A 144,179-nucleotide genomic window follows, 5' to 3' on the forward strand; every position below is an offset into this window, starting at 1 on the left:
TGTCGTACGTCAAAATTATTTTGACATCCATTGACTTCAACGCGTTTCTCGAATTTCTTTTTATCTTTTTTTTTCTTCTCGAATCTGGACAGATTCAAAAAAATGAATGGTTGAATATGTATGAATTAAGCCAAGGGAAATGTATCCTATATGTCTGAATTGCTTCACAGTTGCTTTATTAAAGGTTTATTAAAGGTTAAAAAAAACCCACAAAATTAGTATAGAAATAGACATACACATGCCTACAGTAGGATGTTGGAGATAGTGGGATGCTAGAGCAGAATCAGGAGATTTTGGTGGCCAAAATTCACACTAATTTAAGTCAAGAGAAGAATTTGCAGGAACTGGATCATGCAAGAATAAAAAACTCACTACTTTAGTTTAGAGAAGGTGTTAACTGGGAGGAAAGGAAGAATCAGTCATATGTGAATATTAGTGGCTATCTCAGTGGGAAAAAGCAGCAAGAGTTTAAAGTTCAGTGTATATGAGGATAACTTTTTTAATTTCAAATGGATGTAAAATACCAATACCCTATTAAGAACTAAACTGTGTGATAAATACTAAGGGGCCCATTCATTAAGTTTGAGTGAAGGAATAGAAGAAAAAAAACTTCGAATTTCGAAGTGTTTTTTTGGCTACTTCAACCATCGAATGGGCTACTTCGACCTTCGACTTTGAACCGAACGATTCGAACTAAAAATCGTTCGACTATTCGACCATTCGATAGTCGAAGTGCTGTCTCTTTAAGAAAAAACTTCGACCCTCTAGTTCGCCACCTAAAAGCTACCGAACTCAATGTTAGCCTATGGGGAAGGTCCCCATAGGCTTGGCTAACTTTTTTTGGTCGAAGTATAATCCTTCGATCGTTGGATTAAAATCCTTCGAATCGTTCGAATCGATTATTCCTTCGATCGTTCGATCGAAGTATTTGCGCAAAATCCTTCGACTTCTATATTCGAAGTCGAAGGATTTTCATTCCCCAGTCGAATATCGAGGGTTAATTAACCCTCGATATTCGACCCTTGATGCATTTGCCCCTAAATGAATCACAAGATTTTAGATTCTAATTTTTTTTTTACAGTTAATGGGTAGTTTTGTAGCAGAGTAGTTGTTCACCTTAGAATTAACTTTTAGTCTGCTGTAGCCATCATTTGAATGCAAATCAGAACTGGCCTTCTTTTTTTTGTTTCTTATGCTCTCTCAATTATTTACATAATAATTTGAACTGTTACCTGTTTGGTATTAATTAACCTAGAAATGGCTTGGAAATCATAATTCAAGATGGACAGTCGAAAGTCTGAATATGGATGCTAATAATTCAAAAACCATAAAAAATAAAACATGAAGCCTGACTGCAAAGTAGTCATTATAAAAGTTATTTTAAATAATCCCCTTCAACATGGAATGTATTATTTCCCCATCAACATGGAAATATACATTACAATTTTAAAAATCATTCAACTGCAGTGAATGTTTAATAACTCTGTTTTGCAAGTGGTATTAATTATTTTTACCTATGATTTATGGTTATTCAATGAGTTTTACAACCTAACTTTTTTTTCTAGTGCAAACAAGTCTCTCCTGATTTGAGTGATTTAATCTGATCGAAAAAGTACATCTCAGTATTAGTGAGCCAAATACAAAAAGATATGGTAGAATGAGCACCTTTTATAAAACCTAAAACTATTCATGAATCAGGTATATAGAACACATACTACCGTTTGGGTACATGTTTGGAGCTGTGATAGTTCCCCTTTAGGTGAATAGGGCAATCAAACTGTATTAGTGATGGGCAAATTTGCGCGCCGGCGTCCGCTACATTTTTTTTTTGACGCCGGCGAATTTAGTAGCTTTTGCTTTGCTGTGTATGATCAAGGGGAACATACTTCCCTGTAAACCAATTTTCATGGGCTGACCACAATCTTCTTGAATATATAAAGGGCTTACCAAAGACTGGTGGGAGTTATGGGCAGACTGGGCCGTGCCAGGGCATAAAAGGGCATATCCTTAAATGCCCATTTTGGAGGACTGAAATGTATCTGTGATAATGTTCTGTAAACATCTAAAAAAGGAATAAAAAATAGGTGGTAAATTACTTTACTGTACTCATCCACAGCACCAATCAGATATTTGATTTTTTTTTTTAATTTCTAACATATTATAATCTGCTTTGTAGCAAATAGCACAACTGACTGCTGATTTGCTGCTGTGGGTAACTGCACTGGTGTAATTTAGTAACCCAGGGCTGGAACTAGGGGTAGGCAGAGTAGGCACATGCCTAGGGCGCAGAAGCTGGGGGGGTGGCGCCAGGCACTTACCTCCTCTGTTGCCTACCCCATGTTCGTTCCTCTATCCCCGGATGTATGTTCCATTTGAAAATTGAAATCCACAGAGGTTGTGAATGCTGTGTAGTTACTATGATAGAATTACCAAGGGGTCGTGCAACTCATGTTACTTACTGTACATGAATGAAGGTATGAAGTTCTGTAAAACCGCAGAGGTAAATATGTTAGAACAGCATTGTATGTAGCAGACAGGTGGTGTTGAAGGCTGCCTCCTCTGTTCAGAGATGGTTTCTCCACCTTACCTTGAATGGCCTATTTCCCACCTCGTTCAAACCAGTGGTCTTCTCTGTCCAAAATGTGAACACTGTTAACTTCAAAGTAGTGTCCCTTGTCTTTGAGGTGTAGAGAGACAGCTGAGTCTTGCCCTGTAGCATTTACCCTCCTATGCTGAGCCATTCGCTTGGGGAGCAGTTGTTTTGTCTGCCCAATATATAGATCTATGCACTCCTCACAACACTGGACTGCGTACACTGCGTTGCTATGTTTTTCTTTTGGGTGTACCAGTTTTTGTCTCAGCACGAAAAACCTAGGTTTGTTGAAAATTCTTCTGAGTTTCTCCGAAACTCCAGCTAAATATGGAATTGCTACATTGCTCATACTCTTTGTCTCGGGGTGGTTATTTTTCGGTGTTCTTTTTGGGTTTAGGTGCTGTTTTTACAAAGGTCAGGGTAGCCACAAAGTTTCTATGCTCCTCTGAGCGTTCAGGTGATCTATCATGCGCCGCTCAATTTCTCCTCCCTGCCTTCCTTGTAGGAGATAGCCAGGGAAGAGAAATCGAGCATCGCACGATGGATAGTCGCCGTGTCGCCTTTTCTGAAGAGTAGTGCAAGTGGAGTTTTGGTAAGTTATTTCTTAATAAAGACTTTGCGATTTGAAAGTTTAATTTGTCTTGGTGTTTTTTTTTATGAATTCTAACAAATTTTTTAAAAAAAATGTTTTGATGTTACTGGTTATTTAATGATTTTAGCAGACTTAAGGCATGGAGATACAAATTATTAAAAACCCTGGGTCCAGAGCATTCTGGATAACAGGTCCGACACCTGTATTTCAGTTCATTAATGCTCTTAAGTTTCATTGCTATTTTTCCTATATTTAAAAAAAAGTTAGCATATGGTTAGAGAGTTTGGGAAAGGGCAGCCACCTTTAATGTTATGGGGTAAGTGATTTTTATCTATGCTGCATTATTGCTCTCACTGGAGAAACATTTCCGGAACTGCAAACAATTATACTCTATCAACACTGAGTTTGTCTGTGAGCCTGTGTAAAATTATAAGCATTTTTTATGCCTTCCCTGGAAATAACCTCAGTGTCTGTATCCTGTGTGTTTCTCATAACCAAAGCATACATTTACATGTCCAGAAATTATAGTTGGAGTTCTTATAAAGAGCTATGAATACCCAGACACATTTTGAATTTTGCAAACATAATTTTATAGCCTGTATTTCATATTTGAGCAATGTAAAGAAAAATGCACTGTTAGTGGTAACATCTGAAATCTTGACAATTTGTTTAGAAGAAGTGAAACCTAAGGCAGGAAAGAGTCTTGTTCTCCTTCCAGAAAACACTTCTGCTTCACATACTCTGGGCAAGGGAAGTTTTAACCAGAAATAAGGAGGCCATCTGGTAATTTATGGATTGACATCATGTGTTCAGCTCCTGTAGTTTGATCTGTATAGCACTCGCATGCACATAAGCAAGAGACTCTCCTCCCATCCAGAAAAATGTAATGAATCTGATCTACATAAAAAAAAATCTGTGTACACCCATCATTGGTCTTACCAGTTATTTCTCCTGCATCATTATGATTGCGATTAAGATGGCTGAAGATGCCAGATTGAGGATGCCAGATAGCTGTGTCTGAGGAATTTTGTGGTACAGTGTACAATATATTTTAGTCTGCTTGTTTATAGGGGAACCCATAGTTTGCTCTTTTGGGATGTCAGAACAGACGCAAGTTGTATTACAGTCAACTCTAACATATAGTTCCTAATTTTCAAGAGATGCTAAAAAGCAATTTTTATTCTGCTACTGAACTGAAGTTTATCTAGATTTTAATCTAGTATCTTGCAGGACGTAGTGTTCTGGCTATTATGTTAGACATCCAGTCATAAATTACATTTTTGCCTAACTAACTATATAAGAAACATTTTTTATTTTGCACAGGCTATCTATCACCCAGTTTTTATTTGTACACTGAACTGTTCCTTTAATGAAAAAGAAATATACTTTAATTAAAAAATGTGTACCGTTTTTATAAGAAACCTAACTGTATGCAGTGAAATCCCCCCTTCATTTTATTTGCTCTGACTGCTGAGGATAGGAAACTTCAGACGGTCCCTGCCTGCCCAATGCTCCCTGTGTGTGCCATACTCTGTCTGCCCTATGCTCCTTGTGTGTGCCATACTCTGCCTGTCCTATGCTCCCTGTGTGTGCCATACTCTGCCTGTCCTATGCTCCCTATGTGTGCCATACTCTGCTTGCCCTATGATCCCTGTGTGTGCCATACTCTGTCTTCCCTATGCACCCTGCATGTGCCATACTCTGCCTGCCCTATGCTCCCTGTGTGTGCCATACTCTGCTTGCCCTATGATCCCTGTGTGTGCCATACTCTGTCTTCCCTATGTACCCTGCATGTGCCATACTCTGCCTGCCCTATGCTCCCTGTGTGTGCCGTACTCTGCCTGCCCTATGCTCCCTCTGTGTGCCATACTCTGCTGTCCTATGGTCCCTGGGCATACCAAACTACACCTGCCCTATTCTTCTTGGGTGTTCCATATTCTGCTTCGCTATGCTCCTTGGGTGTGCCATACTCTGCCTGTGTGTGCCATACTCTGCCTGCCCTATGCTCTCTGTATGCCATATTCTGCCTGCCCTATGCTCCGTATTTGCCATACCCTACCTGCCCCATGCTCCCTATGTGTGCCATACTCTGCCTATGTGTGCCCTGCTCTGCCTGTGGAACCTAAGCTTGGTAATTGTTCTAGGGGTTGTTAGCATTTTAAAATTATTTTTAGGGGCCCCTAAGGTGTTTAATCATGTGCTGGGAGGGAGGGAGCTGTGTTATCGACAGGGGAGGAAAATACATATGGATTTAAGGGTAGGTCTTAATATGACTTTCACATAGAATGATAATTCATATCCTTGCAATGAGCACCAACCATTTGGTTTTTTGGTGTGCTACCACCATTAATGTAGACATGGCCTTGTGGTAACATGGGTGTAATTTAAAGTGGGTGTGATTTAAACAGGGAGTGGTTAACACTGGTTTCCATTATCGGCCCTCCACTGTGTAGGCCAGAAAAATTCCGGCCCTCGTTACCACAGAAGTTGGACAGCACTGACTTAGACTATTGCTATCTCTATAGCAATGAGAAAGCCATAAAGGTTATTTATTGTTACTTCCCATTGTTCATCATCCAGAAGGAGTCCGGTTAACCCATTTTTTTTTATACATTTTTTGTAAATATTTATATATAATTGTATCTAAGATGATTTGGAGGTTTAGTAGTGCTATACAATTTTGTAGATAAATAAGAGTTTCTGTAAATTATATGTTCCTATGAAAATTAATGCAGTAATAAAAAGAGTACAGAAATAGTGCTAACCATGCATTCATACGCATAATCAGTATAACAACTTATTATTATTATTAGGGATGCACCGAATCCAGGATTTGGTTCAGGATTCGGCCAGGATTTGGCCTTTTTCAGCAGGATTCGGATTCGGGCAAATCCTTCTGCACGGCTGAACCGAATCCGAATCCTAATTTGCATATGCAAATTAGGGATGGGGAGGGAAATCCCATGAAGTAATTTTCCCCTTCCCACCCCTAATTTGCATATGCAAATTAGCATATACAAATTAGGGTTCGGATTCGGTTCGGTATTCGGTCGAATCTTTCACAAAGGATTCAGGGGTTCGGCCGAATCCAAAATAGTGGATTCGGTGCATCCCTAATTATTATTATGCATTTTATATTAATAACATAATTTTTTTTTCAATAAAATAAGACTAAAAAACATCTATATCTCATAGATGCGGACCTTGAAGATATTTTTTATTATTCAAGACCTGCCCAACTTCAAAGAATTCTTTATATGACATTGTCATTTTAATAGAATGTGTTTAAATGGTTTGGCCAGTAGAGGCCTACAGCAGGTCAATTAGCTTTTATATCATAAGAATATTACACCATCCATTCTTTTAAGCCAATAGTCCCATATATGTATATATGTATATACTTGCTGACAGTCTTCAGGGTTTTCTCTATAGCTTTTACAGGCTGCAAATGGCATTTGTAACAAGAAAAAATACTTAAAGAGCTGTAATTTAAATAATGCTTGGGGTAATAAGGTATCCTGGGAATAAATTAAATACAAGTTAACTTAGAAAATACAAATGAGATGTTTGGAATTGATTGGTCCAGTGGTCTTTATCTAAAATCAAATTAGATTTTTCATTTTGAAAGCAATCTATTTCACTCAAAATATTTATTTAATTTGAGCCAGAGAGATTAAGTGCTGTTTGCACACAAGTCGTTATGAGAAGTGTTTTTTTTTAAGGCGTTCCATTTATAACCATCAAGAAATGTATGATTCATAACCAGGTCCTGATCTCTGAAGATATAGATTTACTTATCCTGCAGAGACGAGCTCAGCGTGTTTATATTCAAGGCATCTTACTCCAGATTACAGGGAGCAGTATTTTCAAAAAGCAAAATGCTTTACTTGCCATGTAAACAGTTTCATATAACGTTCTTTTACAAACAGTCTTCTTTGATTATCTACTGCTTTTGGTGGCTTAGCACTGTTAGAATGCTGTTGTTTTGATTGACATATGTTATGTTTTGGTAGCTGAGGATGAGTATAAAAGTACTTTATTAGCAGACTCTTGCAGCCATTACACAACAGAAAGCAACTCTCACTTTCACTAGACAGTATTGTGTTTTCACAGTATAACTATTGTGTACAGTGACATCTACAGGCCATTTGTATAAACACCACATATTCCCCCTATAGTAGGAAAGCATTTTTGCAAATGTACTAAACAACAACAATGCAAATTGTATATAATATACATTCTTCACATCACATAGTCCTTAGTCCATGCAGGTAGTTTTCTGATTCTCTCAGTACGCCTTATAGGTTCACTTTCTGTAGGCCTAATGCAGATGACAACAGGAGTAGGAAAATGTCCTTCATAAAATGGAGCTTCTCCAAAGTCATTCCTAACAGGAGCAAGAAGACTTGCATTTCATATGCATCCATCAGACAGTTCATATGTATATGGTCCTCGCTGGCATCTCACTTCAAGTGGTGTAGTACATTTAGATTGTCCTTGTTTCGGTATTCCTGGTTTCTTAATTCTGACTAAAGATCCAGGCTGAAAGTGTACTTCTCTGGCACCACGTTTTCTGTCAGTATAAGCCTTGAATTTGGATTTTTGACGTTTCACAATGTCAGCAGTAGATGATTTTGTAGGCACAGTATTCGACTCAGATTTGACTACGGAATTTGAGTTTTTTAAAAAAATTTAATTTGTTTTTGGAGATTTATTTATATTATTTATTTATATTCTTGTCCTTTAAGGATTTGCATTCGACTATTCACCACTAAAACTGGCCAAATTACTGTATAAGTCAATGGGAGAGGTGCAGTGACCAATTCGGAGCTGTTTGTAGCCTTCAGAGAAAAAATTCGAATCGAGTTTGGACGAAATCGGTTTGGGTTTTCAAGTCAGTAAACTTCGTCCGAGTTTAAGATATTCAATTTTTTCTTAAATAACCCCCCAGAGTTTAAAAGTTCAACCCTTGATAAATGTGCCTCCCAGTGTGCAACGGGCATTTGGTATTGTAGAGCCCTTGAGCAGGTTGTCTACCTATAGGGTTGCGGAATTGTTGTAGGCAGTGAGGTACAGATTTATTGTGGGTGGATTGAACCACATGACCACGTCATGTCTTGCATTTAATTTTTCTTTCCTGTATAAATTCAGTATCACTTCTCTCCTCCACTCTTTCTCTTGCTCATGGAGGCCTATTTATTAAAGGTCAAATTGTAGTGGTTTTAGGGGTTTTTGAAACCACAACTAAACTCACAAAAGTCAATTGTTAGTAAATGGGCCTCTTAGTCATGTTATTCTATAATTTCTTTTGGAGAGCAGGATAAGTTTGGGGTAAAAGGGGTTGGAATCATATGGAGGTTGAGGTTATGAATGGGCAAATATGAAGGTCAAGACTGAGTACAGCTGACTTTTGCCCTCTCTCTCTCTCTCTCCCTCTCTCTTTCTCTCATATATATGTATCTAGATTTTGTCCTATCTAATTGTCTCTAATACTAACAAACAATAAACATTAAACAAAAGCAATGCATTAACATTAACTGAGCTCTCCTTGGTGGCAAACCATGCATGAAAAGGTAGTGGGGCTAACATTCTATTTTAGAACCTATCGATGTCAGTCATACAGCAAGCTAAGCACACAGCTCAGGTCTCATACTTATACAGATGATCTGCTAGATTCCAGACGTGCATTTCACATATGCAAGGACTGTTCATAGTAACCTTTTATAACATATATCAATCTTTCCTTGACACACATGGAATTAAAATTCAGTTTTATTTATATAGTGCAAACTGATTCCATTGTGGCGCCATGGAGTGTCAAATTGCAAAGGTTTAAAAGAAACTCAGAATTTAATACATTGCAAAGAAGATTAAACCCATGAAAATAGGACTGCAAGTACAATCTTATCCAATTGATTTTATCTGTAAATATTGTTATATTCAATGTGCTTCTCCTCAGTGACAGTGACATATAACCTTTCTTCAAGGAAGTTGCTGGGTATAATTATGACAAATGTCTGTTAAACCAAAGAACTATTTGTTTGTATTCTCTTTCCCCAACATTGATTATTTTTCACCCAATATCTGTATTACCCATTAGATAGAGATAGATGATCTGATATTCTGGAAATCATGAAGGATAAAATAAAGAATAATGGAAGGACAAGCTATAAAGATTTACCTGTAAAATCAACCTTCAGAGGATAGCAGCTCTGCATGGACAAACCTTGGTACCAGTGTAAGATTATGATATAGTATTAATAATAACAATAATATGTCCACCCCTCTTACTAGGGTTTATGGTTCTTTTGAGCAAGCGGACAAAGAATCCACTCCAATAAGTATATAGAAAAATGAATATATTGAATAATAAGTCAATGGATTGTTATGACAATTAAACAATTACACTTTAAGCATATTTACAGTTAAAGGAGAAGGAATTCCATTTTAAACTTGGAGGTGGCAAAAGTTAGACACCCCCAAGTGATTACTTTTACTTACCTGACACCCTGGGATGCTTCTCCTATCAGCAGAAAACCGCACCGGTCCTGGGTTCTTCTAGAGAGCACCACAGAGCAATCCTCTTCCTGCTTCTTCAGGTCTACTCGTGGCTGCGAATGCGCAGTAGACTGAAAAGCTGAACTTCAATGAAATAGCCGACTATTTCGCTCTACTGCGCATGCATCTGCTTTTGGAAATTTGAAGACTGAAAAAACAGGAAGAGGATTGCTCCGTGGTGATCGCTAGAAGAACCCCAGGCCGGTGCTCCTATCAGCAGAAAACCGCATAGGGTGTCACGTAAGTAAAAGTTATCACTTGCGGGGTGCCTAACTTTTGCCCCTCCCAAGTGTCTTCTTTAAGGATAATCAATATAGTTACATTATTTTTACCACTAGAGATTTTTGCATCTCTCTTGGTCATCTGATGGCTCCTGCTCCCATCTTGCTACCAAGAGCAATACTGCAATGCTGCAATGCAATGCTGTTCAGTTCTCAATGACTGATGGATGTACTTTCTTTTATGTTTGTCCGAATGCTGATGTACATGGAGTGAATGCATGGAGCTACAGGGAGCAGACAATTGAGAATGCAAGAGCACTATGGTGCAGGGAGCAGTGTGGAGTGTGTAAGGAACACCTGGGAAGGAGGTGTAGAGAGTAGGGATATGTATGTAGGTTTGGAATTGAACACAGAGATCAGAACAGGGAAAGAACTTAGGGGTGTGGGTAGAAGCAGAAGAGAGTAGGAACATTACAGAGAAGGCAGTATGTGTTGAACGTTTAGTTTTTTTAAAAGGTCCTTTCTCTCAGGTGAAGTCACCAATTATAATGGAATATTTTGAGTGTAGTTCTATTGAAGCTAATAAATTGGAAAACTTCCATCATGTGCCTTCCTTCATAGCAAGCAATTAATCATACTTTTGTAGCTTTCCTTTTTTTTAATAACTGTGGGAAAGCAATCTCTTCTGCCCTGGGCTTGTAGCAACAGAATAATCATCTGCAAATATTGTCATAGACTACTTGGTATTATTAATACTTTTGCTTTGTTCAAAAAAAAAAAGAAAAGAAAAAAAAATCCTTTCATCCTGGAAAACATTAAAAAAAAATACAAATCTAACAAAATGGTGGTCAGGTGTTGGCTTCAATCCCTGCTGCTATTTTGATTAGATAATGTAAGCCTGCGCTACAGAGAAGCGTTTTAATGACTATGATGTCAGAACGGGGGAAATATTGACTAAGCTCCTAGGCATGTGCTGTACAGTCAGATTTAACTATACATGGAAACCAATATCACATGCTGAACTGCATATTTCCCGTCAGGAGGAGACATAAAACACTTGAGGAATACTTCTCCTGACTCTGCATGTTATTTCTTTGAATATATTCACTGACTAACCAGTCAGTGTACTGAGAAACAATGGACTCACCCCTGATAGCCTATTCTATGTCTAATTAATTTCCCACACCTATAAGCATACAGATGATTTTACAATTGTAATGAGAACACTAATAGCAACACAGCCAAGCATACATTTACATGTTAACTAACTCCAAGTAATGAGGGTAATAATGATTGCTGTAATCTGTAAATTACTGTAATGAAGGTGTTTAGGCCATGATATAGTACATAGTACATAGTAAGATAGGTTGAAAAAGACACACATCCATCAACCTTTTAACTCTATTTTAATCTGCCTAACTGCTAGTTGATTTAGAGGAAGGCAAAAAAAACATTAAAACCCTATTTGAAGCCTTTGCCTCCAAGATGTCAAACAGAGTAGTTCCTGGATCAACTTGTACTATGAGCTATCTCCCATAACCCTGTATTCCCTCACTTGCTAAAAAGCCATCCAACCCCTTCTTAAAACTATCTAATGTATCAGCCTGTACAACTGATTCAGGGGGAGACATTAAAGTCTTTCAATTAACTTTTCAGTACAGGTATGGGACCTGCTATCCAAAATGCTCCAGACCGTGGGTTTTTCCAGATACTGGATTTTCAGTCATTTGGATCTTTAGAAAAACATGTAAACATTAAGGCTGGTTTACATCCAATAAGGATTTAGTATATCTTAGTTGGGATCAAGTACAAGGTACTGTTTTATTATAACAAAGAAAAGGGAAATCATTTTTTAAAATTTTGATTTTTTGGATAAAATGGAGACTATGGAAGACAGCATTTATGTAATTCAGAACTTTCTGGATACTGTTTTTTTTTTTGGATACGTGTTTATTCCAGAAAAAAAATCATTCAATACTTTTGTTTCTGGGGCGTAAATGACTAGTCCCTAGTGCCCTTGTAAATAATAACAAGTCCATATAACATGACTGGCCCTATTCATACACTTGCATTCCAAGGGATTTTTACCAAATGTTTTTTTTGTTCCCCCAGTGTAACTTGTTGAAGAGGATTTTTAATTTTCATTTACATGTTGATTGCATATAATGTCAATAATGGTTTAAAAAAAGGAAGAAACATAACCAATTTGCACCAGGTCCCCAATTTGTACTGGCCCCTTATGCTCTATACCAGGGGTCACCAACCTATTTAACCAACAAGCTATGCTCAGTTGTAAAAAGAGTTGAGGGGCAATGCAAGCATAAAATATTCCTGGGTGGTAAATGTTGTGATTGGCTATTTGGAAGTCTTCATGTGGACTGGCAACTACAAGAGGCTCTGTTTTGCAGTGCACCTGTTCAAAACTTGCCTCCATATTGAAAAATAAACACCTGCTTTGAGGCCACTGGGAGCAACAGCCAAGGGGTTGGTGAGCAACATGGTGCTCATGAATCACTGCTCTAGCACTGGTTTTATTGCATCTCTCTGTACAGCATAAGACAAAAACGGAGTTTGTGAAAAATTCCATTGTCAGCCATGTAGAGCTAACCATGTTTTTAGTTATGCTAGACCACACCCTTGAATGTTTTAAACTGGACAGCCCTTTGACTGAGATGTCCAGTTCAAAACCACACAGTTGACAACCCTATCTCTACCAATATACTGCCTGATGAGTAAGCCCAATCCTTTAATTACAGGTATGGGATCTATTATACAGGAATCAGTTATCCAGAAAGCTCTAAAATACAAATACATTGCTAATTTAGAAAAACAATATCTTATTTTTGATTGATTTGCTTTTTTATTTCTATAAGAAATAACCTGCACTTGATAATAACTAAGCCATGTTGAGGTGACTATTTTAGTATTTAAATATTTTTCATTTATTAGGCAGATTATTGTTTGGATTTAACAAATCTGAAAAACGAACAGAAAGTTGAGACCCGAATAGGCCTTAGAAAAACCAAAACTGAACAGGTGGCAACCCTAGAGTAGACCTGTGCCTAAAGGTGGTCCACCAAAACTAGTCCAAACTGCTTCCCAACCCTTGACTCTCAGAAGATGGGAGGTGGTCCTCTGAATCTAGTCCAAGCTGCTTCCCAACAAATGAAAATGAAAAAATGAAGGTGGCCAACTAAATTTAGTCCCAGCTGCTTTCCACCCCACTGACCTTCAGACGAACTGCAGACTATTTTCACTTCCTTGGGTAATCAACGTTAATGTTTTGTTAGTTCTCTGACTGCCAAGCACCAGCACAAGCAATGACTTGATAATTACAAATCAATATGATGGAACCTAAAACCTATTGAGAGGTCATCGAAGTAAACAGGAAGTGTGTCTACAGCCTCTAATGTTGATTTCTTAACTTGCTTACGGATAAATGGAGGTGTTTTGCAGAGATTTTGCCAAGAAGGCAGGCAAAACAAAACTAGAGCATTTGGAACAATCACATTTGGCATTAAAAAGCTAAAATGGTTGAACTTCTATACATCTTCCCTGGTAGTACATTGATTTTACTAACTATTTGGATAATTTACTCGAATACATGAATATTAAGTAGCCCAAGTGATCCACATTTGAACTGTAGAAAGCCACTCACTTAGGCAGCACCTTAGGATGGAGTTATTATAAATGATTTATTATAAAAGGAGCATTTCACATATTTCATACCTGATGGCCAGTTAGTTATTTGCTGTGCTGTCAGAGGCTAGAAGCCTAATATGAACTATGGAGTTTGCCAGAAAAAAAGCACCTCTCATTGACCTTCAGATGAAAACATGAGATACTAATAAACTGAAATACAGAGATACAGAGATGAATCCTCCCCCCACCCTTTATTCAAATAAAAACAAGTAAGATGAATGTAGAAAGTTTACAGACAGTACTTTGTTCAAATAAAAAAATGTGATGGAACATTGCAATGAACAATATGTCTGTATAAAAGAGGAAAAAACTCATTGTTATGGGCTGTGAACTCTTACACTTATTCAGAATGTTCCTGTGAAATGTTTCTTACAAAATCACAAAAGACACATTTTTTTTATTGTATACAATTAACAGTAAAGAAAAATGAGCATAGGGCAGCTCGGGTAGAAAAAAATAAAATTCTTTGTTAATTGTTAGAATTACTGATCTGGTTTAGAAAGAATATTCTTAAACGACTGATTGGTTTGTGCAAGGTACTATAGATTATTGCAGTAGATAAACAATGGCCATTTTACAACACTCTCCCCCTCTGATTATTAAGCAGCATACATGTAGTTTGAGTTACAGGCAAGGGCACCCATTTTTTTTATTGATAAATAAGGGCAAATGGTAGATTCTAGTTTGGTCTGACTTTTTTTATTTTAAAAAATCAGAACAATTTGGATTTTGATAAATAATCCCCTTAATTTTGGAACATGTGGCTAATCCAGTTGGTTGAATCTGGTGGTTGAGTGAAAGCTGAGAAGCACTGCGTCAGTAATCTTTGGCTTATTTACAAACGGCTGTTTTCTATTTTTTCTTAAATGTCATGGCACTGAAGCTATTCTCTAATACTGCATTTTTACAGAAGAAAGAACTTCTGGGAAACAGAGTGCAGAATTTGGTGTCACATTATTCTGAATATGGAAAAGGAAATTGCAAAACATGTTTTGGGGCCAAAAAATAAATTCCCTTCCTATTTCTTCTCCAGGTACAAACCGCTCATGCTCTTTCAGAATTCAACATCATCTGGATGTGTACTAAAAAACAATAATACATTTGAGCCTCATGTAAGAGGGACCCCACAAAGAATTAATTTTAAAAAGCAATATACAGTATTATAGGCAATGACAAATGTTAGTTTTTCTGCTGGTACATTCCCTGAAGTTGCAAATAAAATGTGTTTTCTATGTACAGTATATAACATAGCTTCTGACTTATTGAGTTCTGTATTGCAAGTATCTGGAAACCCGTTATCCAGAATGCTCCAATTTAGGGAATGGCCGTCTCCCATAGATCTATTATAATTAAGTACAGTAATTCACTGTTTAAAAAGTAATTTGTTTTTGATCTTTTGTAACAAAACAGTACCCTGTACTAGATCCAAACTAAGATATATAAATAATCCTGTTAGGTTTATTTAATTTTTTAATTATTATTTAGTAGACAAAGTATGTGCCTAAGACACAGAGGAGGGGCAGGCAATATTTGATTGACAGCTATGAATGTTTTAATAAAAAAAATTTGGATGATTTTGAATTTGGATGTGATGTTTAATTTGAAAAGGACTTTTATTATACAGCTTTTTATGTCTAGGTTCACTTTCATGGAACCACTGGCAGCAAAACTACTGCACCTTACAACTTCACACCAAAGTTATACTCTATAAACAAGGAGTTGTGTGGCCTGAAAAACAGCCCCACTGGTTCTCCATCCTTAGCACCAAGATACTCCTCTAGGATATAGATAATAAGGAACTTAAGGCTTACTGCTGAAAGTGCAACTTTATTGCAATCCAAGTGGCACTTTCAGCAGTAATCCTGCATTTGTCCTACAGTTCCCTATTATCTATTTACTGCAGGAGAGCCTTAGAACTTGTTCCATTTAACACAAATCTTGTTTTTTATGGAAAGTACAATATTTTGGATGCAAAATATTTTGACTATTTTGGATGCTGATATCAAATTGTAATTTTAAAGACTTAGGGGGTATTTATTAAAATACAAAAATATGTCATTATTTTTGAAAGCTACTTCGACCAAATCAGCACAGATTCCCCCCCCCCTTATTTATCCATACATTTTCCCTAAAATTTCTTATTCATTAAAATATAAAATTGTGAAAAAAATCAGAATACCGCAACTTTTTCGGATTTGTTGCTGAAAACTGTGACTTTTTTGACACCCAACAACCACGAAATCTCCAGTTTATTGCAAGAAACCCAGTGCAGGTCAGGATATCTTCAGGACTTCTCCCATTGACTTCTACATGAACAGGTCTGAGTTGGAGTACTTTTTATTCTGACTTATTACACCTGTGGGGTTTAATAAATCCTGAAAAATTAAAAAATGTTTCCCATGAAAAAATTGTGTTTTACCTCTTTAAAAGTTCAATGAGATAAATTCGGACTTTGATAAAAAAAAAACCCCTTGATGTGCAAATCAACAGTGTCAGAGTAACATGTACTGTACGTTGCTCTTCTTACAGAATAAAACTGTCCAATATCGGAGTGATCTACCAATATACTGTAAGACTAATGTTTTAGGGCACAGCATTTAAGAACATCTGATAAAGCTATGTAAATAAGCATTTCACAAAATTCCCAAAACAGACATCCATAGTTTCATTGATGACTATTAATTAGATTTTGAAAGGTGCAAACAGGGGAGATCCTGGGCCCTCCGCTGCCTGAGGCAGCAGCAGTTCCCGCTGCCCCCTCCTCCGTATATTTGCTCTTAAAGTACCAGGAGCAGCATTTTTGCTGCCCCTGGTAACTAGTGGGGCGCTGCCGCCTGAGGCGACAGCCTCAACTCGCCTCATTGGCGAAGCACCCCTGGGTGCAAAAGGTTTCTCTCTATACAGAGAAAGGGCAACCGGCATGTGAAATATTGTCCCTTATAGTGTCTTGCCATAAATATGAAGATTTTCATTCATTCAGTTCATGATATACATACATTTTCCACTCATCCAAGCAGCTTCTTGAGCTGGAACTGAAGAAGCCACTTGGATGAGTGGCAAAACGTTTTCAAGAAAACTCAGAAATTCCATTTACTTAAGACTTATTTCTACTAGATAATGATTTGCTATGACTATTTCTGGTTTTGGCTGAGAACTCATCCTCCAACTTAGCTAAAACTCCCTCTGACTTCTTGGAACGCATGGGAGGAATTGAGAAGAGCTATTGTGGGGGTGTGGGGCATAGCATAAGGCAGAATCTGCAAAAAGTGTAAGTCACAGCTTTATATTAGTAAGAAACGACACACAATGACCTACAAAGTTAGTAATTCACCTCGTTGGGGTGCCCAACATATTGACACCCTTTAGTTTTCCTTTAATAATAAGCAAAGCCCATTCAACATTTATTTTTATCTGCAATTGTTTGTTCACATACAGAATAGTCAAGAACATCATATTGCCTTTATTTTATTAGTTACTAAGCAACAGTAAATCCCATAGAATTGTGCAAGCAATAACAAGCAGTAAATGAGCAGCAGCAATATCAAATATTAAAGCAGGATTTGGCCTTTACAGACTTCTTTGCCATTATGGTGCAGTGATACAGCTCAATCACACACAGATAACATCTTCATACTAATATAAGACTTCACCTATAAAGGTACCATATATTGCTATCGGTCCTACCTACAATGTTGCTCTGCCCAAGTTGTCAACCTAAAAGTGTTTTATTTTGGCAGTAACTAGTCACATAGCAGCTGTTTTGTGGTGCATGCTCTGGAAAAATTATTACTGTGGTTCAAACTAAACTTTTTTTTAACATCCTATGCTGAATCATGTCAGTGATTCAACAAGGGAACCATTATATTATTAGGATTTATAATCATTTTCAAAAATGGAAAACCCTTAGAAATGTCGAAGTGAGAGCGTGTTTCAGCTACACAAGAAAAATATGCTGGAGAAAAATGTTCTTTCCTGATGACAATTAGATATGACAAGCACGTCACAAGCATTAATATATGTATGGAAGTAGCTCCTTTGCAGTGACTGTCATATTTTGAGTCAAATACATTGATATTTTTGGAAACCAGAAAAGCTAGTGCCAAACCAAAATGTTCTGGGCACTGATAGGGCAAGTGATGAATAAGTTTCCAGATTTGTTCCAATTTCAAACAACATTTTCTGCAATGGACACTGGTTTACTTGTACAGGCATGGGACCTGTTAGCTGGAATGCTTGGGACCTGGGGTTTTCTGTAATTTGGATCTCTGCACTTTGAGTCTGCTATTTGTTATTTAGACATTCAATGAACCAAACAGGATTATATTGCCTCCAATAAGGATTCATTATCCCATTATATCTTAGTTGGGATCATGTATTATTTATGATTACAGAGAAAAAGTAAATATATTTTACAATTAAGTGGTTTGGAGATGACCTTCCAATAATGCTGAACTTTCTTAATAACGGGTTTCCAGATAATGAATTCCATACCTGTATACAGATGCTTTGGGGCAGATTTACTAAGGTTCGAAAGGTAAATTCAAATTTGAATTTTCAAATAGTTTTTTTGGTCAAAACTCACAATTTAGAATTTAAAATCACCAACTCGAATTTGAATTCAAATGTGAGATTTATCAAAACTCGACCCTGTAAACAGTTCTAAAAACCTGCCTTCATGTAGAATCAATGGCAGAGGTCCATTGCCCCATTTGAAGATGTTAATAGCCGTCCTGACATATGAGTCTTTTTTCTGATGAAGACTCGATTCGAATTAGATTTGAATTTGATTCGAATTTTCAGGTCGTTCCTGTTCGATCAAATGTTAGACATTCGAGTTTTTTCATAGATAATCTCCCATTCGAATGTGAGTACATTCGAATGTATTAGAATTTTAAAAATTTTCAAAAATTCACACAACTCTAAAATTCAACCGTTGATAAATAACCCCCTTAATGTCCACTCTTTGCTCTCCCATGTGATGATCAGAAATATTATGGGCTTATTTATCAAAACTAATTTAAAGAGAATCAAACACTTGCTTAAATATAAAAAAAAATCCAAGAATAAAAAAATTTGATAGAAAAAAAATAACTAAAATTTTTACTTGAGTGGTACTGTGCATTCAAATGTTATGAATATTATCATATGAGTTTTTCTAAGAAAAACTCAAATTCACAAGTTTTAGTGCAAAAAAGTGATGCTGACAGATTTTAACATTTTTTTGTAGAGGACTATACTGCCTTATAATATTGTGGTATGAGTACCTAGGCTGAGACAGCACCAGACATAGAGTTTATAAGGCAGAAAGTGCTTTCCCAAGCACCATAAGTCATGGGGAGTCATGCCCAAAAAGCAGGACTGTATTTCAAACACTCCCCCTACGTGATGTTTGTGACTTCAAATGCATGGACGTTGCAGAAGTGACATCATGCAACATGTCACATCCACCAACCAGCAACCAGCCAGCCCCACACCACCCCAGCTCTTTCACCGGATTTCCTATGGAAATCCGTGGAAGAGGTCGGGTGATTTTTTTTTTAATTAAAAAAATACATTTATAGGCGCCTGAGGGCCGCCCCCCAAAACCTGCTGGCCTGGGCACAGGCTTTAATATAAATATGCCCCTGCCAGAAAGTAAGAACGGAGGTTGTATGACTGGCAGCGAGCAGTTTTAAAAAGTAAAACCAGTCCCAACCACCCATATAAAATCTGCACTTGAACAGATCTGCTTTTTGAATGCTGCCTCCTGTTACAGAAAAATTCTAGCACTGAGTTGGGGAATTCCTTTTCAAGGAGGTGCACCATATACTATTAAAAATGCAGAGTGCATCATATTTTTGTTAGAACCCAGAAATATATTAATAATGTCTTGTGTCACTTTACTTTTTTTTTTACTTCAAGGTGTATTGGCTGCTTTCTCAGGAGCAAATAACTTGGGGCAAAACTAACAGAGTATTCCCACAGCAAGAAGAAAAAGATCCCTTTCTACTTCTCCGAACCGGTGCTAAGAAATCTTTTGATGTAGAGGACTGAGAAAAAATGATGAATTGTCTCTACATAAATGAATATATATATATTAGACATGGATGGGAACAGTATTCAAAAAAGCCTCCGTGAGACAGAGGATGAACTGCTCCCTGTTGCATCCCCTGACAGAATAGGAATGGGAAATTGTAGGGTTACTGTCTCACCTCTGTTATTTATTAACCTTGATTCTTCATACAGGAAATTAGAGATGAAAAAAATATAGACTGTGTGCATGTAGCAGGGGGTCACACAAGCAAGCATTATCTCCAGTACCTTGTTTTTCTTTACTCAAAATGTAAGGATAAACTTGAATACAACTTACAATAGCAAAAAGCAACTTAGAGAAAATATAGAGGTATGTATATCCCTGTATCTGCTAAGTATCTAATGAGAAAGGGCAATTGAAATGATCCCATTGGAATGGCCAACGTGGAATCAGAGTGACACCAAAATCCAAGTGTTGTATTAGGTTAAACCGCAAAGTTCAATGACTGCAGATTACGCAAGACCTTGAAGACTTTTTGCATGGGAAGCATACATTAACGATAGAAATCTTCTCTATGCCTTCCAGGTGAAGATGAAAGATAATACAAACATGTAGCTGCAAATAGTAATTTTTTTGGATATTTAGAGGTTGGAAAAAGTGCTGAACAAAGACAGTCCCTGGGTGACAGATTTTTTTTTTTATAAAAAATATGATATATTCCTGAGTCATGAAATCTCCTTATACTCACACACCAATAAGAGATGATTAAATATGAAACAACTGCAGTGGCAATTACAAGCAAGTCATTACAAAATGTTTTCAAGGTGATGCAAAAACGTAATAAAGAGTTTATAGCAATTCTAAAGGTGCGTTACGGCACCAGACATGCTGTGCCATGTTATACTGCAGATTTAAAAACTACACATATGGAAAAACGATATGAACCTCTGTCACACAATGGCAAGTCGTCTTTATAACATATTTAGTGGTGCTGACTGTTACATAAACAGGAAAACAAAAACTCCCCTGAAACATGAAGGGTGAAATCGAGGAGATTATGCTGCATATTTAGGCAAAATTTAGGATGAGCAAACTTTTCAGTTAATTTCATGGTTTAGCCATATCCGTGTCAGAACCATGTGGTCTGTTTGCTGAAAAAAAGACGTGGCCAGTTGTAATTGAAGAAAAACCTAGACATCCATCTTATCTGCCTCTTGCTGTTCACCAGTTTGATGGGAGACCTCCTGAGCCCTCCCTCTGCCATCTATTGAGCTACATAAACACCATAGGGCAAATTCAATAATGGGGGAATTTTCGCCAGAGACCACTTCGCCACACTCTGTGCCACTTTGCCAGGCCCAAATTCGTTACCACTATGCTAATTCACCTAAATGTGAAGTTGCGTCTCAACAGCTGAACACTGGCGAATTTTCACTAGCGTTACTTTGGCAGTGCGAGCATTTAATAGCGAATTTTCGTTAGCGTTCATCTCTGCATATTGAAACTTCTCTAGAACTCTTAGGTTCATTTGAATAGGGCGGGTACCTTAAAGTCATATGGACGTCTTTATTAGTGATGGTGCAAATGCTTGAAGTGGCCACTTTTTCAAACACATGTGCAATGAGCCATAATAAAGACAGACATGTCCTAGACATGAGCCCAACCTAAAAAAATGAAGCATGCCCCTCAAATTAGTTAAAAAATGTTTTCAAATACATTTTTTTTATAGTTCGCAATTTTGAAGGCAATCTCGCTTTAAAAAAAAGAAAAGTCGTCTGCGTTTTTTTCCAACTTTAATGCATTTCCGGCATACAGGATATGATGTCATTGACATAAGATTGAGGACGATGTAGCTTCATTTAATCAGTTCGCCTTCTCTGAGGTGGCGAAGTAAACTCTGGCAAAAGAGTTAACGTTTAGTAAAATTCACATTTTAGTGAATTTGTGGAGTAACGACCAAGCGCCAGAGCGAAAAGTTGCCTGGCTGTCTCATTCGTTAGTGAATTGTCCTCTAAGCCTGTTAGTGAATTAGTGATGTCCCTGCGGATGAGATTTCTGGCGAATTGAAGTTAGCGACTGCCACTTTACCCTTTAGTGAATCTGCTTGAAAGAAATTGGCCACATGTAAACAGCTTTTTCAACAAGGGAGGGTAATGTATGTGCTACTGCAGAACTAAAACCACTTAATTTGTGAGTCAAGTTTGAAAGGTTGCACTAAGTAAGCAGTGCAAATAGTTATATCTTTTTAGATTAGAGATATGCTTTGACTGCCAAAAAAGGCTCTGACTATATGCTACCTGGCAGATGTTAAAATTATATTAAAAAATGATATACTTATTATTTTCTGCAGTGTCAAAATGATAGAAATTACATGAAAGAAAGATGAAAGAATTGACATGAAAGTTTATTTTAATACCTAAAATCATGTTGCAGATTTCGAATGCAATTTACTGGGCATCTTATCAGTTTATGTATATTAGCTGCATGAACATGTAGCACTATATACTTGTTTTTGGTTTTGCTCTGTAAACAGGGTTCACATGGATTACATTGTAATTTTTTTTTGCTGCTTTTGTTGTCTGTACACATTGAACTTTAGGTGGTGTTATATCTGGCTTATCATTCGATTTTATTATTACTTTTTCCTGTGAGTGCTGAAACCTTTTAATTATTAACAGATATTATCTGAAAACACTACAGAATTTCTTGGTGTGAGTATGGGATTTTAACACAATTCATTCACCCAATATTAGGGCTATATATAATATTATATAATATTAATTGCATAGTTCTCATAATTTTTATATTATTCTGCAGTTTAGAATATCTACCCACTATAGCCCAGTTTGGTTAGAAACATGTCTTTGGGTTCCTCAACTACAAACACTTGGGGGTTATTTATCAAAGTCCGAATTTATCTCAATATTTTCTGCTACAAACTCCGATCAAATACGCTCAGGTTTTATACGCTTATTTATTATTACATTTTCGCGAAAATTTGCTTTGCGGGAAAAAACTGATTTTCACGATTTTTTCAGACATATAATACATATTAAGCCTCCCTCTATCAGGAAGCCCCTGCTGCAAACCTACAACAAATCTCAATAGAAATCATCTAATTACTATGTCATCTATGTAATCATCTAAAGATATCAGTGATGATCCTCAAAGACCACAGTTGGATCATAAACTGAAGCAAAATGTTTGGGTCTGGTTAAAAGTGTAACAGAATACCAGGATGGTGTTTCAATAGTCTGTATTTAATGGATTAGCTTTACTGAACATAACGAACTTCAGCTTCAGCTCTCTCCAAGTATTGTTAAATAGCCCGACCCTGCCTGCCACTAAATACTGTCAGAGCTAGCCTTGACAATTCCTTTAAAACAACAGTATGCTCTGCAGAGATCCCTGCATTCACAACACGCAGAGTAATATCAGAAAGTGTTCTCAAATTGAAGCAAAATAGAGTTTAACAATAGCTTTTAAAAGGCGTGAACTGAAGTGTATCCAATGCATACAAACACAAAGGCCTAGCCCGTGACAACATTGTGGAAGGTCATCAGTTGTGTTTATACAGTTTTTTAGTAAGCCAATAATAAGGGTTTAGCTCTGTAGCTAAAGGATTGTCCTGCAGGACTGAGGCCTGGACCTTAAATTATCCTCCCATGCAAATTGCTGGCAAAATGCCAAAGATTAGTAATGGGACGGGTGCATTAAAGCTTGTTATGGTGCAGCTAACACAAATTATTATATACCCATGGCATGATAACTAAATAAAATGTTGTATAATGAAAATTAACATGCATATTTATACTGTAAATGCAGTGCAGGAGATTTTATTTGAGTCATGGAACCATAAAAAAAATATCTCAACATATCAACATGGCCATTATCATATTTTTAACTTAAATATATCACTTTGAAGGTTGCATTAATTCTTTGGCTAAACATGTTTGTCTTTCATCTCATAGACAACATATGTGTACATAGGTTAGTTAACGTACATGCCATTGCAACATTACTATGTGCCGAGAGGGATAAAAATTCCCTATGAATTCTACAATATCCGGAGATGTTGCCATTGTTCAGGATTACTCCAAATCGTTTGTGGTGGATTCAGTAATTTTCACAACCTAAAACTGTTGATTTGGTGCATCCCTAATTTTAAGAGCTTCATAGAATCCTCTCAAAGTGCCACAACTGATTCATGTGCGGTGTTCATGGCTGAGCCATGTGATGCATTTCCCTCCACTGAAGGAGTTGCACTTCAACAGTCGCTCCATTCTACTGCAGCATTTTCCTCCACTGACTTTAATTTGCAGAGTTGCTCTCCTGAAACATCACTGGTTGTAACCATTGCTCTCATATCTCATTAGTTCGAGCAAGGTAACTGATATAGAAAAACATTGGTGTGTCAGCCATATGTCCAAGAACTTCTAAGAAAGCAAATATGTTTCAAACCTCTAGTCTCACACAAAACTGGACCTTTGGGTCTTTAAAAAAGCACACTGATCTTCTCCCTAAATGTCATACTAATTACCCTTCTAGCAAATCCCCTCTGTTCCTGCACCTCCCCCCCACACACAGAGCTAGCCCCTCAGTTTAAAAAACACTACTTTGGTATCACAGTGCTCCCAAATTACCCTCTGTTATTCATAATTTGCCATGTTCCCATCTTTTATAACAATATTTCCTGCTTCTGCACAAAATACCTCTCCCTAGTTTGCCCTGTCTTTAACAAAACAGGAGAACAATACCCCTGAACGATGCAGTCTCTATAAAATTCTATTGCATAAAACAGCTCATATGCAGTCATGGGCAAATTTCTCCCTTTTTGATTAGCTGAAAAATTTGCGAATTTCACTCGACAATTCACGAAATGCGTCAATTTGCATCAATTTTTACGCCGGCATTAAAGTCAATGGATGTCCTTATAGTGTTGACGCGTGACAGTTTTGAAACGAGTGACTTTTCCAATGCGCGTCCAAATTTTCTTGACCCACAATATTTTTGCATGAGTTTTGCGCGAACGCGGAAATTTGCTGCAAATTATTTACTACTCGTATGTAAAACCCTGCTTCATGTAAATAAACAATTTTCATAATAATATACTTTTTAATAGTATGCACATTGGGTAATTCTATATTTAAAACTGTCATATTAAGAAATAAGCGCCACCCCCTGGGATCATACAATTCATTCTGCAAACCAAGGGCACTTAATGGACAAAGTTCTGTCTTTAACTCCTACATTCTTCCTGTTACAGTTAGAGCTGCAGTATTTCTTGTCAGGTGATCTCTGAGGCAGCACACAGAAAATCACAAAATGGCTCAAGGTACAAGATGTAAAAGAGTATTATTTACTGATATCTTTATTCCAGCTTGGTAAGATTCTTTAATAGACCACTTAATTTGATATATTTGTTGGTTAAGTAATCATTCTGGGGGTCTGATTTAATGTTATATTCCAGACTTCCAGAAAAATCTTGGAGACAAATTATTAAACACGACAGTTGCTGACAAACAGAAACATCTAATATCCTAATATGTTTTATGATAAAGTTACATTAATGCCTGTATATTTATATGTGTGTGCATGTGTATTTTGTATAAGTAATAAAGATCTATTTCCACAAAAGAATACTTTCATTTTCTTGAATTTCCAAAGGAAACTGCCAGTTGGCTTTGCTTATTTTTTCACTAAGACATGTGCTTGGATGATAGCCTAAGTCACGCTTGTTAAAAGTTGGCTACACTCTGTGTTTTGGCAGGTCAGCACCTCTTGAATTACAGAAAACAAATATTAACTCTGTTGTTTACAAATTGTGCTTATTTTTATCCTGCGGTTTTCATGTAAACAAAATATAAAGGCATGAAAGGAAATATCCAGAGAGCATTGATGACAAATTAAAAAAGTGAAGAAATGAAATAAGATTACTGGTACAATCAGATCCCTGGGATGCTTGTTTAAACTAACTATCAATTTTATTTTGGGCAAAGGAACCACATGTGAAGGTTCAAAGTATTCTTGGTTTCCATTTAACTTAATATGAGAACTGTTGTTCCCAAGCAAAATATTTAAACATTGCACTTGCATTTTTTGGCTTTCTCTGTTATGCTTGAATACTAATTTAGTTTGAAATTATCTTTTATTATGATAACTGGTGCTATTCTAATGAGCTTGGCAGGGGGTCTTTATTTTTCTTTGTGGCGTTTTAATTATTTAACTTTTTAATCTGCAGAAAATGACAACTATATTTATTTTCTAGGGTTGAACCGTGCAACAAGGTGGTGGTGGTTTGAACAGCAGACAAAGATGTATAGTTGATAATTTGAAACCAAAGATAAAAAATATCAAAAGATTAATAGCACAAAAAATCTACAATCTACACTATCTTATGGCTGTTTTTTCTCTGCGAATATTGCTATGGCGATTTTTTTGCAAAAAATTTCATATGACAAAATTCAGAATTTTGTCGCAAATCCATGGCTAGCGAAAAATTTTGCTCATCACTACAGGTAAAGCATCATAGTTCTTATGGTCACCTTATGTGTGGAAGAATAAACGGTACATGTTGATTCATGGCTGGTCCCCATTGGCCAGCCATTTGTTGGTAGTTCATCAGTTTCTGGTTACATAGTCTATAGGGGAGGGAACATGCCCCCAGTCCCTTTTAAGGCTAATTTATTGATTTCTGCATTTCTGTACGTCTGTATAAATCTGTCTTTTTTGCTGATTCTTGATAAAAAATATCAGTTATAATAACATGATCTCCAGTTCAGTTTGTTCGCTATTTTTGTACAAAAGTTGTAAATATTAAAGTCACAGGGGCTCATTTATAAACAGTGGGCAAATTTGCACTTGGGCAGTAACCCATACCAACCAATCAGTGATTAGCTTTTTTCAAACAGCTGCAGGTTGAGCACTGAAAGCAATCATCTGATTGGTTGCCATGGGTTACTGCCCAGGTGCAAATATGCCCACTGTTTATAAATGAGCCCCTGTACAGTGTTTTAGGTGATTTTTATTGCAGACAAGACTCCTGATCTACCCTCTATGTAATAATATCGGATAAGAATGTCCATTAAAATTATAAGTCACAATACATAAATGTGGCAGCCATGAGTTTCTCAGTGTGCAAAGCATTTAGTAATTGTTTGACACAGAAAGTGACAGGTAAAGACTAGACAAAGCCAATTTACAAGCATATTATATAAGTTTCATAGAGTGTGAATTTCATAGGAATGAAATGACTAACAACACCCACTTCCTACCAGTGCAATTTTCTTTTTTTTCAGGGCCAAGTGCATCTAACTAGCCCCACATGTAGCGATCAGTGTTGCCAGGAATAAAATAATCAAAATATGGTTCAACGCAATGCATAAACACGGACTATTTACTATATATATTTGCTTATCTGCTCTTCCAGGTTTCTGTCATTATATCCAATGCTGAGTGACCATTGGGCTTATTTACAGTTCCAAAGTGCAGTGTTAATTTATAATTGCATGCAAAAATGCATTCATTCAAACACAATTCACCAAGTCCTTCCAGACCATCCCTCTATATATAAATGCATATTTACACTTACGCTTTGTACTAAACTGAGCATTGCATTCTATTAGGTGAAAGGTGCACAGTACAGGGCACAAGGAAGGCTGAGAGAAGTAGATTTGCTCCCTTCCCCAACTCCATTTATTTGCAATTAAAAGTGCAGCTTCTGCTTGCATGCCAACACACACAGTGGAGTGGATGTTGGCCAAAACTGTGAAAGCATGCATTTTTCAGGCCAACCTCAGTTTCAAAGAAACGCATGCTGAGAGCAATAGCACCAACACTCTGTGTGCCTTGCCCCTTAAGCATGTTACAGTTGTGCATGCAACTTACTAATGGGGTCATTTTTTTAAGTAACTGTTTGGGAACTAGGTGGCTATGGAATCTACTACCATCTACTACTATCAGATGATACCCTTCAGTGTTCAACCCACAGCTGGCTGATAAAGCAAATCATTGATTGTTTGACATGGGTTACAGCTTTTATACATGACACCATTTTTTTAATAAAATGAATGTTTGCTTATTTATTAAAAAATAAAAATCTGAAAAACTCACGGAAAAAACACAAACACCTCAAATTTTACAAAGAAAATGGTTTGGATTTTGCTTAGGATTCGATGCTTGGCCCTCGACCAACAGCTATCGGAGTGGATAAATTCTAATCACAAAATCGGAAAACAAAATAAAATGAAAGATTTTTCAGTCATTTCTAAACAATGTATCAATATTTGTACTGTAGAGTTGTATAGCTCATCTAGTGGATCAAAATACAGGGTATGCCATTTCTGGGGAGTGCTAGTCACTTCAGGGAAATATTTAATCACTTCTAGTGGACCAATGGTCTCTTTACTATTTGACAATGTTGATTTAATACATAGAAAAACTTAAATCTAGCAAACATGTATGTATCTACATCTCTCTCTCTCTCTCTCTCTCTCTCTCTCTCTCTCTCTCTCTCTCTCTCTCTCTCTATATATATATATATATATATATATATATGCTGGTCTGTAAATGTGTGCATATGTGTACATGTGTGTATATATGGTTGTGTGAGTGTGTCTGGACATGCATCTCATTGAGTCTATTTGAATCCATGAGTGTGTATAAGTAACACAAATAGGCTGTCACAATGCAGAGCCATAACATTAAGTTCAAAGACTTGCGGTCTCCGTTTGAAGTTTTGATAAAAGATAAGCAGCCAAACACAAGGTCTAGAACAGTTTCAGATTTCACAACTGTCAGTTCATACCAAGCATGTCAAAAAACATTAATTAAAGGGATACTTGAGCTACAATAAAAGATGCCCCAATTCTGTATTTATACAATAATATATAATAAAATGTTATTATATATATATATATATCTAGAGAGACAAAGAGAGAGAGAGAGAGAGAGAGAGAGAGAGAGAGAGAGAGAGAGAGAGAGAGAGAGAGAGAAAGAGAGAGAGAGGGTAGATTGAACCAGACTGAAACATTTCTATTGAAAATGAAGTTTTATAAAAAAGCTGAAAAAGCAAAAATTTCCATTCTATAGACTAGTTTACCCTTTCATTCATTTATAAATAATGTATGAAGTGCCTGGACCAAAGCAACAGGAATAGCACGTCAGCTGTGTGCCTGAGCTGTTTTCCTTAGCACTATTTCTAGCCTTCTCAGGGGAAAGTGGTAGGGAAGTATTCAAAGTGTGAAGACTATGAATAAAAAGTGTTGTCCCCTCCCACTATGGATAAAAATATTCGTGTGGGTATAATTCAAACCAGTATATGAACAAAGGCACACTCCATTCAATGCTTCTGCAAAAAATCCAAAATTTTATTTTATTCAAGGTGAGATCTCAGCAAACGTTTCGGGGTCAAGCCCCTTCATCAAGTGCTACTTACAAAGTGTGTACAGGGAAATATTTCAAGGGAAGGTGAGCAGCAGAGTCACAAGCAGCAACATCATTATGTTGTCATCACTTAGTCACAGGGGGGTGGAGTTCTGCTCACTTTCCCTCGAAATATTTCTGTGATAAAATCTACTCACCCTGGTGGTCCAGTGGTGCGGCGGGGACGCCCGCCGCATGGTTCTTCATCCTGCGCCATTGCAGCTTCTTAGGGCGCACGCCCGCATCTCGTTTCCTTTATTGACGCGGACTCGCTGGCGTGATGACGCTGATGCTCAAAAGGACGCAATGGCGCTAAAACACCAGGGTATAAAAGGGGAATTAAGTCTTGAGCAAACTGCCCATGATAGGATCTTGTTCTTGGTGCTTTGTGAGCTGTTTTGATTCTGATTCTGGTTTTGACCCCTGCCTGGCTATATGATTATCCTGACTTCTATATCTGACCCTTGCCTGAATATCGACTATCCTTCTGCTGAACCCTCCTGTCTGATTGATTACCCGGTTTTGACCTTTGCCTGCCTGATTATGATTGACTTCTGCCTGCCTCGACCCTGCCTGTACTGACTACGATTCTGGTTTCTTGTTTTGTACCGTGACCCTTGGCCTAAAGACTCTCGCTAACAGTCGTGCCCCTCTGCCTATCCAGAACCTCTAGCCTTGCACCTCTCGTTAAGTCCTGGTGGCATTCAAGTAGCCGAGGGCTCCTCCCGAGGCCAACGGCGGTCACACTGCAGGTGAAGCACGAGCCGAGACCAGGGTGCTTCGCATTTGTTCTGGTGTTGGGTACCGACCGTGACATTTTCCCTGTACACACTTTGTAAGTAGCACTTGATGAAGGGGCTTGACCCCAAAACGTTTGCTGAGATTTCACCTTAAAATAAAAGAAAATTTTGGATTTTATGCAGAAGCATTGAATGGAGTGTATATTTGTTCATATACTGGTTTGAATTACACAATTGCTTGTTTGCAGCGGAGCTAACATTGGGCACCTCCCATCAGTTAAGGGGAATTATTTTGTCAAAGGATAAAGGCAGAAGGAAGCTTTGGATTGTATATATATTCTTGTGGGTGTAATACACATGTCTGCAACCACCTCACAAATAAAATATCTGCATTTTAAGTATCATATTCCTGCTATGGCATAACAGCAGCATTCATTAGTTATTGCATGGCAGGGGTGCAATATTCTGTGTTTTATACATGTCTACAGAATGTGACAATGTTGGATACAGACTGACATCATCAAAAACTATTGCATTGTGATATTTTTCAAATAACAGATTTAGTGCAATGGTCAGGTTCACAGATATATATTGCAAACAAACAAACGTCTTTATTAAATCCCAGGCAGTTTAGCATCTAGTTGATATCAGTAGTAGTAATTCACTTAAATGTAATATGAAGTTTGGATCATGAGCAAGGACCTAGCTTTAACCTCACACTTGAGAACCCAATCCTCCCTGGAGGTAACTCACTACCTTATGGTGATTGTGTTCCCAGCATAGGTGATCCTCACAGTGGTATTTTTCTCCTAGGCACCCTACCTGGTCCTGAGCTCAGCTCACCCACCCTACACTAGCAGCTTGATCACCATGGGTCCTAACCCAACTAAACTCCAGCAACGGGCTGGTCAGCTAACTTTCTCCTGAGTCTACTTTTCGCTCCTAAAGCAACTATAATGATAAACTCAATGAGTAAATCCTAAATAAGCCCGCCATGTACTCTGATCCTGTATGCAGAGCCGGATTTCTGCCACTCCCACTCGCGTGGACACATGCACAGGCGCCAGAGCACTGGAGAGTTGCGTGTCCTCAGTGTTCTGCAGAAAGAGGCTGGGCGGCATGCCGCTCCTAATATTTTACTGCCCTAGGCCCGGGCTTTTATGGCTTCACCACAAATCTGGGCCTGCCTGTATCCACCTCCCTCAGGTCCTAGGAAATTTTATAATTTTAAACACTGCCACCTACTGGGTACTGAGTTGCTATTGCAGCACTTTTACCCTGGAAAAGGAAATGATCACCCAGGGTTCACTGAGGACCACCTTAGGTGTCCATATTTTAGGGGAAATTGCCTTAGTAAAAAAACAGCTAACTCTCATTGTCTCTAAATGTAAATGATTCATGTTATGTCTCAGACAGAAGCTTAACTGAGATGGCCTTCATATGTAAAGGTCCGATAGATGTGCTCATCAGCTCTCAGGATTGCACTCAGGGCTGGATTTACATAGTGGGTGCCCCTAGGCCCATTGCAACTTGTCGCCCCGGTCCCCTCCCCTTTATTCGGGCAATATATATATATTTTGTGAAATGTCAGGTATGGGTTTCTCTTCTTTGTGTTTTCATATTATCTATTACTAACTGAATGAGGATGCTTTCCTACATGCACTGTTATATTGTGATTTTGGTACAGTTATACAGTATAAACATGAGAGTCTGCATGGTATTATTCATGTTAAATGAATGTCATATGCTTTATCCAGGGAATGTTTCGGATCACCATTGGAGTCAGGAATGATTTTTTTTTCCTTTTGACACATAATTGGCACTGGCTTCAGGCTGGTTTTTTTTGCCTTTCTCTGGATTGGTAGATATATAATAATGTATTTTAAGTTTTATTTGTCATAGTAGCGGAAGAGGGAGAAAAGAGGTTCTCTCCTGTGACTGCACAGTGGATTGATTGATACAGTCACTACTACTGCTTGTGCTAGGCGACAGTCTGCTTGGATTTCCTATCATCGAGACACTACAGATTCAGGACCGACAGCGGGACTGCTGACATTCTCTATTTATTTTGAAAATATTTTATTTGATTTTCATGATAAACAAATAATAACAGTATGACAGCAAATTTTATGAAGATGAAATACAAGTTATAATCTATACAATGGCATAAAGTTATTAAAAACTAAATACCATTTAAAGAGACTGACAACAACTAACTAAAATTAACTAAGCCAGTGGATGACAACAACTAACTAAAATGAACTAAGCCAGTGGATGTAAACATATTGAAAGGAATAAAGAAAAATGTCCATTCATTGACTGGAATGTCTGAAAGCACATCTTATAAATTGAGAAACCGTCCTATTTGATCACCTATATTAGAATAACAAGCTTCAAAAAAGGGAGACCAAATCAGTTTAAAAGAGTCAATGGAATTATTTCCTTTGGTTTTGGTTAATAAGGCTTCCTGCAAACTAAGCTGGTTCATAAAAGAAATAACGTCTGTTAACGAAGGGGGTTCTTTTAGTAACCAAGAATTAAATAAAGCTTTCTTGGAAGCTGCTAGAAAAAAAACTGTCAATAATTTATTTTCAGGGGAAATAAAATTTGTGTTGGGAACTGAAGGAAACACTACATTATCTAGATGCAAAAAAGCAAAGCACAGCGACAATTTAATCCTTATCTTCAATTGATAATTAAAAAACCCAAAAATTTCCCTCCAATATATATCAATCTTTGGGCAAGACCATAAATAATGAAAAAGTGACACATTAGTCTCATCACATTTAGGACCGTATGAAATAGGGCCATTAGAGGAAGTTTTTGAAAATAATTTTCCATAGCCTAGATGGATAAGCTTAAAATGTTGTATCCTCCAATTTTCTGCTAAAATGAATTTATTGTAATCCCTAATAGATTTTACCAAGTCTGAGGGAGTTATTTGACAATGTAAAAACTCAGACCATTTAGTGAGCTGACATTCTCTGATGGTGGGAGATGCAGCTCCTGCTCAAAGAAGATTTGGGGGCCATCATTTCTGTAGGTTGAATCAGCCTAAGAGGCAGTGGTGGATATAATAACATAGTCTTTATTTCAAATGTCAACTATGGAAGAGAAACTCAAGTCTTCAGTGAGGAACGGCAGAGCATAGTACTAGCGATCTCTTATGGAATTCTGGCTTTGAATATTGCCTTGGGGTGAGGCTGGAAAGGTCCTATTTATTTGATAAAATATGAATAAATGCTGTGGCCATTTTATCCCATTCCTGTCTCCTGGAGTTTCATTAAGTCATTTAACAATGGGGTTCAGTGGGATGGCTCAAGTCAAACAGTCAAATTGCAGAGTCCCCTTGTCATGGATACACTGAATACATCAGGATAAGGTTTGTGGCAAGAAGAGTTCACCCACTACCTTGGCAGTTTTTTTGTTTGTGGGCTCAAGTAGAATAGACTGATGAACAAATTTGAAGAAGTCACTAAAGATTCTGATTTGCATGAAAAAAAAGATTTCAATGATGGGTAATTTTTAACTTTTATAGAGTGGACGCGACCCTTTCTAATATAGGCTCCATAAAGAGAGAGTTGCTTAACAATCTGAAATCTATTGTCACCAGGTTTAAAGCCACACTGAAAAGTATTTCAAAAGTTAGCGGGCTTGCTAGTTTTTGAAACGAGGATGATGCCAGTAGAATGGGACTTCAGCATTAGATGAAGCATTAGCCTCCCTGGGGGTTAAAAGTCCTTTTCATTGATATAACAATCAGATCTAAGTGTATGGCTAGAGTTCCTCATAGGATATATTGGGGGAATGGTATGGCATAGGCCACCTGTTCCTAGTACTCAGCAACAGCTTTTCCCAGATATAGTGAGGCCAGTTGGGTAATGTGTATATCTCACTAGATAATGAAGCCTTGCCTAGAGTGATGTTTTCATCATACTCAAAGCATAGAATTCAGCTGGCTGTGCAGACTATGCATCTCACAAGAGACCCAAGATGTAAGACATTCTATTTCCTCAAGCAGGTTTGGTTTTATCTTATCCTTTCTTATTTCTGTAAGGTGCTTTTATTGTGATGGCACCCCCAGCTAGGTGACCCCAGGCCCCATAACCTTTCTCGTCTTATTTGTACACAAACATTAACACGTGATACACTAACAAGCTGCGACCAATACAAGTTTAACATTTATAAGTACAATTTAACAACTCTAATGTGTTGGAGTTTCAACTGCACCAAGTACAAGGCGCTGTTTTATTATAACAGAGAAAAAGCAGATCCTATGGAAAGAGAATGCATCCTATGGAAACTGGCCTTCCTGTAATGCAAAGCTTTCTGGATAACAGGTTTCCAGATAATAGATCCCATACCTGTACAAGCAAAATGATTGTGTAAGGGCATGTCACAGTCAGCATTCAGATGAAGGTAGCCGGCTAAGGGAACAGTTTCACATCTCTCTATAAGCACTAAAGGCTGAAGCTGACTTCCAGATGTTGTGCACCCTCAATTCCAAATGTATCCAGATGGATTTGCTCTTGATGTGGGACACATCCCAAAAATAAGTCACATGATGAGGAACAGATCCCAAAAATAAGTCACATGATAAGGAACACTGTGCTTGCTTGAATATGCAAGAAATTCACTTATCTGAGTGTGTAGAGCATTGACCATAAGCACTTTAATAGACACGCTGATTTAGAGACAGATGTAAGAAGTGTAATAGATGAAATAGCATATAATAGTGTATAGATAATGGAGTGGGGCCCTGCTGATTTGTCTTGTTGCTGGTTTAAGATCTGACACTTGTACAAAAATGACATAGTAGCACTGTGTGCATATCCCTAAATGATCATCTGACTATATGACTAGGGATGTAGCGAACGTCGGAAAAAATGTGAACGGTTCGCGAACGTCGCGAACCCCATAGACTTCAATGGGAAGGCGAATTTTAAAAGCTAGAAAAGACATTTCTGGCCAGAAAAATGATTTTAAAGTTGTTTAAAGGGTGCAACGACCTGGACAGTGGCATGCCAGAGGGGGATCAAGGGCAAAAATGTTTCTGAAAAATACATTGTTGACACAGCGCTGCGTTTTGTGCTGTAAAGGGCAGAAATCACACTACGTCACTCAGGTGATGTTTCTGGACACGGAATGTGAAAAAGCTCACACAGCTAGGTGGCACTTGGTTAAAGACTGGGCAAACAATGCCTGCAAGGGCAACGTATACAGTAGTGGATACGGAATATATTATTGCTGCTGTAAAAACATCACTCAGGTGATGTTTACGGACACGGAATTATTATTGTTATTTAGACAGAATGTGAAAAAGCTCACACAGCTAGGTGGCACTTGCATACCTCCCAACTGTCCCTCTTTTGACCACTCAACCCCCTGTCCCTCTTTTGTACTGGAAAGTCCCTCTTTTCTCTGCACTGAACAGCCAGAAAAAAAACAGTTTCTAACTTAATTGGCTTTTGGCAGAGAGCTCAGAACAGCTAACAGGTGCAAATAAGATACTTTGTAACAATTTTGACTCTGGTTGGTGCTGGTAGTGGTGAACTACTAGGAGGAGCAGCACACCAGTCCCACTCCCCAACACAGCTAGACTAATAGCACTGGGCTCTTATAGTAGCAAAGTAAAAAAACAAAAAAGAAAATAAAAGCAGTCCTTACAAGGACTATTGGGTTACAGGCAGCAGTCAGCAGATGAGAGATCAGCAGCAGGACAGCTGCCCACAGCAGCTACATACAGAGCACTGCAGTAGAAGGTAGATTACTAGCCAGCAAAGCTACCTAACCTAAAATGTCCCTCAAATCCCTGCAGAGTTCTGTCCCTACAATACAGAGCAGTATCAAGTAGATTACTAGCCAGCAAACTTACTATCAACTGTCCCTCAAATCACTAACAGCTCTCTCCCTACACTAGCTCTTCCAAGCACACACAGGCAGAATGAAAAAACGCTGCAGGGCTTCAGTTTATATATGGAAGGGGAGTGGTCCAGGGGGTGTGGGGGTGGTCCAGGAGGGAGAACTTCCTGATTGGCTGCCATGTATCTGCTGGTCTGGGGTGAGAGGTCAAAAATAAGCGCCAGCTAAGGCGAACCCAAATTGGCGAACGTCGCGCGACGTTTGCGAACATTCGACGGACGCGAACGCTCGATGTTCGCGCGAATTAGTTCGCGGGCGAACAGTCCGCGACATCCCTATATATGACTGCAACATATGTCCACAATGGGGGTTTCTACTATTTTTCTCCAACTGTTGAACTACCATCATCCTCATTCAGGCAACTAATTGGTACAACAGCTGCACATTCACTATTCAAGTCTCCTGCCCTACAGACAGCACTGCTAGAATTTAGCTACACAATATTTTATGTTTTCTGGAAAGCAGTATAAAATATGTTTCCTTTTACTTCATTTTGGACAGTGATTTATGGTTTCCTGACGGGGATGTGATGTGCACAAAAATCACTGTAGCCTACTGAAAATCAGACAGATCTACACTTATTGTGTGTTTTATGTCTTCTTGCCTTTAACACCCTTTGTGTTCCATACATTTGGGTCATAACAAGGTTACATATATATATATATATATATATATATATATATATATATATATATATATATATATATATATATATATATAAATATATATATAACACGATGGATCAGCACACACTGTTGTTTGGTGAAGCAATGGTGTTTATTTCAAACAAAACACATTTTTTATCCGACGTTTCGGTCCCACCTGGGGACCTTTTTCAAGGATGTATATATATATATACAACCTTAAAAAATAAATGGAGCACTCATCGTGATACTTAATAATTGGTGAAAAAAATCCAAAAAGGTTTATTTAGCCAATACTTCTTCAAGACCATACTCTTTTCTGGTTGTCTGGAAGAAGAGGTCCCCAAGATGACCAAACTGTTGCCTTAATAAACCTCTTTTGATTGTTTCACCATTTATTATGTTTCATGAGCGCTTCATTTGTCTTTTTATTTTTGTTCATTCAAGATTACTTTCATGGTAACACGAGGGCCTTAGCAACAAAACAAAAGTGTTTTTATTGAGAATATATTTTTCATATCTATCTATCTGTCTGTATGTATGTATGTATGTATGTATGTATATATATATATATATATATATATATATATATATATATATATATATATATATATATATATAAATATATATATAAATATATATATATATACAGGGGTGAGCCAACCAATACTGTTATGTTTTGACTGGTAGTCCACAAGGGGCCCAGCCTAGTCAGGGACTGCTCCAAAGTTGGAAGGTAGTGCCCAGTGGGCTAGGTTTTATTTTATGATTTCTTTGTATGATATAATGGTCACCCCTGTGTCTTTGCCTAATTGACTGTTTGTGCAAAGTGGGAAAATAAACCTGTTTTCCTTGAAGAAGCATGTGTGTCCCTGTCTTCCTTGAAGAAGCATGTGTGTCCCTGTCTTTCTGCTCCTTTGTCCTATGCTGCCTGCCTGCCATTGACTAATTCCCCAAAAGTTACGTGTTCAAGCCGCCAGCTTGCCACAATATATATATATATATATAGTGAATAATGTACCCCTGATTTAAAATATAGAGATATTATAAATCACTGAGGTGTTACAAGACCATATATAATATACAATGGCCAATATCCTGTAAATTATAACCTTAAAAACAGTGCGTAGTGATGTCATCAGTTTAAATAGGAGCTTAGTGATGCCATTTCTGTCACATCACTGAAAGTGTGTTCTAATGAATAATGTACCCCTATAATAATGAAAAATATGAGGATATTAGAAGTCAACTGAGTTCCATTACCTGTATAAAAGCATTCAGCCTTCAACCATGTGCTTATACATGGTCATTGAACTCATTGGTAACTTCAATTTTACAAAAGAGGGTACTTTATTCACTATATACTATACATTACACTGCACTGGGGCAGCTGGGAAACTGACAATATGTCTAGCCCCATGTCAGATTTCAAAATTGAATATAAAAAAATCTGTTTGCTCTTATGAGAATTGGATTTCAGTGCAGAATTCTGCTGGAGCAGCACTATTGACTGACGTGTTTTGAAAAAAACATGTTTTCCCATGACAGTATCCCTTTAACTGGTTTCTCTACAGCCAAGTAGTAAACACCCACAATGAAGCAGATCATCCTTGCTTTCTTATGAAACATAATTAATACAGGTAACAGGTCTCAATATGTTTATGCATAACTCATCCAACTTCTAATCCATATGTAAACTGCAACCCCTTTCTCTTGCATATATTTCAGCAGAGAGATCTACAAGATGCTGTTTGAACAGTAATATCGGGCAAGGTGTTAAATGAGTAAAAACACATGTAAGTTTGATCCCCATGATATTATCCAGATATAAAAACATAAGCATTAAAGGGCTAATTTGTTATCATCAAAGATGATGTATGGCGAAGAATACACTAGCATGAATATGAACTGATTTAATAATACAGCATGTGGATTTCATATGTGGGATGAGGAAGCAAGACCTCATACAGGCATATTAGGAAATCCCTTCTATTATGAATGCACTGACCCATGGATTAGCTTAAAGGCCTAAAGGCCTTTTTATATATCAACTTTATTAGCCAGCTTTATTAGCCAAGGCCCCCACCGACAAATCCCTCTTGCGATATAGGAATCGCACGAAAAAAAAACAATTTCTGCGCTCGTGCACGCAGCCGTTCGCTCATGTGTGCATTAATGCGTGTTGTACTGAGTGGCGCCTCACAGTAGACAATATGTCTAGCCCCATATAAGATTTCAAAATTAAATATAAAAAAATCTGTTTGGTCTTTTGAGAAATGGATTTCAGTGCAGAATTCTGCTGGAACAGCACTATTAACTGATGCGTTTTGAAAAAAAATGTTTTTTCCCATGACAGTATCCCTTTAACTTAAAGCATATGTGATCACAAGATTCCTTTAATGAAAGCCAGTAGTATGAAATATGTGAATTACTTGTCAAGCTTTGCAAGGTATTTTTCTTAGTCAGTGTTGTGCTGAATGGAACGTACACACACACACTTTCCTGTATTAGATTTGCATTTTTCTGCCAACCCTTAATAAGCTTCCATGTGGTTGCTAAATAAATATTTGCTGGCAGTAACTGAGCTGTTGGCCAAATGGAGCTGAGTAACTCCGAAGTAGAGATCACTTCTGGGATCCATCTTTAGGGTATCAAAAGGCAAATAATGAAAAGGTAGAGGAAGCCCCTGGCAATTACGATATCAAATTTACACTAAATTGGATGTGGTTAAAGTGAGCTTCTGTGAGAATGGCTTTCCGCTGCATCTGGCACAGGCTGTGGATAAAGCAGAAGAAAGGGACACACCCACTAAACAGATTAATCCTTGTGCTGGGGAAAAGAGCAATGAATGGAATGCATGAGTCACGACTCCTTCTGGCAGCAAACTGGTTAAAGGAATATTGGAAGTGCAAACCAACACAAGGATTCCAGAGATATTAAAAAAGTTTCAACACCGCTCTATTTCACAGATATAAAAAATCTATATTGTCTCTGCCTGCTTTGTGTGAATAGTAAAATCAACTTTATTGCTTATGTTTTATTGTAATACATGGAACTGCTTCCGATCCACATCACCTCTGACAAGGGCAATGGTACATTGGAAAGGCCTATAAAGTGCTTACATTGTCTCAGCTAGAAATTCACTGCCAGCAGCAACAGCAGAGATGTTGGTTTAAAATCACACGGCCATAAACCAAAGTTATTCGTGGGCAGCAGAAGGACAAGAATTTAAAGTACAGACCACCATGAATGATTGCTTGTTCTACGGCTGTAGTTATGCATGCAGTTGCTACACCGCCTTCTGCGCAAGTGGCAGGTCTGTAAATCACCATCATGTTTCATGGAATCATCAGCAAGGCCAGTGGCCTAATTTCCAGAGGAGCCAGGGGTGCGACTGTACTGGGACCCAATCTCCCCAATGGGGTCTCTGGGAGAGCTGCATTGCTGCTGACAAAAGCCGCTGAAGGTCTGCTAGTCCCCATAGTGTTACAGGGCTCATGGGTGTAAGCTGATGGCATGGGGGTGCAAATTCTAATGTTTAGAGAGACTAGGTGCCCCATAATATATTGTAAATATCTCAACGAGTAGTAGATGTGGTCCGGGTGCACCAGCCACAGACCCCCAGCATTAGGGAGCGGCACGCCAGAAAAATCGAAGAAAGAACAGGGCTGCCCGGCACTCAAAACGAATCCACAGGACCAGAAAGGTTTAAAGTTAAAAAATATATATATACACACAAAAACACAAAGAATGGAGACCGCTCAAGCTCACCGCTAACTTCTCCCTCTGCCAGGTGCTCAGTCTCCAGTGTCCTCACTGTATTGCACACAGAATTAGAAATAGACGGCACTTCTGGGAATGTTGCATTAGAGCAGGTAGCTGTACAAAACGCGTTTTGGGATGAGATCCCTTAATCATCGGCTCCTATGATTAAGGGATCTCATCCCGAAACGTGTTAGGTTTTGTACAGCTACCTGCTCTACTGAAACATGCCCGGAAGTGCCGTCTATTTCTAATTCTGTATACATTTTTAATTTTGTAAATTAAAGATATATTTTTTAACTTAAAACCTTTCTGGTCCTGTGGATCCATTTTGAGGAATGCCACTAAGAAAAGACCCACACAGCCAGGGTCGAAACCACAAGGGCTGCCTGGGTCAAAACTGCCTTCCCTGTTTTTCCAAATTAGGCAAAATTGGGCACAGACGCAAATTTTTAATGCACTGCCATGGAAATAAATGGGCAAAAATGGTTTAGTGTCTGAACCTTTTCAAGGGAAACTATGGTGCACAAAACCTGTGGTAGATGTTTTATTTTCTACCCTATGGGATTTTTGTAATAAGGCGGCAGGTAACAATTAGGCATTGTGAACGCCCTTAAAGACGAACTATACTTGGAACACTGACTACATTACTACACTAATTGTGCTCTGTAAAGGGGAAGTCATGACTTTTGGTAGTTCTGTGACATTGAACTAAAATCCCACTTGAGGCATAATCCCTGCCCTTCAATCGTACAGCTCTATATGCCCACCTTATGCTGATTAGTGGTTATTTGTATTACTACAGGTATAGGATCTGTTATCTATAAACTCATTATCCAGTAGCATAACTACTCAATGGTGGGCCCTGGTACAGGATGGGCACCCGGCCCCCCTGTCGGGCCCTCCCCCCTATGAATCGCGTGTTGGAGTGCTGCTGGCGTGCGTGCTGTAAAATCTCCCCTTGCACAGCCACCTGCAATAATAGTTATCATGGCTCCAGCGGGCCCCATGCATTCATGATAATAGATCCTCTCCCTGACTCAGGGCTGGATTTACATAGCGGGTGACCCTAGGCCTGCTGCCATTTGTCACCCTGTCCCCTCCCTTTTATTCGTGCACATGTGCAAATTTTCTACATCGGGTCCAGAGGACTGGGGATTGATGCACACACAAGTTTTTTAAAAACTTTTGTATTTCCTGCACATCCCCAGTGTTTCTGAACCAATAAAACCCATAATATCCTGATGCACTAGGCCCGGGCCTTGGTGGCCTTTCCACAAATCCAGGCTTGCTTGTACTAACTTTCTTTAATAATTGTTCCCTTTGTTGGCCCTTCAGCATCCAATCAGCCTTCATATTAGGGCAACTGGTCTCCCAGTAGTTTCTCCATGCAGCTTGGTGTTGTATCCGTCTTCCCTAAGGTTTTTGCTTGTCTGTATTGGTTTTATCTTCGGGGGAAAGGACAGCAATGGGATATGGAAAGAGGGTTCTGAATATAATTTGATTAAACTATTTCTATGTAAATGCAGAACTATCAACCACGGGAGATGTTTTCCTGAGAGATTGTTGCGTCACGGACCAGAAGTGCCATTTGTTGTGCATGCCTCCCTGAAACTGATGTCATGTGCATATGCTCCCTATGATATTATCACTAATGCTCACTGTGCATGCGACTCTGGGAAATTGGGAAGTTGAGAGACTGAGCGGAGTAAGGCATGACTTAGGGGACGAATAGGAGATTAAGGGGAGGTCTTAATGGGGCATTGTGGGGGTTGTAGGCAGGTCTGAGCGAGCCTTTAAAGGGAGCTGAAAAGTGCGGGAGAGCAGGCTTACCTTTAGCTGAAGCAAGGGAGCAGTGTTTCCCGCCCGCCCGCCCTATAGAAAGGTGGGGTTACCATGTTGCAGATTTGGCGGTGTGGGGCTGCCCTAATGGGTAGCCAAAAACGGGGGATGGAGTCTTAAGGTGAGATTGGCCTGGGGCTAGGCTTAGGGGCAAGGAGGCACAGTAAGTGAGAAAACAGGACGGAGGCTTGCTTAGTCTGGAGAATGGGTTGATTATGAAGAGTTTTGTGAATGCATTATAAGATAATGTTAAATGTTATGCAGCCTTAAGCGGTTAAATGTTATGCAGCCTGAAGCGGCTATTATTTTATATGTCACAGCTTATTCATTGGTTATGCATGTGTTACATTAAGATTAATATTATGGGTATGTTGGTGGATGGTTTTACAAAGCTTGGTGTGTGTTAATAAATAAGCTGCGGCCTTTTTTCCACCATAAAATGTTGTTTTGTGTCTCATTGGGGTTAAAATAATTAATGGACGTTATTGAGTCATACATAAGTCATGGGAAAATCACAAGAATCCCGTAAATTTTGGGTCACTTGACAGCTCTGTTGATGCTTCTATATAAATGCATGTGTGTGCAATATATACACATATGAATATTTAGAGATTGTAAACTTCTACAAAAGTGGTTCCATAAATTGAGCCACTCAAGGGCTTCTATTCAAAGCAATGAATGGCACCAAGAGAGAACAAAAAGAATCAAGCATGTCTTTTAGGGTGAGCTAAAAACTTATACTTCAGTTCCCTTTAATCTGGCATGGGTATAAGAAACAAAGAAATACTACCGCCCTTTTAAATCCTTTTCTGTCTGTTGATCACGTTTCCTGGAATAATTTATAAGGCGACAGTCTGAAACACGAGCAAGATGCAGGTGCTCTTGATGTCTTGTGTGCGAGTTCAGTTTTGACAAAAAAAATGTTACATTAACTGTTAATAATACGTTACATTAGCTGGTGTGGAGAAGTAAATGAAAATAATATGTTAAGTTCGGAATGCTGAGAGACATTAAACAGAGATGGTCTGATAATGATGCCTGCTAAGGAACCGGCAGACTTAATTAAAATACAGCCACTCTCACTGCTTGCCTCACTTTTTTTTTCCCACATCTGTCTCACCGTTTTGCTTTTGATTTCAGCGAAGGTTTTTAAAGACAAAGCACAGACTTTGAAAATGAAAACTCAGACCAAGTAGGCTAATCAGCATGTAATTAGATTTCTAGAGGTCTTACAGTGCCTTATCATTTTGACATGCTTTTCTTTGGTACAATGAACTTTTATGGATTTTTTAATTGGCACACTGCCACATATACTCCATTTATGGACAAAAAAACCCTTTTTCTCCCGCACTCTTCTGTGTTGAAGAACTGAAACAAGTTTCTAAAAGATACTGTACAGGTATGGGATCTGTTATCCTTAATGCTCAGGACCTGGGGTTTTCAGATAATGGGGTCTTTCTGAAATTTGTATCTCCATACCTTGTCTATTAAAAATAATTTAAACATGAATTAAACCCAATAGGATTGTTTTGCCCCCAATAAGGATTAATTATATATTAGTTTTCAAGTGGCAGTTACTGTTTAAAATAATTTTTTATTATTTGATTAAAATGGAGTCTATGGCCTTCTCGTAACCTGGCGCTTTCATAGTTACATAGTTACATAGATAAATCAAGTTGAAAAAAGTCCATCAAGTTCAACCCCTCCAAATGAAAACCCACACTCCTCCCTACTTTCACACAAATTCTATATACCCATACCTATACTAACTATAGAATTTAGTATCACAATAGCCTTTGATATTATGTCTGTCCAAGAAATCACACAAGCCATTCTTAAAGGCATTAACTGAATCAGCCATCACATCATCACCCGGCAGTGCATTCCACAACCTCACTGTCCTGACTGTGAAGAACCCCCTACGTTGCTTCAAATGAAAGTTCTTTTCTTCTAGTCTAAAGGGGTGGCCTCTGGTACGGTGATCCACTTTATGGGTGAAAAGGTTCCCTGCTATTTTTCTATAACAAACAAGTAAAAGTTGTAAAGTTGTGCACTCATTTTTAAAACCATTAGGTGGTGGTGCAATGAGGCTGTGACCACAAAATACACAAATAAGACAAATACAAGAGTCCTCTGCACTCAACCCATTATCAATATCAAAAGTCATCCCTAATATGGCCAGTCCTATGCTCAAATTGCATCTAATTCATTAAGAATTCTATTACTTCATTATACATTTTACAAAGGGACTAAGTTTTACCTGCAACTTGGCCCTTTTATTAGCCACCAGTGGGATCACCTGACTATAGCTGGGAAGGGTGGGAGCTACAACATGGAGCTGGTCACTGCTCCTGTATAACTATAACAAACAAGGGAAAGTTGTGCTCACCACTAATTTTGAAAAACCATTAGGCTGTGACCACAAAATACATATAGACAAATACAAGAGGTCCTCTGCACTCAACCCATTATCAATATATTTAAGACATTGAGATATATATATATATATATATATATATATATATTTATATATATATGAAATCAATGTGGTGTGAAATCATATAGTACAAGAAAGAGAAAACATCAAAAATAAATGTTGATTGAGAAAAGAACTACTGAAATATATTTCCATTATTCACCTGTTTTAATGGACAGTGCCAGGGGCAAGCTAGCCAGGTGCCCTTGGAAACCCAGGCGACCGCCAGTTACCCCCTCACAAACAAGCGCGTGCATGCATCAGTGAGGGGAACGACAACAAATGGCCCAGATTTGAGTTAAGCAACTGAAGGGGCACGTGCCTACTGCCATCTCACTGTTGCACCCTAGGCATGTGTCTCTTCTGCCTACCCCTAGTTCCAGCCTGTTAAAGGCATGCGCCGGAGCACTGGGATCATGAGTTACGATACACATACTCCATAGAATGCAACTCGGTAGCATGACACCCCTAAAATCTTGCTACCCTAGGCCCGGGCCTTTGTGGCCTCAACATTAATCCAGGCCTGCATGTTAATTATTATTATGTGGTAGATTTATTAACTTCAAATTAATTTTTTTTTTTGTTCTAAAACTCACAAACTTGAACTGGACATACATAAACTTGAATTTTATAAAATGCAAAAACTTGAAGAATTCGAATGTAAAAATTCAGCATCTAAGTGCTGCAAAGTTTATGCAGAAGTCAATGGACGTCGTCCTTTTTTTTTCAGTTTTATATTTTTGCATTTTTTTTTTAAAGTTACTAGACTTATGCGTAGATGAGTAGATTGTGAATTTGCTGCTTTCGCAGTTTTTTTTAAAAAACTTTTTTTAAAAAGTTTTTTAAATCAGTTTTATTTTATGAGCTGCTCACCAACCCCTTGGATGTTGCTCCCAATGGCCTCAAGGCAGGTGCTTATTTTTGAGTTTCTGTATTTGAGGCAAGTATTGGCTGCATTATATAGGTGAACAGCAAAAATGTTCTCCTTCAGACTGCCAGTCCACATAAGGGCTACCAAATAGCCAATCCCAGATCTTTTTTTTCGAATCCTGAAGGTAAAAAACATGGACCATCTGCCACTGACTTCTACATGATTTTGACAGGTAATAGCTGGAGTATTTTCAGATTCGGATTTTTAGCAGCTTCAGAGCATAGTAAATCTCAACAAATTCAAGGTTTTTTTTCCCTCTAAAAATTCAAGTTTTTCCTCTTTAAAAACTCAAAAGAAAATTTGGGGTTTAGTAAACAGTCCCCTTAGTCTACTAAAAATCAATAAAACATTAAAATGCACCCTATAGTATTGTTTTGCTTCCAATAAATATTAATTATATCTTAGTTGAGATCAAGTACAAGCTACTGCTTTATTATTACAGAGAAAAGGAAATATAGGTTATATTTGATTAAAATAAAGTCTATGGGGCAGATTTACTAACAATCGAAGTGGCTAACACTAGCAACAATCCGCTAGCGTGAGCACCCTCAGGGATATCGCCAATTTACTAACAGGTGCAGGTGCCAATTCGCTAGCGAAACAGACCATCACTAGCGGTCATTCGCAATCTATTGCGATCTGGTGAACGGACATTACTCCACAAATTCACTAAGATGCGTATTTTGCTGAACGTTACCTCTTTCGCCAGAGTTAAGTTCACCACCTCAGACCAGGTAAAGCAGCTAGATCTTCCTCAATCTTCTGTCACTTACATCATATCCTGTGAGCCGAAAATGCATGAAAGTTCAGAAAACAGTGGCGACTTTTCCTTTTTTGAAGCGGAATTGCCTGCAAAAGTCCTGAACTTTTTTTGTCTGACAAACTTTTTTTGTGTAACCGGTTTTCTCCAGACATTTCATAACGTTGCATATTAGTGAATTAGCGAATTGACGCTTGGCGAAGTGGTGCAATGTGTGCGAATCGACCGCTGGTCATAATTCGCCCTTTAGTAAATCTGCCCCTATGGGAGATGACCTTCCCGTAATTCAGTGCTTCCTGGACAACGTTCCTTATAATGGATCCCATACCTGGACTTCTCAATGGCCTGAGTCTTAGAAAAAAAAAGAGAGGACATGCGCATCTCCACATAGGAGTTGTTTGAGGGAGCAAGTCAATGGCACAGTTAGTGAAGGTGAAGAACCTCAGACTTCTTTTATATATCAGCAAAGCTTTTACAGCACTTGGTTTTAAAGATATGGAAGTTGCAGAGACAGTTGAAGGAGACTAGTTAGGGCAGGGGCACACGGGCAGATTCGGGGAGATTGTCGCCTGACGAGATTGTCACCTATTCTTTTCCTGAACTGCCTTCCGCCTGCTAAAATGAAAAATCGCCTGTGACAATGCACTCGTCGCGCTTTGATTTCCAAAGTTGTCAGAAGTTTTCTCGTGAGGCAACTTCGGAAATCAAAGCGCCGCAAGTGGGCTGGCGTTTTCTCATTATAGCAGGCAGAACTAGCCCATGCTAGGATTATTATGCAGCAGCAAGGGTAAACCAAGTATGTTTGGAGTTATAGGATACTACCAGAAAGCAAATTCTTTATTGTTGGAGACTGGACACCTGAAAAAGTAGTGAGAAGATAAGGCCTGGGGTCACTAGTCTCCTGTCCACAGAACAGGCAATACAAGCTAGCAAAATACCCAAACACTTGTTTGTTTGGCTGTACCCTTATTGTGAATCCTTCCTTTGCTGATGCTTGAATTTGTTTTCTTTCAAGAGAGAATAATCCGGGTATACAGTAACCTAGGAATAATGTCCTTTACAGCCCTTGCAGTTCTCACACACAAATGTATGTCATATCATCTCTCATAAACCAGCACACTGCATATTAATACTACATTAAGGCAGTCTGCTTTTTGTTAATAAGCACTTTCTGGGAAAAACACTTTTATGACACAGATGTTGCTGTTTAATTATAATGCTAGAGATTACACTTTTTTTAATAACAGATTTCTTGACAAATAAACTGTTTAACAATATGTGGAAGCGAGAGTGGTAGCCAAATCAGCGCTTCTGGTTAATTATCTGCACAAACTTTTAAATTGCCATAAATTATCCCATCTCTTGTCAGCTTTTATTTTCCTGACTGTGCTGCCTGCCTGAACTCTTGCACATCAGAACTGCTCCTCTCATTAGCAGGAACATCGGCTCAGACACATGCCAAACATCTTGTTCATTTCGGCTTGTTCTAAATTTTATGGTTCTGGTATAGGATGGGATTCTTGGAGACCCACCAAGTCTTTCTGTATGCCTATTGCTTTTTATTAACCATATATAATAAATGATAATCTTGTACTTCTGCAATTGTATTTGAGCCATTTGTCAGAGGTTCACACATATGATTCCGTATTCCTTTTTTTTAAGTTATTAAAGGAACAAAAAAGTCAGTTCAGCATCACAAAAAGATCAAATTTAGGGCTCCAGTATCAAAGGCTTATGGGATTATTCTATAAACTCCAAATCGCTCGTTCACAATGTTTTGTGCCAAAACCACCAAAGCAAATAGCAGACGGAGACAGCCTGGAATGGCTACTTTGAAGTTTGTTAAAGGTATTCTTCATTCAGCCCTCAAATCATTACAAAATACTGAATCAGAAAGGGTCCTAGTTATCAAAGCAAAACGGAGAGAATTTTGTAAAACGAATAAAAGAAAAAAAAAACATTTCTGATTCTTTGAATGAGATTATGTTTATTTGATTCATATGTATGCATCTGTGGTTATTTCTAAAGATCTCCTATTTTGCACGCTGACTCTATTTTTTTTAACCTTTTCATTGCTGGTGACTTGTGAACTTGTTGCACCAATCAAACCCCAGAAATGCTTTTTGCAGCCATAGATACTACAGCATCTGCCGTTAATAGAATGTCAGTGAATGGTTTCCAGATGTTGAGACTGTAAAATACTATTATATAAGACATTATAAAATTGACACTTTAAATTAGGAGTTAAAACCTGCCGTTTAACAGATAGCTGTTTTAATTTTTTTGATTTTTTGATTTTTTTTTTTAAAAGACAAAAACAATTTTAACAAGTGGAACAACTTCACTAAATGAATGTGCGCTTTCTTTTACAATGATACAAAGAGAAAGGCAAAACAGTGAAAGGGACAGTATGGCAAACAAGGAAAAATAATGTAACGACTTCGAAGAAGCAAATGTGAAGAAAGACTGTTTTGGGGTTTGCAAGTATACTGTGCTCTGGACCTTATATAGATTAATCAAAGGGGCACATTTACTAAGCTCGAGTGAAGGATTTGAACTAAAAAAACTTCGAATATCAAAAGATTTTTTTTGGGTACTACGACCATGGAATAGGCTACTTCGACCTTCGACTTCGTATCGCACTAAAAATCGTTCTACTATTCGACCATTAGATAGTCGAAGTACTGTCTCTTTAAAAAAAACTTCGACTACCTACTTCGGCACTTTATACCTACCGAGCACCAATGTTAGCCTATGGGGACCTTCCCCATAAGCTTTCTAAGCTTTTTTTAATCGAAGGAAAATCGTTTGATCAACTGATTAAAATCCTTGTTTGATTCAAAGGATTTAATCGTTCGATCGAACGATTTTTCCTTCGATCGTTCGATCAAAGTATTTGCGGTAAATCCTTCGACTTCGATATTCGAAGTCGAAGGATTTTACTTCGATGGTCGAATATCGAGGGTTCATTAACCCCCGATATTCAACCCTTAGTAAATGGGCCTCAAAGTGTCAAGTAATCCCCAAATCCTCTCCATTAATATAATCTGATATATGGGAGAAAGTCTCTCTGTTTATACACAAGTTTGCTATACAATATACAATCCTATATATAACTGGGATTACACTATCCAAGACTGTACAGAAAATATCCCATTAAGGGGAAAAATATTCATTAACTGCATTTGTGCCTGTGTAATAATGATGTTTAGTAATCCGAGTGTGGGTGTGTATGTTTAAAACAAAGGGAACTTTAACACACAGCTAAAATGCTACACTAATTCCATATAGATATTAGAAGAATATCTATTATTTATTATAGCATATTATAGGTTAACAGACAAGCAAAACCATCAGTGGGCATTTGTAAGCCAAGGTGCTTAGGTGGATTTCAGTTAAATAGTTATAAAATTTAAAATATTCATCTGGGTGCATTAAAGGGCTGGTTCACCTTTAAATTAACTTTTAGTATGTTATAGAATAGCCAATTCTAAACAACTTTTCGATTGATCATTATTTTTTTATAGTTATTGAATTTTTTTCTTCTGGCTCTTTCCAGCTTTGGGGGGACACTGACCCCATCTAAAAAAGAAATCCTCTGTAAGGCTACAAATGTATTGTTATTGCTATTTTTTATTACTAATCTTTCTATTCAGGTCTCTCCCATTCATATTTCAATCAAATTTAAATCAATACATGGTTGCTAGGATAGTGTGGACCCTAGGAACCAGATTGCTAAAATTTCAAACTGGGGAGCTGCTGAATAAAAAGCTAAATAACTCAAAACCACAAATTATAATAAATCAAAACCCAATGGCAAATTGTTTCGGAATATCACTCTTTTCATCATACTACACATTAACTCAAAGGTGAGAAACCCTTCAATATGTTTGATCCTTTTTCTGTTATCTCTTTCATACTAGTGCCATATTGTAAACTTTATTAAAAGAATATAAATATAATAAATATATAATACTATAGGATTAGGTTGGTGAATTGTGACCATAGAAATATAATCCAGGATTTTAGATATTCAGAAAGAATTCTCCAACAGTAATCATTATTGTTCACACAGAAACATCTCATGAAACAAATATCCAGCTTACAGAAGCATTTAGAGTTTCCAAGTAATTCTTTTAAGTACCAATCCATTTGAAGCATAACAAACCTTCTGAAAATGGTTTAATAAATAAAGCAAATCTACATTGTGCCAACGAATTTTGAATGTGATTCTATAGAGTCGATGTAAAATTCTTGCTGTGCTTGCTTGTAATGAGTTTTATTTGCAGGAAGGGATTGCAGAAAGGAGGGATCTCTGGCACAGGCAGCAAATGCTCTAGTTCCTCACCTGTTCATCGTGTAGGGGAAGCAAATAAAGCCGGCCTTGAAACACTACAACTGACATCCATAGCAGATTGATTTCATTCCGCTGTTGCCTGAAGGATGAACTTTAGAGCAGAGAGCAAGAAATCTCAAGAGGAACAAAAATGACAAAAGCTGGATCCAAATTTATATATGTATACAATACAAATGGTAAAAGGCACTACCTCTCTTTAATAGTGGACAGTGTCCCAACAGCTCCAGAAGAACCTTCTTTGGGTTTCACCCATAAAAATGTGCTGAGTAGATCCTTGCAAAGGTTCAATTTGCTTATAATAAAGAAATTAAAATTTTTGAGAAAGGTGTGCCAGTCTTATAATAGTATATTGTGTCTTATTAGATGCATATTTTATTAGATCTAAATGTTTACTTAAATATACAAAGACAATTTGTCATGGTCGATTTTTATTGAAAGAGTCAGCACATGCCTATCAATCTATCCAAATCTCTGGACATTATTTTATTTATTGCTTTTATTTAAGTCACAATTCCGTTTTTGTAAATGGTCAAAAAAAAAGACAAAGATCGAAATGACAGATTTCAAACATTGAAGATTCTTCTTTGCATGGTTCCAGCCCCAGAGATTCTGAAGAACACTGCAAGAACAATAAGGATTTTTAGGGGCATTATGGTAGTGTAAGTGAAACACATCTGCCCCCAAAAGTCCCTTATTTTCCCTGCGGTATACAGCTGTATAGGAAGTGGTGGGTGGTGGATCGGCATTCCATAGCTAAAACGGAAAAGGATACATTTAGTATGCAGGAAAGTCCAAAGCAGTTATGACTTTAACACAAGTGTGCACGTCCTACAATAGGGAGACACAACACCCTGGTCACACTATGCCAGTTAACATTTAACAGTTAATATTTTCCTGTAAGAGAAAAGCTGAAGCACAGTTATGTTTAATAATCATGAAGTTTAGTCAAAGGGGATGTCCAATCTTTTTTAACCTGCCCATGAGTAACAGTTGAGGAGCAACGCAAGCATTAAAGATGTTCCTGGGTGGCACAAAATAAGGGCTCTGATTGGCCATTTGGTAGCCCCCTATGTGGACTGGCAACAAACATGAGACTCTGTTTGGCAGTACATCTGATGCTTATGCAACCAAAACTTGCCTCCTAGCCTTGAATTAAAAATAAGCACCTGCTTTGAGGCCTTTGGGAGCAACATCCAATGGTTTGGTGAGCAACATGTTGCATGCAAGCCACTGGTTGGGGATCACTTCCGTAGAGTCTTGTTTTGTTAACCAATTTTATTATCTTAAGGCAGTGCTGTGCAATGATTGTCATATAGAAGGTCAATTAGCCTCTATACTACATGTTCAGGTACCAGATTATAACATTAACATAATGTAATGCAAAGAGGTCAGTGGAGCTTTTGAGCAGTTCAAGGGCCAAAAAAATCTCTTAAAAAGCCACATTTAGCTGGTAAAAGGTATTGAAAATCTTAGCTATGAGGAAAAACTGGCCAAATTGGGGATGTTCACACTGGAGAAGAGGCGCTTAAGGGGTGATATGATGACTATATATAAATATATAAGGGGATCATATAATAATCTCTCTAATGCTTTATTTACCAGTAGGTCTTTCCAGCTGACAAAAGGTCACCCATTCCGATTAGAAGAAAAGAGGTTCCGCCTAAATATTCGGAAGGCGTTTTTTACAGTGAGAGCTGTGAAGATGTGGAATTCTCTCCCTGAATCGGTTGTACAGCCTGATACATTAGATAGCTTTAAGAAGGGGTTGGATTGCTTTTTAGCAAGTAAGGGAATACAGGGTTATGGGAAATAGCTCATAGTCCAAGTTGATCCAGGGACTAGTCCGATTGCCATTTTGGAGTCAGGAAGGAATTTTCCCCCCTCTAAGGCAAATTGGAGAGGCTTCAGATGGGTTTATCAACTGGCAGATAGGTAGTTAATAAAAAAAAAATAAAAAAAAAGGTTGAACTCGATGGACATGTGTCTTTTTTCAACCTTACTTACTATGTTACTATGTAGAGGCTCCCAGTTCCACAGCCCTATCGTAAGGGTGGTGGCAGATGGGAAGATTAGACGGCCAGCAACAAATCTTCTCTACTGCCGGGCAACTAATCTCCCGAAATGCCTTCCTGCCGGCAAGAATGCGTATCGCTTCGGAATTTAAAAGTTTCCTTATGAGTCATATGCCAAGAATTCACATTCTTGCAGGCGGGAAGGCATTTGGGAAGATTAGTTGCCCGCAGTAGAGAAGATTTGTTACTGGGCGACTTGTTACTAATCTCCCCGTCTGCCACCACCCTAATACCTTATGCCCTTAGTTAATGTACTGCTCTGCCTTCTCATAAGAAACCATCTATTCACATACAATGGGAAAAAGAATGGCTGAACCATAATAACCAAAATACAGGAAGCCAAAGAAAACAACAACAATAATGAAAACACACTCAGGTAACATCACAACGTGTGTCACATTTCTAGCAAATGTGTTTTATACAACACAGGTTTATTTTTAGTTTTTATTCCCGATGTTAGATGCTTTGCATTGCTGGTACTGAGGGGAAATCTTACACAATCATCCTGCTATGAAATGGTCATTAACATTCAAAGGTGACTTGATATATTGGAAAACAAATTCCACCATGTGTTGCACAACAAACCTTTCTATGGAGCAACAATGCGGCCTTCTCCAATTTGCCCACTGTTCCACATCTTTACTGACATTCGTTTGGAAACTTTTACATGTGTTCAAATACTTTCATCCTTCTCTAAATGCTTTTCCTGCAGGAATGTCTCTTTAAATGATGTGAAGGATATATGGCTACGCTCAATTAGGAAGATGTCCTTTCTGTATTATGGTAATCAAAAACCCACAGGGACGCAGTTTCATAAGTCAGTCAGTTCTTTAAAAAAATCTAATATTATTTCTAATGAAAGCCTGGAAATTAAAATATGTGAAACGAGTAAACAGAATGATCTTCTTTTTCCTAAAAATGTATTAAGGAGTTAAACACACTTTGTGAAATTCATAAAACATGGAATTTCGAGAGTATGTCTGATACGCAATAAGAAAACACACAATGACAGAAATGGTTGTTTCTTGCTATTAAGTGCTGGCATGGATGTAGGTCAGTGATGCTCTGCCACCACTCTGGGAACTGATACCAGCCTATGCTGGTCACTGCTCTGGTTTAGAATGGGCTCCATGTTTTAAAGGAAAACTATACCGCCAAAATGAATACTGGCAACAGATAGTTTATATCAAATTAAGTGGCTTAGTAAAGAATCTGATCAAACTGGAATATATATTTAAGTACATTTTGCCCTTTTACATCTCTTGCCTTGAACCACCATTTAGTAATGGTCTCTGTGCTGCCTCAGAGATCACCTGACCAGAAACACTACAACTCTAACTGTAACAGGAAGAAGTGTGGAAGCAACAGACACAACTCTGACTGTTAATTGGCTCATGTGACCTGCAAAAAGTCTCCAGAAAAAACTTGGCAAGTAAAAACTGGAGAGGTTCAATAGAATTGGGTCAATGGGAATGGTCTCTACCAGTATAATTAATTTATTTTTCCAGTTCATGAAAACATTTGAGTTTTTTTTTAGCTTTACTGAAAATGAATCGAACACTGTGATTTTTGCCTGCGTGAGACTTTCTTGAGCAGGAATATTCTGTTGCTTTTTTTTTTCCTTAAATAAGCCATCGTTCCAGAAAAAAAAGCTGCACAAGTTTTTGCCTAAAAATTTGTAAAGGCCCCAGTGTGTGCACAAAACAAAAACCATGAGAACCATTCTATGCACCCTGTTGTGGACACATTATGCTCACACTAATATAAATCAAAATGAATCTGATTCTGATCCCAGATAGAAATGTAGTATCAAAGATAGAGCTATGTTGAATATAAACGAAACAAGGGGTTTACTTGAGCTGATCCAAAAGCAGACACACAGATGATTCTTCTTCATTTAAGATACATCAGTCCCAACCATGAGCTGCACTGATCCGTTTCTAGGCACATGGGCTATGAAGAAATGCACATTAAATTGTTTTCAGCAGATGAATGTCTCCCTTTCTCTCTATTCCTGCTTAAATGAAGGACGGCAGATGTAGGCAGTGTAGATAGAATGATACCTTTATGAAACCTCCATATGTGTAACGGAATACTTGGACTAAACTTTTCCTACTGAAAGTAAAGCAGTATACATTTTTTTGACCTAGAGATTACCAGTTTGGCCATATAGTTTAATATCAGATGAATGAGCCCCTGGGTCAACTGGCACTGTGTGTGGCCAGCAGGTAGGCACCATCACAGATACTTTATTAAAAGTCTAATTTCTTCTGCCTAATTTCTTTGGCATGAAAGTAAATGATATGATACAGGTATGGGATCCATTAGCTGGAAACCCGTTATACAGAAAGCTTTGAATAGTGACAAGGCCATCTCCCATAGAACCGATTATATTTAAATAACTAAAAATGTTAAACATAATAATAAAACAGTACCATCATCCCAACTATGATACAATTAATCTTTCTAAGAGGCAGAACAATCCTATTGAATTAATTCTATATTTAAATTATTTTTAAGAAGTCTTAAGATATGGAGATCCAATGAGATCCCTTATCTAGAAAACCCTCGGTCCTGAGCATTCTGGATAACAGGTCCTATACCTTTACTTTCAGTATACAGGTATAGGATCCATTATCCAGCAAAAGCTCCGTATTATGGAATGGCCATCTCCCACAGAGTCCATTATAATGAAATAATCCAATATTTTAAACATGATTTCCTTTTTCTCTGTAATAATAAATCAGTACCTGGTACTTGATCCCAACTAAGATATAATTAATCCTTATCAGAAGCAGAACCAGCTTTTTAGGGTTATTTAATGTTTACATGATTTTCTAGTAGACTTTAGGTATGAAGATCCAAATTATGGAAAGATCCATTATCCGGAAAACCCCAGGTCCCGAACATTTTGGATAACAGGTCCCATACATGTACTTTGATGTAAGTAATTGTCTATGCTGTAGTAATTGTGACTCTTTTACATAAAACTAATCAGGCCACATGTATAAGTTCTGCTTGCAATCTGCTACAGTGCCCACAATTACCTAGGCGAGAGCAAAAATTCAATATTCTCCGGCTCTGCGTTGAAATGCAGTTTCCTAATTGGCTGTGACTGTGCAAATACCTTTTAGTCTTAAAGAAGGTCATTTATTGTACAGAAAAAAACTCAGAAAGCAAGCTGAGAACAGATGTTTTACAGTAATTTCAATCAAAGGTGACAAAGTCTGTTAACAGCTATTAAACCAGAGGTGTCCATGTTCGATTCTTCCCCACCAAGAAGCAATGTTTGCAAAATGTTCCCAGTTAACACTTAATGAGCCATTAAACTAAGTGATTTCATAAACACAAACTAGTCCCATGTGAAAGATCTTTTTTTTACATGCATAAAACTATTTACACAAATGCCCTTTCCGGCGATACCTTTTTTAAATGTTTGAAATTACAGGTGATTTCTTTTTTTTTTGGGGGCTTAGAGTATTCATAGGGAGAGACATCACATAATAAGTCCTGAAATTCAAACTATAAAATATATATTTCCAGCTGATTAAAAAAATATAATTTTTCCAAGGTATTTTGCAAGCTTCAGTTGCCAGCGAGAAAGTGTATTAAGCGCTACCGTGAATTCTCAGAGCTTAACCTTTGCACACTGTAATTCCACACCAAAAAGCCAGAAAGCTGGTAAACCCCGCAGAAGGTTTGCATTTCAGTGGTGAACTTTAAGAACCGATACTGCTGCCAATTGTAATTAGGCAGGGTCTACACCGGTGAATTTCAATGTCTTTTTCTGAAAATGAACCAATAAAAAAAAGCAAAACTTTTTTTTTTTTTTTAATAAGAGTTTTAAAGGTCCAGTAATACCAACAATTAATAATACAGGTATGGGACCCATTATCCAGACTGCTTAGGACCTGGGGTTTTCCGGATAAGGGGGTCTTTCTGTAATTTGGATTTTTATACTTTAAATCAACTAAAAAATGATTTCAACATTAATTAAACCCAATAGGATTGTTTTGCTTCCTATAAGGATTAATTATTTCATATGGAGCAAGTACAAGGTACTGTTTTATTATTACAGAGAAAAACAACATAATCTTTAAAAATTTTAATTATTTAATTAACATTTTAATGGGAGATTCAAAGTTTTATGGCAGATGGCCCTCCCCTAATTCATAACTTTCTGAATAATGGGTTTCCGCATAGCAGATCCCACACCTGTACCTACTTGAAACATGTTTCTGTCCTGTATGTCTTAAAAAGTTTTCTTTGAAGCAGAAGTCCTGTTTTTATTGCTGTGAGTTTGCTATCAGCTTTGGATATGTTCAGCCATGTTTTATGTATGCTCTAAACATAACCCCTTATTGTTCAATAGGGGTCTCTGGAGCCATAATGCAAGAGCAACAATTTAAACTATTTAAACACCGGCAACTTGGGGCAGGTGATTTTGTTTTAACACCAATAAGAAGTGCTGTGATTAGTTTCTAAGTCTACTAGCCAAAAACCCTTAAATAAGAGTATTACCAAAAAAATGAAAGTGTCCTAAACTAATGAAAATATAATGTACTGTTGTGCTGCACTGGTATAACTGCTGTGTTTGCTTCAGAAAGACTTCTATAGATTATATAAACAAGCTGCTGTGTAGCAATGGGGGCAGCCATTCAAAGCTGAAAAATGAGAAAAAAATACACAGCAGATAACAAATAAGCTCTGTAGTAATCAATGGGATTCTTCAGAACGTATCTGTTATCTGCTCTGTGTCCTGTGTTTAAATGGCTGCCCCCGTGGCTACACAGCAGCTTTTTTATATAAACTATAGTAGAGTTTCTGGAGGAAACACACCAGTTTATAAGAGGGATATAAATGAGCTTGAGAAAGTGCAGACTAAGTGCAACTAAACTGGTTAGAGGGATGGAAGACTTAAATTATGAGGGGAGACTGTCAAGGTTGGGGTTGTTTTCTCTGGGGCTTGCGAGAGGACATGATTACACTTTACAAGTACATTAGAGGGCATTATAGACAAATAGCAGCGGACCGAATGCAACATTTGGTGCCAAGTAACAGAAACACAAAGGTTTACATTGTTGAGGAGATTGCCTACATGTACACTAGGGATGTAGTGAACTGCCGATTTGGTGTTCGCGAACGCCGTTCGCGAACACCGGCAAAAAATGCGAACGTTCGCGAACAGTTCGCGAACTTCGAACACCCGCTAAAATCGTTCGATTCGAACGATCGAAGGATTCTAATCGTTCGATCGAACGATTTTCATTCGAATCGAACGATCGAAGCATTCGATCGAATGCTTTTCATTCGATCGAATGCTTTTCATTCGATCGAATGCTTTTCATTCGATCGAATGCTTTTCATTCGATCGAATGCTTTTCATTCGATCGAATGCTTTTCATTCGATCGAATGCTTACAATCGTTCGAACGAATGGAAATCGTTCGATTTATAGCGGTCGAAGGAATTCGAATGGTCGAATGGTCGAACGATTTGTATTCGAATCGAACGCGAACTCAAAATGCGAACGTCGCGCGACGTTCGCGAACATTCGGCGGACGCGAACGGTCGAAGTTCGCGCGAACAAGTTCGCCGGCGAACAGTTCGCTACATCCCTAATATACACCAATATATGCAGGCAATTTACTCACAAGAGAAAATCATTTGTGTGTGATTTAATGGGTTCAAATCGGAGTTCCTGTAAAAGCAACATGCAAGAGAAGCCCTGTGCTTACTGCCTGCTCAAAATATGTTAGGTGCAGGAGTTCCATGCAACACAGTGAGAAGCACATTATGCACCAAAGTAGGTGCAACGGGCAATTTAGTCCCCCCCCCCCCACATTGTGTATGGAGTTTTCATTTCTGTAGCCATTTCTACAGTTATTAACTTAATATCAGCTCCAATATGTGTAACCTTTGCCATCATATTTGGTGGCAAATATGGTGGTTTTTCTTTCCAGAAAGCTGGTTGCATGCCAATGCTTTTTTTTAAAGAAACTCGGAAGGTTGAGCAACGAGTACAAATAATAAATATAAACAAGATTATCTGATTTAGATGTGAATCTGAATTCCCTTAATACTGTAAATCATATGTTGCTAGCATTTCCATGCAGGTGGTATATTGTTAAGAGCTGCTAAGGTTGAGTAATATTTGTTATGATGTGTCCATTAATATTAACAGTTACCATAATGCAATAAAGGCCATTGTGGGGATATTTCAAGGAACTGTTCCATAATGCAAAGACAAACCATCTGCACATTGGCTTTAGTGAAATGTGAGCTTGTAGAAAAGAGAAAAAGCATTTAGTGCTTCATTGCTCTGCTTTTTTTTCTACATACAGGGGCATATTTATCAAGAATCAAATTTGTGAATTGTGTAAGGGGTTTTCCACCTTGGATAAACTCAAATTTCCAATGCTTGCGTATTTATGGAAAAAAACAAATGTCAAAAACTCGAATGAGAAACGACATTAAAACATCCATACCTGTTATAAAGGTATTTAAATATTTGAGCTGTCAATCAAATATGATCTGCCCTGCCTCTATGCCTGAGGCATAGAGGTGGGGCAGTCAATTACTTTCACTTTCAATTCAGCACTTCCTACGTGTTACTGCTCTCCTCACATTCCCCCTTTCCTCCTCAGGCTCCATAATTATGTATGGCACTGCACATGGGCATTATGTTCCCCTTTCTGGTGCATACACAAGATTTTGGGGCGATACAAAATTTATCTTAATAACAGTGTCTACAAAATGGCTCCTGCCTGCTTGCTGTGATTGTGTAATTCTAAGACTGAAGGAAACACAATTTAAATAATACATATAGTGTAAGTATAGTTAATTTTGCTCAGCTAACAAGATAATAAAGAATTTGGAATTATTTCTTAGGGTGACAGGTCACCTTTAAATCAACCACAAGAACTTGATCGTCTACATGACCTTGCCAGCTTATAGATGGAGAATTCTGGAGTTTGTTTTGCTTATTAACTCACAGATATTCGCGTTTTTGAAAACATAGCTCGAATTTGTGAGTTTGGATGCAATTTCCATTTTAAAAAAATAAGGGCCACCCCATGGGATTGCACGATTCACGGTGCATACAAACAAACCAAACATGTTAGGTCACATGAGCCAATTAACAGACAGAGTTTTGTCTTTTGCTTCCACACTTCTTCCTGTTACAGTTAGCGTTGTAGTATTTCTGGTCAGGTGAAGGAAAGAGATGTAAAAGGACAATATTTACTTAAATTTTTATACCAGTTTGGTAAGATACTTTAATATGATATTGCTTAAATATTCATTTTCGGGGTAAGGTTTTCCTTTAAGTTAACTATTACTATATTATAGAATGGCTAATTTTAAGAAACTTTTCACCTGGCTTTCATTTTTCCTTTTTTACAGTTTTTTAATTATTTGCCTCCTTCTTCTGACTCTTTCCAGTTTCAAATGGGGGTCATTGATCCCATCTAAAAACAAATGTTCTGTTAGGCTACGAATTGCTTTTAATTGCTCTCCTTTCCATTCAGTCCCTTTTCTATTTATAGTCCAGTCTCAAATTAATGCGTGATTGCTAGGGTAATTTAAGCCTCTAGAAACCGAATTGCTGAAAGGCAAACTACCCCTTTAATAGAGGTATAGGATCCCTTATCCAGAAACCCGATATCCAGAAAGCTCAGAATTACGGAATGGCTGTCTCCCATAGACTCCATTTTATCTAAATAATCCAAATTTTTAAAAATGATTTCCTTTTTCTCTGTAATAATAAAACAGTAGCTTGTATTTGATCCCAACTAAGATATAATTAATCCTTATTGGAAGCAAAACCAGCCTATTGGGTTTATTTAATGTTTAAATGAATTTCTAGTAGACTTAAGGCATGAAGACCCAAATTACGGAAAGATCCGTTATCTGGAAAACCCCAGGTCCCCAGCATTCTGGATAACAGGTCCCATACCTGTATCAGAGAATCTCATTTCCACCTCTCATCCTTCTTTCTCTGGATAAAGTGAATGGCACCAGCCCACCAGTACCTACTGGCTATGGTATGTGGAGTATTGTTGCATGTGTTGATGACATACTCAGAGCTGCTAGGGACTGGCACAGATCCCAGGGTTGCACACTAATAATAATGTATTTTACTTCAAATCCACAAAACAATGTTTGCCAAGTTGAGCTTCATTGCTAAAAAAAGGTCGCGAATAATACATATATGGGGGAATGAAAAAAAAAAAAGAATTAAAAAGACATTTTATAATATGATGTTCTTCATTAGTCAGTTATTACATTGTGAATTTTAATAGCACACAGTGTTTTTTTTAAGAGATGCTTGAAGGCAATGTGCAAAGCTCTAAACTACAATAAAATGTGCGGTTTTTTTTGGTCCTCTGGCCGATGAACAGTTAAGTAGCACTATGGCTGCACAAACCTTAATAATGATGATGTGTGAAAGGAAAAACTGGTTATGAAAAATGCACGGCACATATTTTCTATTTTATTACATTTCCCCCATACATTTAGGGTTAGCTATTTGGTTAGACAAAGTGATTCGGGCCAACAAGCTGAATGCATTAAAACTTCATAATTAAACAGTTTCTTTTTCTACTATGAGAGAAACCACTATAAAATCCATATGGAATATGCAGTTCCACTGCAATGTTAATGTGATGTCTATTTATATAGTATAGAGATGACGAGCTGTTTGACAACCTGGGTCATTTGTCCTATCTAATTGCAGCCTGGTATAAAACTGGTGAAACACAGGCCAATACATAGAAAACCAGCCAGATATTGGCAATGTCTATTGGGCTTGTTTCATCAGTGAGGACTAGTGATGGGCGAATTTGTCCTGTTTCCTCATGAATTTCGCGGGAAAGAAAAACTGGTGGAAAATTCACAAAACGGCGATTTTGACGCCAGCGATAATTCACCGGCGTCAAAATGGGTGCCAGCATTGAAATTGTGACGCAGCAAATTCGCAAATTTATTCACCGGCGGCAAAATGGGCAAATTAGTTGCGAATCCGCGCCTGGCGAATAAATTTGCCCATCACTAGTGAGGACCACATTGGTAAACTTATTCGGTCCTGGTCCTTCCATCCCATACTCCCACAGTATAATGGGCCATCAGCCTCTGGGTGACCCAAAGCTGTCAAACTTGCAGAACATATAGTTAGGGGATAAAAATTTCCGGGTATATGACATAAGCGAACATGATGTAACCAGACATGACATTAGCGGATGTGATGTAAAGGACATGACATCACATGCATGCACAAAACTACTCCTGAAGCCACAGAAAATGCCCTGTGCATACGCACATCGTCACTGAAATGTTCTGCGCATGCAGACAGTGGGAGCGATGTGCGTATACACAGGGCATTTTCTGTGGCTTCAGGAGTAGTTTTGTGCATGCATGCACATATTCACCAAAAATCATGGAAAATTGTTACAAGTCAACAGAAATCAGGGGAAAATGTAAGAATGACGCAAGAACTTTAGATGCCTTCCAATCATACAATATCACAAAATTACTAATTCTATTATTTTACACACAAAAATGTTTGTAAATATGTGTATAAAGGCTTAAAGGAGACATGCAGAATAAAAAAAAAAGCCCTACAAATCAGTGGGCAGGAAGTGTAACAGATGGGTGGGACTAGTAGGGTTTTAGCAGAAATTTTCAATAAAGTAACCAGAAACACAACTATTTCAAGCATATTCCTTCTATATTTAAAATAGTTAAAAGCACTGAGTACATTTGTAGCATAGCATTTTATTACGTAATAGTTTACAATATACAAAATCTGCTTTGGTATATGAATCAAATCTTAGGTTTGAGTCAAGTAAAAACAGCAAATTTTGGGACTGCTATTGTCTAATGTTCAAGGTACAATGTCTTTGTTCTATGTATATTGCTGGGTATAACAGTAAACATAGGTATTGGTACCCCAGCAGATTAGACTATACACACTAGATAGACGAAATATTTGAGCAACAGACAAGGCTTGTTAGAAGAATTTTGTGCTTTATGACAAAGGTTTGCACACATTATTACACAAGTTAGCAATTGGGTTGTGGATTTTCTAAGAACTCTGGTATAAAAGGGGGCTCCCACTTAGAATCAGGAGCTTCGCCTCAGACTCCTGAAAGAGTGCCACAACATTTGGCCCATTGTTTGATTATCGAGAACCTGAATAAAAATCTGCCACATTGTTTAAAGAGCCAGACGCCATTCTGTTGAATAGAGTATCAGCACTCAATTTAGCTTAGCAACAGTGCTTAGCACTAACACCCACATGAAACCCTAATCCTCAATGCACATGCATAAAGAATAGATTCAAACCATTTTTTTCCACCGTGGAATGAATTGTTCCAGTGCAGAAAAGAACCTGTTACATCTTAAACTATTGGTACCAGTTTTTATAACTGTACAAAATCAGTACCTTCTATAAAGAGAAAACAACAGATAATAATAATAATAATAATAATAATAATAATAATGTAAGATTTTTGGAAATAATATTAAAAATTTGGCCTCTAGTTTTATTAAGTGGAATTACATTCTGTACAGTGCCTGGTATAAGCGGATATTCATCACATGGAAAAGTGTAAGCATTCATAACATGGCTAATGTAATTTAGAAATCAAATACATGAAAGGAACCACACAAGATGAGGTTTCAGGTTTCTTTCCCTTCTTGTATTAGCAACATTTCTATATTGGCTTGGACAGCAATCTCCTTACTAAATTCTTCAGTCCAGATGAGCTCTGCCGCACTGGATGCTGGGAACCTCAGTTTTCCATTATTTAAGAATTTCAGTCTGGCTCAGCTTAGAGATAGTTTATTATTAATATTACCGCCAGTGAATGCTTGCACACCTTCAGTGCCTCACACTATATTACATTACTAGAATCAGTAATAGAGGTTATTAAGAAGGTTTAAAATTCAGATTGGGTAACAGGCTGTTACCTTTCTAGACACCCATACAAGTCTTAACACTTCATTGGTCAAATGTGCATCTTTACTTGCCAGATCCCTTTTTTAGTATGATCTCTTCATCCTCCAAGTCAAACGGTATTTTAGCTTTCTCTAAAGCATTCCTCAACTTAAAAAAGAAAATTAAGGCCTCTAGGGAAACACTGTGTCTTTAGGATATATTATTCCCAAAGTGGGTTTTGCGTTAACATTTGTGAAACACTAAAAAATATGTTGGCAGCATATAAACAAACAAGAATAAGCTTTATGTAAGTATAAAAAGGCTACTGACACACCTTTATGATCAGTGCAAAGCTGCTATGAACTGTACATGGCTCTGAAATATCTATAAGCAATAAACATCATCTTACTACAGGTATTGGACCTGTTATCCAGAATGCTCGGGACCTGGGGTTTTCCAGGTAACAGATCTTTCCATAATTTGGATCTTCACACCTTAAGTCTACTAGAAAATCATGTAAACATTAAATTAACCCAATAGGCTGGTTTTGCTTCCAATAAAGATTAATTCTATTTTAGTTTGGATCAAGTACAAGGCACTATAGCTCTTGTCATTCGAGGCCTCGCGGTCATAACGCCCGCGCGCACCCCCTGTGCAAGCGCAGCAAAGGAACAATGTGTTCCTAATGCGGCTGGGCAGCATGCCGTACAACAAATCCGGCCTGTGTGTATGACTACATTTAAAATTCCTTAACACATTAGGGAGATGTGCAATATAACACACCCTTAAACAGGTGAACAAACTCTTAGGGTACCTGTGCAACTCAGGTACATTGGCATGGTCAGATTTGCTGTGGTTCTTTTGGGGCCATGTTTTTATGTATCCAAAATCCCCTACCTTGTGCCTGTTCTATGGCTTGGTCCTGCCCAATACTACCCTCCAAGCCACTACATAACCTACCCAGTCATTTTCTTACAAGAATGCATGCAAATTTGTAATTAACTTTATATAATTGGATTAGCCTTGAAAATTTTATCACAACAGCATTCAAACATTAGCTTACACCTCACATCGGTATATGTAATAAAAGGCACTAAGTTCGCCTAGGATCAGTTATCCATAGCAACCAATCATCCGGTAGAATTGGTCACCTGCTTAAAAGCCAACATCTTATGGGTTTCTATGGGTTACTGGATGCGATACTTAGTGCCATTTATTACATGTGGGTGTTAGGCCTTTACAGTGACACTAAGAAAACAATTACTATTGTTAATGTTCAATAAAAGTCAACTATGTTTATCCTAATAGGTCTGCTTTTGTAAGTGTTACTTGAATTTCCTAAACCTAACTGTTTTGCCAACCCGACTATTGCTGCACAAATTTGACAGCCCCCTCATAGAGGAACACAGTATCGGACTGGCCCACCAGGATACCAGTTTGGAGAATGGGCCCATGGACTAAGGTTTTCTGGTAGGTCACTGGAGGAACATGGGGGGGGGGGCAGATAGGTAATACAAAGCAAATACTTTGATAGCAAAATTATAAATAGCATGCAAATACAATGTTAAAAAAGAGGTTACAATGTTTTAAATTCTGGTGGCAGTATCTCTTTAAAATCAAGCAGAAACAGAGCAATGTGATTATTCTGGGTTGGCCAGGACCCGCTTGCTTTGGCTTGCCCTAGGTATAGGACTGCTGAAATGCTGTGGGAATGAAATATACAACCCCAGGGTAAGAACTCCTCTGACTTCTAATATACAGTACCTTGTAAAAGTATTAAGATCCTTGGTCAATCTTCTTATTTTACAGAATACAATCTAAAACATGTGAAACAAAAAAAATGTAACATTTCATCATATTTTAGAGGAAAATCTTAAGAGAGAAAGAAAAATTTAAATCTGCTGCATTCAATCCGCAATACTTTAATATTCTGTAAAGCCAACTCCTGCAGCAGGAACAGCTTTAAAGTTCACTGACCCCTGTAACTAAATTGACTATCAGTATTATAGTTATTCTTATTTTTTATTGCTTATCTTTCTATTGGGAGCCTCTCCCATTCATATTCTATTCGGACTTGGAATAGGTTCCTGGTTGCTAGGGTAATTGTGTCTGGCTTGGGAAGTGCTATGCATATAGTACTTTTTGACCCTAGCGCTGCTGCAAAATTGGAAAGCAAGACATCTAAATAAATTAAGCTTGTAGGTCAAACTATAAAAGGAATACTGCCAGAGAACGTATTTCAGTAATAAAAACTATACTTGGAATGGCTCAAGAACAAAAAAGTGAAATGTCCTACAATGGCACATTCAGAGCATTGACCTCAATCCCACCGAAAATCTGTCATGTGAATAACAGGAACAATCTGGAGCAAATCATCCTACAAATGGACAAGAATATTTTTCAACACTGTGTAAATCAAGTACAGGTATGAAATCTATTATTTGGAATGTTTGAGACCTTGGATTTTCCATTAAGGCTACTAAAAAAAATATTTAAATATTAAATAAACCCATCCTGATTATTTTACCACCAATATGGATTTAGGGCAAGGACACAAATGCATTTTTTGGCATGATCTGCACTGCGGTTCTTAAAAAGCTGACCGCCACGTAAATACGCTAGCGTAATGTGCCATTGCCTAAGCTTGAAACTGCTAAGCGTATTTACGCGGAGGTCTGCTTTTTTAAAAAAGCGCCGAAACACTGCTGCATGTGTGCCCATGCCCTTATGCAGCTTAGTTGTCATAAAGTATGAGGTATTGGTTTATCATTACAGAAGAAATAACTGAAAAAAACAACCATTATTTAAAATGAATTCTATGGGAGATGGCCTTGCTGAAATTCTAAGGGGCAGATATATCAAGGGTCAAAGTGAAAATTCGAAGTAAAAAAAAATCGAATTTCAAGCTATTTTTGTGTTCTTCGACTAGGAAATAGTCCAAATTAGATTTGAATTTGAAGAAAATTAGAATATCGAAAATTTATCACGAACTGTCCCTTTAAAACTTGACTTCCATTTGCCATCTAAAACCTGCCGAATTGCTGTTTTAGCCTATGGTGGACCTCCTAGAACCTATATGGAGTCAATTGGTGGACTTTGAAAAATGTAAGTTTTTCTTAAAATACTTCGAATCGAAATCGAATTCGATTTTACTTCAATTCAAATGATCAAATACAACCCATTCACCCACAGAAAAAAAACTTAGATTTAGTTAATACATTTCGGTTGGTCTTTTTTTATTCACATTTCGAAATTATGGGAGTTCAAAAAAACTCCCATCACTTCTAAATTCAACCCTTGATAAATCTTCCCCTCAGTGTTCTGGATATTAAGTTTCCTAAAAAACCATCCCATACCTGTACATATTCCAAAGGTGTAAGTTGTTACTCCTGCTGTTATTCGACAAAACATTAAAGTGTGGGCAATAGAATATTTATGAAAGCAGCATATTTCAATTTCTTCTAAAGTAAAATACGAAAATCTTTTTTAGTTTCAGTGCTAAAATATCAAAGAGAAGAACATTTCAGCATAGGATTTGTATTTGCTAAAATTAGAGATTGTCGAGGGTGTGAATACTTTTGCAAGGTACTGCCTTTTGTGTGATAGGGGTATATTATTCCCAATTGTGTAGAGATTTATCATTTATTCATGAATGTGCATGTTTCAGTAGATCACTAACAAAAAATCAAGGGCTGAACCTTTCTGCCATTTCTAGTACAATACACAAGGTTTGCTCAGTATAAACAGAGGTTTGAATCCCAGTATCCTAACCATGTCAAAGAGTGATGGATAAAATAAATACAGGTATGGGACCTGTTATCCAGAATGATTGGTACCTGGAGTTTTCTGGATATGGGGTCTTTCCATGGATCTCTATACCCTAAGACTACTACAAAATAATGTAACCATTAAATAAACCCAGTAGAATTGTTGTACCTCCAATAAGGGTCAATAATATCTTATTTGTCATCAAATACAATCTTATTATTACAGAATTGCACAGAGGAGTCTCACAACCACATTAAAGTACATGGTCATGCTTTGGCTTCCACTTATGTTTTATTATTTTTTTTTTTTACAAGCGTCCCATCTTTTTACTACTAAGGATATGTTGGGTCTATCATGCCAGCAAGCAGATTTGGGTCCTCCTATCTGGACTTCATGCATTCCAAAGTCCACAGGTCAGAAGAAATACTTCATACAACTTTATGTTTATCTAGCTTTAAAATGTGTTTGTGCTGTTACCAGACTGCTCTCCTTGTCTGGCTTACAAAATAACACAGATGCTGCCTTTATTAATGAGTAGATACCATTAAATCCCTAGGAATGACCTGGATGTAACAGATGAATAGATATTGCATCAGTCTCTGTATCCCATGCAGTCATCCATAACAAGTTTCTTCCTTAGCCAACTACTTGGTTAAAGGCTGAGTTGTACTGACATAGCTCATTATCCACACGCTGAACTCCTAATCTCTGCTTTCCACCAGCTTTGTATGGAATGTCCTTTGGCCTTCATGCATAAAATGTACAATCTGACTAAAGGACCTTACAATTGACAGGCATAATTTTGAAATCATGCAGACTACTATTATTTCACATATACTAGAACTTACACTTGTTAAGATGACATCAAATTGTTAAACGGGGAAACCAAGATGTTTCCATTAATACATTTCCATTTTTCACATTAACTCATTTTCTGCAATACATTAAAGGTTCACTTAAAGGATAATGTTCCTTAACTGAATCCTAATATTTTGTGTGCATTTCACCTATAAATTCCTTTTTATGTATGGACGTCCAGTATTCCTTTTTATGTATGGACGTCCAGTATGCGACCCTCTCAATGTTGCTGAAGTATGATTACCAGAATGCTGCAGTTCATGTATAGCTAAAGTTCTAACAGCTATATCTGCTTTAAAGGACACATAGAATTATATTTGTCATACCCATTGGTAATGTAGGACAACTACCATTGACCAAAGTCACTGACTTGCTGGACTCCTGCCGTACCTGTTCCAGCCATAATTTCAGGCCAAGTACAGCAAAGGCCTGCAGTCCTCACATTTGCTTTGGGGCCTCTAATGGACTGCTTATTGCAAGGAGGTGCTTTCAAGCATGTGCTGCGCCCTTTTGTATATGTATGCTCTATAATTGCAGGTCTTCTATGGACCTGACCTGAATAGGACTACAGAAGCAATTTACAGTACATTAGTAAAAACCAGTAAATAGGATGTCAGAAAATGTGCTGCAGATATCTCTTAATAATAAAGTTTTTTCCATTCTGGAGGGCTTCATCCGAAGTAGGATAGAGCCATTATTTTGTTCCTTCGGAGGTACTTATACCTTGTCTGCCAATAATGACAAGTACAATGTGTTAACCTAGCCTGAAGCCGAAAAATATTTGCCATCTCCTTTGGGCCAGGCTCCACAATTTAATAGGAACAGTGTGCCTCAAGTAATTGCAGATATTCCTTTTCCAAACTCAGCTAACAACCAGTCAATGAAGTGAATACAATCTGTTGTGAAATGTGTCTCTCTCCCCATATTTAATCGATGGTATATGAAATGCAGACACTAAAATTAGATTGATTGCTAACCTTTTTTTATATAAAGTCTTATACAGAAAACAAAACTGAAATAGCACTTCTACAAAGGGAAAATGAAATCACATGTTCCAACCGGTTGGCATACAGCAAGGTGTTATGGTTTATGTGCTCATTATAATCTGACTCAGCAAAGCTGTAGGTGCAATTTATTGTAGTCAGATATTCAGGTGCAAGGGGATGTACTTAACTATGTGACAATGTATGTACATTGTATTAGGATAAAATATCTAGCAGAAAAACACTGACAAAATAATTTCATGTCAGATGGAACGATTCATAGTTTTACAGTAGCCGAGGTTGCAAAAAGGTAAATGTTCATCAAGTTTAATCCTTTAACAAAGGGCTAATTCAAAGTTCGTAAAAAAAAAAGAAAAGAAAAAATGAACTTACTTTAAATACCGTATATACTCGAGTATAAGCTGACCCGAGTATAAGCCGAGGTACCTAATTTTACCTACGAAAACTGGGAAAACTTATTGACTCAAGTATAAGCCTAGACACAACTACAGCCCTGTCTCCCAGCAGCGCACATTCCGCCAAAGCGACCCCCCTAGCGATCAACCGGACTTCTTTGCAAAGTTGATTGTGACAGAGAATTGCCAAACGGATTACTGTGTGCATTGTCCCACTGTCCCACTACCATGTGGAGATGGCGCTGTGTGATATTGCCATCACTGTTAATCTTTCATATAACCAACAGAGGGTGCTGTGTGATATTGCCATCACTGTTAATCTTTCATATAACCAACAGAGGGCGCTGTGTGATATTGCAGTCACTGTTATTCTTTCACATAACCAACAGAGGGCACTGTGTGATATTGCAGTCACTGTTATTCTTTCACATAACCAACAGAGGGCACTGTGTGATATTGCAGTCACTGTTATTCTTTCATATAACCAACAGAGGTCGCACTGTTATTCTTTCATATAACCAACAGAGGGTGCTGTGTGATATTGCAGTCACTGTTATTCTTTCATATAACCAACAGACGGCGCTGTGTGATATTGCAGTCACTGTTATTCTTTCATATAACCAACAGAGGGCATTGTGTGATATTGCAGTCACTGTTATTCTTCCATATAACCAACAGAGGACGCACTGTTATTCTTTCATATAACCAACAGAGGGCATTGTGGGATATTGCAGTCTCTCCCCAAGTGAACTGTTGGTATAGGAATGATTAAAAGTGACTGCAATCTCAGCTACTGCCCGCTGACTCGAGTATAAGCCGAGGTAGACTTTTTCAGCACATTTTGGATGCTGAAAAACTCGGCTTATACTCGAGTATATACAGTAAGTAAAATACAAATTTGGTTTGCATTAGGGTGTCTTAAAACAATGTTATCCAACAAGGTGGGAATTATTTTCCGATGGCATTTTATACTGATTTTACCAAACTGAAATTTCATAGCTCTCTGTTGACTTGTACTGGATTTTTAGGGCTTATTTATAAAAGGGTAAAATGGTACATTTATCCCTTGATAAAAGTGCCTGTAAAATCTTTTATTTCACACAAATGTGCTCCTAGACTGACCAAACATTGGACAGAAAACAGGGATCTTCGAATAGGGAATAGGTGTGTTAAGATATGCACAGTGATTTATTTTGTCTGCTGTATGTGTGGTATAAAGGCTTTTCCCTTCTCTCTATTGCTGGCCATCAAACCTCTTTTTCTTCCCATTTTTCTTCCTATGCAGACAAAGTAATAAACGATGCTCTCCACATTTTATCCAGCATTACAAGAATTAAAAATATTACTTACCTAGTGTATCTTTTCCCATTTGGTATAATGTGAGCAAAACCTTAGCACTTGGTGTTTGATGCACTTGGATGCATGCACTGAGCTTAATTAGCAATTGGTAAAAGCTGCAGCAGGTCACATGTAAACAAACTGTGCTTTTCTTATATGCTGATAATTTAGTTTTTGCCTATGTTTTTTTGTGAATAATAAGATTGTAAGCTCCTTTTATGGGGAGATAGAAAGCATAATGTATATTTATAAATGTATTTTTTTTTTAATAATTGAGTGTAGGGTGGCTGCCTGGAAAGAGGTAGTTGCAAAGTGCCCTGTTTATTTTTGTATATGGAGTTGGACCAGTGCTTTCTGTGAAAAGTTAGCAAAAATACTTTTTTTCTTTTTTTTTTTTGTTTCATTTTGCTCTGGAAATAAAAAACCTTCCAACAACTGCCGGCTCCTGATCCTTGATGAACGCAGGAAGAACTCACATCCCAACAAGGTGATACCTTTATTGACTAACTAATATAATCATAGCAAGTTTTCAGAACATTTTAGTTCCTTTTTCAAGATAATAGGGATTACAAAACCTTGTTACTTCAACTCAAGACTCCAAATCCACTGTCAAGGATGATTGGAGTTAAGCAAGATACAGGTATGGGACCTGTTATCCAGAATTCCAGAGAGATTAGTTTTTTTTCCAGATAATGGATATATTCCTAATTTGGATCTTTATACCTTAGGTCTACTAGAAAATAATGTAAATGTTAAATAAACCCAATAGGCTGGTTTTGCTTCCAATAAGGCTTAATTATGTGTTCGCTTGGATTTAGTAAAAGGAACTATAACAGGAAAAAAGGAAATAATTAAAAAAAAATCTGCATTATTTGGATAAAATGGAGTAGATGGCTTTTCCGTAATTCTGAGCTTTCTGGATAGCGGATCTCATATCTGTAACAACAATGATAGTGTTGTATTAACAAATCATTATGACATATATTTCCAGATATGAAACTGTTCCAAACAGTCTATTTCTGTGTTTGTACAATAGTAAGTTTCCCTCGAGAGCATTTCCTATCTCCAGGGTTTTCTCTAGCGATCAAATACCAAGAGTGATTCTGCATAAAGCAAATACCAGCTTGGCTTCAAAAAAGGCCGGACTGCAGATATCCTGATACGGCAGCACTAATGTATTCATCTGGGATTCACTGCCAGCCCAGACATCCCAACAGACCTACCTGTGCCACTAATTATCTCTGCGGGTTACTGTGCTGATCATGTTCTACAAAGCTCTGAGGGTGGCCAAACACCACAACTTATTCATTTGCCCAGTAGAATAAAGATTGTGAATTTGTGGATTGTTGCATCACATTCTTACTCATCTAATGTTGCTGCCATAAACACCACGGAGAAAATAGGTGACCTTTATGTAATGCGCACTGAGGACACAAAATGTGCACAGAGATGATCCTGGGTACTTAATTGCCATGGCAGTGATGCTCTAAATGTTTAGTATTAAATCCTTCCCCCCAAGCAACTTAATCACATGTATTTGTTAAACAGTTACAGTCTTTTCCTGCCTTTTTTTTTATTAGGAAGCCCCTATAACTTTGGAATCGTATGCATGCTCTTGCATTAAAAAGAATATGAATGCAAACTGTTGCCTAATAAAAGAAAATGTGACTCTTAACTGATTTTCCAATATACATTCAGTATAACTTTTCAGTGTTTTTTAAAGTTATTTAGAAATGTAATTGATTTCCTTTCTATTCTCTGCCCTGGTGGTTGACTATTGTAACCATATAGCAGAAGTCAACTGAGAATCAGCAACACCTGTAGAACATTTGAAGAAGCCAGGAAACTCAACCCATTAACAATATATTTAAGACACTGAGATATGTTGTGTCTTAAAGGGGACCTGTCAACCAAAGAAATAATTCCAAATTCTTTGCTATCATGTTAGTTGAGTAAAATAAACTTTACTTCAGGGCCGGAACTAGGGGTAGGCAGAAGAGGCAGCTGCCTAGGGCACAACAATTGGGGGGCGCTGGGCAGCTACCTCTTCTGCCTACCCTTAGACCAGACTAACCGGCCACTAAACTTGTGTGTACATGCGTGTGTCGTCAATGCAAATGCATATTCGTGACATCACCATGCATTTGTGTATGCATTCTCAGGCGTGACGTCATTGCGCATGTGAAACTTCATCTTGCGCGACAGAGGAAGGAAGGGCGAGCTGGCCGGCTGGGTTGCCTAGGGCGCCCGGCTGACCTGGCACGCCTCTGCTTTACTTACACTATATTTATTATTTACATTTTGTTTCCTTTAGTCTTGGAATTACACAATCACAGCAAGAAGGCAGGCGCCATTTTGTGGACACTGTTATTAAGACAAGTTGTGTATCACCTCCAAAATCTTGTGTATGCACCAGAATGGGGGGCCTAATGACCATGTGCAGTGCCCTACACAATTATACAGCCTGAGGAGTGAAGGGGAGATTTGAGGAGAGCAGTGACATGTGGGAATTGCTGAATGGCGTGAAAGTAATTGACTGCCCCACCTCTATGCCTCAGGCATAGAGGTGGGGAAAATAATATTTGATTGACAGCTCAGATATTGAAACACTTTTATAACAGGTATGGATGTTTTAACTTAAAAAATAATTTATGTTCCATGTTTCATTTGCAAAGGACTTTCATTATGCAGCTTTTTATGTGTAGGTGACAGGTCCATTTAAGCTACGAAAAAAAATGCCTTACCCTTTAAACAAAACAGGGATTGTTTGTCCATATATTGCAATATATTTAAGATGGCCAACTAAATCAAAGTCATCCCTGGTATGGCCAGTCTCACACTCAGTTTTGAGGTCACAGCCTCATTGCATCCCCGCTTATTGTTTTTAAAAATTAGTGGTGAGCACAACTTTATTTAATGTTTACATTATTCTCTAGTAGACTTAAGACCTGAATTATGGAACTTATCTGGAAAACCCCAGGTCCCAAGCATTCTAGATAACAGGTCCCATACCTGTACAGGTTATTCCAGAGAAAAAGGAAAGCAATTTTAAAAAATCTGAATTATTAAAATGGAGTCTATGGGAGATGGCCTTTCCATACTTTGGAGCTTTCTGGATAATGGGTTTCCGGATAAGTGATTCCCTACCTGTACAGTATATAAGAGACACTCAGGATTACTGTTAGTGTATATAAGGAACAGTATACTTGGGGTTAGAATATATAAGGAATACTCCGGACCACTGTTTGTGTGTATAAGGAATAGTCTAGCAGTACTGGCCCAAGTATCCATGGAAATACTACCTGGCCCACGAGTCTCTGTCACTCAGTCTGCACAGTCCCCAAGCACCTGCTGCCACCTTCTGAAAATTACACCACAATCCTTGTTGCCCCTATCCAAAGTTCTGGCACTGCAGTCTAGCTCATTGTTACAAAATATAAGGAGAGTCTAGAACATTAAAGTTGTGCACGAGGATCAGTCTAGCTCGATATTACCATGTATAATAAAGACAAATGGTTATGGCTAGCTTGTCCAGTATAAGGAACAGCCAAGATCAAAATTATATATAAAGGACCGTCTAAATCATTCTTAGCATATAGAGGTATGGAACCTGTTATCCAGATTGAATTAAACAGATTAGGATTGTTTTGTCTGCAATAAATTTTAATTATACTATTTGAGATGAAGTACAAAGTGCTGTTTTATTATCAGAGACTGCATTCCCGTCATCTGGAGCTTTCTGGATAATGGGTTTCTTGATATTGCATACCTGTACTAAATAGATCATTCAAGCATATATGTGTCATACTAGATTCTGTAGCTCACAGGAAGGACCATGTTAGTTAGATCATTCTAAGGGGCAGATTTATCAAGAGTCGAAGTGAAAATTTGAATTTCGAATTCGAGATTTATCATACACTGGCCCTTTAAAAACTCTAAAACCTGCCGAATCGCTGTTTTAGCTTATGGAAGACATCCTGGGATCAATTTGGAGTTGTTTGCAGCCTTCCAGACATTTGGGTTGATTCTATTCACCCAACTTTGAAGATTTTTTTAATAAATTACTGTTGGTCAAATTTGGAGTTTATGGGAGTTTTAAAAAACTCCCATGAACTCGAAAATCTACCCTTGATAAATCTGCCTCTAAGGGGCAGATTTATCAAAGGTCGAGGTGAATTTTCGAATGAAAAAAATTAGAATTTCCAGCTATTTTTTGTGTTCTTCAACTAGGAATAGTCCAAATTTGATTAAAATTTAAAAATTTGAATATCGAAATTTATCATGTACTGTCTCTTTAAAATTCGCCATCTAAAACCTGCTGAATAGCTGTTTTAGCCTATGGGGGACCTCCTAGAACCCATTTGGAGTCGATTGGTGGACTTTGAAAAATCAAAGTTCTTTTTGGGATTCAAAACTTTGAGCCGAATATGGACCTATTCGTCCAAAAAAAAAAAACTTCGACTTCATTTCGGTTAGTCTTTTTGAATTTCAAAGTTTTATCAATTCGAAATTCGACCCTTGATAAATATGCCCCTTAGTGTATATAAGGAACATTCTAGATATTGTAGGTCATTCTTAGCATTTATAAGGAAGAGACTAGATTGACAGTGCTTTCAAGGATCAGACTAGATCATTGATATTGTGTATATGTGCAGTCCACCTCATAGTAAGTATAAAGAATAGTCTAGCTGATTTTTTCCCTGAGGGGACATGTGTTAACTGGCTCAAGAGTAATATGAAGGTTTTAGAGCTTCATCTGTTGCAGAACTTCAATAACCAGTGAATTGCCTGTCCATGAGTTTGAAGCTGTCCATATACCAAAGCCAGAAGTGAGAACATTATGTGTGAACGTGCAGGCTAATCCTGATTTTAAAAGAAAATACATAATTATAAAGTTCTTATTTCAGGTTATTTCTTGCTCTAGACAGAAGTTCTTATTGATCTAAGGGCTCTTACAGACGAGCGTTTGAAGCTGTGCTCCCCTGCGTTCCGTTTTTATGCGTTCAGGCGCAGGAGTAGACGCATTTTTTCAATGGGGCTGTACTCACACAGGCACATGTAGGCGCCGAACGCAGGTTGAGATGCAACATGCTACATTTTTCCTGCGTTCGGCGCCTACACGCGCCTCTGTGAGTACAGCCCCATTGAAAAAAGCTTAATGCGCCAATTCCTGCGCTCCCCTGCGGCTGAACGCAGAAAAACGGAACGCAGGGGAGCGCAGCTTCAACCGCTCGTCCGTACGAGCCCTTAGATTTACTGAGCAAATTGAAAACAGCTGTAAAATTGTTGATTTACCTCGCAAACCTACCATGCAAATGCGTCCAATTAACAACTAAGAAAATGCAAAATCATCTCATACCCTGGCTTACGTTTCTCAAAGGCAGAATTTTCAGTTTCACTTTACAGCTTAATAATTACAAACACATAAACAGATCCTGAGTATTTTGAATGGAAACATATTGGATGAGGCCGAAACCTTTAAAAAAAGCAAAACATGATTCCTCGGTGCGCAGTCAATGCTACAAAAAGTTACGCAGCATTCTAGCTGAATACATTCAACGTTACAGGCTGGAAATTTGTCTTAGGGTTACCCCTCCCAACACCTTGATTTAAGCACACATCCCCTGCCCGCGTGTGATTTTAGATGGAGTTTCAATAAAGTATATACAATTTTATCAAGCTGGTTTCCACGTGATTATCATGTTGTCCAGTGAAGTCCGTCTCTCTATCCCCTGAACAACACCTTGATGAAGACTTGTTTTGCACAGAGAGCTAATGTAATAACAGCTGCAAAGTCTTGTTCTAAGGAACAGTCAGCTGACCCACTGTATGAAAACAAATATCTGACTGGTTCATAGGGGATATTACTTTACCCCACAATGCTCTCTGTCCTTCTAAGCTCTCAGCAGCTACTAGGTCTGCAGTTCCAGGCACTCCTGAAAAAGATCTGTGCTTTGCCTTCTCCTCCTTTCCAACTTTCGAATGTGGGTCACTAACCCCATCTAAAAAACAAATGCTCTGCAAGGCTACAAATGTATTAGTATTGTTACATTTTATTTCTCATTGTTGTACTCAGGCCTCTCCTATTCACATTCCAGTCTCTTATTCAAGTCAAATCAATTCATAGTTGCTAGATTGCTGAAATTCCAAACTGGAGAGCTACTGAACAAAAAAGTTGAAAAGTTGCCATTCTATAACATACTAAAATTTAATTTTAAGATGAACCACTCATTTAATACAAGCTTACCTTAAAAGGATACTGTCATAGGAAAACATGTTTTTTTCAAAACATATCAATTAATAGTGCTACTCTAGCAGAATTCTGCACTGAAATCCAATTCTCAAACAGATTTTTTTATATTCAATTTTGAAATCTGACATGGGGCTACACTTATTGTCAGTTTCCCAGCTGCCCCAGTCATGTGACTTGTGCCTGCAATTTAGGATGGAACTACTTTCTGGCAGGCTGTTATTTCTCCTACTTGTAACTGAATTAGTCTCAGTGGGACTTGGCTTTTACTATTGAGTGTTGTTTTTAGATCTACCAGGCAGCAGTTATCTTGTGTTAGGGAGCTGCTATCTGGTTACCTTCCCATTGTTCTTTTGTTAGGCTGCTGGGGGTGGGGGAGGGGGTGATATCACTCCAACTTGCAGTACAGCAAAAAGTGACTAGAGTTTATCAGAGCACAAGTCCCATGACTGGGGGCAGCTGGGAAACAGACAATATGTCTAGCCCCATGTCAAATTTCAAAACTAAATATAAAAAAATCTGTTTGCTCTTTTGAAAGATTGATTTCAGTGCAGAATTCTGCGGGAGCAGCACTATTAACTGATGTGTTTTGAAAAAAACATGTTTTGCCATGACAGCATCCCTTTAAACACATGCCCAACATTTGGCCTATTTTTATATAGGTACAGACACTACCAAAATACTAGGAGAGATTCTCCACATGAGACAATTGTTCAGTTGCACAAAATGCAAGGTGCTGCGTATATAAGAAGCACTATATCAAAGGCATGCATACATAGATAAAGACAATACAGACTGTATTTCCAGCACATCCACCAAGAGAGAGAAAACTCCAGTGGGACCCCCAGCCCTTCTCATCCATGTGCTGATGTGATTCATGCAGTACAAGCAACAGATGCAGAGAGAAACTCTCTTTTTCCACCTGCAGAACGGACCTTTTCTTCTGTATTGTGGGACAATCATTCCATTCTATGCAGCTAGGTGGGGGTGGGCTGCAGATTATTTTGCTCAAAGTTTCATTCCCTGGACATATATAATAGGGGTATAATTAAAGGGGAAGCACATCCAGAGGAAAATTGTACTGTCCTTTTAATTAGTCCTTTTGTAGTTGCTAAATAACTGAGAATTAAATAAATATGGAGGAGGTGCCACCTCAATAGCTCAAGCATTTAATAGCTATAGAGACAGATGAGGGGAAGGAGCACTGATGGAAGCCTGTCATATAATTTAAGGTTAGATTTTGCATTTAGCTATCAATATGAACATTTATTACTTTATTTTTACCTATTACCTTTATTATCTGCATTATTTAAGTAGAGCCTTTTAGAGTTTGGTTTTGGGTGGGAACAAACTGGGTTTGATAATATCAACTTATTCCATCTGGTTGGAGCTTAATGGCACCCATGCATTCCTATAAGAGTTGCTAATGAGGTCACTTGACAGGCCTTTCCTAGAATGCTTTCCTGCTTTTGGATACCCTTCCCCTTTAGACGCATGCTATGTGTTATGTGAAAGCATGCCTTTCTCTCAGATCCTGTCTGTATAGCATTCTGCACAAATACCCACACCACCCAACTCACTGCACAAATAAACACCCACACACCTTCCAGATGGAGTGCCAGCCTCTCTGCACAAAAACATATGCTTTATAGGTGCAGTTTCTAACCACAAATACACCTCAACACTTTCTAACTTGAGTGCTAGCAGGGGTGTAAATATAGAGGAAGCAGACACTACGGCAGCAGGGAGATCCAGCAGTGTAGAGAGCCCAATGTGGCCATATTTAACCAGAAATTTTAATATATCTATATTGATAAAATAGGTCACAGTTATTGAGGAGCTTTGTGGACCCTAAAATGTATTTACTGTGAGGCCTAATATAGTTGTGCTTGTCTCCAAGCATATGTTATGTGCAGCAATACATCTTCCATATGAACTGTCAGTCCAGAATATGTACACTTGTACAGTATATATATATATATATATATATATATATATATATATATATATATATATATATATATATATATACATATACACACACGTTTACTTTGGCTGGTAAGTACAGATAAACCAAGGAGTATTGCTGTAACAGCTTTTCGTAGATAAGCAAAAACTAGGAATAATATGTTTTGTGAATGATCGGTAACGTAGAGTGTTAGGTGCTAAAATGGAAGCCAAATTGCACTCATCAAAATACCATACACAAGCTTGTGCTCATCTATACCAGTGCCATGAACCAATTTACTGGTTGCTTTTTTTTGGTGCAGGAGGAGCAAGGGAGCCCCGTAGCTATTACATGCTCCTTTTAGGTGCTATAGGCCTTCACCAATACCAAACTAGAAATGTATGTGTATATTTATATATATATTGGCACTAATGCTTCCACCTTTGGTTTGTAGACTAGTGCAAAATTTAGAGTCTGATCGTAGTGGCCACAATACATTATAGAAGTGAAAAAAATGGCATATTGCATTTTTTGGTTTTTATTCCTTTAGGGAACTGGCTTTAAAATATCTGCTTTTGTAGGTTCTGGTATCCAGAATGCTTGGGACCTGCGGCTTTCCACATAGAGGTATTGGATCTGGTATCTAGAATGCTTGGGACCTGAAGTTTTCCAAATACAAGTATATAATCTATTGTCTAGAATACTTCAGCTCTGGAGAGATACAGGTATGGGATCTGGTATCTAGAATGATTAGAACCTGGAGTTTTCCAGATACAGGTGTAGGGATGTGAAAATCTTAGACTCCCTTACATTTTACAGACAGGCACATCCCTAGTAATACGGACACCTCAGTGGGTCCTTATGGGGACCTTGTGCTTATGTAACCCCTGCAGTTCACACAGTGTACACCAGATGGCACTGTGCCAGAGTATAAAAGGTTTAGGAACCATGTGTTCTGGGTCCATTGCTTTAGCCCAACCAAGCAGGCTGGAAGGGAATGGGTAGTGTCGACCCTAGGCACTTTGGTCCTAGTAATTAGACAGCTATACTCGTTTATAGATCACTCTAGGAGTGATAGAGAGGTTATTTAGTTGAGCAGTTCAAGGCTCCGCCGAGGAGATTAGAGGGATTAAGATCCCAGGGTATTACTGACCCAGAGTAAGGAAACAAGTGTTGAGATAGGGATGATAGGAGTTCCCCTAGTCTGCCACTGGAAGATATCCTGAAAACTGGGCAATACCCATCACATGCTGTCAACTTATTCTCTGCTGTATATTCCCTAGCCTGTGGGGATTCAGCCTATACGTGCTGTGAGTATATGTTTCTTTTATGCTGCTGTGTATGTTCTATGCTCCATTGTGGATGAATGTGCTGAATGATCTTTGTGCTATTGTTCAAAAAATACAGTTATTTGTTCAACCGTTAAAGAACTATTGGCGCCCATCATTGTGCTATTGCACCTGGTTACAGCTACACTACACCCTGCCTCCACCGCGTTGCGAGGGCTTACCCCTGAGAAAGAGAGCTCATCGGTGGTCTCAGCCCACAAAGGAAAGTAGCTGTAACTTCCCTAGCACAAGTCAGTTTACTATAGTGCTACACTGGTATGACATATACTAAGACCTATGGTTTTCCAAATACAGGTTTGGTATCTAGAATGCCTGGGACCTGTTTTTTTTCAGGTAAAGGTATATCATCTAATATCCAGAATCAGTGGGACATTGGGTTTTCAGAATAAAGGTATATCATTTAATATCCAGAATGCCTGAGACCTGAGGTTTTCTAGATAAAGGTATATCATCTAATATGCAGAGTGCCTGAAACCTTGAGGTTTTCAGATAAAGGTATATCATCTGCATCCAGAATGCTTAGAATCTGGGGATTTCTAAAAACATTTTTGCTATCATCTTGGCATGAAGACGCTTAGCCACACCATATACTATAGTATCACAGAGCAAAAGCAAATCAACCATAAAAGTTCAACAGCTTCAATAGGACTCTATAGAAAATGCCATTACTGTATTTCAGAGCTTTCTGGATAACATATCTCATACCCAGTCAAAAAAAAATCTATATTCAAATATTGTAGCGCATGTTAATGTGTAGACTAACAAAGATACTCCTGTCTACTTATTTCTCCTTCTCACCCTTTATCTGTGTCTCCCAGTCAGCTGCAAGCTGTAAGCTCCACCAGGGCAGGAACTGGGGTAAATGATGTATAACCTCAGGAAAGTACAGCGGAATATGTTGGCGCTAGAGAAAAAAGGACAATGAAGTCTAGTAATTATGGTGCAAGTACAGGGGCGTAACTATAGAGGAAGCAGACCCTGCGGTTGCAGGGGGGCCCAGGAGTGTAGGGGGCCCAGTGAGACCCTAATTAATTAGCAATTTTAATATATCTTGGTAAAATAGGCCAACTTATAAATATTTTGGGGTCCTAAATTGAATTTGCTATGGGGCCCAGTAACAACTAGTTACGCCACTGTGCAAGTACATTTCACCCAAATTATCTGTCAATAAACTGCTATGTTTGCCTCATGTGCAGAGTAATGTATCTGCAATTGACAGCAAAATTTCGCTACAGTTGCAATTAGTCATCCCTGAGTATGATTATGGGTCCAGATAAATGCTGTTTAGATTATTAATAGATCTAAAATTATTTAACTAACAAGGGATCTAGAGTCTTTAAGTTTCACTAAGCCATTAATATTAACATGCATTTCATTGAATGCTTAATGTGTGAGTGTGTTTAAAATATTCAGTGCAGACAAGTACAAAAATAACAGAGGAATTTGCTCAGCCTGCTTTGGGGGGAAGAAACATATGTATATCTTTCCCTTGTTAATATATTCCTTCAACTTCTCCACTGCTTATTAACCCCTTCACAAACACAGGGAACATTGAATTTGTAAAAAAAAAAAACCTGCTTCATGATGGTAACTTGCTGATAAACGTGTCCTCCACACGGAGACCATGGATGAAGCTTCATTTGTTTTCATTAAACTTAAATATCCACATTTCCAAAAAAAAAAAATCTCAAGCTACCCAGGTTTTAAAACTCATTTTCATTCTTTAATTTAACGGGGATGAAAACCCAAAATTACAGTATAAGCTACTTTCAAATATACACTCCTGGTTCTGACATTGGCTCTTCTACAGCCAAGACAAGGCTATTAATCAGATGGCTTTTGATCCATTGTTTCAATAGTCAGAACCATCAGTGTAGGGAACAGGAAGGGACAGGCAGACAGGGGCGTGCCGCCAATGAGGCGAGCTGAGGCGCTCGCCTCAGACGGCAGCGCCTGAAAGGATTCCAGGGGCGGCAAAAAGCCGCTCCTGCACGTTTAAGAGCCGAATTTCCGGTTTTTGAACCGGAAATTCGGCTGTACTATTGCGAGAGAGCGCAATTGCGCTCTCCGCAATAGTGTTTCTGCCTCCCCTCCCGACACTTAAGTTGGTGAGGGGGGGCGGCATTGCAGGAGCCGCCTCAGGCGGCTCCTTAGTCAGAATCGGCGCTGCATTTCATTAAGAGAAATATTTCATTAAGGGAAAATGCACTGGGTTTACACTGGGTTTACATTGAATCGATTGGACCCCTAAATAGGGTGACTGTATGGGTAGTGATGGACGAATTTGCGCGATTCGCAGCCGGCGAATAAATTCGCGAAATGGCTGTTTCACCTTTTCGTAAATTTCACGGGAAATTCGTGAATTTTTCGGCGAAACTGCGCAAATTTGCCCATCACTATGTATGGGTGACTGGATGCATTATAAACATCTCTATAGGGCCAGGAGATGTATGAGGGTAGAGTATCAGGAACACCAAAGTTAGATTTAGTGGTATCCATCCTCTCATCAGTTTGGAGGACTCCATCAACTAAGGTTTAGTTTACAGATTATTTCCCCTTGTTTTTTTTTTGCAAGCTATTGCTTACAAGAGGGTGTACATAGGGATTTCCTTTAAGCACATCTATTAAATGAATAAAAATGTTAACACACAAGGCTCATCTAGTATGATTATCCTTGTGCCAATTGTGCACAAAATGTTATGCTGGTTATTGCCTATAACCTCTATATTCCTCCTGCTCAAGGCAGGTGTGGGTAAGAGCCCCTTGCGCACATTATTTAACAGAAATGGATTAAAGTGCCATATCCAGCGCTAGAAGAAAATTAGGTTAATTCAAGTCATAACAGAGCAAAGCTACGCCATTTATATTATCACCTATAAATGAAGGGTACATTCCCTACACAAAAGCAACACTCATCAGACACACTGTGAAACATCCAAGTGTCCAAAGTCCAAAAATAGACCCTGGCATGACCCATAAATATTACAGTGCACATCTTTAGGATTATAAAGATCATTTCCTGTGTGGGTGCCGATAACAAAAATATCTTTTAGAAAGTCACTTTATACAAAAACTTTTACAAAGGACAGAATGACATACACTGCAGTCAATTAAATGCTATTAAGCATTATCACCTTTAAGTGATATTCTGTCCCGTTTGTATGCAATGCAGCCACTAAGGCACAGACCAATCAATGTCAGACATGCACCCTGGAGTACCCACATACTGCCGGCTTTAATAATCTTAATTAGTTCATTAACCTGGGAGGCAGTAATGATACCAAGAGGAAGCGGTAGCAGTTCCAAGGCAAAAGCCTGACCTCCTTCCCAGTGACCTGAACAGCAAATGAACTCTCCTTTCAAATTCTTAGGCAAATTGCACTTATATGGCGACATATTTATTTATATGCTAATCGTTCCCTAACTTGTTATGAATCCTTATAAGTAGCAAAAAATGTGACACTTTTGTGTGCTATTTACACCTGAATCCACACATCTTAAAAGAATGCTGTAAATGTAAAACTCTTTACATGGAATTGCAAAAATTTAAAGTGATACCCATAGCTATCTGGCCTGGGGCCCACTGTATCTACAAGTCCCTCTCTGCAATGTTTCAAGCACTGCGCTCCCAAAATTAAAGCCCACGGGCAGGTGGGACACACAAGATACAGACTACCACCCGGGCTTAGGGCTGCAGTGAAATATAATGGAAAAAAAGAACAAATACAGATATATCAGAGAGAAGGTGAAAGGATAATTGATATAAAATATAGTCTATAGAAGTGTGCCTGTGTCACTTCAAGTGTTGTTCTACACACTATACAGGGAAACATTTTCTTTCCAAGCCAGTGAGAAAACACAGAGAATATCATCTATATTGTTCTACTTTTATATACTGTGTATATCTGTGTACAAGTTCAACATCATTGTTCATATCAAAGGAAGTCAGCTGTAACTTCAGTCCGCAATAATAAATGTTTCTTCACACTATGATACAGGTGAGATGAGCACTAACCTTTCCATTATAAAATGCGGTTTAGCAGGTCTTGATGAGAGAATGTATCATCATTGTGCGGCACTGAATGTTTGCTGTTTTAATATACAGTATATTCATATAATACACAAAAGCCATGAATATCCTGTAAATTATATCCTTATAAACGGTGAGTTCTGATGTCATCAGTTATAAACGGTGAGTTCTGATGTCATTTCTGTCACATGACTCATTGAAATTTGTGTATTATAATAAATAAAGTACCCCCAGTTGTAAAATATGAGGATATTAGAAGTTACCTCGGAGTTCCATGACCTGTATAAAAACACTCGGCCTTCGGCCTCGTGTTTTTATATGGTCATGAAACTCCTCGGTAACTTATAATATCCCTATATTTTACAAAAGGGGGTACTTTATTCACTATATAATACACAAAAGCCATGAATATCCTGTAAATTATATCCTTATAAACGGTGAGTTCTGATGTCATCAGTTATAAACGGTGAGTAGTGATGTCATTTCTGTCACATGACTCACTGAAACTTGTGTATTATAATAAATAAAGTACCCCCAGTTGTAAAATATGAGGATATTAGAAGTTACCTCGGAGTTCCATGACCTGTATAAAAACACTCGGCCTTCGGCCTCGTGTTTTTATATGGTCATGAAACTCCTCGGTAACTTATAATATCCTTATATTTTACAAGAGGGGGTACTTTATTCACTATATATCCTTTGACGAGATTGAGACATATTTACTTCTGTGGGTACAAGCTAATACTAGAACAAAGCATCTCAGATTTTAACTTTACTTAGGAAACACAAACAAACATTATCCAACTGTCAGCTGGACATAGAAAACTTCCTGAGCCTAGCTGAGATACCCAGGCAGTCAGGAAACAGTATACAAGTTGAACATGAAGCAATTGGGTGAGGGGAGAACAAAGTGGGACATGTGAAGAATTGGCATAAGATATTTTGGCACCTAATTAGGGTAAAGACCAGCAGGACCACCAATCTGTCTAGGCATGGATGGGGGGGGGGATGTTATCCTGATACACCAAAGGGTTGCTGGAAGGAACTTTTACTACAGAGACTACAGAGACAGTACAAAAATCTATGGCATATCATTCCAGCCTAAGTGTTTCTACCCCAGCTGTGAGGAGGAGAGCTGCCAATACATTTCCAGGCTCCATGCTGGGACAAAAACGAAAGCATGCAGCCGATCAGCATAGTTGACAACACAAGGTTGTCCATACCTTCTAATAGTCTTACAATGTACAACAAGTGGTAGATTTCTGCCTGGTTAAACAGTGCATTATGATTTGACGCAACATACCAACTCAAGCAGAGGGAGGGATACTGGTATTGTCAACAACTGCTACATAGCCGCATACTTTCAGTCCAAAATCCCATATACACAGAAATGTGTAGTATTTAGAATGAATAAAATTATGTATGTAAAGCTGTGAGGGACTAGCTTAAAGTTCACGCAAAAAATTATCTCTGCATTTTTGCACACACAGACGTGTGTGTGTGGTATGAGCACAATCTGCCACCCATATGCTAATCTCTGACGACCAAAGGAAAATGCAGTGGCTGAGGCAAGAATTATGGCAGCATGTACTCATAAACAGATGTTTATTTATGCTGGTAATACATGGCATGAAGCTGGTCATACACAGGAAGATCTGACTGTTTGGTGAATTCCCCAAATAACAGTATTTTTCATCTTCAGCCGATGACTGAATAAAATGTAAACATCATATCCACCACTCGGTGCAAGACCCTACTTGCTGGACTATTAGATGGAATTTTACTCCTGGCCTAGACATTTTTTTGGGGCCCATACACAACCCATGCTAACTTAGGTGAGAGAGTTGCCTGCCTGTGAAAAGATGTTTAAAATATTTTGTACTAAAAAGCTCACTATTTACTGTTTGCAATTGTCAGTTAACTAATGGGGCAATATAACCCTTTTTTAAATTTTTTACCCGTAAACAATTTTTTTTTTCATTAAGTTGTAATTAAGGAAAACATCTACGTTTGTGGTGTTCCTTATATATAACAGTATAACTGAAAGTACATGTATTTTGTAACTTACAGATATATTAAGAACAATTGTTGGAAAAGAAGGCAAAAACCTGAACGTCCCCAGACCCAGGCTTCAGCTGAGGGAAGAGAGGGCCTTCTTTCTACAGAGCTCATTATCACTACTTCTTCTAATTAAAGGGCAATGGGGGGCAAGAGTGATCTCCTGATTGAAGGGTGAAGGTTTATTTTAATTCAAATATACAGAATACATTTTCACAGAAGTCCAATTTATTTTGCCTAAACAAAGGTGTATGTTATAGAGGTTATAGTGTATTAACCTATAAGAAAGAGTGCTAGTATCTGTATTATTTTTTTCACAATCCCCATCAACACACTTCCAAGCCCAGTGTTTGTCGATAGTGATGGGCATATAAATTCGCCAGGCACAAATTTGCGGCGAATTTCCACGTTTCGCCGTAGGCTAATAAATTTGCAAAACGGCAGCAAAAAATTTTCAAAAAAGTTGCTCGCACCAAAACCATTGCACATCAACATTATTGGGACGCCCATTGACTTTAACAGTGGCGCCTAAATTGACGCAGGCGTCATATTTAACTTTCCGAAATTTTTCGGGACATATTCGCCTGTCACTATTTGTATAGGGTACTACCATGCTTAAACTCAACAGGCAGACGGCACTTCTGGGGTAAGGTTTATTGTGGTTACTGCTGTAGAAAACCTAACGCGTTTCGGGAGTATGTCCCTTAGTCATAGGTTTTCTACAGCAGTAACCCCAATAAGCCTTACCCCAGAAGTGCCGTCTGCCTGTTGAGTTGAGCATGGTAGTACCCTATACAAGCAGTTGAGCAGTATCGGTCTTTTTTGTGTTTTATCTATAGTACTACCATGCTTACCAAGCTACATTAACAGGGCACAGAGGCCTTTCTACCAGTCATGCTTAACTGATGCTAATGAAGAAGCATTAGTGACGCTAATGAGCTCTCTAATTATCAGTGGTTGCTCTGCAAGGTGCTTATTGCATGCCCCAGTGCTTACATCTGGTGCCTTTGGTCCCTGAATTGTTCCATGCAAGAGGAGAAATGACCCCTGTGTGTACCCTCACCAACCCATTGTCTTTGCATTGTCAGCCTGAGCTTCAATGGCGTTGCCTGGTTGTTTCATGCAGAAACAGAAAATACCAAGTCCAGTAGAATAATAATACTAAAACAATGGTAGTCAAAATGTGAGTGTAATCAGCCTGGGAAATTCAGGATTACAAAATCCATATCTGTTAACAGATGCTAATATTTCTGTTATTCGTTTTCGAATTAACTTTCAACATAATGTAGAAATTGCTAATACAGTTTGCAGATGGATTTCTGTTCTACTTTTGCCATTCTATTCTTCCACTCTCAATCTGGTTGTCAAGGTCAGTGACTCCCAACAACCACTAAACAACCTAATACTATGAAATTTTATTTTACTTTTCTTTTCTTACAACCTTCTCCTGAGGGTAGACTGTCAAGGTTGGGGATGTTTTCTCTGGAAAAAAGTCGCTTGCGAGGAGACATGATTACACTTTACAAGTACATTAGAGGACATTATAGACAAATGGCAGGGGACCTTTTTACCCATAAAGTGGATCACCGTACCAGAGGCCACCCCTTTAGACTAGAAGAAAAGAACTTTCATTTGAAGCAACGTAGGGGGTTCTTCACAGTCAGGACAGTGAGGTTGTGGAATGCACTGCCGGGTGATGTTTCGATGGCTGATTCTGTTAATGCCTTTAAGGGGTAGATTTATCAAGGGTCAAAGTGAAAAAAGTAAAAAAAATCGAAATTCAAAGTAATTTTTTGGATACTTCGACCATCGAATAGGACACTACGACTTTGACTTCGACTTCGGAATCGAAGTAAAATAGTTCGAATATTCGACAATCAAAGTACTGTCTCTTTAAAAAAAAACTTTGTCTTCAATACTAATACTAATTAAACCTGCCGAAGTGCTATGTTAGCCTATGGGGACCTTCTAGAGCAGTTTTCTACGTTTTTTGAAGTCGACGAAAAATCGTTCGATCGATCGCTGAAATCCTTCCAATCGTTCGATGCCAAGGATTTAATCATTCGATCGAAGGATTTTACTTCGACCGCAAATAGCCAAATTCAATGAAAAAAAATTGAACTTCGATATTCTAAGTCGAAGTAATTCAATTTGATGGTCGAATTTCGAAGTATTTTCAACTTCTAAATTCGACACTTGATAAATCTGCCCCTAAGAGTTGCTTGGATGATGTTTTTTGGACAGACATAATATCAAAGGCTATTGTGATACTAAACTCTATAGTTAGTATAGGTATGGGTATATAGAATTTATGTGAAAGTAGGGAGGGTGTGTGTATGGATGCTGGGTTTTCATTTGGAGGGGTTGAACTTGATGGACTTTTTCAACCCGATTTATCTTTGTAACTATGTAACTATTCCTATTAATTTTAGATTGCATGCTCTGTTGAGCAGCGCCATCTTTACCACTTGTATCTGTCATTACTTGTATGTAATTTTTATGTTCGTTAAATAAACCCATCTATTGCACAGCACTGTGGAATATGTTGGTGCTTTATAAATATGTTTTACTAAAACTATTTAAAGACTGCCTGGTTGCTAGGGGTAAGTGGGGCCAATATTAGTATAAATTCAAACTGGCTGGCTGGATAATGAAGGGCATCTGCAAATTGGCAGCGGTTTAGCAACGGGGTTAATCCTATAATTTTCTTTTATTGCTTTTATTAAGAGGAAAGAGTATAAAACATTGTAACTGAGTATGTTGGCAGATTTATTAAACAGCGGTAAAAAATACCACTTGTTTATTGTTTAATATTGTTATTGTTATTCTCTCTGGGATAATAAATTCCAAATTGCTGAACATTTTGGTATTACTGTCGCTTGGGGAGGAAATTACCTCTAAAAGTGTTATTACTTTATTCACCTGTTTCTTTAAGTGGCAGAAACACCAAAAATAACGTCAGTTAGGCTGCTGCACACACTAAAATATAACTTACTGTGGTGCTTCTCTGCTGTGGTGCCTGGCTAATATTAGCCTTAAATATAAGCCTTAAATAAATAAAAATACAATGCGTTTTTGCTCATAATGCCATGCAGGTTCCTGTCAAATGGTCTGTGTCACTGGTACTGGAAATATGTACCAATAAAAAAAAAGTCTGTACTTGTTGGTTAAAATTATAATTACAAGTTATAATGTAACTTTAATATGTCAAACCTTAGTGCGCATTTGCTCAGTTTTGTCCATTTTTGTCAATTTACTGTACACATTCCTCTCTGTTTTGTCAACATAAATAGCCAGAAGAATCTACCTCATGGTCCATGTAGAAGGTCCAGTCAGGGGAAAGCTATGACATAGAGAGGGGGATTGGTGACTTATGGATGTCTGTTTGCCGACTGTAATCAAATTCTTTGGATGGCACAGAAGTTGTTAAAGCTAGGCAGAGAGAGGCTGCAGCCTGCGCTCTCAGTGATTTGAGATGTAATTTAACAACAGCGGGGGACCTGCAGGAAATGTTGTATCAGATTGGTGCATTCATTTCAGAATTTTCTGAAACAAAATCCTTTCTATATATATAACTTGGGCTTCGCTATGGAGGGTTTTGTTTTCCATAGGACATAAATTATGAAATTAGATCAGGGATGTCATACTTAAAACGCCCCAGAGGCTAGTAAATGATGTAGGTACTTGTAGTTCTGATAAGATTAGCAAATCCCCTCCCTATATTGTAACACAATAACAATGAGTGCATGATTTGGAAGTTAACGCAAATAAGCAATAAACAGTCATTGTTACTACACATGTTCTTCATATGGCCAAAAGTATAAATTTTTAGTCAAAAAGTATCTGGACACTCCATAAACGACACGTCCTCACCTGGAACACTCATTGCAGAATTATCAGGAAGCAATGTCAACACATGAAATATTTATAGGAAACAGGAAGTTTTTATAAGCAATCGGATAACTATGTGCAATGCCAGGTGTCATCTATAGTGGTAGTGAGAATTTAAATTTCTGCCGGATGTAAAAGTCTGGTTTTGGCAAAAGCCAGAATAACACTATTTAACATAATACATAATGTCTATGTCAAGGTTTGGTAGAAGAGGAATAATAGGCTGTTGCTTTTTCATGGTTGGAGTTAGAGACCATGTTCACCTTAAAAGCAAATATTAAGGGTATATACAATGACATTCTTGACAATGTGTATTCTTCCTGTTTTGGGATGGGTCTCTCCTTGGCAGGTACAATAACGCCCCCATGCACAAAGCAAGGTTCGTACAGAATAAGTTTAAAGCGATAGAATAGACCTCTAATCTCAAATCCGGTGAACACCTATGGGATGAACTCAAACCTAACTGTGATCTAAGCTTCATACCCTACATCAGTACTCAACCTCCCTAATGCTTATATGGCTGAATGGAAGCCAATCCCACCAACATTCTCAAACATCTAGTGAAAAGTAGTGATGGGAGAATAAATTCGCCAGGCAGTAATTTGCATAGAATTTCTGCGTTTCGCACCAATGAATAAATTTGCAAAACTGCCGCAAAAATTCACTGTCAAAAATTTTTGGATACGTGTCGGAAAAGTCGTTTGCGTCAAAACGGTCACGTGTCAACACTATTCAGACACCCATTGACTTTAATGTCAGTGTCAAAATTGACGCGTTTCACGAATTTCACTGAAAGCGAAATGGGACAAATTCATCCGTCACTAGTGGAAAGTCTTCCAAAAAACAGAAGCTGTTATAGCAGCAAAGGGTGGACCAACTTCACATTAATACCAGTAGCTTTTGGCCTTAGGGTACGATGCTAGAGAGGAAGGTGTCTTGATACATTTTTAAAGAAATGTTATAATTAGGCATTAAAATAAAAAAATGTCAACCTTTACTGAATCTGGCCCTTTTTCTCTGTTGTGTAAATTTATGGTCATTCAAATTCATGGCACATAATTCCATTTTTTCAACAAAAACACTATATTAACTAATATAATTCCAGCAGTCCAGGTCCCCCACAACTCTCAGTGGATTATAAGGCAGGGGATGCTGTGTCCTGAGCCCTGGGAAAGAAATGTTGCACAGGAAGGAGTTCAGCTATTTTTGGCCATATAGTGTAGCTATCTTATGTATCATTTTTAAAGGCTATATAGGATTACTACAGAGAAACATTGCTCCTCCTGCAATAAAAAAGTACATATATTCTTATTTGATTTAAGTGTGTTTTGGTAGGTAGGTGCATGGGTGGCATGTGAATAAATTTAAATAAATTACTGCAATAGACATGCAGTAAATGGGACCTGGTTGACATCAATGGCTGGATGGTGGAGTATCAAGCAAAAAATAGTCTGTGGTATAAAAGGTCAGTCTGACCCAATAAATTAAGCACTTTGTTGCTTTAGGCAGCAGAAAACTCATGCATTTTAGATTAATTTGATTGCTTCTTGAGCACATTGTAAATGCATAACCATGAAATACTAAGTATATTGAGGGATACTCATGAGTATGTATGTTCTAATTAATATTGGGACTATGAAATATTGTACAATGCTTAAAAATACATCATACCAAAAATAAAGTAAATGTGCACACTTTATCCTAATATATCCTAATAAAACACAATACACTGCAATGTCTCTTCTTGGTTCCTGCACCCCATTAAACTTTGCAGTCAAGCTGTTAACTCAGCAAGATGACCTTTTAACCACCAGCTGATATGGCAGCCCCCAACAGCAGATCTGTATTAGCCTTTTGTGCTTTACAAAAGCTTGACAATTAAGTACTCTGTCAAACTCTGGGCTTCTGTACCAGCCTAAGGCAATCCCATCCCTTTAGCAATAACGATCTGGGTCTCCAAAGATGCCCCGGTAACTCCCCATCTTCTTTTCTTAACTGCACATGCTCTGTGCTTCTGTCACTTACTGAGCTTAGGGACCCACTCCCAATATACTGTACACATAGAATATAAGGGGCAAATTTATCAAAGGTCGAGGAGAATTTTCAAATGAAAAAAAATCGAATTTCAAGCTATTTTTTGTGTACTTCGACTAGGGAATAGTCAAAATTCGAATTTGAAAAAAATTCGAAAATCTAAATTTATCATGTACTGTCTCTTTAAAAATTAGACTTCAGCCATTTGCCATCCAAAACCTGCCGAATTGCTGTTTTAGCCTATCTGGGACCTCCTAGGACCCATTTGGAGTCAATTGGTGGACTTTGAAAAATCAAAGGTTTTTTGGGAAAAACTTCTAATCGAATTTGATCGATTTCGCTATTCCTTCAAATGCGGACCTTTTCGATCGAAAACGGACCTATTCGACCCAAAAAAAAACTTCGACTTCATTTCGGTTGGTCTTTTTGAATTCGAATTTCGTCGTTTGTTAAATTCGAAATTCGACCCTTGATAAATACACCCTTAAATGTCACTAAACAAGGCTGATTAAGGTAATTAATTCAGATTCAAATTACATGGCAGCTAAGAAAGCACTGCAATGTGCTTTAATTTGTAATAATCAGTCCTGTAGCATCAACTTACAGTATATGCCTAGTGAGCCGTATTTTCTGCTTAATAATTTGCAATGACTCCTAAGCGCACTTAGATACTTTGTAACAATTTTAGATAAGCAAAGAAGCAATTGTAACAATTTTAAGATAAGCAAGTCTCTTGGGGAAACTGAAGGCTTGATAAAGGGTCCAGTAGGGCCTGAAATGTTGCCCTTGTTTGTATGTATATGGGCTAAATAAATCACCAAAGATTTTGCATCAACTTCTATATTCAAAATGTTGGCATTACTTATTTCTAGGATTTAGTGCTCCTTTAAGCATGGTCATAGGCACAGGGACTATGCCCTCAAAGTTACCTTGTGACCCTTTTTCACATATATGTCACATTAGCTGGAATATGGTGCTCACATAATCCTAGAAGTCCTGTTGTAAGGCTATTACTCAGCCAAGAGGTGCTGAGTATATTCAAATTCAAAGTGTTGTGTATATTCAAATTCTCCACATAACATATGGGTGAATACCAAGCCAAACCCAAGTTCTAACTGGCACATTTCTGTTTTGGTCTAAATGTCTACATTTCAGCTAATGCCCTGGACATTGTACATTAATGTCAAATGCTAAAGCTAAATCCATTCTCTGTTCTTTGTAACATTTGGCTCTCTTTTGACAAACAAGTGAGATCTTCTCAGAGCAGTGAATAGGGGGCTGTATGCGAGGGACAACTGAAAAACTGTCCTGTGAAGTGCTGACCATTGCATTTCTGAACGACTCCCGTATATATACTCCCGTATATATATATATATATATATATAGATATCACAGCCAAGCAGTATGTGCGTGACTGTGTCAGGAAGTTCCCCTCTTACATAGCTGAGAGTTTTCAGCATGAATAAGGCTCCTTCTTTAATATTCTGGATACTCTACACCCTTTCGCTGCGGCAAAGAACTTCAAATTCATCTTTTCATTCACAATAATCTGAAAGGCTGATCGGCGCTTAACTGTTCCACTGCCAGGTGTAATAAAGGCATCCTAAGGTGTACACAAATGTCAGGGTTCCCCCCCCCCCTGGATTTTACAAATCCCAACATCTGAACAGTTTTAGATTGCAGGCTCTTTTGGACAGGGCCCTTTTCCGCTTGTTCTTTCATTCTTTGCAATCTTTAAGTTCAGTGTATATACCCATTTAGTAGTGCTGCGGGATATATATATATATATTTTATTCTTAGATGCATTTCCAATGTTTTGGGCCCAAATGGGGGCCGAAACATTGGAAATGCATCTAAGAATAAAATAACACTGTTTTATTCACTGAAAATTGGTGTGCGAGTCCATCTATCCTGTTGTATAACGAAAAGCTGGCAAGAGTGCATACACACAACAGACTTTATATATATATATATATATATATATATCCAAAAAGCAAATAAACCGCACTCACAGGACAGGTATTAGTGCAAAAATTGTGGTTTTATTACGATGTTTCGGCTCCCACACTCGAGCCTTCTTCAGGAAGTGAGAAGTTAGAAGGCTCGAATGCAGGAGCCTTAACGTCATAATTAAACCACAATTTTTGCAGTAATACAAGTCCTGTGAGTGCGGTTTATTTGCTTTTTGTTGATATTATTATATAACCAGCACCCAGACACTTGATAAGTTTGTTTGTGGGTGCTCCAATATATATATATATATATATATATATATATATATATATATATATATATATATATATATATATATATATATATATATATATACACATACATACAGCATTGATAATGATAAAATGTAAGTTACAGGGAAACACCACCCCAAAAATGTAAATAATGAAAGAAAATTCAATTCTACATTCCAACATGCAATTACAATTTTTAATGGTTTTACAGTTATTTGTTAAAGTTATGGCGATAAAAAAACAGTATCTGTCTGGCTGTTCGTATACTCTGCACTGCTGGGTCTGACTCCTGATGTAGCACAAACCAACAGTCAGGACAGGTGACTCCTGCTTCGTTGCTTAAGGGTTAGTCCACACAAGCAGATTCGGGGAGATTTAGTCTTTTCTAGGGCGACAATCTCCCCGAATTGCCTTTGCGTGTCTTCCCGTATAATGAAAAGTCGCCTGCGCTAAAGCACACGCGGAGTTTCGTTTTCCGAAGTCGCCCGAAGTTGCCTCACGAGGAAGGCACGCAAAGGCAGTTCAGGGAGATTGTCGCCCAGAAGAAGAGGCGATTAGTCGACAGGTGACTAAATCTCCCTGAATCTGCTCATGTGGACTAACCCTAAGGGCTCTTACACATGAGCGTTCCGACCTGCGATCCCCTGCGTTCCGTTTTTTTTCGTTCAGCCGCAGGGGAGCACAGGAATAGACGCAAGTCATTATTTGAAATGGGGCTGTACTCACTCAGGCGCGTGTAGGCGCCGAACGCAGGTTCAGACGCAACATGCTGCATTTTTCCTGCGTTCGGCGCCTACACGCGCCTGAGTGAGTACAGCCCCATTTCAAATAATGACTTGCGTCTATTCCTGCGCTCCCCTGCGGCTGAACGCCAAAAAACGGAACGCAGGGGAGCGCAGGTCGGAACGCTCATGTGTAAGAGCCCTTAAGAGTCAGAACAATTGAGAAGAAAGGGATAAACAAGCCATGCTTTAATTAGCATTTATAGTAAGAAACAACTTTAAAATCACTGACATTTTTTAATTGTTGTTTAAAGAGGTGGTTCACCTTTAAGGTACATTTAATTATCTATTTTATATAGTTTTATAGTAATTTGCCTTTTTCGTCTGCAGCTTTCAAATGGGCGTCGCTGACCCCTTCTAAAAAGCAAATGCTCTGTAAGGCTACAAATGTATTGTTATTGCTACTTTTTATTACTCATCTTTCTATTCAGTCCCTCTCCTATTCCAGTCACTTATTCAAACCAATGCATGGTTGCTAGGGTTAATTTGGTCCCTAGCTACCAGAAGAGCTGCTGAATAAAAAGATAAATAACACAAAAACCTTAAATAAGAAAAAATGAAAACCAATAGCAAATTGTCTCAGAATATCACTCTCTACATCATACTAAGGAAAAATGTTGCTTTAACAGAAGCTAGAGGAGTGATTGGATGCCATTGTATTAGCACCTTAAATAATTTAAAGTGCAACCAGAACACATTCAACACAATGCCAATTGTTGCAATTCATGCAGTCAAGGAAAACAACATGTTTGCTTTTTATGACACCGTCCTACTAATGATATCATTATGTAATGGAATCACACTTTAGTTCAGCAGTATGCAGCAGGCCCCCTATGACAGTCAAATAATTCAATTTTCAGCCTTGAGACAAAATTTAGTTCCCCGAGGCCTTCAGACTGTCTGCTGGCGGCTAATCAGCTCAAAACATTTTTTCTCACAATCCATCCCACTTCAATATGAAAGTGTTACATAAACAGAGCCCAAAATACAGACGCATATAAAATTTAGCAGCAGCTCGCTTCCAGCCATTCTCCTCGTAAATGGTTTCTAGTTTATTCCTCAAGGCAAATGAATGGAATAGAACTGAAGGCCATAAAGCAAATTACTGGCAGGATAATATCCCACTCTGAAAAATTTACAGTGTCATTTGGTTCCATTCAATAACATAATACCATTTTTTTATTTAGCTTTTACCAAGTACCTTTGGCACTAGCTATGCTCTCAGCAAACCCAATAAGCTGCAGTATATGCTTTAACAGCCAAATACAGATCTTCTGGACTCCAGTATCTATTATTTACAGGTATAGGATCCATTATATGGAAACCCGTTATCCAGAAATTTTCAAATTAAGGAAAGGTAATTTCCCGTAGACTCCATTTTAATCAAGTAATTCAAAATTGTAGAAATAATTTCCTTTTTTTCTTGACCCCAACTAAGATATAATGAACCTTTATTGGAGGCAAGACAATACTTTATTGGGTTTATTTAATGTTTAAATGATGTTTTAGTAGACTTATAGTAAGGAGATCCAAATTACGGAAATATCCCTTATTCTGGAAACCCACAAGTAATGAGCATTCTAGATATCAAAATTCCATACACTATCCTGTTATATATTAGGACCATCAAGATAGAAAAATATATGTTGCAAAGAGCATGTACTGAGTAATTACCATGTAGATTTATTTTATAGTTAAATGTTTTTTATCAGACTTAAAGGAAAGGTGATCTAAATTACAGACTTAATTTAATAAAAGATCATTTATCCAGAAAATAGATCCTATACCTGTACGTAAATACCTTACGTAAGTCTCCATCCCTTCCAGGTAATGCCTCAGCTTCTGCCTGGCAGTTTGAAAAACAACAATAAATTAGAATTTGTTACATCTGTAAGTACCGTAATTTAGGAATATCCAGTGCAAATGAATGTATTTAATAAAGTACGTGTTATTATACTTAAAAAATAAGTTGTCAAATTAATAAAGAATGAATAGAGCATTTTGAATAACTTGCCAGTACAGTACAGAACCTGTTATCCAGCATGTTTGGGACCTAGGGTTTTGTGGATAATGGATCTTTCCATAATTTGGGTCTCCCTACATTGAATCTACTAAAATTATTTAAACATTAATTAAGCCCAATAAGATTGTTTTACAGTAAGATTGTTTTTCAAATACATGTATGGTACTTATTATCCAGAATGCTTGAGACCCGGGGTTTTCCGGATAACGGATCTTTCCGTAATTTGGATATTCATACCTTAAGTCATGTAAACATTAACCCAATAGGCTAGTTCTGCTTCCAAGAAGGATTAATTATTTATTAGTTTGGGTCAAGTACAAGGTACTGTTTTATCATTACAGAGAAAAATTGGGATTATTTCATTATAATTGAGTCTATGGGAGACAGCTTTTCCGTAATTTTGAGCTTTCTGGATAATGGGGTTCTGGATAACAGATCACAGACTTGTGCGTGGTACTGTTTTGTCATGACCGAGTAAAAGGAAATGATTTCTAAATATATCAATTATTTGATTAAAAAGAAGTCTAGGGGAAATGGCCTCCCAGTAATTCAGATCTTTCTGGATAACAGGTTTTCAGATAACAGATCTTATACCTGCAATTAGTTAAAGGTAAAACAGAGGTGATTACTTGTTATTACCTTCTAGACATAATGACGTCATATTTACCTAGCTGTGAATTAATTTCTAAACAAGTATTATTTTATTTATTTATTTATTTTTGTAACTTATATTTTATTGAAAGATACAAGTTGGTTTACAATAGAATAATTATTCAAGGATTATAGAATAATACTTCCGATTGACATCACCTTACAATAAACACTAAGTAGGTTACAATGTTAGCCTCCTCGAGTTTTCTATAAAACCAAACCTCACTTTACTGTCTAAGATAGATAACAGAAAGTCTCAATACAATATAGTTACTGTAGATGAGATGAGAACAAATCCCATATCCTTTTCTTCTTTGACTTTATATCTCATATTCAATCAGATGTTACAGGTATTATTGGCAAATCACACTACTTAAAACAAGTATTATTAACCTGTGGGTCGTACCCCATAAAATTGCAGCTCAGCAGAAATTGTTCCAGTTTGGAATAGAAAGTGTCAATAAAGTTGGGATAATTGACTAGTAATAGATTAGCCCCTTAATTTTAGTCCTTTGATTTTAAAAAAGGCTAAGAAATGTGAATCTATGCAACTTTCCATTAGACAATTCAGAAATGTCAATGGCTTTAAAGTTATTTGTGAATGTAATTGTTATGTAATTGTTACGCAAAGCAGTATGTCTGACAATACTGTGCACTATGAGTTCTGACTTCTGAAGCAAAGTAGCAGAAGCCAGCTGAGTAACAGACCTGAAAGAGAACTGATGTCGGCTATACCATCTCAGGAGTCAGAACTGGAGAACAGAAAGTGATAAACAAATACCGTTCTCAGCGACAACTACTGAAAACGTTTTTTAATTACTGCATATTCAAAATATAGTGTATATGTATAGGGTCACATATTTCCATTATTATATTATTATATTATTATTATTATATCATTATTATATTATATAGTATATATTATATTATTATATTAATTATTATATAATTATATTCAAAATATAGTGTATATGTATAGGGTCATGTATTTTCATTATTATATTATATTATTATTATTATATCATTATTATATTATATAATTATATTAATTATTATATCATTATTATATTATTATATTCAAAAGATAGTGTATATATATATATATATAGGGTCACGTATTTTTATTATGCAAGAAACAGTGTTTGCACATAGGAGCCCTTTATGATATTAAAGCAAAGTGCAATACGTATATTTTTAATTATAGGACACTAAAGGAAATTGCCCTAAATATAAATACCAGGCCCCAATGTAAGGCATAAGACAGAGTATTTTTTTTAAGTAAATAAGCGCATATTTTCTTGCTTCTTTTATTTTTGGTTTATTAATATAATATGTCTGCTATAAGTCTGTTCTCGTTTAAATGCATGTTAGCAGTTCATACCTAAGCGAGGAGGGAAATAAAGTGCCTTACATTCCTACATTACGGCATCATCATTTCTAAGAAAAATCACAAGGGTGGACAACCTCTGCAGGCCCCATAGGCAGGCATAGACTGGGATTCTATAACACAGGAGAAAACCAGATTTTGAAATGTTTTTTTTTTCTAAGTACTGTATTTTGAGCGAAGGGGGGAGCAGACATGCACATATAGAAAAGGACACATAAAATATCCTACACGTGAATTGATGTTGCTCAGTAGAAAGAACTCAATTTAAATCCAGAGATTTGCCCCATAGCCCCCTATCGTTCTAAATATCCCTTTTATTAAATCTTCAGCATAAAAGCTAAAAAAGGAAAGATTTAAACTAATCAACGAGGACATTAGGTAGCAGTATCAGGGCATAACTGGAGCAAAAGGATTACTGTCTCATATTTATGACATGAAGCATTCCTATGATTTATTTAAGAGGCACCTCCACCCTAAAACTGCTTCTAAGCAACTTTCCAACATATAATTAAAAATAATTTCCAACGGTTGTAAAGCTATTTGTAAATATAACTGCAATTAAAAGCAGTGTGTGTGCCTGGCAGTTTTTTTCTATTCTCTGCACCACTAGGTCTGACTCTGGAAATAATGTAGCAAAAGTCAAATGATTAACAGACTTGGAGGAGCAGTGCCTTTTTCTACATTGAGAAACTGAGACCAGGAAGTCTTCTTTCGATAGCAATTACATTAACGTTCTTCTTAAAATGACATTTTCATTCATTTCATTATGCAAATGGTGAAGGGTTATTTTTAGGCTCCTTCACTTCTGGAGCCATGCAGGATGTTTTTGGGGCGGAGGCCCCTTTAAAATGTTGCGATTAATGAGTAGCCACTTTGTTAAAGTCACACCACTGAGCCAAAAAAAAAAGCTAGTTCTATTTTTCATGTTGTATTTCCGGGTCTGTTTTAAAGCATTTTGGGAAAAAAACACTCGTGTCACGCGGTTTTATTAATTACATTTTGATACGGTGCTAAATTGGGGACTTGGCAGTGTTTGCTACGGAGTTCCCCCAACATGTCAATCTATGCAGCAGATGTCCTGCAGCCGGCAATATCCCATGGAGAAGGGTTATTTTTAGGAGCCTTCACTTCTGGAGCCACACAGTGATAAAGTTACTCTGTGCCCCCCTGGGAAGTGAAAATGTTGTCCAAAGAGACAGCACGGTAGAGAAGACTGGTATTTTCTAATAGAGGAATATTCAAAATCATTGTCAATCGCACCAGAATGAATAGAGTCTCCCTGAAAACATACCTAATAATACCAGTGCTTGGCCCACAACTGACTCAAAAGACATGCCACTACCTTATATAATTAAGTTGGGTTGAAAAAGACTAAAGTCCATCAAGTTCAACCCCTCCAAATGAAACCCAGCACACATTTATACACACACTCACCCTGACCCCTCCATACACTCACATAAACTACATATACTAATATCTATATTAATTGTAGATTACAGTATCACAATACCCTTGGATAGTGATGGGCGAATAAATTTTCCAGGCGTGAATTCGCACTGAATTTCCATGTTTCGCCACGGCAAATAAAGTTGCGTAACTGCTGCAAAAATTCAACGGCAACACTATTCGGACGCTCGTTGACTTTAATGCGTCAAAATTTTTTGTCTAAGCGAAATAGAGGAAATTCGCCCATCACTACCCTTGGATATTATGCTTGTCCAACAAATCAAAAACATCCAAGGCATTAACAGAATCAGCCACTGCAACGTCACTGTCCTCATTGTGAAGAACCACCTAGGTTGCTTCAAATAAAAGTTCTGTAAATAGGTGGCCTCCAGTACATTGATCCTTTTTATGGGAAACAAAAACTGTCTATAATGCCCTCTAATGTACTTGTAAAGAGCAATTATGTCCCCCCACAAGGGTCTTTTTTCCAGAGAAAACAACCCCAACCTTGACAGTCTACCCTCATAATTTACATATACACTATACTACAGCCGATACTCGGACTGCCACATGAAGGGCCCTCCAGGCAGTCACCAGAGGCCCCCTCCCGGCTTTCCTCTGCGCCCACATGAACGCCGTTGTGCGGAGGCGCACATTTTTTTTAATGGGTGCCCGATCAGGTCTAGGCCGGGGGCCCACCAGGTTTTTTCCCGGTTTCCAGCTGGCCCAATCAGACACAGGAGTTTTATGCCATCTAAACCAGTAGCAGGGGAATGCAATATAAGTCGCTAACAGAAAAACTATTCGCAATGTGAAAAGTTATGTCTTTGCGCAAACAAATTTTGCTTTGCGCAAATTTAATATAGCTTTTGTGAACCCGGAAACTGTTTAGCAACCACTTCCGACAGTGGAAGACCGTTTGGGAATTTTATAGTTTGCGCCAATGTAATAAAACTTCTTAATGAAAAAGTTCTTATATTTGCTCCAAAAGATTACGACACCTTCAAGCACTTCTTAAGAGTGTCCAATTAAAATTCACAATGCAATAAAAGTTTAAGGAACAATATTGCATTGCGAGATGTGGATTTTTAGTCTAATTGTTTTGCTCTTTGCGACTTTAATTACATTCCCCTGTAGGTCTCTCCGAAAAATGTAATTGTCTGTATAGCCTCCAGCTAGTTTTTCCAGGGCCTCTGGCACCCCTTAGTAAAGTGAAAGCTGCAGCTTCTTGCAGGGCCTCCAGGCTGACAATCAGGCCTCTCAGAGAGAGAAAGCTGTATGCTACACACCCCTATGCACATATTGGAATTCCAAAACATCTCATTCTTGGGTCTGGTAAAGAAATTAGAAATCCTGAAATAAAAGTTCTCTTTCTGTCATACACTCTCCAAACAAAACTTCGCACTATGCTAGCAAAAATCACAGTTCCAATCCAAGATCCGCGTTCCAGAAACTGGACGTCAAGAAACTGCTTCTTCCACATAAATTATAAGGGCGGATCAAATCTGTATAATCTGTATACATTTTGGATCTGTATTTGTTTTATATAACAGCTTGGTGGATGTGAGCATACGGACAGTAATCCAAGTATCAAATATTTGTTCGGTTCCACCACTGATTCTGTCAAGCAGTCAAAACGATTCAGTCATTTTGTACATTTTCCAAAATTGTTTTATTACTACAAAAATCTAATATGAGGAGCCTCTGGCTAAACAAAAGAGTTTTGTCGTGAATAGTAACCTTCAAAAATTTAAAAAAAAAAAAAAGAGAGCAAGAACTGACATTTATTAAATTTTTTGTGTGTGTGTTAGTGAGGCCTGGGAATGGAGCAGTTAAAATATGATACTGTAGTGGCGTATCCCATGTGCTTCTTATTTCACTGCCTATTTAATATGTATGCTTTAAATTGGATTTTCTCTAAAAACTGTCCCGAGCTTAGAAGACATGCAATGAAAATTGATTTTATATAAAGAAGAACTATCATTATGTTACAAATATCCCAACCCATTTTAATATAGAGGGCAGGGCAGAAAAAATGGTTTGTCCAAATGAAATTCAGTAAAAAATGCATTTTCCTAGCAAATAGATGCATAATAGCAGGACTATATGCAGGCCATGGAGTTTCATATTCATAGTGTTAGCTCACCATATTTAATATAACAGAGAAGCAACATTTGGCCCTTCAGCTTTTGCTGAACTACAGTCTGCAGCATCTAGCAGGACTAAGGGAGTTCTATTTCTGTAATAGACAAAACACCGAATGCTGCCTATACTTGCTCAGGGTGCCTAAGAATTTATTACAAAATACAGGTTATTCCAAATACAGGTTAATGAAACCCCAATAAGGATCACTATTAAACAAAAGGGATAAATAATACCACTGTCCTGTTACAGTGATTATGTAAAATATGGACAAGATAAAAGCATTATATCAGTTTGCACGTTTTAATTCAAAAGCTAAATATGGCTATTTTTTAATCAGATTTACAAACACAACTTCTATACAGGTATGGGATCTGTTAAATATTATATATAATATAAAGATTAAATATATTTAAAAATAGTATTTTAAACATTTGAACTAGTTGGATAAAATGGAGTCAATTGGAGATGGCTATCCAGTAATTCAGAGCTTTGTGGATAACAGGTTTCTGGTTATATACCTGTACCTTTGTGGTTGCTCATAGGTATTTATTCACTATTAATAACTTTTCTAGTTAGTATTATAAACACACATGTGCAGCATGCAGGAACACATGCAATAACTATTATATCTAGCTGGTAGTCAATGAAAAGGAGTAGGAAAGTGATGGGCTGGAGGCAGCAAGTGGCTTATTGCAAATAGAGAAAAATGGGCTGCCACTGACAAGATGCAGAAGGTGCCAGTTTAGCAGCTGTACACCTTCTAAAAGTTGAGTCTCCTGAAGGTGGCTAAATAGTCTGTCAATGTCTGATGCCTCTAAATAAAAAGATAAGTAAATTATGCATAAGCATAGCACATATACTTTTGACTCTAGGGCAAAATGATCGAATTACAACAATGGGAATTGGTGATGAAGGGACGAGGACCACATCAACTAGCCAATGTGGTCCTTGATCGCTGGGAAAATAAAACCTGCCAGATATCAGTTGGGGAGGCCTGGTTAGGGTTGCCACCTTTTCTGGAAAAAAATCCTGGCCTTCCTATATATTTAACTTTTTTCCCTATTAATAACATTGGGATCAGCCATCATTTTTACCGGCCAGACCGGTAAAATACCGGCCAGATGGCAACCCTAGGCCTGATGGAAGGCCCGATAAATGGGCAAGTAAAGGTGGCCATACAAGGAGAGATCCGTTCGTTTGGCAATGTCGCCAAAGGAGCGGATCTCTCCCCGATATTCCCCACCTTGAGGTGGGCAATATTGGATCCTAACGATGGCCAACAGGCGGTCGGATCCCGGGGACGGATCAGTGAACAGATGCGGCCGCGATCAGGGAAACGCGTCGGAGGGCCCCATACATGGGCAAATAAGCTGCCGACTCGGTCTGTCGGCAGCTTTTATCAGCCCGTGTATGGCCACCTTAAGCTGCCGAATCAGTCTAAAGGATCTATATCGGCAGCTTTATAATCTGGCCACCTTTCAGCAATCACAACCTTTATGCCATACAAGTAGATTTGCTGTAAACTACTTACTGTTTTTACTCATTTAAGAACAGAACATGGTTTATAGTGCTGCAAAAGCAAAAATGACTGTATGGGGTATGGAATCCATTATCCGGAAACCCATTATCCAAAAAGCCATCTCCCCTAGACTCCCTTTTAATCAAATAATTAAATATTTTAAAAAGGATTTCCTTTTACTCTGTAATAGTAAAACAGTGCCTTGTACTTAATCCCAACTAAGATATAATCAATCCTTTTTGGAGGCAAACTAATCCTAGTGCGTTTATTTAATGTTTAAATGATATTTAGTAGAATTATGGTACAAAGAAAAATCCCTTATTCAGAATACCCCGGGTCCTTAGCATTCTGGATAACAGGTCCCATATTTGTATTTGAATAAGTATATTGGCAACAAAAAATATAGTTTTCATACACCTGTGCTGTCTTTTCTACTTCTTTATAGACTTGATGGTGCAGAATCCAGCAAGGTAATGTCCAAATGAACTAAAGGTCAATATTTCCTTATTTCTAAGTTTTACTGATGTGAATGCTTTTTAAAAGTACAGATATATTCACCAATACATTCATTTAAAAAATAGTCCATATTTCCAATGCAGAAAATGAATATTATAATCACGAATAGCATTGTTATTTAAAATGACAGGTGCGATGTATATATACAAAACAATGCATTGTGAGAACCAAAATTAAAACCTTAAAAAAAGGTCAACATTTTTTAAAATTTTTTAACATTTTTAAGATGGAACTTTTCATGTTTTATAAATAATTAGACACATATTGGCCAATGCCAAAAAAATAGGCAACACAATTTTAATTGCTAAACCAGCAGTAATTTGTAGTACAGGAATGGGACCGGTTATCCAGAATACTCAGGACCTGGGGTTTTTTGGTTAAAAGGTCTTTCTGTTATTTGGATCTCTATACCTTAGATCTACTAAAAAATCATTGAAACATTAAATAAACCCAATAAGACTGATTTGCCTCCAATAAGGATTAATTATATTTACATTAGGATCAAGCACAAGGCACGGCTTTATTATTATAGAGGAAAAGGAAATATGTTTTAACATTTTGAATAATTTAATAAAGGAGATGACCTGATGACCTGTAGTGATGGTTGTTCGTTTGGGTAATTTACTCCCCAATTTAATTCAGAGCTATAGTGATGGTTGTTCTTTTGGGTAATTTATTCCCCAAATGATATTATCACCAAAAGGGAATCATCCCATTCATAATAAGTCACAATTTAATGAACTAAAGTAGTAGTTACTTGTTTAGTGAACCTAGGCCTAAGCGTCACAGCAAAGGTCTCCAATCTTCAGTCTCAAGGTTTAATGTTGTGCATACAGACTTTCCCCAGCATTAAGCTGAGCTAATACGTTGATTAATTAAGTCCTGAATGGAGAGGAAAGCTGAAAACACTGACTGTTGTCTGTCCATGAGGAATTCATTTTGTTTTCTGTGCAATCTGACTGCAAGAATGCCTGACTTCACGTGTTTGCACGAGCACAACACTATGCACAAGCATATTTCATATTTGTAAGAAATGCTATTTGCATGTTTCTCGGCTACTAATTAATAATGTAGTCGCCCCAATAGAGTATCAAGCCCTTACCTTCTCTAACCACACGCTCAGAAATAGCCAAGGAGAGACGAGGGGAGCAGTGGCAGTGGCAGAGTTTTCGGAATGTAATTCCAAGAAAATTCTAAGAAAAGGCAGGCACCAGCGGCCATATTTAACTGTGAAGCTTGTACGTCTCTCTAGTGTCAACGGCACATTCCAAGTGTGGCCAGAGTTCACTCTGAAAAGTGTGGACGTGTATATGTATTTATTACTGAAGATGATCTCCAGATTAACCCCTTGCTGGCTTCATTAAATGTACAGTTCATGCTGATGCCATGTAAACTTCTGCTAATGTAAACGCAGTTCTTGGAAAAAGTTAAGGAGGGGTGCTGGGGTTTTTTTTTTTGGGTGGTATGCAGGTTAAGTGAGAAAAACAGTTTTTGAGGTTTGAGCTTATTGATTATTATAGATATACATTTAACTACATAAGAGTGAACAGTATGACCCCCACTAAATGTGCACTTACTGTATTCAGTATATTTTACGCCTTTACCGTTTTTTTTTGTAAAGGTAAAGCTTATTTTTCTCACTGATTATGCTGACTTCTAAGAGCACATTTACTAAGGGTCGAATATCGAGGGTTAATAAAGCCTCGAATTCGACCCTCGAATTTAAATCCTTCGAATATCGAATCCGAAGGATTTAGCGCAAATCCTACGATCGATCGATCGAAGTAAAAATCGTTCGATTGAACGATAAAATCCTTCAAACGATTCTAAGCGATCGATCGAAGGATTTTTCTTCGATCAACAAAAAGCTTAGAAAAGTGCTGGGGAAGGTCCCTATAGGCTAACAGTGTACCTTGGTAAGTTTAAACTACCGAAGTAGGTAGTCCAAGTATTTTTTAAAGAGACAGTACTTCGACTATCAAATGGTCGAATAGTCGAACGATTTTTAGTTCAAATCGAAGTCAAAGTCAAAGGTCATACTAGCCTATTCGAAGGTCGAAGTACCCAAAAAAATACTTCGCAATTTGAAGTTTTTTTCATTCAAATCCTTCACTCGAGCTTAGTAAATGTGCCCCCTAATGTCATTTGCATATGGATTACAGGTATGAGATTCTGGATATGAAGTCTTTCCACAATTTGTCCCATCAGGCTACTTAAAACATTTAAATATTAAAATGAAAAGGTTTTGCCATCAATATAGACAAATACTTATTTAGAATCAGATACAAGGTACTGTCTTATTTTTACAGAGAAAAGGCAAAGCTAAAAAAAAATTTTTTAAATTGCTTAAAAAGGACTCAATAGTACATGGGAATGCTGCATTTTGGAGCTTTGCGTATTATGGGTTTATTGGATAATATATTCCATACAATGACATAAAAAAGTATATGAAGATTACTGTGCTTTCCTTAACTTAATAATAAAACAAGACATCCTACATTAACAGGTTAATAACATGTTTGTTATTATTACAGATATGGGATCTATTACCCAGAAAGTTGTGGACCTGCAGTTTTCCAGATTAGGATTTCTGTGATTTGGAACACTGTGCTTTAAGGCTACTCAAAAATATTTAAAAAAAAAAATAGGGGTGTTCTATCATTAGTATAGATCCATGCCAGTTTAATTATCAATTACAAAGTGCTAGCTAAGTAATATGGAAACGTGCTAGCTAAGTAACATGGAGAAAAAACCAAAACCATAAAAAATGAAGAACTGCTCAATTGAATAGCGTCCCATGGGGAAATGCTGTATTTCATAGCTTTATGGATAGCAGGTTTCTGGATAATAGATCCCATACTTAGTTTTTTATAAAAGCCAGCACACAATGAATGTACTATGTGTGGACACTGGTTTGGGAGCTAAAGAACAGTTCTAGCACTAAATAATGACAGTAGAAAAACGACAGAAAATGAAGTATAATGTCAGATGAATGTAAGAATATGATTGGCAGGTGCATTTTATCACATACATGTTACTTAACAATGGAGTTAGAACTTAGCAACTGCAGTTTAGCAAGAATGCCCCACTTGCAGCCAGTTTCAGACTACAATATCCATCATTCTCTACAAGCAGTAGTTCTGGCAACTGCAACACCCCAAATAAGACTAAAGAGGCCAAAATCTATTCACATAAAGAAAGTTTCTCCTTGGTGGGCTGGGTTTGAGGGTGCTAGCCCTCCAGCAGGAATCTTTACTGGTTGGAAGTGCGAAGGCCTAATATGTATTCCTCGTGGTGTCTGCATGCACACAGGCAAAGATGCAAAATTAATTAGGGCTCTCACAAACACAAGCGTTCAAACCCCACAAGCAGTTCTGTTACAGTAAATAACAACTCGACGAAATCTGATCCTTGTACATCTTTCTTCTTTCCAAAAATGTACTTAAAAAATTCTTTGCCTGCGTAGCCTGTCAGGTTTGCAGTGCTACATTAACTCCTTTCAGGGCCAGCTGCTAAGTGCCGTCCCTACTGAACAAATGTGCTACTCTCTCTGCTCTGCAGCTCAGCACAACAGCAAATTACTACTGAAATAGACACTTTGTTTTTCTTAATCTCTCCTTCTCTTGACACTACTGGCTGCCTCGAAATCTTGTCAGATATACTGGCAAAAAAAAAAAAAATAACAAAAATTCAGACTAATGAAGGCGCATAACTTGGCTGCAGTTGACGCCGCGCAAACAACGTACTTTTTTACAGTAAATGAATAATGAGAGGGAATACATTTTCCTACGTGCTGACAATTTGACAATGTATACAGAGAGACTTTACACTATAAGAGCAAAGAAATTAACAGAAGCTCAGCATTTTCCACCACTTCTAAATCATTTTCTTTGCAATTGGTGTAACTTGTAGAAACACATGACTGGCTTTAAGATTTTTTTTTCCAAAGCAAAGCAGAAGAAACTAAATATGCATGAAATATACCAAACTAGTAGAACATGTTTTATGTAAATACAATCCTTGGCCTGGCAGGCTGTTTTTTTTTGGGTTTTTTTTATTCCTTACTATGATTTCTAACTCAGAGAAAAATTCAGAGACACCTATATATAAGAAAGAGAAAAGTCGGGTGCTGCTAGAGAAGGGAGGTCCCTATGAAGCCAGATATGACCTGGGTGAAAGATACAGGACAAGATGATAGTCTCAGAAGTATACAGAATGCAACAGGGCTGCTAATGTCACCAGTTGTTTTACTCGCAGATAAAAGTGACTTCCAGAAGCGGGACTTTGCGGGCCAGTTGGATAAATCATTAGCTCATCTCGCCCCCAAAATCCCGACTCCGAAACCACACTGGTCACGCGCTGGTTATTAACGAGAGAGTGTCACAGAGATGAAAAGGTTATTTTCTAAAGCTCCAGCGTTTCAGTTATCGATCAGGAAAAGCAGTGCCCTCTAATGCATATTTCACAGCACTTTTCAGAGAGGCAGACATGACTACCAGATCTTTATTGCTTTTTCCACATATCAGATAGGCCCCAAAGCAAAGTCCTGCTTCAGTAACGTAACAAACACAAGCCATCATCTAGATATCTGTAAGGCACAAGGAGAGTCGTTCTCAGTTTTTTCCTTGTCAAGGTGGTCATATCACAGCAAGACGTTATCTACATCTCCTACATAAATCCATGCATTACATATCAACAGGCTCCACTCCAGACAGCATTTAGGTCTTTGGCCACTCACAGCCAAGTACATCAGCCCTGGGATTTAGAGGAGCAGCAATGAACGGCAGAGTTAAACCAAGCACAGGAGACATATACAATTGCCTTTTTTTTCTCCAAAAATGTAGCTGTCATTTCTCAGAATGTTAGCTTTGGCTCCCTTCACTGAATGGAGGCGCCTCGGCACACAACCAAATCACTAACAACTGGCTGAAAGAAAAAATCCGAGGCTGGATAAAATCGAGTGCAACCGTTGAGCAAACTGAACTGTATGACATATGTGGCTTTCATGCTTTTTTTTTTTTTTTTATAACTAGTTTCGCTGCTATAAAAATTGAGGATTTACTAAATATCTTGAGTATTTAAAGGGACTTGGAAAGGATTACTAAACCATGGGAACTTCTTATGGTATAAAATGGGTATCAGATGGCACTGAGACTGCAAAGGCCAGAAAAGTCACAAAGCACTTTTTAGAGTCTATTCGTACAACTTCTCTATCTTTCTAGCTTAATATAAACGAATACTCTCTCAGTCCAGGCAATATATTTCAATATGACTTTCCCAAATAAAAGCGAGCGTGTTATGTATAATTTGAGGCCTGCATTATCACGAATAGAGTTTCCTGATTTATCACATGCTGTGCTGGCCAGTGGAATTCCGTTTGCTGATTACACTAATCATCTCTCTCAGATTCCAAGGTTCTTTCGGACTCCCCTTCAAACATATTCAGTTTAACAACTGCTGTGTTACTCAGGAAGAAAAAGTCTGTCAATAAAGGGTGTGTAAGTGAGAAAATAGCCACATGGCTCAGCGTTGGACAAAAAAAACAGGAAAGTAAAAAAGGTGAAGGTAAATAAAAAATACATTACTCATAAACTCTGATCAAAAGTCAATGTGTGTGTTGATATTGGCAGCCATACGTGGCCACTTTGATAACGGAAGCGAGGGCCTTTAACACTTTACTATTTAAAGCATGGGCTGCAGTGTTGATAGAAATCAGAATGTGCACTGCAGTCAAAGTGGTTTCTTTTAGCTGTTCACTTTGTTTTTTTCTCTCTAATTTTATACAAGACTTTTTACAAAACAAAAAAGCTTGTTCTTACCTTGATGGAGGGAACTATAGAAACAAGTTGTACCTGTACACATGGCTGTCTTCAAGGTGGAGACTGTATGCTCTATACGGATTTTTTTTTTTTTAACCTGTATATGCATTAACATAGCTTGCCAAGCGCCCATCCCTTCCTATATTCAACATAACCATTGAGGTGGAATGTAGGGTCTCATGACAGCAAAGGGTTAAATATGATTTTTAAGAACCTGTTATGCACTTAGGCTGTTCCCCTGTAACTTTTCAAAGCAGCAGTATTTCTAGCTGACATCATTACTGCATCAGTACATTAAGTGGTCAGTGTCAGAGTGCTCTAAATTGTGCTTTGCAAGGTGCAAGCGGATTATGCTGTCATTAAAAGATGAATATTTAAAGAGGAATGAGGGATCTGTTGCATAGAACAGGCTGTCATGTAGAACGCTAGACTGCAGCTGAATGTCAGACAGTGTCTATGGTAGCCCCATTGAGAGAACAGGTACTTAAAGGCTATTGTCTGCCTAGGAGCTTTCTTATTATTCCAGCGTTGTTGCTCTTGGATCTAACATGGCAGGAATAATCAGCTGCCCCTTTGCGTGACTTTAAAATAATAAAAGTCCTGTCCAGCAAGCAGCAGACATTAAAGCTGATCATAAATGGGTTTCCCCTATTCTGCTGCATGGCTCAAACCCTCCCAAGCTTCTCCCACACCTGCACATCAGCAGATCCAGGGGGGTCTCCCAGCAGCAGCCATGCAATTGTGTGCCATGCGCTCGCTTCAGACATGCTGATCACAGGCTGCTTCCTTTCAGCTGCAGTCTGCACAGGATTTCTAGAAATGGCAAGACAAAAGCAAGGTAATGACTTACAAGCTGTGTGAATAGTGTATATGGGAGAGCCCAGGCAGCAGCAGCACTGCTTGTCATTCCCCTGCTGGAGTAGGTTGATCCCTCAGCAGTCCTCTGCTCCCTTCCCTTAACGAATCCTGACTCATTACATAAAGATCACATTGCCAGGCTTCTGAAACATTTCTTCATCATGCTCATGCCACAAGAGGCCACATCAGGGGTAAGAAAAAAAAAAATCCAGTGGTGACTGGGTAAAGGAATCCAAAAAGTTAAAATAAAAATCTCATGGAACCTGAAAAGGGAGATGCCAGTAGCAGTGAGACTCGTACTCTGCATTCAGAGCAGTGTTGCAAACCCAGGGGCTGCTGATCCAAAAGCATTTAAAGGAGGCTCCGGAGCTGGCTGCAAAAATGATCCTTAAAGTGGTTCTGAAAATGGAGCTGTGCTGAAGTCCAGATCCTGTGCAAATTATTTTCCTAGAAACTACCTCCAAATATAGTAACAGGGAAGGGGCATTCCTAGAAATTCAGGAGACGTCAGAATGAGTGAAGCTGTGTGCAATGCTGCTAACACCCTGTGGGGGGCCCCCCAGTGCCGGCTGCATATTCCAGTGTTGGAAGAGGAGCCTAGTGCAGAGCCTTGCATGATATTTGGATCAAATATTAGTGACTGACAGCACAGAATAGCACCTGGAATCTCTGAACATGAGTTCTCCCGATTAAAGAAATGCAGCAAACTGCACAATATTTGTCTATATTATAAATTCATATTTATACTGTCATTTTTTTCAATATTTGTCTAACGCGGAGTGTTAAAACTGTAAAGCAATTTACAGTACTGTAATTTCCAAGTGGCAGTTTATCATTAAAAAAAATAACACTTACTATACACCATGGCACAAGTGTATGGTATGACAACTAAATACGGCATGGAGCAAAAATGAAGGAGCTAAACCAGGAAATACACAGTTAATAAACTTTTAAGTTGTGGAGCAAATTTTAACATTTTGCAGTTTATAGTTTTCTGAGACAAAAATATGAAAATATTTGCACCATTTTGGATATTGTTATTACAAGTCATATTTATTGACAAAATATATAGGGGTATGTAACCCTGTGTTACATTGTACCCACAACTGTAATTTATAAGGATATATAAGGACTGAGCATGGATAAGGGGCAGGGAGTGAGGCTTGCTGGAGGAGGGGAGGGTAGGCCCTGCTGGGGGGGGGCAAACATCCGACCCACCTTCAGCCGATCGCCATGAACAAAGGAAGGCAGCATTTGTCCTAGTCAGGGAAGTGACAAATAACGGAGGGTTTGATGAATTTTTGCTGCCATGCTGCCTGTTTGATTCAGATCTAACCTTTGTCTTGTTACTACTAGGTTTGCAAATCAATGGAGATTGAACAAAGACAACCAAAACTGCAGCAATAACAAAACAGCCTGCATCAAGGACACAAAGGAAGTCCTCAGCTAAAAGCAGCCACTAGCCAAGGGTCAGGATCAACCCAAAAGCTCCAGCATCAGCAAAATATACCCCACCAAAGATGTGGCCGGTATATAAGGCCTAGCGCTGAAGGCCCTTATGCAGTGGCGTAACTAAAGTTTGGGGGCCCCCTGCAGACAAACATGGGGAGCCCTCCTCCCCCTCAGAGAACTGCTAGCCAGCATACCTCCCACATTTTGGAAACAGAAAGAAGGATAAAAACACTTGCCACACGGTGATTTTTGTTAGACCATGCCCATTTTTGTGGCCACACCCCCTAATTATAACAAAATTTGCCAGGTTATGAAAGTTTGAAAACATTTTTATATTTATATTTTCAAACACGAATTTCCTGAAGTCCAACAGGGAGTAGGCACAAAACAGCAGCATTGTACATAGAAACCAGGGCCAGAGCCCTAAGGACATGATCCGCCTTCCCACACTTCCCCCTCCCTTGTATCTCTAGTCCACCAGGGATGAAGAATAATACGAATAGAATAATAATGTAGGCAATAATAACTAGAAGAGTTTAGGGGCATATCCAAGGAACAGCCAGTGAAGATTATTCAGATGACCACCAGGGAGTGGGTCAAGGCAGGTAAATGTTAATTTCTTTCCTCTGCACAGAGGAACACCAGGGACCATCACAAAAGACAATATAGACCACTTTCTTAAGCAGTTGTCCATACTAAATACAATTTCCTCTGATGACTGCAGCTTTTATAGTAGATTGGCCTTCCCTGGTCAACAAGAAGATTACCATCAGCACAGTTTCTCTCAACCCAAATCAATCAACTGTGTCTCAGAATACTTAAATATGTTGACCTATTACTTCACATGTTTAAAAAAACAGGAAGACACCACAACAGAATATGACAGGGTATCAGGAAGAAGCTGAGATCCAATAAGGCCATTTATTTGGCCACGAGGATATTGGAATTTGGAAAAAGGACGCTGTTCAAAATTAAGGGCTACAGAAATGTCATTACCAGAGGATTAAAAAAATTAAAGGGAACAGACAAGAACGAATGCTGGGTATATAATGATACAGGCATGTCTGTTCATGTTTAAGAGGTGGAAACCCAGCCAAGAAATGTGATGGAAATACAGTCACCAATTGCACTGGAGAAGCTCTGTTAATGATGCCGTTGATAGTGAATTATGTAGAATGCAGTGCCAAAGATTTGTCAGTACATTAAAAATTGTAAAAAAAAAAGAATAAAAAGGGTTCATATTAACAATTATATATTATTAGATACCAAGTAAGCTTTTCACTTGCTTCCTTTACAACCTTGACAGTTTCAGATAAAATGTTACACTGATAAATGCTTTCCCATGGTCTGTACTGTATTTTGAAATGTTCAGTCACTGCATTGCGCTGCATTGATGTGTAAAGGTTTAATCTCTAATGAACTACCTTGATGACTTTCTGTTTGTTGGCTCTGGTGGTAAGAGAACTTGCAGAAAACTGCTTAGTGGCATGCTAGACAACTGCACTGAACTACAAGTCCCTAAACTATACCCAAGAGCCAACTAATTGCCTAGAGTGTAATGCTAAAGCAGATAAAGCTCATCTCACTAGGAACAACATAGACTAAGAAAAAATTGTCCACATCCTTAGAAACACTTGGGCTCAAGGAAGAACAAGCCCTGTTTATACTTTGCATTTTGCTTTCAGAGTTTGCACCATGGGTCTTTGATGGGATGCTTTACAGGACCACATTAGTCTTCCTACCTCTTAACTGACTAGTGCCTGGTTTTCTATGTGTGCAGTGCAGTCTCCAGCACCCACCTAGTTAACATCATGTATTTGTAATTTTTCAATTAAGGGCCTTTATATGCTTGCATCATGTAACTTCCCATTGCTTGATTATCAAAGCCTTAGAGCCTGATCCATATTCCTGTGATTCCCTTACCTCGTTCTCTGTCCTGTGCCTTTATTCCTCCATTCCGGTTCCCTTTGGCTGATTACTGTTTGATCTCCTGGTATTGACCTTGGCCTGTTTATTGGACTTTCCTCTGTTTTCAGCCTGTCTTTCTATCAGACTCTCCTTGCCAGCTGCCTGCCTGCCGGTTTAATGGACTTGTTATTGTTTGCTGCCTGCCTCTGACCACTGGCCTGGTTTAAGGACTTGAGTATTTTTTTCCAATGTGCGCTCTACTTGTTGTGCTGTTACCTTGTTTCATCCTTATTAAATCGCCTTCATAACAAAATGTTCCTCCTTTATCGTCAAGTGAAATATATGTATTCACCAGGTTATCCAGATTCATACCTGTCAGTCACACTAGTGTGGCTAATTGTGACACCTCAGACACACACATGAGTTCGCTGGAGTGTACTCTCTTACATCTGTTCTTTAAATTAGCACCAGCATCCCAAAGCAAAGGAAGTGACTGTCCCAACTATTTTTGGAAGCTACTTTCGCCTGACTGGAGCAATAAATTGGAACTTTGTTGCTCCCAAGATGTGGGGGGCTTATTACTAAGCCTGGGTATGGTGGCTGCCATTCACAGACAACACCTTTTGCAAAGTGTCAGGTACAAGTCCCACATGCCCTGCTGGTGTTTATAGAGAAGTACAGAATAAAGGATCATCCAAGACAACAATGGTAACAGTGTTAGCAGAGTTATGCTACTTCAGGTCGCCTGAACAGATGAAAATTTCACAGTTTATAGAATTCTAAATGGTTGGACAAGGCTTAGGATCCAAACAACTAACAAAAGACTACTTAAGTATGAGCATCGAGCGGGTGTGAGTGGGGGAGGGTTGGGTACTCCAGCCTTAAAGGGATACTGAAACGTTCCTATTAAAACAATAGGAACATGCCAGTATTACTAAAGACTTGTGGCATGAAAATCTAGCAAGCCCCGAAGCCATCCAGAGCAAAGCACAGCAAAAGGATTCTCTGCAGTTGTGTCAGTCACAATGGGCTGCAGGCAGTGCAATTGTTTAGCCGGAGTACTGGTTTTATTTGTAATTACCCTATGGAAGGATCTCACCACACCAAGCCCAACATGATAAGATAACACAATGCATCCCCTCTGTTCTCTGTCCCCTTCATGAGAAGCAGTTATCGCTGGGCTGCGGTGGTATTTGGGGGCTAGATTTTCATGCCATAACATTTTTGTAATATTGACATGTTCCTATGAATTTTCATAACAACGTGTTAGTATTCATTTAACTCTAAAAATGTTACAGTTTCCAGTACAGGAGTATATCCACAAATCAAAGACAGATCAAGCTGCAAAAGGTTGTTAACAAAAACAATATTCCCCATTATGTTTAGCCCTTGGGGCTTTATACACAATATCTTTTTGGATTCATTCCAGTGGGAATGGGGTACTAATGGGAAAATGGCCCATAGGTTTTAACTGCAGAATTTCGTTTTAACAGCAGAAATTTGTTTTATATAGGAAGCTCCATGACTATATGATACAAGGCTGCAGACCACTTGGCTTTCATAAGGATCCTGACATTTATTACTGTATTATTGTTATTACACAAGATCTAAAAATGACCTACAAATAAATACTATATATATATATATATATATATATATATATATATATATATATATATATATATATATATATATATATATATATATATATATATATATGTATGTATATATATATATATACACAAATACAAGAGTCCTCTGCACTCAACCCATTATCAATATATCACCTGACTATAGCTGGGAAGGGTGGGAGCTACAACATGGAGCTGGTCACTGCTCCTGTATAACTATAACAAACAAGGGAAAGTTGTGCTCACCACTAATTTTTAAAACCATTAGGCGGGGGTGCAATGAGGGTGTGACCACAAAATACAAATAGACAAATACAAGAGTATTATAGTTATACAGGAGCAGTGACCAGCTCCATGTTGTAGCTCCCACCCTTCCCAGCTATAGTCAGGTGATCCCACTGGTGTCTAATAAAAGGGCAGCCAAGTTTGGGAGTTTTACTTTGAAAGCAGCAAGTAAGTTGCAGGTAAAGCTTAGTTCCTTAAACTTAAAATTAAAATGTATAATGAAGCAATAGAATTCTTAATGAATCAGATGAAAATTGAGCGTAGGACTGGCCAGATATGGGATGACTTTGACGTAGTTGGCCAGCTTAAATATATTGCAATATATGGACAAACAATCCCTGGTTTGTTTAAAGGGTAAGGCATTTTTCAGTAGCAGTATGCACAAAATGTCGCTGTCTTAAATATATTGATAATGGGTTGAGTGCAGAGGACTCTTGTATTTGTCTATATGTATTTTGTGGTCACAGCCTCATTGCACCCCCGCCTAATGGTTTTAAAAATTAGTGGTGAGCACAACTTTCCCTTGTTTGTTGCTTGTAGTGATGGGCGAATTTGCGCAGTTTCGCTTCACCGAAAAATTTGCGAATATCGCGTGAGATTTGCAAAACGGTGAAAGATTCGCGAAACGATGCCGGCGATTTTTTTCGGGTGAATTTTCGTGGGCGTTTCGCGAATTTATTTGCTGGTGGCGAATCGCGCAAATTCGCCGCAAATTCGCGCCTGGCGAATAAATTCGCCCATCACTAGTTGCTTGGTTTCCATATTTTCTTTCTTATTTTAGGTGATTACAACTTCCCATTGACAACTCTGCTTCTCCTGCCACCTCTAAACTCCTCTCTCTAACAACTTCATTTGGTCTCTCTCAGTGGACCGACTCACCTACCCACATCAAGGTCATGATCTTGATCTTATATTCTGCCACTCTTACTAACTCTCCTTACCCCCTATCTGACCATCACCTACACTCCTTTCAGATAACACTTTCACCTGCATTATCACAACCATCTCTCTCAACCCACACTTACAGAAATCTTAACGCATTTGATCCACAACAATTATCAACAGTATCAGCACAATCAATCTGTCATATAAACAATCTTTCCAGTCCAAATAGGGCAGCTTCAACTAGTGTAACTCGGTACCTCAGAAGATGTAGTAGATCACCTGAACAACGGTGGAGAAAGTCACAAACTGTTCCTGACTTCATCCACTTCAAATTCATGCTCTCCTGCTACAATCAAGCTCTATCAATTGCTAAAGAACAATACTTCTCTTCTTTAATCTCCACTCTGTCCTCTAAGCCAGCAGCAACTGCTACATTTAACTCACTCCACCCCCTCCACCCATTAATATAACGGCCCAAGATCTTGCTCATTTCTTTAATGAAAAAATCAATCTCATTAGACTGAGCATACCATCTGACAACAATCTCAGACTAATGTGCAGTCCACTCACATCCACTTTGCGCTTCTTCTCCCCACAACACTAGATTAAGTTAGTAAACTTCTAGCCTGCTCAAAACCCACAACCTGCTCCCTTGACCCCAAACCCTCTCACCTCCTTTATCCAATCTCTGATACACTCTCTCCTGCACTTACCCAACTATTTAACCGTTCACTCTCTACTGGTACTTTTCCATCCTTATACAAACAAGCTCTAATCACTCCTCTCCTCAAAAAACCTTCCCTTGATTCTAGCTCTCCCGCTAACTGTTGTCTGGTTTCTCTTCTTCCATTCACATCCAAATTACTGGAAAGGCTTGTTTACAAATGCCTGATCAAGCATCTCACTCACAACTCCCTTCTCAACACCTTGCAATCTGGCTTCCACCAAACACACTCAACTGAAATTGCACTTACCAAAGTAACCAATGATCTTCTACTGGCAAAGTCTAAAGGTCACTATTCCATACTAATCCTTCTAGATCTCTCTGCAGCCTTTGACGCAGTTGATCACCCACTCCTCCTAGGCATTTGATACTCAGCTGGCATTCGTGACACTGCCCTTTCATGGTTTACATCTTATCTGTCCGTTAAAGTTGCCTTCTCTAACTCTACTTCTACTACGTTCGCTCTCTCTGTTGGAGTTCCTCAAGGCTCTGTTCTAGGCCCTCTGCTGTTCTCGCTCTATACTACTTTGCTAGGAAAACTATTTATGCTGACCTTTATGCTGATGACACCCAACTTTACTTGTCTACTCCTGACCCCTCTCCTTCTGTCCTTTCCCAAATCACAGACTGTCTCTCTGCTGTCTCCTCCTGGATGTCACAGCGCCACCTGAAACTGAACCTTTCAAAAACAGAACTCATTATATTTCCTCCAAGATCTTCCCCTGTCCCTCAGATATCACTCAAAGTAAACAACACCACCTTTCATTCCACCACACAGGCACGCTGCCTAGGAGTTATCTAAGACTCGCATCTGTCTTTTTCACCACACATTCAAACACTTGTCTTGTCTTATTCAAATACGACCATATCTCAGTTCAGAATCAACCAAAACACTTATTCAGTCTCTTATCATCTCCCTCCTTGATTACTGCAACCTACTCCTCGCAGGTGTTACAAAAAGTCACCTTTCACAACTCCAATCTGTTCTAAACACGGCCGCTAGACTCATTCATCTATCTAGCCGCTCAACATCAGCTGCTCCCATATGCATGTCCCTTCACTGGCTCCCAATCTCTTCTAGAATCAAATTCAAATTACTAACACTCACATTCAAGGCCCTTTATAATGAAGCCCCTCCCCATATTTCATCTTATATTACACTCCTTCACGCAACCTTCGTTCTGCTTCTGACCTTCGCCTCACTTCTCCTCTCATCACTTCTGCCCATTCTTGTCTACAAGACTTCTCTCAGGCTTCTGCTTTTCTCTAAAACTCTCTGCCTCGAGCTGTCAGACTTTCTCCTTCTTTCCAAACTCCAAGCGCTCCTTAAAGACCCACCTGTTTAAAGAAGCTTATTCAGTGTACCTTAATTAATCAATCATTGCTGTATCATAAATCACAAAATTGTTTCAAAAATCCAAATGTCTCAATTGTACCCTAACCTTTACTTTGTAAACTCTTATTTGTAGGGCCATCTAATCCTATTTTACTCTGTAACCCTTGTTTGTTATCCACCATTTATTCCCTGTTATAACTAAAGTAAAGCACTGCGTATCTTGTTGGCGCTATATAAATAAATTAGCAAAATGAGAGCATAAAAATTCTGTCACTGTGTCAGAAGCTGCAGGTTAATTAAAATGTAACAACCAAGTAGCAATTAAGGCCTTCTGAAGTCGCATACAATGTTACCAATGCAGCAGTCTCAGAGTGACCTTCAGATAACCAGTTCAGCTAATGAGCTCACTAAGTATATTAAAATAGAACTTTTAATTTAAATTTTTAAAATATATATATACGCTGCTCTATAACCCACTATTCATTACAAACAGCCCTTGTGAGTAGTGTTGGACCATATCCATAAAAATACACAAAATTAACAACACCTTGAGTGGACAGGTGGTGTGATTGGTTTTTACCAGCTAGAAACTGTTCAGTTACTACAAAGTAGCTAGATTACATACACGTTTACACATAGGTAACACTACATTTTTAAAAAAAATCATAAAAAATACAGACCATTTTTCGAAATTGAATAAATTATGTATACAAGTTTATTTTAAACTGATCTTTCCCTTTAACAAAAGATTGTTTAGACAGTAACAGCTCTATATTACAGCAATGAACAGGCAGTTTAAACATTTGCAACATAAGTAATAAAAGAAATAAAGTGTATATATAACCTTGAAATCTATATGCAGCTGAAATATTACCTACTTACTTCCTATAAATGTAAAATGTATCCATGTAAGGAAAACAAATCGATATGGCGCACATTAGGCAGAAGGAATGGCTGATGTTTCTTTTGGAGACTCACAGTATTTGTTACCTTTTCTATGCCTCACACTAAAGGTTTCAATTGCAAACTCTATGGGGCAAATGTTATCTTTGTGAACAAGACTCAAGCAGACAGGTAACAGATTTGCAATGTTTAAAGGGATACTGTCATGGGAAAAATTTTTTTTTCAAAATGAATCAGTTAATAGTGCTGCTCCAGCAGAATTCTGTACTGAAATATATTTCTCAAAAGAGCAAACAGATTTTTTTATTTTCAATTTTGAAATCTGACATGGGGCTAGACATATTGTCAATTTCCCAACTGCCCCAAGTCATGTGACTTGTGCTCTGATAAACTTCAATCACTCTTTACTGCTGTACTGCAAATTGGAGTGATATCACCCCTTCTCTTCCCCCCCCCCCCAGCAGCCAAACAAAAGAACAATGGGAAGGTAACCAGATAACAGCTCCCTAACACAAGATAACAACTGCCTGGTAGATCTAAGAACAACACTCAATAGTAAAAACCCATGTCCCACTGAGACACATTCAGTTACATTAAGAAGCAAAAACAGCAGCCTGCCAGAAACATGTTTTCTGATGACAGGATCCCTTTTAAATAAAACAAAAAAATCACAGAAAATATCTGACAAGGCCTCACTAAAGAATGTTAATTGTTGGTGATGAAATGCCCAAAATGCTGTGTCGTATAATGTACATCTTAAATTAGCGTGGATTATTTACTGTAATTTGGTATATGTGTATATCTCAGATATGAGCAAAGAACAAGCAAGCCCAAACTTTTTCACTGGCTTTTTTTTTTTGCTAATCGTAAAGGCCAAGTCTATGGCCAGAAGAGGTACAGCATGAGCCTGGCGTCCCTCCACTTTTGTGCCCTAGGCACACACTTGGTGGAGCCCTACTAGGGTTACCACCTAGCCGGTATTTTACTGGCCTTGCCGGTAACAATGATGCTTGATGCCAATGTTTTTAATAGGGAAAAACGGCAAGAATATAGGAAGGCCGGTATTTATCTCCAGAAAACGTGGCGACCATAAGCCCTACAGAGGTTTATGCAGAGGAAAAGGAAAGAAACCCTGTGGCTTTTCACAAAGTTATTTAATTTTTAGTATAGAGCAAAAGCTGTGGGATGGTGTATTAGAAATCATCTCTAGATCTATGTCACACAGTCCTGTCTTTCTCCATAGATACAGTCATAGGTAAATTTAGAAAGAATGTCAAAGTGCATATATATGCACACCATGTGATTTCAAACTAGACAAAGTCAACGTAAACACACAAAGTACAAAAACATCTCCTAAAAAATAAATAAGTAAAGCCTATAGCCTTTAATTCTCTATCAGAACAAACTGAGGATAAACTTTGCTTAAGGCAGTAACACATACTGGTAACTTGTGACGCCAGGATAAACAGCCACATGTTATGGTGCCTATCAGGTGAGGAAAGCACAACATACAACTGCTTGCGATTGTCATCTGACTGTGTACATCCCGAGGTAGTTTAGAACCGTTCATAATAACACAAGACTGGAGACGTCTCATAATGCTGTTGATTTTTACTTCTTACATTTTACAGCCCCCTGTCAACGTTCATTTTTCCCATCTCATAACATAACTGCTGCCTGGTATGGGTCTGGACTTGATCATTTCAATAGGCTTATAACACAAAAGGTTGTAAATGATTTTTATATATGAGATATATATGTATCTATAGTTTTGTCCTTCACATTTAAAGGGGCACTATACCCCTTGTTCAACAAGATTTCAATAAATAGTGTTTGCAATGAACATACTTTTTACCTGTTGTTTTAATCACTACTCCATGTTTGATCCTCGTGAAGTAGATAATTAAATTACCAATATAGAACCGCCTTCACTTCACCTGTAGTTGTGACTGTTTTGTAAGTAGAAGTCCATAATGCAGGTAGACTGTGCAATGGTAAATAAATTATTTACTTTGCAAGGACCAAACACGGAATAGCTCGGTGTGTCATAGTAGGGGGTCAGGGGGGCCCTGGACATTAGTCCCGGTGGGCCCCGGCCCAGGGCCATTTCTGCCATGAGGCAAGGTGAAACCCTTGCCTCAGGCGGCAGCGAGCGACCAGTTACAAGTGGCGGCAAAAAGCCGCCTTTTGTAACTTTAAGAGCTGAACTTCCGGGTTTTAACCCAGAAATTCGGCTCCGCTAGTGCAAACAGCGCAATTGCGCTCAATGCACTAGCGATACTGCCCCCTGAAATCCGCTCTGACGCTAATTTTTAAGCACAGAGCGGGAGAGGAGGGGGGCGGCATCTGGGCTGCTGCCTCAGGTGGCAGCAGCTCCTGAATCGGCGCTGCCCTGGGCCCCCCAGTCCGACTCTGCTTAAGAGGCAAAAAATGATTTAAATGTTTTTCTAGAAACACACTAAAAAAGTAGAAGTATAATTTCAACACTATACCGGTATATATACTGTATATGTATGTATGTATAATGACGCAGGTGGTGTCCGCACTATATATATATATATATATATATATATATATATATATATATATATAAAAACTTGGTTAGCTCTTCTTATAATTCCCTCCTATACATAAACCAGTATGCAAAGGAAGAGTTGTCTATACACAATAATAATTGAACAGTTCAGTAGATCAGCTCACATGCTCACAAAGAAAACAGCAGTCAAGGGGTTGGAAGTTGCTCTGTCTATCATGCCGTTTTATCTGCCAAAACTAATAGAAACTCTAGCTTATGTTCATAATACAGTCTTCTCTTGCTTTGTGGGAAGGTTTCTTTTATTTTTCTGCAAGATACTCGTAAAAGAATAATTTCCAGCTACTAAATGTTCTGTATCAAATTACATTGCCATCTGATAAATACAGTATAAGTTTCCCCAAGTTTTTGTTTTTTTTAAATTTTCTTTTCATTAGTATGAAGTAAGAACCGCCATCGTTGCCATTATCAGAAAGTTCACACGTGGGACAGCTTTGTGAGCAAAAATACTAATGGGGCACCAAGGGCCTGGCAGTTCCATGTACAGCCCCCCTGCTCATCACCCGCCGACTTACCTCAGCCGCCTGTCATATTCTAAAAGCTGAAATATGGAAGGAACTTGATCAAAGCAAGCCATGTGTGGAGTCAGAAAATGTGCTCCCTTATTCAGTATCAATAAGGCGTGTATGCTGAGCAGTACGAGTTGTTCCTTCACCAGCCGACTTCATATTTCTCTTTCTTTAGCCTGCAGTTGGCTTCTAACCATCTCTTAATTAAGCATGGCAAAGGTCAGACACATTTACCAGGGTCAAGAGGTTGACACAGGCAGCAGCGACACAGAAAAATCAGTAGTAGCATTTTGTCCCGAAGAACATAAGAAAGTCGGCTGATCTTTTTAATTATGGATTTTTATTTATTCATTTTTGCCGTGTATTAAAGGCATTGAAAATTTGTTAAGCCAGTGCATTATCTTCTTAACGTTATTAGTTTAAATTACAAATAAAGGAAAATGAAAAGCATGATAATTATTATACAGTCTATATGTATTATTATAGTTATCCATCCATATTGTCATTCAAATGAAAAACCCTGCGCTTGCTTCCAATCAGCATTAGCTTTCATCTCTCCATTGCTGTTAGAATATTGAGATCAAATGTATGATTGGATGCTATGAGTTACTATTGGGAAGCAGTTTGAACCTAGAAGTAAAAGAGCCCAGTTGCACGTAAGAATTCCCCATAATTAAATATTTTTTATGGAAAAGAGTTTAATTATTCTGGAAGTAAAATCTAATTTTGTTTTTTTATAAATGCCCTTGCCGATGGCAGGTTCCAGTAAAATGATTCCTACATACAGTATGGTCATATATACTATGGTCAAATGTATACTATTTAGCCTAAATACACATGTCCATTAAGTTCAACCTTTTGAGTCTATATATAACCTGCCTAACTGCTAGTTGATCCAGAGGAAGGCAAAAAAAAACATTTGAAGACTCTCCATTTTGCCTCAAAGGGGGACAAATTCCTTCCGACTTGATCAGCTTGTACTATGAACTATCTTTCATAAGCAGCATGTATGAAGCAGTAACATGGCATTAATCCATCAATACCACAATGTAACAATAGCTTACCCTGGTGGTCTAGTGGCCGGCGGGGACGCTCGCCGCGTGGTTCCTATACATTTCTTTGCCGGTTATCCTATGGTGCGTACTTCTGGGTTTTACGTGTCGGCGTGATGACGTCATCGTGCTTTGGCGCGAAATTCAAAGGTATTCAGGTATTTAAAGGGACTTAGGATTTGAATGAGTTGCCAGTTATTAGGTCTAACTTGTTTAGTTCCTGGGTGCTTATTCTACGTGAATCCTATTGTGTATCCTGGTTTTGACCTTAGCCTGCCTGCCTGACTTTTCTAAACTCTCCAATCCTGATCCTTGCCTGTCTGACTATCCTGTGAACTCTGCCTGTACCGACTCAACCTGTTTGTCTATCCTTGAACTCTGCCTGTACCGACAGGCCTACCTGATTACGCTATTTGTTGATCCGTCTAAATTGTGTTGCCTTCCGTCCTAAATCCTTGGTAAACAATCGTGCCCCTTTGCTTGTCCAGAACTCTTGCTTGGCTCCTCTCTTATTAAGACCTGACGTCATCTGAGTAGCTAAGGGCTCCTCCCGAGGCTGCTACAGGTGGAGGCAGAGCCGTGTTCAGGGGCCTAGACTAAGTCCCCTGTTGGCAGAACCCTTGAGCCCTAATTGCATAGGATTGGGGACAGGCATTCATCCAACTGAGGTTTGCAACAGTGTTTTTAGCAAGGAACCGCCTGTATCTTTTTTACTGATATCACTGCACTGCTTTTTTATACTATCACCCAACCGACATACAGTATCTTTTAATAGTTAAGTAAGCATGATGTTTAAATATTTGTTATATGGTTCAGACAAGAACCAGGTTGTGGGCCCAAAACACTTTTTACGTATAAAGAGCTCATGATCAGATATATATTCTAAATACTGAATTAACCTATGTTATATTTCCTAATGGAATTACCAATTCCATTAGAGTGTCTGTTGTTCAGTTCACAGCTTTAGGATAATCGATTGTTGCCTTGCAATTTCATGGTGGCGAATTTCAATTCACTACATAGTGTTCAGCTGTTGAGTTGGAAATGCCATCTGCCAAGCCATGGATTCCCATATTGTTAGTAGGTTTACAGAGTTGCCAGCCTGACTCTATCATTATTAGACTTGTATCATGGTATTATCATTTTCACAGCCCTGGACACAACAATCTTCATTGAGTTTAGAAAACAGAGTGCGTGGAGAACAGATCTTTGGGATTAGGAATCTGGGATGTGAAAATGATACTGCACACTTTGCACGTTGAGTGTTTTTTCACGAATATCCATGAGGAAAGGACATGTGATAAAAGAAAACAACCCTTTCCAAATATAGCAATCTTTTACCTAGCAACAGTATTGGAATGGAAAGTCAAAGCTATTTAAAGGATTGTGTTGTAACTTGCTTCTAAGTTAGCAACTTGGTTTATTATAAAAACAATTACATCATTGTAATCATACCAATTGAGCAATAAAAAGGGATTTAAGTTGTTTTTTGTGTGATTACATGAGCACACAACATGATGACATGTGAGAATACACGCAGTAAAGTAAATGCACCTTTAATAAACTGTAAACTACCAGGAATGGCATTTTGCCTGCCTTGTGTATTCTGCATGGTCATGGGATATGTGGTCTTGAATTACCTGTTATACAGAATGCTCAGGACCTGGTGTTTTCTGGATAAGGGATCTTTCTGTAATTTGGATCTCCATATATTTAGTGGCAGATTTATCAAGGGTCGAAGTTTTCTAAAAACTCCCATAAAATTCCATCAACTCGAAATTTGAAAAAGAAAAACGAAATCTATTAAAAAAAATCTATTTTTTTTAAAAATGGGTGAATAGGATCGAGCTGCAAATTCGAATCAAATAAGATCAAATTCAATTTGAATATTTTCACCAAAAAAAAATTATTTACAAAAAAATAATTTTTTTGTCAAAAGTCCATCAAACAACTCCAAATTGATTATAGGAGGTCCCCCATAGCCTAAAACACCAATTCGGCAGGTTTTAGACGGCGAATAGTCGAATTTGAATTCTTAAAGGGGCAGTACATGATAAATCTTTTTCAAATTCAAATCAAATTTGGACTATTTCCTAGTCGAATTACACTAAAATAAACTCGAAATTCAAATATAAAAATTCAAATTTTCAATTCGACCCTTGATAAATCTGCCCCTTAGTCTACTAAAATTATTTTTAAACATGAATTAAACCCAATAGGCTGGTTTTTCCTCTAATTCGGATTAATTATATCTTAGTTAGGATCAAGTACAAGATACTGTTTTGGTTTAACAGAGAAAAAGGAAATTGTTTTTAAACATTTGAATTATTTGATTAAAATGGAGTCTATGGGAGACGGTCTACTCATAATTCTGAGCTTTCTGGATAACGGGTTTCCGTAGAATGGATCCCATACCCGTAACTTAACATTGTGCTGTATATGTATTCCCAGACTGCATCGTGAAGCAGATGAAATTTGCGAATGACGTCACAGCCGTTTATACATTCAGATCTCTACAGAAGATTCACCAAACTGCTTACTGAGTTCCCACATTGGATTCCTGATTGGCCACATATGCGCGCCCCTGTAATGGACTTGACATCAACCAAATTCGAAACAAAATGGCTCGGAATGTAGTTGACGCTTTCTCTCAGAATAACAAGGATAGGTTTTCAAACAAAGAAATAGTGGCAGGAACTGCAGAAAATCCAAGTCCTTGAAAAGACACTGGGTGAATTTCTGGGCAGTTTGGGTGTATGGACTCCTTTCAGCCATTTATAATATACTATCTGTGTTGTCCTTTTGTAAATTGATGTGTCTACAGTATTGGTAGATTTTGTAAACCAGAGTTGTGTTTCAGTATGCAGAAAACATCAAGTGCAATTCAGACAGAAATACTCTTTTTTTTGTGCCCCTAACCTCCACATCCTTAATCTCAAGTGATGCATTGAAGGATCCTTATATGACATTTCCCTTCATTGCCTGTGAATGAATAGAGTCAAAAGCAAATTGGCTGACCCAGATAAATCCTAGACTGTAGACTTACAGACATAGTGAGAGATTCACTAGCAAATGTTAATACTAAAGCAGAATTTTGTGGTACTATTGTGCATTTTTTATTGTAATGATATAATCTGTAAGAATTGAAACCTACATGGTTTCATTCAGCTACATAAGAGCCAATGAAGATTTCCACAAAAATTTTGTTGGCACTAGCTAGCCATTACATTTATCCAAGTATAACACAGCGCAGTTTGGGCCTACATAGTCCTTTTCTCTTTTTTTTTTACAGTAAAAGGATTATTTGTCAGATTACTTTGGAGCTTTTGGAGATGTGTCTCCACCTTTATTGAAATAGATACCTACTTATGTGGCTGGCCTTCTATCGGCAGAACTTGTTCCGGCACAAATTACAGTATCGGTCTCACTTCCATGCCAGCATGCTATTATGTCCTATAACATGACTGACCAATGACCCGGATATTTTTTAATTATTTAGTTATAAGATCACTGTACAATGACACAAAATAAACTTGCTCTTTGCACATTTGATCCCCTGCCAATTAAAAAGTATCAAACACACAAAACATAACAGTACTCATATCAGTTGGCACTGAAGTTAAAGGGATTCTGTCATGATTTTTATGGTGTAGTTTTTATTTCTAAATTACACTGTTTACACTGCAAATAATTCACTCTACAATATAAAATTTCATTCCTGAAGCAGCAAGTGTATTTTATTTATTTATAATATTGGTGTGTAGGCGCCATCTCAGGTCATTTTGCCTGGTTATGTGCTTTCAGAAAGAGCCAGTGCTGCACTATGGAACTGCTTTCTGGCAGGCTGTTGTTTTTCCTACTCAATGTAACTGAAGGAGTCGCAGTGGGACATGGATTTTTACTACTGAGTGCTGTTCTTATAACTTGCATTATGGAGCTGCTATCTGGTTACTGCCCCATTGTTCTGTTGTTAGGCTACTGGGGGGAAAGGGAGGGGTTGATATCACTCCAATTTGCAGTACAGCAGTAAAGAGTGACTGAAGTTTATCAGAGAACAAGTCACATGACTGGGGCGGCTGGGAAACTGACAATATGTCTAGCCCCATGTCAGATTTCAAAATAAAAAAAATCTGTTTGCTCTTTTGAGAAATGAATTTCAGTGCAGAATTCCGCTGGAGCAGCACTATTAACTGATAATATTCTTTTTTTAAAAAAAAACATGTTTTCACATAAAAGTATCCCCTTAATGTAGCCTATAGGAAATGCCTCACCAAAAAAGCAGCAGATGCAGAAAGTCAGTATTCTGTTTCAAAGGACAAAAAAAGGGAAAATCATTGGGGGGGTGTAAGTTTTCAGGTACACACATGTGATTACAATGGCTGACATTGTTTTCCAGGCTGTTGCTCCTCTTCGTTAAAAAATTAATGTTTAATCTTTGGCTAATTCCCAGAGCACTTCCCAAAAGCTGTCATGCACATGCACTATAACATTTATTACCATATTGTGCATGCGTATGATTCCTGACAAGCATATTGAACATGCACAAAGATGAGCATGGACATAGACTGGTGCATTTTTTATTGAAAAGAAGCACCAGTCCAAGGTAATCACCGAGGAGTGTCTGATAAATAAGCCCCCCATGGAACATAATAACGATAGGAAGCAGTGATCTGCAGAGAGGCGAGTTTAAACAACTTGTGTTTTACATATTATTGCAGTGACGGTTAAACTGCCCCATGTGACATTAGCCTAAAGAAACAGGATAGAAGTCCTGTTAAATACGTTTTACCTTGAACATTTGTTTAATAACAGTAAAGCTTACATTTGTCAGTTGAACAAATCAGTCCTCCCCCAACAAACACTTTACCCACCCATCCCCCGGCCCATATAATTATCTTTTAATTTGTTAATTTAACATCCTGCCCTCATTTGCAGGGCTGATAATAAGACATGGCATAGCAGTCACGGCCCAGGAAAGGCAGAGTGTTTCTAAATATCTTATCTAATCAGGACAGATGTTAAGAGCTGTGCTAAGACGTGAAATCAAACTCAAAAACATTTGCAATTACTTGGCTGACACATCATTTGACACACTGTAGAAACTTGCTCTAAAATGCACTTCTTTGTTAAATTAACCCAAAATGTTCAGTAGACAAAATTAGCTCAATGCCAGAAATTAGAGAAGCAAAGTAGTCAACCAAATGTTAGGCACCCCAAAGTGATTGTATTGACTTACCTGAAACCGGTGCTCTTATCAGCAGAAAACGGCACTGGCCGGGGTTATTCCAGCAAGCACCACAGATCGCTTCTCTTCCAGCTTCTTCTGTCTTCTCATGGCTGTGCATTCGTATTAGAGTGAAAAGTTGAACTTTAACTAAAAAGTCAGCTATTTCGTTCAACTGCGCATGTGTCTGCCCCGGGAAATTTGAAGAAGTCGGAAGAGAAGCGTTGTGGTGCTCGCTGGAATAACCCCACGCCGGTGCAGTTTTCTGCTGATAGGAGCACCGGCCCAGGGTTTCAGGTAAGTAAATACAGGGTCAGACTCAATGAGGCAAGCAGAGCTGCTGCTCCACCAATGATGCCAGCAGAGCAGCTGCACCTGGACAGCAGTCCCGGTGGGCCCCAGGCCCCCCAGTCCAAGTGGTTAACGACTTTCCTTCTCCTTTAAGGAGATTTGTGGAGGTTTGATGCCACATTATGAGATGCAAGAAGTATGGTTGGCAGAACTCAACTAACCGTTACATGCACCCCAGATCCCGGCAGCCCTATTGAGTTACACTTTCACCACTTGGAAAAAGAGAGATTTCTTGCCTGGCACTTACCTACAATCGCTGATATTACGTGCAAAGAATTAAGATTTATTGCCACTCATAAAGGTAAACATGTCAATAAACTAAACAGGCTTTAGAAATTCTCAGGCTACAGTTACACTGCAAGGGCAGAGACAGAAATAATAAACTACATAAGGACTTCTACATATAAAGCTTTTCAGAGGAGAAATAGGAGAAATATAGTTATAGACGATATGGCAGACTAATAAGCAGCCTGCCCTGAGATCATTTGCTCTGCAAATCATTTAGGCTGCCTGGTAAAAATCATCCTGATACCCCAAATACATGAATCCGCAACCCGCGACCAGAACAAAACCCGCAAATTTACCCACTTTCATCCGCTACCCAACCCGGACCCGCAACTACCCTATCCGCAAGCCAACCGGCTATCTGCCAACCACCATCAAACAGTAAGTGATGTTGCTGCAAGCCAGAGGTGACATCATCAACAAACAAGTTTTGTAAAATTTTAAAAGGAGTAAAATATAGACAATGTAACATAAGATAAGAAATTTAGATGAGAGCCGCAACCCAAGCCGCAGAGCTGCGACCCGCTGAGCCGCATCTATACCCTCACCTAAAAATCCTACCCTCGTTCTGTAGGGTATCCAGTTATTTTAGTTTTGGGAGGGAAAGGCCATATACAGTAAAGTCCCAGGCTGCAACAATGCATTTGACCAGCATCACCACATTACACAGGAGGTAGAAAAGAGGTAAGTCCCTTATCATGTCAGCAATCTTTCCAGAATCACTAGTAAGATTTTCATTCTGGAATATTACATTTAATAACAATAAGTGCTCAAAATGGTCAGCATTTACTGTTCTGGCTAAAATGTATGTCCTTACACTAATGTTTTTTCTGAAGCTGGCCACATACGGAGGGATCAAAATATTGGAATAATGTTTTTCTTTGTTTGTTTTATTATATTCATAATGTAAAATAAAACCCAAATTCTTTTAAGCCATATTTTGGCTCTTGGCGTCAACTACTTGTTTCAGATTGGTTGCAGTCTGCAACTATTCATTCCTGCACATATGGAGGGGGACTTGCTGGTTTCCTCCAAAATAACAAAGGCAAAAGGTCCCCTGCAAACTGACCAAGTTGACCATTAATGCCATTCCATGTGCAGCCTGCTTTAGTATAAATATCAAAGGAGCATTATAAGGACTCCCAAACCAAATCAGCTATTTTGTTTTTTTTTTAATGCTGAAAATAGTGATGTTCGTGGTCAATAATAATAATAATGCTTTCATTTTATGTCATGATTACATTGGACACTGGAAATGTTAGACATGCAGAAATGAAAAGGGGCCTAAACTCACGTCTATACATTGTTGTGGTGGGGAGAGGAGCACAATACCCCGGACCCCATTATTTATAATCTAACCTACAGCTTCAAATGATCCAGCATTTTGACAGTTGTTTTGTATCAATGGCTGGAGACTGTAGGTTAGACTATCCTTATACATTGTGGTGTACATCTGAGATACGTTTTCCCCACTGCATTATAATACTGGTATGAAGGTCTCAATAAATAGCTGGTATTGTGATGGTTACCCCGATATTCAATAACTTACTGCTGCCAGTCTGTCCTCTCCACCCTCCTTTCATATGTAGACTTTTCCACCCCAGCTGGAAAGTCATAAGTACTGGAAAAGTTATAACTGCACGTTGTATCTCTAACAATTTCAGACTGCTTAACTGATTTTGGATGAAATGACAAAATACACATCAAATTAGAAAAGTAAAGCTTTCTCCAGACACCGCCAAAGAGAGCTATGTTTAATAAAAGCCTAAATCCTGGGCAAAAAATATATATAAGGGGAACTATTGCGAAAATTAAAATTTAAAATAAGCTTTAGCATACTGAAATAATAAACTTTCTAAATACAATCAATTAAAAATTCTGTATTGTTTCTGGAAAAATCTAATTTATCCTAACTTTCCCTCTCCCAGCCTCTGTTTCTCTTCATTCTCTCTTCATGCAGGAGTTGGGTGTCAGATAATCATTGACAGTTAGATCCAATATATCTTATAGGGGGGCTCATTTTGCTTAGAAGATGTATTAGAGCTCACTCTATTAAAATCACTGTGTCTCTCTACATGCAGAATTTGTGCAAAAAGCAGTTATCTTGTTAGATTTTGTTTCTACTGGAATCAGTTGAGTGAGCTCTAATACATCTGTTAGGAAAGGAAGCCCCCTATAAGATATATTGGATCTAACTGTCAATGAATATTTGACACCCAACTGCTGCAAGAAGAGAGAATGAAAAGAAACAGATGCTGAGATAGAAATAGTGAAGGTAAACTTGATTATTTCAGAAACAATGCAGAATTTCTAATTGATTGTATTTAGAAAGTTTCTCATTTCAGTATGATAAAGCTTATATTAAATTGTCAGTTTTGAACACTGAACATTAACTGAAATACTCTCAGCATCATCAACCATACAGAGACAACAGAAATGTATGCAGTAGCCATAGAGGCAGCCAATGCACTTCACTTCATTCACTTTCATTCCTTGCTCCGGTTTCTTAAGCCCGAACATCTGTCAGAAGCGAAACAGAGCAGGACACTTATAAGTTGCCTAAACGAGTGGGATTGTTTTGGGTATAAGGTCCATATTCTGAATATAAACATTTTAATGGCATCCTTACACCACATATAAATCACCTCTCCACTTGCAGTAGCTTGGACAAATGATCTTACTGGAGGAGATTTATTATTGCTTTTATAACACTCTCATTAGCTTTGGCTGAGCAGGAGTCTATGGAAATGATCATAGCACATGGTGCGTACGTGTGCATCTGTCTGTTGCACAAAATGTGCCTTTGCTGCCCTCACTTGTTCAGATTGTATGTCACAGCATTCATTTCCCTACAGTATGGATAAAGTAGAAACCCTCTTTTGCACTTAGCACTGAAACTTAGGGGTGTAGCAGGCCAGCAACAGGACGGCTTTGGGTATAATTTATTTTTATAAATAATATAATTACAGGTCTGTAGTCTTTTTTTGGTGAACTATAATGGAAATAGGAAGGAAATAGGAAGTCAGCTCAGAAGCAGCCTGGGACTGCTGGATCCAGGGCCCAATGGGGCTGCCACCTTAGGGGGCACCCACATTACTCCCCCCCCGGGACCCATAAGGGCCAGGCCTCAGCAGGTTTTCTCCTGGTGTCCCGCCAGCCGAGTCCCTGCTCAGAAGTACCTAATCATGGTCCCTTGCAGCCAAAAAGAAAAACGTAACTATACTTTTCAACCACATGCTGTAAGATTAAATATATACAATGCACACAATTTTCTAAACACCAGCTTGGAAGAAAGGCCAAATATAACATTATATATAGAGTAAGACATAACTGAACTGATGTTTATTGCACATTTATCACAAGGACTTTACAGCAACAAGCAATATAGGTTTCGCAGTATAAAGAATCCTGTATACTGTAACTAAGGTTATAGTTTATAACTACCGTATACTAATTTCAAAGTCATAGTCAGATTTTATTGTCATATCAACTGTATATAAATATACCCAACAAATCCACCTATTCTTTAAAGGGGACCTTAACAATAATTCCAAATCCTTTTCTATTATGTTAAATGAGGAAAACAATCTTTGTTTAGACTATATAAATTATTTAAGTCTTGCTTCCTTCAGTCTGGTAACTCACAATTACAAAAAGCAGGCAGGCTCTATTTTGTCAACACTGTTATTAAGGCCAAGTCAAGTAGTTGTTTATTGCCATTTGTACTATAAGTACATAGGAATTTCTTGTGCAGCATAGGGCAGTGAGACATATTTTTAATTTTTATTTTTTTTTACAGTATGATATAGAATTTCAGAGTGCAGTAATAATAATAAAGTACAATGGGTTCAGTGCAATACATAGTTGCTATGTATGGTAGTAAGTGCAGTGAGTACATATAAGTGTTAAGCTGGCCATAGACGCAAATATCTCATCGTATGAATCGAGGATTCGTACGATTTTCGGACCGTGTGTGGAGAGTGCTGAGATTTTTCGTCCGACGGAGATTGGTCGTTTGGTCGATCGGACAGGTTGCCGATCGTATGATTTTCAGTGGGAGACTGTCACTAGCTTTGTCTATCATACGATTGCTGTCAGGGGCAGAGCATCGGCTGATCTGTTCTTTAACTACTTTATTTGGTTGGAATGGTAAGACTTTGATCTGAATGGTTAGTGGCAGGTCGGGAGATGGGAAAGTCCGATCGTACATTGATTCGTATGATCGGATCTTTGCGTCTGTGGCCAGCTTTAGACTAATGAGCTCATGAGATAGGGTGGACTCATTTGCTGTTGGTTCTCTGCTATCTGCTGGACCCATTTGCAGTTGGTACCCCTACTAACTATCGGATTTATTTGTGGTTAGTCTAACTGCACTGGGAAAGAAGCTGTTAAATAGTCTCTTGCTCCTGGTTTTTATTTTGTTTCACCCAGTGTCGGACTGGCCCTGTGGGACACCGGGAAAATACCCGGTGGGCCCGACCCTTAATGGGCCCCTGTTGGGCCAGACGCCTCTCCAGATCTCTGCAAAAAAGTTATTTCCCTGCAAAGCCATCCGCGCAGCGCCTTCTGCGCATGCGCTAGGCACCAAACACCCAGGCGCCCGTGCGCCTTCACGCAGGTGCGCCTTCGTGTGCGCGCACTCAGAACGTCACAGTAGAGGGGCAAGGGGGGCCCTTGACAGTAGTCCCTGTGGGCCCTAGGCCCCCCAGTCCGACCCTGGTGGCATCTAGCAAGTGTTAAATGGAAAGTAGATAACATTGTATGCCCTGCTTTCCAAAGTTGCCCAAAGTTTACTCGGCAACTTCGGGCGACTTCGGAAAATGAAGTGTTCCGAGTGCCATCCCGTCGGCGATTTACATTCTAGCCGGCTACAAGGCAGTTTGAGGAGATTAGTCGTTCGAAGAAGAAGCAATTTGTCGCTGGGCGACTAATCTCCCGAAATAGCAGCGTGTGTCTCTGCCCTAAGGCATAGGGGCAGTGAAGCCAATGTATAACTGACAGCTGAGATTTTTAAATACACTTATAACAGGTATGGAATTAATGACTAACTACACATATTGCATAAGGTATGGTTTTTAAACTACAATGCAAATCTAAGCAACTTGTATTTTTTGGCACTCACTTGTCAATGTTAATGCAATTCTTTTTTACCTGTGCAGTGCTGATCCCTCACTTGAAACATGTATGTTACTGTAGTGACTGTATTTTGACTGCATTACTGTAGTGAGACTTTTTGACCAATGTTTCTATTACTTGTTTCCTTTATGGACTGACACTTTATTACAGATTTTTTCAGGCATTTGAGTTTGTATCCATTTAGCTTTCTTTTCATGAAATATGTAACAGGGCCTTGTATAACTCACGCCAGCATCCAGGTCCAGCATACTACTTTCATTTTAAAAGTATTTTTGTTTAGTGTTATTTTGCATGCATGGTCTGTGATACTTTATGCAAATGCTGGAACTTTTTTACCCGTGAGCCACATTCCAATGTAAAAAGAGCTGGGGAGCAACACTAGCATAAGAAAAGCCCTTGGGGATACCAAAAAGGATTGTGGTTGGCTATTTGGTAGTCCCTATGTGGACTGGCAACCAACAGGAGGCTCTACTTGGCAATACATCTGGTTCTATGCAGTTAAAACTTGCCTCCAAGGCTGGAATTCAAAAATAAGCACCTGCTTTGAGACCACGGAGAGCAACATTGAGCCACTGGTTGGTGATCACTGGTTTACTTATTGGTTGTGCGTCTTTGACAAGGGCATGATGATCTCTTTACCAATCCACACTGATCCACTCCATGTTGTAGCAGCACTGACAGGCACAGCATTCACCTAGCAATAAACACAAGGGTGGATTGTGCAGCACTATGTTTTCATGACAGAATGAGGTAGATCAGAGTAGATAGGTGTTTTCTCTGCTGCTAATTTCACGCCATAACTAGTGACAAGCGAATTTATTTGCCAGGCTTAAATTCACTGCAAAATTCCATATTTTTCCACCTGCTAAATTTTTTTGCAAAACTGCGGCAATAATTCACAGTGGAAAAATTTGGCACGACAAAAAAGTTGCGTGCTTAAAAATTTTGTGCATAAAAATGTTGTTGCAGCGCCAAATTGACCTCACAGCTGAGAAAGCCAACATGGGTGGTTGGGAGCACCGGATTTCACAGCTGGGCACCCTGAGGCTACATGGTTCTGGCGCCCTGCTTTATGGTCCTACGCTCGCCTGCATACCTCCCTCCCCACGGGCTCGCATGCGTGCCAGGACCGGAGAGCTGGGGAGCTGCGCTCCCCAGTGCTTCCGGGAATGTGGCTGGGCGGCATGCCGTCCCTAATATTTTGCCGCCCTAGTCTCAGGCCTTTGTGGCCTTGCCACAAATCAGGGCCTGGGGGCCCCTAAGGCAGCTGTCCCACTGGGAACCAGAAACCCCAGTCTGATGCTGCTTGTGTAGGCTTGCCACCTGGCCGGTATTTTACAAGCCTGGCCAGTAAAAATGTTCCTTGATGCCAATGTTATTTATAGGGAAAACCCATAAAAATAGAGGAAGACCGGTATTTTTTTCCAGAAAAGGTGGTAACCCTATGCCTGTGCCATAACAAAGAAACTGGGGGTGCCAATAAGTTATCACCATATCTGTTAGTTTTGTATGTATATATTGGCACTTGTGGGCCCATGCCACGGGCAGCAGCTTTAGGGGTACCAATATATCAAAAAAAAATCTGTACGTATTCGTTACAGTATGGCAGCACATATACTGTAGAGGAGTGCTCGTCTGGACTAAACTAATCAATTTACTTAACTGTGGGTTGGCAGTTGGCACCCCAAGCAGGTTTCCTTGTCCTTTAGTCTAAAGGCGAGTTTCAGCTGAACAACAATGCTATGATCCCAAGTAAGCATAAATAAGTGATTTAAACCATGGATTTATTTGGGAAAGCAGTACAAAAGCCCAAAAGACTGCTGCGTTCTTACTAATTAAGTGAGTAACTGAACTAAAGGTACTGCGAGCAACATCAGCAAACTAAACTTACTGCGTTGGTTTTTATGATGCGAGAGGAACATAAAAAGAAGCGTTTTTAGGCACGGATGGGGTTCGAACCCATGATCTTCGGTTTACGAGACCGACGCCTTACCACTTGGCCACCGCACCTGCATCCCATTTGTCCTACAGCAGTGCACATCAGCCAATTATTCCGCCTCTCCTTTTCTGTCCTAGACATGGATTTTCTGTATAGGCCGGCTCACTGCACTGAATGTGGAGTTGTGCATGTTGTGGGAACACAACACTGGGGGATCAGAGATTAGAAGACAGAACAACCTGAAACCAGGAGACCACTCTAATTACATGTTTATCAAGTGTGGATGGGTTGGAGTCAAAAATAAAGAATCTTTTGCTCTTCAGAAACACTGACTTACTAGGTTATTAGTAGATTTTCTTGAGAATCCGGATTTAATCAACAATAATCTCATTTCCCAAAAACTTTGGTCTGTAGGAAATCTGAAAAATCATCCTCTCAAGAAAGTGGCTGAAAAATGGTCTGGCTACTCACATACTACAATTACTCCTTTCCCAACTCTCATATTCTATTAGTAAATATAACAAGTATTTGGTGCCCAAAAAATGGAGAGTTCAACACTTTAAAATGGTTCACCTGGGACTGGGTTATGGGAAATTGTATAAAAAGTCTTTGTGTGTGGGCTCTCAGACCTATTGCCCAAATGTACTAGATGTAAACTTATTTCACTACTTATGGGCCTGTCCAAAATTGTACAAGGTATGGTTATCCTTGGAAAAGTTTTTGTCTGTAAACTAAAGCTTAAAATTAAACTAAGTCCAAAATCTGCACTATTACATTTGGACCAGGTCTAAAGAGGCAGCCCCAGAAGGATTTATTGTCAAACCTAATGTGGTTATGACGTCGCACTCTCATCTGCTTTTAACCAACAATACTTCTACAAAATGCTATAGAACAACCGAGGAACGGCATTGTGACATTGCTTCAGTGAATAAATCGCGTGCCATAAACCGATTTAGCCGGTACCAGCTGACAGTTCAACTCCCAGCACCCACAGAGTGAAAGGGCCCGTGGGCTGCTACTGACTGTTCTGCACCTTTGTTTTCTAGTTCAGACATTGTCTCATTTTATTATTTATACATTAAGAACCCCAACTCTTCTGTCTGTCTCAACCAAAACTACTGCCCCAGAGGATATGTGGCGCCAAATAACTTGATCGGAGCCGTGAAGAGACAGTAGCATGTCACGTCATTGTTTGCAACCGTTAAGTTAATTTATAGTACTTACAGAATGCCTGGTCTAAATTTCCTTTCCTTTTTTCATTATTGGCCTTCTTCTGACCCTTTACAGTTTTCCAACAGGGGTTACTGACCCCAACAAACAAATACTCTGTTAGGCAACCATTTTATTGTTAGTGCTACTTTTTATTACTCCTATTTCAATTCAACCCCTCTCCTATTTATATTCTAATCTCTTATTCAAGTCAGTGCCTGGTTACTTGGGAAATTTGGACCCTAGCAACCAAATGTGGACCCTGCTGATGTTCCAAACTGGAGAGCTGCTGAATAAAATGCCTCCAAATAACTCGAAAAAAACACAATTAAATACAAATTAAAAGCAACTGCAAATTGTCTTATCACTCTCTACATAAAAAAGTCATTTAAAGGCAAACAAGCCCTTTAGGGCTAGTCCACACGAGGAGATTCAGGGAGATTTTGTCGCCTGGCTACTAATCGCCTCGTCTTTTGAGCAACTATCTCCCTGAACTGCCTCAGCATTTTTCCCCATAGGCTACAAAGAAAAGTCGCCTTCGCTAATGCACACGCAGCGATGCGTTTTCAATAGTTGCCCAAAGTTGCCTCAGTGAGGCAATTTCAGGCAACTATTGAAAACGCATTGCCGTGTGTGCATTAGCGCAGGCGACTTTTCATTGTAGCCTATGGGGAAAAACGCTGAGGCAGTTCAGGGAGATAGTTGCTCAAAAGACGAGGCGATTAGTAGCCAGGCGACAAAATCTCCCTGAATCTCCTCGTGTGGCCTTACCCTTAACCTACAGTCTGTAAACATAGGCACATACTGTGATGGTTATGTCAAAAACAATGGAGGAACTGATGTCTTTCTAAAACCTTAGTTCAAAGGATTAAAAACATGTTGAAGGAGAGTGTGTACAGACAAAAGGAATCAGATAATTACTGATAGCTCAAGGCTGAACAGAACAATAGGCAGAGTCGGCTGGGGAAGATAATCCTGTTGCCTAGGCTCCAATATACGTCTACACTCACCTCTTTTAGATCAATAGGGATTTACTGGGAGGCTGGGCCAATAGGGACATAAAAGGAGCCACCAAGAGAGACTTGGGAGACAGTCTTTAGGGACAGGGTAAAGGACTCCTGTACGTCAGATCTACTACTGTACTACTCCTTGGACATTACATACTTGGGGGCAAATTCACTAAGCGCCGAAGCGCCGAACGCTAGCGTTAATTCGCTAGCGTTTGGCATTTTCGTTACTGCGCAAATTCACTAACGAACGCTGGCGTAGTTTCGCTAGTGTTACTTCGCACCCTTACGCCAGGCGAATTTTCGCTAGCGACGTAACTACGCAAATTCACTAACTTGCGCAGTGTACTGAACGCTACCTTTTACGCTAGACTTCCTTCGCCACCTCAGACCTGGCGAAGCGCAATAGAGTAGATAGGGATTGTTTAAAAAAAAGTCAAAATTTTTTCTAAGTCCCAAAAAACGCTGGCGTTTTTTCTACATTATGGGTGATAGGCTGAAAAAGATCGAAAAAATTTTTGGGGCTCCCCTCCTTCCCCCCTACATTTCCTGACTCATGGCAACTTACCTAGACAGTGGGCACATGTGTAGGGCAAAATAAAATTTTTATTTGATGATTTGAAGGTTTTCTAGCCATTTGTAGTGCTGATACGTATTCCTCCACTGAAATTTGAATTTGGCGCCGTATGCAAATTAGCCTTCGCTAGCATAACTTCGCTTTACATAGTGAATCAACGCTAGCGCAACCTCGCAACCTTACGCTACCCCTGTGCGCAACTTCGGATTTTAGTGAATTTGCGGAGCGCTGGCGAAACTACTAGGGATGGGCGAATTTGACCCGTTTCGCTTCGCCAAAAATTCGCCACCGGCGAAATGTCGCAGACGCCCATTAAAGTCTATGGGCATCAAAAAATTTTGGCGCGCGGCAAAACTGTTTTGACGCGCGTCTTTTTTTTGACGCACACCGCCATACAAGTCTATGGGCGTCATTTTTTCAGCGAAACGAGGCGAAAAAATTCGCCCATCCTTAGAAACTACGCCTGGCGAAGTGCGGCGAAGTTGCGCCTGGCGCAACTTCGAATCTTAGTGAATTTGCCACTTGGAGTCTTCTTTGGACTTTAAATGGACTTGTGTGAGACTCCGGAACTGCATTTGTTATTTTGTATAGGAGCATTCTTCCCAACATTTTGGAAATAAAAAGAGGGACAAAAAAGATGGCGCGCATAGCGCGGTGGAATTTTTGACCATGCCCATTTTTGTGGCCACACCCCCTAATTACCATGTTCATTTTACAAAATTTGGCAGGTTATGAAAGTTTGAACACATTTCTGTGTTTTTTTTTTTTTTTTATTACAGTTTTGCTAATGAAGGTGAAATTGTCTTTAAGCTGTGAGTCTAACTCCTCTCAAGGGACCAGTTATCTTATATTGTTACAATTATTTGCTTATCTCAAAATTGCTACAAAATGATCTAATCTGCAGCTGTGGCTGTTCTGGGCTCTCCGCCAAAAGCCAATTAATTTAGGAACATTGTTTCTTTTTCTGGCTGTTCAGTGCAGATAAAAATGGGACTTTCCAGTACAAACGAGGGACTGCAGGTTGAGCTGTCAAAAGAGGGACTGTCCCTCTAAAAAACAGGACAGTTGGGAGTTATGTAGGGGGATTTGTTCCTGTTATTTTGCCCTTGGACCATACAAAATAAATTGGAAACTGCCACATGGTTACTCGCCTGTGTGTTCTTCATGCTTCAGGCTGGTCATTTTCATGACACATACTATTACAGTGTTAGATGCCCTTTGAGCCTTGCAGTTTTCTGCTTCATTTCTGCATGTTTTTGTAGGGATAATTATTGCAAGAAAAGTTTGATGGCTGATTTTGTTTGAAGATATAGAAGTATTCTGTACAGCACTCACACAGTTGAAAACTGGGATTTAATATGTTTAAGGGAGGAACTCCATGGGCAATTTCTGCGTAATCTGGCGTGCTGCGCAAAAACGCAGGCGTCGGATGTGATGGAAATAAGGTAAGAGCTGGAAATGTCAGATGAAGTCGCAGCGTTTATCTGACACGACACGCCTGTCGGATGCAGACGCTTGATTGAAAAGTGTTACGTTTGTTAAAAATGCAAACACTGCATTCCAGCATAACACCCTTATGCCACCAGTGACACGTGGCAGTACCATGGTTTGGGCCTGCTTTGCTGCCTCTGGATCAGGATTGTATAACTATTAATTCTGAATTCTGCCATCAAATCTGCAGGAATATGTAAGGGTACATGTCCACAAACTGATAAAGACCCCCGTCATCCCAGGGCCACTATCAATGGGGCAGAGGGGGGATGGATGTCCTGGCCTGGTGAAATTTTGAACGGAATGGAGGCCTGAATGCATAAGCCGAAGTTATATAAAATTGGTAAATTAACACAATTTACACAACTTCTTTAAAAACTACAGTGATTGCCTAGAAACTATTTCTATTAACTACTTGTAATAGTGTAGTTAATTAACTAATTATTTTAGGATCTATTATTTATTTGTTAGTGGACACTCCATTTCTTATAGCCCCTGATTACATTAATGATTGATATTCTTTGCTTTATTTAATTTTTGGGTAATTTTATATTAGGATCTATAAGCAGTGGATTGATTAGCTATTGGGTCCCACAGGTAGACCATTGGGCCCCTAAACTTTTGCATATATTGAACTACATACGTGCCACTGGTCCCCTATAGCAGGGGTCCCCAACCTTTTTTACCCAAGAGCCACATTCAAATGCAAAAAGAGTTGGGGAGCAACACAAGCATGAAAAAAGTTCCTGGGGTGCCAAATAAGGGCTATGATTGGCAATTTGGTAGCCCTAAATGGACTGGCAACCTACTGGAGGCTCTGTTTGTCCATAAACCTGGTTTTTATGCAACCAAAAACTTGCCTCCAAGCCAGGAATTCAAAAATAAGCACCTGCTTTAAAGCCACTGGGAGCAACATCCAAGGAATTGGTAAGCAACATGTTGCTCAGGAGCCATTGGTTGGGGACCACTGCCCTATAGTTTTGGGTCCCCCAGCAGTTGCAGTCTGTTTCTTCTAAAGCTACACTCCTGCTTTTCAGTAAAATGATTTGTGAGTTTGCTTCCTTGTAGCTGTGGCTGCAAAAAAAATCCACATCCATCAAGTTCAACCTTTTGTTTCTAGCAAAACCTACCTAACAGCTTGCTGATCACTTTTTTATCACATACAAGAGGCCAAAAATGTTTGTAATACACACTTGAATTCATGGGGGCCCCCAGACAACTTGCATGGGGCCCCAACTTTTGTGATAGATGCAGTGTCGGACCGGGATACCAGGAAAACTCCCGGTGGGCCCAGGTGTCAGTGGGCCTCTTGCTTCTGACCATTTGACCTATTTTGTTGTCATTCTCTATTTGTTTATGGGAAAAAAGAGGCTTAATAATGGAAGAATAGAGATAAACGTAGAGATAAAAGACTAGGAGAATAAAGAGATTGAGTGAGGAGAGGAGGTATAATAGTATGGAAAGTGGGCCCATGGTATAAGGTTTTCTGCTGGGCCCCTGGCATCCCAGTCCGACACTGGATGGAGGTCTGTTCGCAACATTTCAAGCACTACTGTAAATGTCATGGAACTCCAAGGTGACACCATTGCCCTCTACCTGTACGGGTGGCTCTACAAAAGCTTTTCTTTAGTGAGGGGTGAGGACTGGATGTCTTGAATATTTATTTTCATACATTACAGTCAGCCATGTTGGTGCCACATTCATCTGTGACCTCAGAAACACAGACCAATACTAAAATCTACAATTAATATAGATATTGCTATATATAGTTCCAGTGGGTATGTGTATGTATGGACACTGGGTTTCATTTAGAGGATGGAC

At 38.4% G+C, this 144,179-nt stretch overlaps 1 long non-coding RNA gene and 1 other non-coding gene across 2 annotated transcripts; both read right to left on the bottom strand.

Moving 5' to 3' along the window:
* Positions 1-50,951: 50,951 nt before the first annotated feature.
* Positions 50,952-112,377, bottom strand: LOC121398864. Its single transcript, XR_005964554.1, has 2 exons — positions 111,854-112,377; positions 50,952-51,289 (listed from the first exon to the last, which is right to left on the bottom strand). It is a non-coding gene; the product is annotated as an uncharacterized LOC121398864 (long non-coding RNA).
* Positions 112,378-138,073: 25,696 nt separating this feature from the next.
* On the bottom strand, positions 138,074-138,145 carry trnat-cgu. The gene has a single exon. It is a non-coding gene; the product is annotated as a tRNA-Thr (tRNA).
* Between the last annotated feature and the right edge of the window lie 6,034 nt (positions 138,146-144,179).

This window comes from Xenopus laevis, chromosome 9_10S (genome assembly GCF_017654675.1).
Source record: "Xenopus laevis strain J_2021 chromosome 9_10S, Xenopus_laevis_v10.1, whole genome shotgun sequence".
NCBI classification, from domain to species: domain Eukaryota; kingdom Metazoa; phylum Chordata; class Amphibia; order Anura; family Pipidae; genus Xenopus; species Xenopus laevis.